We start from the raw sequence: 144,179 nt of genomic DNA on the forward strand, positions 1-144,179 counted from the left end.
ACAACAACAAAGAAATATCATATTTATTAAAAGGATAGGGAGATGGTTTAAGTGAGTAAAGCAGTCACCAAACAAGAGTGGGGGCTCGAGTTTTGATCCTCAGGACCCGTAAGAGCCAGAGGATACGGTATCACACCACATATGCACCACACGCACACATGCCCCCCACACACATCGCATACCTACTGCCCATAAGCAAAACAAAATCTTTCAAAGTCGACGGAAAACTTAACATGCAAATTAGGTGGGCTGGAGAGGGCACTCAGCCAATAAAGTTTTCCTTGTGAGAAGAACTTGAGTTCAAGCCCAGGAACCGCATAAATGTGCCAAGCAGGTATGAACATGGATCCCAGCACTGCAGACACACACACAAGAGGACCATTGAAACATGCTTATTTCAGGGTATTTGATCACACTGTGAACCCAGAGATTGTGTTGTTTACTGGCAAAACCTGTTTCTAGTTGTAGGGCTCAGCCCTTTAGCATACACCTTTAATCTCTCTGGCTGGAATACAGACATGTCCTTAGTCCACATCTTTAATCCCAAACAATGAAGGTAAAGTTAGTTTGTAGAAGGAAGCACCCATGTTTAAAAGCGGCATCTAATTGAGTGGCAGAAAAAGTGACAAATCGAAGAAAGATTTGACAGAATAGGATATGCCCAACTCTCACGAGAAAAGAGAGGCAGTGAAGAGAAAGAGAGAAGGCAGTTTTACTGGAACAGTTTTGCAGAGACAGGTTGCCGAGAGAAAAAGAGAGAGACAGAGAGACAGTGAGCGAGAGAGAGACAGAGAGAGAGAGAGAGAGAGAGAGAGAGAGAGAGACAGAGAGAGAGAGACAGAGATAGAGAGAGAACAAGCTAGACACAGGTGAAGACAAAACAAGCCAGAGAATGAGAAGAAGCCAGAAGTTTAGACATATTGACAGATAGTTTGCGGAAGAGCAATTCAGGAGAAGCCAGATTGAATCAGTCAGCTTGAAGAGGAGTTTGAGCAGAACAGCTGAGTTAAACCAGCAGGCCAGAGCTCAGAATGAACCAGAAAGGGTGAGCTTTTTCAGCAGCAAGTCTCAGAGACTGAAAACATTCTAAACCTAGATTCGATTGTCCAGAGGCTAGAAACTTCCAGGAGTAGGCCTAGGTTAGTAGAAGGAGGCAGTGAGCCTCCCAGACAATCATTACCACAGGAGAATGAAAGGAACTGTTACACATGCTAGACAGTCAGTCTAGCCTAACTCAGGACAGCTAGACTAATGATAGACCTTGTCTCAAAGGCAGTGGACAGCATCCGAGGAAAGGCATCTGAGCTTGTCCTTGCTCCTCCACCCAGACCTGTACACACACATTCACAAACACATATGTACATGTAGGCATCCAAAATGAGACTCATAAATGTCTTGTCACATGTGAGATTAGCGAGTTTTCCAAGTCTTAATTGTGGGGGTCTATGGCCCATGGCTTTTTCTCATGGCTCTCATGAGGAAAAAGGGCAGGGCCGGCCTTTCTAAATTCTGGCCTCTGATTAGGTTCACCACATTCTCCCAACAACACCATGAAGGAGTTGAGAATTCAAGAAGAAATCAGTCGCAAACAATTCCTTTAGAGTATCTTCAACAGCCAAAAGTGAGTCAGCCAGCTCGCACCCTGTGTGTCAGCCAGCTCGCACCCCGTGTGCCTGGGTGTGCTTCCTTGTGAGAGCTGATGTGGAGACAAGAAAGGTTTGGGGGTCTTAGTGGTTCACATTTCAATTTGATTAAAAATGTAGACTTTGAGGGGTCTGATGAGGTGGTTTGGCAGTTGAGAGCACTTGTTGCTCTTGCAGAGGACCCAGGTTTGATTCCTAGCATCCACGTGATAACTTACAACCATCTGAAACTCGAATCCTAGGAAATCTGACATTCTTTTATGACATCTCCACAGACACTAGGCATAGAGTTGGTACACATACACACGTGTAGGCAAAATACTCATATGCATAAAATAATAAAATAAACAAACCATATATATATATATATATGTGTGTGTGTGTATGTATGTATATATATGGGGGGGGGAGATTTAGGTTTTAAGTCTTGACAATCAGGAGTCAGAGACTTCCAGAGCATTTAGTTTGAGGTCTGCATAGTAAGCTCTAGAATAGCCAGAGCTACACAGTGAGACCCTGCCTCAAAAACAAAACAAAACAGAGCCATTAGTCTTAGTCTCTCTACAGTATTTTAACTTTTAAACAAGTGTCTTCCTTTGCTTTTCTGTTGCTATGATAAATGCCATGACCAAAATCAGTCTGGGGAAGGAAGGGTTTCTTGGCTGCTACCAGGCCCAACTCTCCCTGGCTTACACAGCCTGCTTTCTTATGCAACCTAGGATCACAGTGAGCCTCCCCACATTGACTAATCAAGAAAATGTCCTAGAGGCCACCCTTTAAGCTCTGCCTTCTGGGAGGCAGAAGCAGATGAATCTCTGCAAGTTCCAGACCAGTCTGGTCTACGGATTAAGTTCTAGGATGACATAAGATCCTTTCTCAAAACAACAACAACAAACAAAAAACAAAACAAACAAACAAAACCAGAGGGGTCAGGAGGTCAGGGAAACAGAGAGGCAGAGACAAAGAGACAGTCAGAGACAGAGGGAAACAGAGACAGAAACTGTAAGACAGAAGAAGAATGCCCTACGAGCCAATCTGATGGAGGCGATCCCTCATCTGAGATTCCCCTCTTCCCAGACATGTCCAAGAGTGTGTCATGTTGACAAAAACTAACACAGCCTGGTTTTCTTCCCCATCTGAATCTTTAAGTGAATTTGATATTACTAAAAGATTATCCCAATTTAGGCTTCCCTCGAATTTCTCTTGAGGGAGAAGTTTGGGGTCAGCAATAATAAATTAATATGCCTGAATGATGATTTGTCTAAGTTAATAAGAAGTTTTAGGTTGTACAGAAGGACAAAATACATCTGTCTTATTTGCCACAGTGCCTGTACATTTAAAATAGTATCTAGAACACAAATATTTATTTGATGGTGGGAGGTGAAATACTTATTTGATGATAATGAGAATATGAGTTTCCTATAAACAGATGGACTGCTTTTTTAGCCCAGGCTTCAGCCAAGAAGCCAAGGAAAATCCTATACAGCTGCACTGCGCTAACATCATATGAACTGGTGTGGAATGTCCCATGTTAAGGCTCCATAATTACGGGGGGAGAATTGGGTGGGGTCCATTTCTTATTTCAGTGACAAAAACCATTAAGGACAAAAGACTTAGCAAGTAAGTCAAAAGACACGCTCCCTGCTTGGCTCCCTATCACAACCCTCACTGAGAAACAAGCAGACATGACCAGCACAGTCCCCATTCTAATGCAGGGGCGACATTCCACCATAACACTAACATGGTTAGTTGCTTAAGTTCCTGAGGACTCACTCCCTTTGTTTGTTTGTTTCAGTGAGATGGATGAAGGTAGGTAGAAGCCTTTTACATCCCCTTACTTCTTTCTCTAGAGTAGGAGTGAGTATCCCTAACAATATCTCTCCAGAATTCTTTTTCTCCTTCTTAAGTACAAAGGGGTACATTTTCTCCTGTTTTTATAAAGTCTAAAAAAAAAAAAGTTGCTTCAAGAAGATTTGAAGACCTTAACAATTTAACTATCTCTGTCCTTTAGAGATGCCATGTACCCTTTCTCTATGAAAGGACACCAAAATTCAGGTTTATCTCATAACAATAAACAATTACCATAATATGAACCGATTCCTAAGATAAGAAATAACCTGTCTCGTCACAAAGAGATTGTTTTTGAGAGTCTCTGTCTTTGTCAGTGTCCTATTGCTGTGAAGAGACACCATGACCACGGCAACTCTTACAAAACAAAGCATTTAATTGGGCCTTGTTTACAGTTCAGAGGTTTAGTCCATTGTCATCAGGGCAGAAGAACAGCAGGACACAGGCAGACATGGTGCTGGAGCTGAGAGTTCTGCATCTGGATCCACAGGCAGCAGGAAAAGATAGCAACATTGGGTCTGGCTTGGGCCTTTGAAATGTCAAAACCCACCCCCAGTGACACACTTCTTCTAACTAGGCCATACCTCTTTCAAATAGTGCCACTCCCTGGTGACCAAGCATTCAAATCTATAGGCTTATGGGAGTTGTTCTCATTCAAACCACCACAGTTTCCCATAATAATAATGTGTTGCAATCTTTAAAGAACAGATTATAAAATAATTAATAAATATTATACAATAATATTTTTAAATAATATTCCTGTATGTAAAAATCACAAGAAAGTTCTAGAATATACCCAAGGGGAGTATATTAGAATTTTGTGTAATTTTAAAATTTTTCTTTGTGCTTATCTAAATGTTCTAATTTTTATACCACAAAAAACATTTTGAATTTTTTAATAAGATAAGAATGTTTCAAACAATAAAAGTGTGCAAGAGTCAGACAAGCTTTGGTGGGGAGACTGCTCAGTTGGTAACGTGCTTGCTATACAAAACTAAGGCCCGAGTTCAGATCTCCAGGAACAAGGAAAGAAGCCAGGTGTGGAAATGTACATCTGTGCCACAGTGCTTGGGGGAGTGGATACAGGTAGAGACAGGCAGATGATTAAACTACTGGCCAGGCAGCGTCACCAAATCAGGGACTGTCGGGTTCAGGGAGAGATCCTGTCTCAAAAAAGAAAAAAAAAAAGAAAAAAAAATTAAGGTAAAGAATAATAAGGACATCTGACATCTCTCTCTTGTCTTTTGGTACTTGCATGCACATGTGTGTGCCTACACACACACACACACACACACGGGGGTGGGCACAGGGGGATTGACTTTACTATTCTGGGAACATCATAACTGCTTTTATAGTCTGTGCCTCAAGAAGACACTAAGAATGCTTACATGCCTGTTGTGTTTCAGACATTTTGTTTTTTCATTTATTCCTCATGGTGGCTCTACAAAGTAGACATTATTTTCATGTCACAAATGGGGACTCAAACGGACTCAAGAAGATTACATAACTCTCTAAACCACGTGTCCAGTACAAAGCCGACTCAGCACAGAAACAGTTCACCTGAGCCCAGTGACTTCTCCCACTGACAAGACAGCCTCCAACTCACGGATGTTAGCCTAGGAGCCCTGGCTTTATTCCTCATCGTCACCCATGACACCCTAACAGTAGCATCAAGTCAGGTTCTTTTCTCGTGGCTCAGGGAAGGAGTGCCTTCTCAGGCACATAGACACTCCACAAACCTCTTTTACTCACCCTAACTACCTCAGGCCAAAGATTCAGCACTTAGATACTATAAATGTGAAAAGCTGGTTTGCTGGTGTCGCTTTAAGAATAAACATGGGGGGGGGGGCTTCCTGCGTAGACTGTGAGGCGAGGTGGAAATTGGAAACAGAGTGTACGCTGAAGGTCTAAGCTGACTCGCTTATGCTAGTTGGGCATGGAGGATTTGAAAGAGGACATCAAGTTCATCCTGGATGAGACCTTGGACTTTGGAGGGTTGTCCCCATCTGACAGTCACGAGGAAGAAAAGATAACAGAATTGGTGAGTCCAGAGAAACCACGTCGATGGGGCCTCTCCCATCGGAGTAACCCAAATGCAGTAGCTCCTGCCCTCAGAGTGTGAGGTTCAGCTTGAGCCCACTCAGCCCAGAGAAGCTGGAGGAGATCCTTGATGGGACCAACGGCCTGACAGCTCAGCTAGAGGAGCATGCCCTGGAAGATGGGGAGAGTGCTGGTGCAGGCCCTGGGAAACCCAGCCTCAGAGGAAAGCCCAGCCCTCGCGGGAGACATTTGTCCTGCAGGATGTTTGTCCTGAAGGACAGCTCTGCCCGAGATCTGCTGCCCACTGTGAGTTTGTGGAGCACCTCACCTCCAAGCAACCAAACTGGGCTCTGGGAGCAGAGATAAAAAGGGGGTCTGTTTGGAGAGGCCAGGCGGGCAGCCGGCGTGCAGAACTTTTTTCCTATGAATCTTGTAACTTCTCACAGGCCCACTGGTTACACACTTACTCACATCTTCATTTTTTTTTCTTAAATAAGATGAATGTTAATAAAAGAAGAAGAAACACGGGAGTTCTTGGCCTGCAGTAAAGGCTCTGTGTGAGATCAACTTGGAAGCCCTTTCTGAAATACAACACTCAAGTGAAGAACCTCCGCCTCTTATCTGGCTGACAATTGGCCTCTTGTAATAATAACCTGAAAAACCTCATGACTTTGCCTCAATTGCCCTTTGTTTTCTTGTCCTGTTGGATGTTTAGTAAAGTATTAATAGGACTTTGATTCACGTTCCACCAAAGAGCTTCAGCCGTTTTATTTGTAATGTCTCCTCGCAGTCATATTACTTCTGGGAAGAACACAATTGCCAGACATTGTTGTCCCATGATGAAGAGACAGTGAGGACTAACGTACTGCACCTTATAGAGTTAAGTATGGCTGAGTGACAAATGCTGAGTGTTTGACAAGGAGCCAACATTGCCAGAGAAGAAACCTAAGCAAATATGGTTAGGCAATGACTTTGGGAGTGGGGCACAGACTTGTGGGAGATGAGGTAACGGAAGAGATGTGCCTGTGCTAACAACAGGAGCTATTTATGAAGTCCAGCCAGCTCCCGGACTACAGGCTTTTACACATGTTAAGTCATTCATCCCCACAAACAGCAGCCAATCCAAGGTTGTATGACTCTAGAGTTGATATGCTTTCCTAGTGGGGTGGGTTACAAACAGAGAACACACAAAGTTCTCCTGTGAAGGACAGGCACTGGTAAAGTGACCTCACTGGGAGCTCTCCTTGAACTTTATGGGCCAGCCATGAACACTCCAAAGTGTGGTTATCAATTTTGTGTGTAATGACTCTCAGCAAGGCCGGGGACCTTGTCCATTTATAGAGCAAGGATTCTAATGATTCTAATGATATACAGATGTCTGCCTTTCTGGTGTCTTCAGAAGCACATATTGAAAAATGGTTACCTCTTCATATAATATATATATATATATATATATATATATATATATATATATATATATATATATATATTGGCTGGTGAGATTGCTCAGCAGTTAAAAACACTGGTTGTTCTTCCATAGGTCCTGAGTTCAATTTCAGCAACCACATGGTGGCTCACAAACATCTATAAGGAGATCTGATGCTCTCTTCTGGCCTGTGGATGTATATGCAGCAGAAGTATTCATACATTAAATAAATAAATAAATAAATAAATAAATAAATAAATAAATAAATAAATGTTAAGGACACACACACACACACACACACACACAAATGTAGCTGCCCACATAGCTGGCTGACATTCTTTCCCTCAAGAGGCCTGATCTATGTGCTTGAATCTGTTGAGCTCTGTCATAAAGTAGGGGAAAGATGAAGCAATGTAACATCTAGGATCAGTTCATAAAAGCCCATGAAGTTTCTGCCTTACTTGCTGAGAACATTAGTATATAACCAATGCCAATATTGACTAGAACAATTAATTAATTGGAAAGAATTGATCCAGATCTCAAGTGATAGAAGCCCAGTTTAGACTTGTTTAAACATATTGGTTTACATTAAACTAAAGAGTTCATGGGTAAATCAGAAAGAGCTAGATGCTGAAAATCTGGAACTGGACCTGTTCCTCTTTGGGTACATTCATCTGTAATCGTCCACTCATCCTCTTGCTGATTGTCCCTGTACGGTGTAAGATGTCTACCAGCAATCTTCCCAATAATTCAACTAGCAAGTTCTAGGAACAACTTTCACTTCACAAATAGGGCATACACATACAGAGATACAAACATAAGAAGACATAGAGATACACACACATAGTACATGCACAAATACACACACACACACACACACACACACACACAGACACACACTGTGATCTAGGCCATGTATGGAACCGTGGAGACAGGAAAGCCCTGTTGTCATTGTAACTTCATGAACTGAGGATAAACAAAGAGGGGTGAGGATCCAAATAGAAAATGGATAATAGAGATTGTGTAACCCAATACAGGCAAACCAGGTGAAGACCACACACATGTATTTCTCCATATTCTAAATGAATTCAAGTTAAACAGTGAAATTATGACTGTTTAGCTTTGTTTCTCCCACCTAGATAAATAGTTTAAGGACCAGAATTTAATTACATCTCCCTATCACATTAAGTGGATAATAAGACCAAGTGGCCATAGACATCAAAGAAAGGGCTTGCAGCAATCTCAGGAGTAAAAGGATCTCAGGACTTGATCTCAAAGACTCGTGATCTGTGCCCTTAAATCACCTGAATCACAAAACCTTTTTTTCCAAATCTTCTAGTAGCATGGACTAAGAGTAGAGAGTCTGAACATTGTCTGCAACTGTTAGGTTCTCTGACTTTCTTATGGGATTAGCCAGTCTTTGCCAAGTTACCCAGTCTGTCCATCTCTTAGCTTTCCCATTGGTAAATGAAGATAATAATAGAACTATTTGGTAGGGAGAGTAAGTGAGTCATCATATAAAAACATAACAGTACATTGTAAGAGCTATATAGTACCAACTATTTATCACTTGGGAAAATGAGCATTGTGCCAGGGCCTTTGAAGTCTGAGTAAGAAACTCTAACATCAGCAAGCAAAAAAGCACATGATTTTTGTCAAAATTGCTTATTTTCACTAGGACTATTTCATTTCTTTCTGTATGATATGATATCAATTATATCTTTCTGATCCCCTCAAAGGGCTGACATTAAGACCAGTGCAGGTAATGGATGCCGAATCATTTGAGAAGCTCCAAGTCTTTTATAAATAAGGAATCTTACTAATATTAGTTCCCATTGAATTATTTGAGTTGCATATAATCAGGGCAGTTTTACACCTTACTATTTAACACAAAGAATCATGAGGAAAAAAGCTGAGTGGTGGTTGGTGGTGCACACTTTTGATCCTGGCACTGATTAGCAGAGGCAGGGCTATCTCTATGAGTTTGAAACCAGCTTGGTCTACAAATCCAGGATGGCCAAGACTATATAGAAAAATCTTGTCTCAAAAAAAAAAAAAAAAAAAAAAAAAAAAAAAAAAAAAAAAAAAACACCTAAGCACAGGGAGAATTTTTCTGAACAGAACACCAATGGCTTGTGCTCTAAGGTCAAAGATCAACAAATGGGACTTAATGAGATTGCAAAGTTTCTGTAAGGCTAATGACACTGTCAAGAAAACAAAATGGCAACCAACAGATTGGAAAAAGATCTTTACCAACCCCACATCTGATAGAGGCCTAATATCCAAGGTATACAAAAAATTCAAGAAGTTAGACACCAGAGAATCAAACAATCCTATTTAAAAAATGGGGTACAGAACTAAACAAAAAGTTCTCAATTGAGGAATATAGAATGGCTGAGAAGCATCTAAGGAAGTGCTCGACATCCTTAGTCATCAGGGAAATGCAAATCAAAACAACCCTGAGATTCCACCTCACACCAGTCAGAATGGCTAAGATCAAAAATTCAGATGACAGCAGATGCTGGCGAGGATGTGGAGAAAGAGGAACACTCCTCCACTGTTCGTGGGGTTGTGAACTGGTACAACCACTCTGGAAATCAGTCTGGCAGTTCCTCAGAAATTTGAACATAGTACTACCTGAAGACCCAGTTATTCCACTTCTGGGTATATACCCCAGAGACACTCCAGCATACAACAAAGACACATGCACCACAATGTTCATAGCAGCTCTATTTATAATAGCCAGAAGCTGGAAAGAACCCAGATGTCCTTCAGTAGATGAATGGATACAAAAATTGTGGTATATCTACACAATGGAGTACTACTCAGCTATTAGAAACAATGACTTTATAAAATTCCTAAGAAAATGGATGCATCTAGAGAATATCATCCTGAATGAGGTAACCCAGTCACAAAAGAACAGACATAATATGGAGTCACTGATAATTGGATACTAACCCCAGAAAGCTCTGAACACCCCAGAAACAACTCACAGGCTATATGAAGCTCAAGAAAAACAAAAGCCAAAAGAAAGAAAGAAAGAAAGAAAGAAAGAAAGAAAGAAAGAAAGAAAGGAAGGAAGAAAGAAAGAAAGAAAAAAACTTCAGTCTTTCTTAGGAAAAAATTAAATATATAGCACCCTCTCAGAGTGTGGTACACCTGGACCTCAAATCATTAATAATCCAAGAGCTGAGATAATAGCCTTGTGGCAATTTTTGGTATTCACAGATCATTATGCTTAATCTATACCCAACAAGAAATCTGTTTCCATGTTACATTCTGTCCTACATGTACTTCATGCTTATTGTAACTAGTGGGATTTCAATGCATGCTATCAAACCTCTAAACAAATTAAGTACTGACAAAAATATTCATATAATGTTATGCCAAAATGCCTTTAAAATATGTATTTGTATCCCTCTTTTTTAAAAATAAAGTGGTAAGAAAAAAAAACCAAAAAACAAAACTCAGGAGGAAAGAAAAATCTACTCCTTATATAAAATGATAATGGACTGGCCAGCTGAACCCAGATCAAAGTCATGATAACTGTTTCATGCTTTGAAGAAATACCCAGCACTCTTGTGGATTAAAATGGATTATAAATGAGAGCAAGAATACATTGATTCGCTGTATTCTACGCACACGGGTCTCTGACTACTCACAAGCCAGGCTAGGATGAAAGTCTATCTCAAGGACTTTGCACTTCAATGTCCCTCCATCTATCTTCATGCAAATAGCTCTGTGTCTCATTCTCTTTCTTTCTATTGGGTTTCTGCTTGAATGTTATGTGCAATGTTTGTGCAGATGTTTTTAACTGTGACTATGTATCTTGTGGCAGACATCCTTCTGAGCACATGTAACCTCATATATCACATACCCATTGGATCTCTACAATATAAGATCTCTCAGGATTTACTACAAATATAGTATTTGATGAATAGAAATATTCAAAAGTATATGTCAAGCGCCACAACATTTTCACCTCTCAAACTTTCTGCAAACACAACCCCAGATCTGTAGGGAGCCGTTTGTGCGGCACCCAAACATGGCGCCGGCTTCCAGCCGAGAGCTCAGCAAACAGAGCTGCTGCCCAGCCAAGAGACTTAATGCGCATGCGCCACATACGTCATTAGCCCGCTCTTGGGGCATACTATTGAGTTACTGGAGGGCGCACCAATCAGGTAGCGACACAAGTCTCCTAGGCATATATAGCAGTGCATTTCTTCCCCCAAGAGGAGAGGAAGACAGGAGAAGAAGAGGAAGAGGGAGAGAGAGAGACCCCACGTGGAGGGATGGCGGAGAGGCGCCACGTGCAGAGGGACCCGATAGGAGAGATTGCGGGAGGTCCCGCGTGGACAGAGACTGGACAGAGAGATCGTTTGTGGGGAACTGCGCGTGAGAGGCCGTCTAGACAGTAGAACTCAGTAGGGAGTCCCCGACTCAGAGACAAGTTTCCTGCTCAAGAAGTCCCTGTTCAAAGTACTGTTCAATAAAGGTTATCCGCAGAAGAATTTGTTTGTTGCATGCCTGTTCCTAGCGGCGGGAAGCGTGGGCGTGTGACACAGATCACCTTGTAGATACCCCAAGTCTATGTAACAATACATCCTACTTTTTCCTTACAACTTGTCTTGACTTTCTAAGATATGAGCACTTTACATATATCCTTTCATACACCATAGTAGACTCTCAGGAGAAGTTATTAAATGACTTAAAAACTGTATATCACATACACACACAATATATATATGTATATATATATATATATATATATATATAGAGAGAGAGAGAGAGAGAGAGAGAGAGAGAGAGAGAGAGAGAGAGAGAGGGAGGGAGGGAGGGAGGGAGGGAGGGAGGGAGAGAGGGGGAGGGGGAACGGAGGGAGGGAAGGAGAGAGAGAGAGAGCTGTAAGATCTAGCTCAGTGGTAGAGTTGTTTCTGCTTCCTAACATGTGTAAAGACCCAGATTTGATTTTCCAGTACCAACCAAAAAACTGAAACCTGGACCTCAGAATCTGAGTGTGAATTCAGATAGTCACTTACATGATGGCACAACTCTGGTTTCTTGCATACCAAGGGGGCTTTAAAAAATACCCATACACTCCACATTTTAAGTTTATAACCATCATTACTGCAAATTATGGGTGGAAACAGTTTCTGACAGCGCAGCGTATGTAGCGAGCAGCAGTTAATGTTAGCTGATGACTGTTATGCTTTCTCTCTCTAATAAAACCCTTTTACCCTTTTTATTAAAAATTTTCATACAATATATTTTTTTTCTCCTCTCCCAACTCCTCTCAGATTCTCTCAACTCAACTGTACGTTCTTCTCTTTAAAAAAATTTACAAAAACGAAAATCAAAGCCAACAGGCAAATGACCAATAAGACAAAACAAATGCCCAAAACAAAACGTCCACAGGAATAAAATAAAATAAAATAAAATAAAATAAAGAACCACCGCGTTCGTTTTGTGTTGGCCAACTTTCCCCAAAATAAAACTTTTGTCTTCACAAGATGCACGCCTGGCAACCAGGAAGAGCACGCATGCTCGGTCTGCCTCTTCCGCCCACGTGACCGACACATCCTGGCATTCCAATATGGCGGCGCCCAGCGGCACTAGCTACACGTGAGAAAAAGCAGGCACCGGAGCATCGGAGAGTACCGCGTGAGGGCCGCTTTCTCATCCGTACTGCCCGCGGATCCCTTCTGGCCTTCCTGAGATCCTCGCGGGCCGCTGTCCCGCCGCAGCCATGAAGCCAAAGCCACTTTCCCACAAGAGCGAGAACACTTACCGGGTGAGCGCGGGAGTTTGGGCCGGGAGCCGCGGTTCGTCCTGCCTATCCCTGATTAGCTGATAGCGAAACTCCTGGGCCTGCAGAGTCGGGGCAAAGCCGGAATCACTTGCCCGGGACTCCAGCGAAAATGGGAGACTCTGGCAATCTAATAAACATGACTTCTCAGGGAAGTTCGGAAACTTGAAATACAGATTCCGCCTTTCAACGGTGAAATCTGGCCTATCCGGGCAACTCCCTTCACTCCTAGGTCAAATTGTTCGGCCCAGGGGATTGCCTGCAACTGAGTCTCCCCTTCTAACTTAAAGACTGAACTGAGCGGGGTGGGGCGGGCCGGCTACTATAGTACTTTATAATGTCTTTCCAAGTCCTTTTGTAACTGAGTCTGTGTGTTTTGTTTTGTTTTAAATACACTTGTTTCCACAACTTAGCGAGATCCCTGTGATTTGGGGGTGATAAGTAGTATGAAAGATGCAGCATCAGCTTGTCATCGTCACAGCCTGTGGAAATTGTATTTGATAAAACGTAATGTAGGAGGTAGATCAGTTAGTTGGTCGAGTGTTTGATTAACATTCAGCGAGCCCTAGGTTGGATCCCCAGCCGCTTACACCCCATTTCAAATAACAGTAATAACAAAAGTAGGTGTGATAACTTGTGCCTGTTAACCCAGACCTGGGGATGTAGAGGCAAGAGGATCGGAACTTAAATTTTAAGGTTATCTTTAGCTACAAAGCCAGTTCCAAGCCAACCTAGATATGTAAGTTAAACATACACACACACAAAGATGAAATAAGTTATGCAAAAATGTAGAAGTATTTACATCTTCAAGTAGTAACAGTGCATTTGTTTAGGCTTCTTACATTTACCTTTTGTGTTTCATCAGTAATAGCTGCTCTTATTTAAAAACCAACTACACATCTTATGAGCAATAATAGAAAGCACAAGTCTGAAATGATGAGCTACTGTTATTTGTGGTGATGGTCCAGAGATTGGTTACTGAAGCTCTAAACATGCTGTGTTCAGGATTTGAGTGTGAATAGGGTGTCTTGTACTCTGGCTGATTATCAGAACATGATAAGCGTTGAATGCCAATGTGTCTTAACTGTTTTTGTCTGCAGTTTCTTACCTTTGCTGAAAGGCTGGGAAATGTGAACATCGATATTATTCACCGTATCGATAGAACTGCAAGCTATGATGAGGTAAGAGGGTGTTTTAAATTTCTCTTACTAATGTAAGTACACTGTCTTTAAAGACATTTTAACGTACATGCAATGATTTAGACCTGTGTTGTCTAATTAAAAATATACCCACAGCAAATACGTTTTAAATTCACTTTAAACCTAAACCCCTCAATAGCTATATGTAGCTAGTTGGAGTCATACTAGAGGAGTACTATCCTGGAAGGTTTGTGTGCATCCTGGCCTCAAGCTCAGTTGGATGATGCTGTGTTAAAACAGTTGGCTTGACTTGATTCTCAGTTGGGTTTTGTTACTGGAAATTCTTCTTTCTCGTGTACATTGCAAGTGAATCTACAGACCTGTACTTTTTGGCAATTCTGATTTTAAAGTGATTTTAATGAAATCACTTTCCTGGGGCTTAGTTTCTTCCTCTTTAAGATACTAGACTGCATGATTTTCTAGTTCTAACCATATTCCTACCATTCTTCTATGGGAATGTTTTTCTCTTTGCTACACCAAGCCCTTAATGATTCTGCTAGCCCTTCTTTAAAGGCTTAACCTTAACCTTACTCTTGTTAATGCTCACACCTTTAACTTGGGGTTTCAACCCCAGCTCTTCATCTGTCACTGATCAGATTCTGTACTGAGGTGTTGCCGACATTGTCTTATGCCACTTTAGCATGTTAAATAGCATCATCTAGACCAGCATAAAATGCTTTGAGAACTCACAGTGAAGGGAGCCTTCTGAGATGTCAGAATGTCAGAAGTGATCTGTAAGATGGGACCTGAATTAAGTTTTGCTGTTGGTATAGGTTTTAGCATGGCAAAAGGCAAGAACAGCTCTTCCAGGCCGAGGGACAAGTCTGCACAAAGCACCCAAAGCTAGGAAATGCTTGTCCCATTTAAGGCAGCACAAAACTGTTTAGTCTTATAGATGTGCTTAGGGTGTACACGTGTGGGGTGCCTGGAATCTGGATCTGTGAAGGGATTCCAGGTAAGGTTGAAGAAGGAAGATTGCAAATCCTGGGCCAGTCTGAACTACATAGCAGGCCTCTGCTATTCATTTGTGCATACACACTCTATAGAGAGATGATAAGCATCAAATGGTAATGAGATAAAACATGCAGTTCTTAAGAGGAGAATAATTAGTTGCACTTGGAACTTGTTGAATGTGATGTGTAGTGCCTGTGCCCTTAGGATATTGGAGAGAAAGGGACAGTCCCAGAAAGCACAGTAAATCTTAACTACTACTAGATCACCAGGGGAAACATTAAAACACATTTGACTAGCAGAGTGTGGCTATCACGCCTTTAATCCCAAATTCAGCACTTAAGAAGCAAAGGCAGGCGGATCTCTGTGAGTTGGAGCCCAGCCATGCTACAAAGTGAGACCGACCCTGTCTCAAAGCATCTGTGAATCTAGAGCACAGGTGAGGGCAGAGGCCGAATTACAGATTGGGTTCAGCAGGTAGTTTTAGCTTAAGCTACAGGAGAGGTCAAAAGTGCCAAGCAAAAAGATGTTAAAGATGAGAGTGCACAATTGTAAAAAAATTACATAGTGGATGTATATTGGTATCTTTTTTGTAAGAATTTTCTTTACAAAAAAACATTCTAAGATTGAATGGTCCAAAATGGCTTCAGTTACATATCTTACAGTTGGGGTTGTTGGTGTCCATTCTTGTTTTAGTTAAAATTCTGTTAGTTAAAATTCTTCTTAAGATGATCAAGACTACAGCCAAAAGCAACGGGAGGAACTCGAGGCAGGAACCCTGAGACCAGAACTGAAGCAGAAGCCATGGAGGAGTGCTTCCTGGCTTGTTCTCCACGGCTTGCTCAGTCTACTTTCTTGTGCCACTCAGGACTGTCCAGGGTGGCATGGTCCCCAGTAGGCTGGGCCCTCTCACATCATCATCAATCAAGAAAATGGCCTTTAGACTTTTATCCTGTGCCAACCTAGTGGGAACATTTTCTCAATTGAGGTTCCTGTTTTCAAAATGACTCTTCCTTTTATCAAGTTGACTTAAAACTACCCAGGAGACCCTCTCTCCAACGCAGCTGAACTGACCTCTTTTTATGATGTAAGAATCTTCCTAAGACAATAAAAGTGGGATGGGCAGGATAGTATATACTGTATTAAGCTAATATGTGTAGCTATTTTTGGAAGTGTCTTTATTAAAATAAGAAAAAATAGATACAAATATATATATTTGTATCATCAACATCTTTCTACTTAATGGCAACAAAATGATTTTAATTTTTTTTGATTTGTTGCTGGGGGTTGAACCCAAGGCCTCATGCATGCTAGGGGTGCTATCTACCACTGAGCTATATCCTCAACATTAATATAATTTTAGGGGGAGGGGAGGTTGAGACAGGGTTTCTCTCTGTACCCTGGCTGTCCTGGAACTTGCTCTGCAGAACAGGCTGGCCTCAAACTCAGAAATGTGTCTGCCCTGTCTCTTAGTACTGGGATTAAAGGTGTGTACCAATACCATCCAGCTCCTAGTATAATTTGTAATAGTCACATAGTACACGTTCATATGTATAGGTCACATAAGTAGTACAACTCTTGCCTGACTGTTGGATTTTTAGGCTGTTTTGATTTCCTCTCAGTGTAATAAACCTTGATGTGTGTAAGTTTTATAAGTAATAGCTTAAAAAGTAAACTTGCTGGGGAGGGGCATGCTTACTTTTATGTGTAAATAAAGTATCAGATTCCGTCCCCATGGGGCTGTGGCAGTCTGCATGTCCAAAAGCAGACTGGAAGAACTGAAGAGTCCTAACGCTCTCTGTGCAGGCCGTGCTTCCTGTGATTATTACGTGGGCTCTCGACAGTTACTTGCTGCAACCATAGCAGCAGGGCTTGTTTGTGTGATTCACCTGCCGTGGTAGACTTCCTCCATGGCTTGAGGGGGCTGGTTCTCCTCTCTTCCCAAAGATACAAAAAGGAGTTTTAAACCCTTGCTCCTTGCCCTAAGATACTGGCTGTGGTCTGTGCCCTGCAACTTGGTCCATTGTCCTGGAGTTGCCTAACGGCTGTCTTGTTCTTGGCAGGACGTCGAGACTTACTTCTTCGAGGCTCTGCTGAAGTGGAGAGAGCTGAACCTTACGGAGCATTTCGGTACCATCGGTTTCTTTTACTGCATCCTCCCATAATTTGCAGTTTTCTGTTCCCAGCAACTAGTGATGTGATGGAAAAACAGAACATAATCCTTTCTTGTTTCGTTTTGTTTTGTTTTCTTCCTTTTGTTAACCCAGGGAAATTTTACAAAGAAGTCATTGACAAATGTCAGTCTTTTAACCAGTTGGTCTATCATCAAAATGAAATTGTCCAGAGCTTGAAGACTCACCTGCAAATTAGGAACAGTTTTGCCTACCAACCTCTTTTGGAGTAAGTCTCATCTCAAGTGAAGGCTCGATATTGTTTATCTGAGTTTTAATCATTTTTCATCACTGGCCATAAATTACTGTTTATAATTTAGAAGTGGGTTGAATCTGCCTTTTTCACTAGTTTACCGTATCACAAAAGGACGTGATGCTGTAAAGCAGCATCCTAGGTGTACATTTCTGTGCTCCTACAAGAGCTGTATCCTTCTTGGAAACCAGAGATGATAGGAGGCCCCAGGTTCTGCCACAACTGTTTCTGATTCACATTTTTGCTCACCTGTTAAGGTTTGAAGAATTTTATATCTCTTCAGATTTGAGCTGTGAATGATGGCACACTCTATAATCCCTGCTCTCGGGAGGTAGAAGCAGGTGGATCTTGTCCAGCCCGGGTTGGACAGCAAGTTAAGATCTTGTTTCACAAAGTAACACAGCAACAGCAGTGGCTTGATTAGAAGTCCTTCAGTTTAATTCCTGCGGTGCTCATAGGCTGTAACTATTATCTACATTATTAACAGCTTTTTTAAAATGAGTTGCTTCTTTTTCAATCCAGTTTAGTAGTACAGTTGGCACGAGACCTGCAGACTGATTTCTATCCCCATTTTGAAGACTTCTTCCTGACAATCACGTCCATCCTGGAGACTCAGGACACAGATCTCTTAGAATGGGCTTTCACCTCGCTCTCCTATCTTTACAAGTACCTGTGGAGACTGATGGTGAAGGACATGTCCAGGATATACAGGTACACCTTTTCTTCTGCACTGGTTTGGTTTGCCTTCTTCCTTTGCCCTGACCTCTCCCTGAAAAAATACCTTTTCAGTACACAGACTAATTATTTCCTTATACAGGTTGATATGCCAGTCACAGTAATCTACATTTTAATCTGCCAATATGCTGTGTATATCTTAAACTTGCGTATACCTACTTTATTTCTCTTAAAATTATACCTACTCATTCAAACTTGACTTGGAGTTCATCATATTACCCCCTCCCACTTATTAGCCATGATAGCTTTGAATTCTGGATCTCTGTGTTTTATTTTGTCTTATTGATTAGATCACGTAAGCTCTATTATAGTTATTTGTAATGCCATCCTGTCTTTTGCAAACCCCTGAACTGTTTAAGGAAACTGTTTAAAATGCTGGTGTTTATCCAGCAAGCATGTATTTATTTACATGCTCAGCAAGAGATAACCCTTTTTTTTTTTAAATGCACTGGGATGTGGAAGGAGAATGAATTCCTTGGTGGCTCTTTGCTTAAATAAAAGATTCCTACCTGTTGAAATCAGACTAAATGGATTTCTCATCTGGTTTTCCATTTATTTCCCCTGTGTATCCCAATGGAAAAGGTGGCTGTGGAGCCGGACAGCGCGATGCCAGCGATCTTCCTCTTGGCTCCTTAAGGGCGTCTTTGATCTAGTTACTCAGCATTTCAAATTCTCTTCTGTCATCTATAAAGCTGTGAACTTGTAGTGGCTGCTGCCTGCTTTAACTATACTTGGTATAGTCACAAGTAAAACGTAGAAGTCCTTGTTCTATGTTTATGTTAGGATGGAGAACAGGACAGATCACAGAGGGTCTTGGATTGCTGGAACGCCTCCAGCTCCATTGCAGGGACTCCTGAAATATCTTCTGGGTTGAGCCTTTCCATTTCTCTCTGATACGTGTCTCTTTTCATGCCTTGATGCCCCAAGTTTCCATTGCTTGACTAGCTCTTTAACTAGATCATTCGCCTTTTTTTTAAATCTTGTATGTTGCTACCCAATCAATCTTACAGAAAATACGACATTCCGCCACTGTTCGTTCACACCTGCTGTTATTAAGGTGCCGGTAGCTACTAGGAATGTGACAGAAACGGGACAGCTTATTCTGGGTTTTCTACCGTAAGGCAGACTGACCTGGTTATATAATTAGTTGTAGCTGTGTGGCATATGACAATGAACAGGTTGTTTAGCTTTGCCCTTGGCTGACTGTCTAAGTAATGGAGGTAGTGATAGTCCCCAGCTATAGAGCTATGCTGGTTAAATGAAGTAATGCCGAGGAAGTATTTGCAGAAATGCAACTACTGCCCAGACTCCCGTGCTTGGGTGGGCTTCAGAGCTCCATGTTTACCCATCATTTCTCTCCCTCCCTAGCTGTCTCACCCCTTCTCTTTGAGGTGCCTCTTGCCTCCTTACTATTCCCTGACTGTGATTAGTTATGTCTGCTCACCCCATCTCCGCTTTTCCTAATGATAAGCTTTCTAGCTCACAGCTGAATTCATGCTGCCTTTTAGACTTCACTGTGGTTGTGACCATTTCATGCAGCCTTTCTATGAGGATCAGTGCCACTTGGCCCATTGCCGCTGGCCTCCATCTTCTGTTTGACGTTTGATTGTCTCTGCACACCTGGCACTGATGACATCTGCCCTGAACTGGTGGTGTTGATGGATCTGCCCTGTCTTTCTGTCTCCTTTACAGCTTGTATAGCACCCTCCTGGCTCATAAGAAACTGCATATAAGAAACTTCGCTGCCGAAAGTTTTACTTTCCTGATGAGAAAGGTTAGTGTGATACTTTCTGTGCTTATTGGCAGTAAATTGGCAGGAATTGGATGACTAGAATAGATGTTTTTTAAATGTGATTACTAAGTAATTTTATTAAATACATAAACAGAAGCTGGTCATTATTCTCAGCCATGTTGCCATAAGGTTTAGTCTTTGTTCGGTGGTTAGTGAGCTATAATTTGGATCATTCTGTTACTTGGGTTTTTATAACTTTCAGTGTACATAATATAAAGTGCCCTTTGGTCAGTGCAGGGAATTCTCTCACGGTTTCTTGCAAGGGAACAATAGCATTGTACCACTCATGTTTGAATTTTTCCTAGTGAATTTTAAGTTTTGGTAATAAAACCAAACACTGGTATTAAATGTCTTTTATGTTCATAAAATGTGAATATTTGGTTTACTTTAAAAGATAGTGTTGCCTTGTGTTCTTTTAGCACATGCCTTCCTCCCACACCAGTTAATTTATCACCCTCATTCAACAGCTGCAAGATTCTAGTAGCTTAAAGTTATTACATGTGTGCCTTTCAGAAACTTCCCAAATCCACTTAAATGATTTATATGATTTTTATATATATGAATGTATAAAATAAGAATGATGGCCTCTTAGTTAGATATACTTGTATTATAATGCGGTTTTCCATTTCTCATTTTAGGTCTCTGATAAAAATGCACTTTTCAATTTAATGTTTCTTGATCTTAATGAACATCCAGAAAAAGTGGAAGGAGTTGGACAGCTGCTCTTTGAAATGTGCAAGGGAGTCAGAAATATGTTTCATTCCTGCACAGGCCAGGTAAGCAATAGGGAGCAGCGCTTGGAGTTTGTGTAGAAGAGAATCGAGCAAATGCTAAGGGAGGGCAGCCTGGGACGCACAGGAAGCGCACACTGGGGAGAGTTAATAATGTGCTTCTTGATGCTGCTTTTGGGTACTCTGACTCACAGACTCGCTTCTGTCTCCTTCCTGAGTGCCTGGAGGCCTTCACACACTTGACTGATGGTCATGGGAAGATGGGGAGAGGCTGTTCTGTGATAAATTCCCCATCCTAAGGCTGAGCAGTGTGGTTGGTACTCACCTGTAATCCCAGCTCCCCCCCCTCCCCACATGTTGAGGCAGATGGATTGTAAATTTAAGCCCAGTCTGGGTTACAGAGTCAACAGTCAAAGCTGCCAGATCTTAATTATTCCATGTTAAGTCTTTATAAGATCAGAGTGATTTAAAAAAAAAAAAAACAGCTTAATACTTTCTTTAGAAAAAATTGTTATTCAAAAAAAATGCTAATTGCTGTCTCTTGCACTCCCACAGGCACTGAAGCTCATTTTGCAAAAGCTAGGACCAGTTACTGAAACAGAAACTCAACTTCCATGGATTTTAGTTGGGGAAACCCTAAAAAACATGGCCAAATCCACTGTAGTATATATCTATAAGGAACATTTTGGTGTGTTTTTTGACTGTTTGCAAGTAAGTTCTAACTGCTAAGAATGGGTGTGTCCGGGGCAGTCCTCATACCTGACTCTGTCGCTGCTCTGAGCAGAGCTGCACATGGTTGGACATTGTGTTACATCATCGTTTCCTGCACATTCCTCTGCTTCCTCTATGCATTGATTACAGCGTTGCTCCTCCTCCCCCTCTAGTCTTTTATGTAGCTGTGAGAATTGTCAGAGTTCCTGTTGGCATCTTGTTCTCACTGCCAGTGTGACTCAGGTGCTAAAACGGGGCTGATGTTACCTATGTCAAGAAGGCTGTGGGGACTTGTAAATACTTCCACAGAGCACAGGACAGGGTGCTCTGTCAATACTAGCTGCCACTGTCTAGTGTTGCTTGAAGCATGCATCTTCCTTCTGTATAAAGCAGGAGAGTGTGAGGCGGGGTGCTGTCCCAGAATATCTTGTTACTGCATGGTGTTTTGTAGTTATTTTCTTCATCACATTCTTGATTCGAAGGAGTCACTCCTGGAGCTACACAACAGAGTGACAGAAGCAAGCTGCTGTGAAAACTCTGAACAGATGAGGCGCTTGCTGGAAACATACCTGATCGTTGTAAAACACGGAAATGGGTCCAAAATACCACGGCCTGCTGACGTTTGTGGGGTGAGTTCCCAAGTCTGATGTGCCTAAGAGCTTGTTAAAAGCTGGGGCTGGGGTGTAGCTCAGTGTTATACACTCACCTAGCGTGTGCAAACACAGGATCCCCAGCACTGGAGGGTGGCGTGTAGGTTGCCATGTGTGCCTTGTGTTTTTTTTCTGTTATTACAGGTATTGTCGGAAGCATTACAGACTGACAATCTTTCCACATCGTGCCGGAAGACTCTCTTGGATGTACTTTCTGCTTTGCTCCTAGCTGAAAATGTTTCCTTGCCAGAGACCCTCATCAAAGGAACTATAGAAAAAGTAATTCACTTTAGGAGCTGTTACTTGTGTAGTTAATTATGTATTTGGCATTAAGTGTGCCTGCTGTGTATACAGATGAACATGACAAAGGCTCTGTCTCCAAGGGATTGTTCTTGTTGGGGTGGGAGCTGCGCCTTCATAACAAGAGCAGTGGCACAGTAACAGCTAACTCCCCGAGCAAGCATCAGGGAGCATGCCTAGGCTACTGTGCAGTGGGTGTGTGGGCTATGTGCCAGGGTGGGTATGAGACCTACCGTTCTCACTAGGGTAGGGAGCCTGGGAGTGAGGACTTCCACCATGGTGAACTGATAGCTTGGAGGTGTCTATTCAATTATACTTGTTAGTTCTACTTACTAGGGGAAAAGGGAAAGCTTTTCAAAGGACACATACTTGGAGAAGTCTTTTAAAGTTTCTTAACATTTGCCAAAAAAAGGGGGAAAAAAGCCCAGAGAAGGAGCATTAATGACTGACTTGTTTCCACACATGCATGTAGTCTGGGCACAGGAGCATTGGGAAGGGGGTGACGCCAGAAGAGAAGAGCTGTCTTGGCTTTAAAAAGTTGAGCTTTATCCTGCAGTTAGGGAAGGCCCTGGAAGAATTCAGAGCAGGGTCATGCTAAGCGGTTTGCAGTCTAGTGGGTTTGGAGAGCAGGCTGGACTGGGACTGAGAAGTCGAAACCTGAGTTCATATGGTTGTGACTGCCTGTACCTGGGAAGGAGCCAAGCCTCCTTGAGGGCGTGTCATAGTCACTGAGACGCCTGCTCTGCATCAGTTCCTCCAGAGCCCGCTAAGCCTGGATGGAAGGCTGAGTGGTTGTAGTGTGCCTGCCATCTTTGCTGTAGTCACCCTGGGGGTGAGGAGAGAACCGCCTTTTACATTTACACACACTTTCCATTTGTGCTGCTTCTCAGGTATTTGAAAGCAGATTTGAGAGACGTTTGATTTTGGATTTTTCTGAAGTCATGTTTGCTATGAAGCAGTTTGAGCAGGTAAGCAAGACATTAATTTTAAGGTACTTACCAAAATATGTCATGAAATAATCAAATTTGAAATCCTGTGGGTTTTTTGTTTTGGCTGGCTGCTTTTTGAGAGGAACAGATTCACTGTCTTCAGTGCTTGCTGTTTTAGTTAATATAATTTTAAAGAAATTATATTCAGTCAATAAAGAAATTATATTCAATTATATGTGAAACTTTGTATACTAAGTCATTTAAAATGACTTACTTGTGCAGTGCAGACTTTAATGCCAGCACATGGGAGGTGGATTTGACATGATGTTTAAGGCTGGGCCAGGCTGCTTAGATCCTGTCTCCAAAACCACCATACCAAAAATTCCTGAGGCCAGGTGGGATGCAAGTCGGAACTCACAGCACTCAGAGGTGGTGGCAAATGGATTACTGTGAGTTCAAGGCCAGCCTAGACTATATAATGGGCCAAGCTAGCCAGTGTAACAGTGAGACTCTCTCAGAGCACATACACACTCAAACATATATACACACACCCAATGATAGCCATGAGCCACTGTGGTTTTAGCAGTAATTGAATTATTTAGGAAACCATTTGGAAAAAAATGAAAAGTCAGTTCAGAGAACTTAGATGAGAATTGAAAGCATAGAAAATAGTTTCATCTTCAGCTACATAGCAAGTCTTAGACCAGCCTGTGCTGCATGAGACCCCATCTTTGCATGAGACCCCATCTTACCCCCACCCACACACACAGAGGAATAAAAAATAAATCTTACCTGTATGTGGTGGTGTATGCCTGTAATCCCAGTACTTGGGAAATGGCAGAAGAATCAGGTGTTCAAACTTAGCGAACACAGCCTGAGACCTTGTACCAGGAAAACAAAAAAACACCTGTGGGGGGTGTGTGTATGTGGGGTGTGTGTGTGTGTTGGTTTAAACCAGTCAGACAAGGCTAAAAGACAAGTGATTTGTTTTCCCAAGTTACTAGCAGTAGTCACAAGTAATCTTTATCTTATTTCCTCTGGTATCTACTCTGAACTCACCTAAATGAATTCTTCCTGAGATAATAGGTTTGGGCCTTATCAGTAGACTCCCTCCTCAAGTAGATTAGTTTTAGTTCCTTTATCCTGTACACCTTTTCTGGAGAGTTCTGTCTTAGGGTTTGATTGAATCCATATCTACTACTTAGGTTTTATAAGCGAGTTGCGTGTCCTTTTTTAACCTTCCCTTGACTTAGCCGTTACCTCACTTCACACGGTGGACACCTTGTCCGTGACTGTCTCCCAGTAGCATTCTGAACACCTCAGATGGCAAACTGTAGGCAACAGCTGCTCTTCGCTCCCCGAGGTCCCTCCTGTCGAGGGCTTGCTTTCTCAGCCACTGGATGGACATTCCACTCCGGTGACCTTTTGTTTCTCTCCTGGTTCCTGGGCCCTGTACTTCTCTCTCATTCCTGCTTTACCCCCACCCCTTTCAATCAGAGTTCTATCTAACAGGTTCTCGGGGTAAATGGCCGGACATAAGATTTAGCGTGCCTGGGATGTGTTCACTCCCTCCTGGCACTGCATTGGCAGTAGACCAGACATTAGCTTCATTTGTAGTTATTTTGTTATTTGTCTCAGTTATATTGTTGTAGTCATTTTCTGTCCCAGTGTTCCCAGTGTTGCCATCTGTCTTTATGGAGAACTTTAATGCTGATACTACTTAGGTTACACTCTTAGAATCTCTTTCCTGGGTGTTCCGGAATTTGCTTCTGTTAATGTGAGTAAATGTCCTGATCTTTGTCTTCAGCTGTTTCTACCGAGCTTTCTCTTATACATTGAGAATTGCTTCTTGATGGACAACTCCGTGGTCAGCGATGAAGCTCTGGCCAGCTTAGCCAAGCTCATTCTGAACAAAGCTGCTCCTCCCACTGCCGGCTCCATGGCCATTGAAAAATACCCTCTGGTTTTCTCACAGCAGACAGTGGGGTAAGTTCTCAATCTACTGCTTGTGATGGTAAGATTATTGATTCCTAATTGAATGTTCAAGTATACTACCCAAAATGATTGATTAATCGATCTATCTATATTTATATATCTGCACTAGAAAGAGGTCCATGGTAAATACTCAAGTGTGGCTTTGCACGTAGTGTAGTATGATTCCAGTTTGCAAAACGGTGGATAAGCATGGAAAAGTATGGGTGGAGCGATAAACCTATTAATTTTCTTTATCCCAGATGGTGATAAAGATTAGAAGTGATTATTCATTTTTAAGCTCACGAAGACTGCCTCAGTTTTCTGTGCATTTATTTACTCAAGTGCTGTTTGTACGTGGATCATAGGGTCACTCGGCAGAGCTGTCTCCGCCACCTGAAGGCACAGAGGTCTTCATCCTCGTACATGTTTGTCCTCCCGTTTTTCAAAATTCAAAAACAATTGCCTTGTTTCCCTTCTCCCCCAGCCTCTCCCGTCCCCTCTCCCCTACTCACAGTTCCCTTGCCCAGCTTTTAGTAGCCATACTCCCTCTGTGCCTAACCCTGAACCCACCAGTCGCGCCCCCCCGCCCCCCCGTTTCTGTGAGTATGTAAGGATTGTGCAGTACACCTTTATCTTTGCAGTTGGTCAGCTTTTTAACCTAGAACAGTTTCTTTGAGGCTCACCCAGGTTACTATATCAAGTAAGCACACTGCTTTGTTCCTGAGGATTCCCTGGTAAGAATGTCACATTTGTTTAATCATTAGCACACGGAGGAACTTTTAGGTTATTTCTGCCTCTTGGCTATTGCACATTAAGGTATTACGACCATTCATGTTTTCAACACTATAAATATCCCAATGTGGAATTGGGGATTTATGATAAGTAGGAAGAATCACTTCTGGCTTCCTAAAAATAGACTTTATAGTGACTTGAGAACGCATGATTTTGGAGAATCAAAAACAGTTTGTTAATTTATGACAGAAGCGACAGTTCTATCAAACATTAAAAAGTGTTTGTTGATTTTTTTGAGTAGTTTCTTTCTACTAAGTGGATTAAGGTCGCTGAGCTTGGCAGCATGTCCCAGCGGCCCCAGCCATTTATTTTTGTACTTTATTCTGTGCTTGCTGGAGTGGCTACATCTACCTGTTGCCATTCTGTGGTTTGCTGCGCTTTGAGACACTAGAGTAAGTATGTGGTTCCCAGAGTCTGTTAAGGTCTCAGCTTTGACCTTGACTGCGGTCCTTGGGGTGAGGGCTATTGTCCCTACAGCTCACAGCATTGGAGATTCTGGGCCTTGCCTTAGTCCCTTCGTACATCTCCTGCCCTGAAAATACCTTCTGTCAAATGCTGAACAGACCCTGTTTTCCTTAACTGAGCTTTGGCTCTTGAGAAATGGATGATGAGTAACTCCTGGAGAGTTACTAGACCTTACATTCCCTTGGCCTTCTAGCTTGATTTCCCAACCCAGAGCCAGTCTCCAGCAGGCGTATTCTTGCAGGTGTCCCCAAGTCTATGTGCCATGGAGTGAAGCAGCTTGGTTCTCAGCTTCCCTCAGAGAAGTTAGAGGCCCCCATCACACCTTACAGCTCTGTAATCCTCCTGAGAAAAGTATGGAGTAAAATAAGCAAATTAGATCTTTTCCACGACTCTTTTCTCTGAGGAAACAATCAGTTACCACCCTTCATAGAGACGATTTGTGTGAATGGCCCCTTTGTCTTAGCTCTTCCTGTGGAGACGTTTAAGTTATAGTTTGAGCTGAGTATGGTGACATGAGGTGGTAGGAAGAGTTGCAATGGCAGCCGACCTAAGCAACATTGGAGTTGGAGGTGAGCCTGGGGTCCGCACCGAGACCCTGTCTCCACAACTACAGAACCATCCCAGCTCTACTCACAGGAACCAGGAAGAGACATGGTGTGAATTTAAAGCCCCATCCACTGCCGTAGGCATTGGGGTTTGACTAGGAGTGAGACAGGCCTGTCCATCCTGCAGAAGACAGCGGCATGTGAGGAGGGACCTGGAGAGGCAGTTAGGCACATGAGCACAGAGGGACTGTAATGGTGGGAAGGATTGAACCTTGCAAGATCTGAGTTCAAAACTCCAGTCAAGAAGAGGAGTTGACTATAGGACAGTGACAACAAATAATGACTTTCTCTTTTACAACATCTCAGTCTTTTATATGATTTCCCTAGATTGTCATGTCATGCTTATTGTCAAAAAAGACTCAAGATATTATGACTGGCTAGACATGGTGGCATGCCTTTGATCCCAACACTCAGAATGCAGAGGCAGGCAGGTCTCTAAGTTCAAGGACAGCCAGGGCTACTCAAAGAAACCCTGTCTTACAAAAAGATAGGATGACTAGTGAGTTGGTAGTTAACTTACCTGTCTGTCATTTCTAAATGTTCTGTGTCCTGACAAGTATGGGAATCAAAAAAATAAAGTGACTTTTTGTTGATTTAAATAATAAAAATGCTTACAGTCTACTTCTCTTGTACAAGTTATCTATACTGGATGTGGGGAACAAGTTATAAAGCATATTATCATTTCTATGACTTTGCTTGCAAGAATAGAAAAGGGCTAGTTATAACTGTATAGGCTAATACATACTCACAAGCAAATGGTAAGTCACAAAACATCATTGAGGAACCTTGCTGCACATAAAGTGGGAGAAGAAATGTTAATCATAATAAAAGTGGCATTTGCCTATTTTTTTTTTTTACAAAAAAATTGTGACATCATTCTTCATTTGGAAAATAGTAAAGCTCATGTAGAAAGGAAACAGGTAGTTGATTTTAGTGGCTTATTTCTGCAATACCAGCAGCGGTCAGAAGGCAAGAAACAGGAGAATAGCCGTAAGTTCAAGGCCAGCCTGGTGTATATAATCGGCTCCAGCTTCCCAGGGCTCATAGCTGTACCATCTCAAATGAAGTATGACGTGAGGAATGGAGTAAGAGTTTGCTCCAGTCCTTCAGAAGTGCCCAGCAGTACACAGTACAAACAGTGCCTAGAGCTAGTTACAAATCAGTTAAACCAGAGAGGCCAGTCGTGCAGTCAGTAAATGGCTTGTGTCGGTTTATTTATATCCACCTGTCACCCCAGCTCCTCCTCTTTTTAAGATCCATCCTTTAAGACTTGTGCTTTGTTAAATAGCTGTTTGTTGTTTTTTTTTCTCTTCAGATCCTACTTAAAGCAAAGGAAGGCCGAGTCTAAGAAAAGAAAGGAACAGTTTCCAGTCTTAAACCGTCTCTTATCCATAGTTCAGTTACCCCCAAATAAAGATGCTGCATACCTTTCACAGTCTTGGGCAGCCCTTGTGGTATTACCTCATCTTAGGTAAGAAAATAAACTTGAATTTAACAAACACTTAATGTTTCAATTAAAATGATACCCATTCTTTTCCATCTTGTGACTAAGCCATTAATAGAAATTTGAAAATGTCCTTCTTCTTTGCACTTCATACCAGACCTCTTGAGAAAGAGAAGACGGTATCGCTCGTGTCCTGCCTCACGGAGTCACTCTTCCTGGAGGTTGACAGAGGGAGCTTTGGGAAAGGTCAGTCAGTCAGCACTTGTTCTCTCAGAGCACCAGAGAACAGTGCTAATGCTGTAGTCTGCTGTAACTCCAGAGGACAGTGGGGGGGGGGGGGGGCATGTGCTACTTGCACCCCATAAGTTGCCTGAACACAAGGAAAGTCAAGTATCAGAAGGATCTAAAACATGGGACGTTTGCATCCCCACTATCTCCTGTGCCTTCCCTTACTCACCTGAACAAAACCCTGCCCTGACACATTCCTCTGCCTGAGAACCCGTCTGTTTATTATTCAGTGTGAGCCTCAGGCTGACTGCCTGTTGTCTCTGTGCTGAAACTCCATGAGTTTATCTTAGAGTCCAGGACAACACACAGCGGCAGAAGGCATGGCAGCAGGCAGCTAGAGAGAGGGAAGCCGAGAGATTGTTTCCAACAGCAAGGAATCCCAAAAGCTCCAGAGCTTTCTCCAAACAGTACCACCAGCTAGGACCAAGTTCAGATACACGAGTCCCATTCAGACCACTACAGTGCATCACTAGGAAGCCTTCCTGCCTCCTGTAAGCAGGACTAGGTTGCCCTACTCCAAGTCCCAGTACCTGCTATATGTCTTCCTCAGAGCCTGACAGTTTAAAAGCAGATATTTGGTCTTTCTCAGTGCCTTATTTTAACCAAACACATGTACACTGTGATTATTTACCCACAGAAGTATTAGTGTGGTATAGAATATTACACATGTCTTTCATAGCTCAAATACTGGGCATATGTATCTAGTGGCTACTTTATTAGGTTGTGGCTGCTTCAGCACAGAGCATTTGGCCATTGCAGAGCATTGTACTCCACACTCTGGGGAGGAAACTGGCAAAGGGACTGTGTGTGTGTGTGTGTGTGTGTGTGTGAGAGAGAGAGAGAGAGAGAGAGAGAGAGAGAGAGAGAGAGAGAGCGAGAGAGCGCCAGTCTGGATTGTGGTAGAGGGTGGACTATATCCTTTCCTTGAAATTCTTGGAACCGAAAGGTGCTTCAGATTTTCAAGTGTGTGTGTGTATGTGCACATATGTGTGTTTGTGTGTATATACATGTATACACACACACACACACACACACCCACATTGCTGGTTAGGAGCCCTAGACTGAAAATTTCAGATCTAACATTGTGACTTGAAAGCTAATTGTACACCGTAGCAGGGTTCACACACTTCAGGTTTGGAGTAGAAACACTTGCTTTTTGTCAGACAATGGTGTGGATTTTATTCTCTGCTTCTGAATATGTGTTCACTGTAAGAAAGATACAATATCTGACTTAGAAACTTTCCTCTGTTGGTTTCTATTGCATTTATCCCTGTGACATATATAGTATTAGAAAGCACAGACTCCCCTTCTGTAAGTAATGGGTTATTGGTGAGATGCTTCACAATTGAGGATAAAGTAATGTGCTTTTCCTGGTTTTCTGCTCTTAGGGAATTTATTCGTTCTTTGTCAAGCTGTAAGCACTCTGCTAAGTTTGGAAGAGTCTTCTGAACTTCTTCATCTGGTTCCTGTGGACCGAGTGAAGCACTTAGTGTTGTAAGTAAATGGCTTCCATTTGTCCTAACAATGAGTAAACTATAAAACGCTCCTGTTGGTATGAAGTCTTAGATATATCAGAAATCTTTATACCTAAATACAGTCACGTGGTAATGTTGCCGTAAAAATTTAAAGCATGGTTCGCTTCTCTGGCAGTTCACTCTGCCTGCCCTACTGCCTCCATCCTGGGAGGAATTACCGCCCCGGCGTGCTTCTTTACCCAGCACAAACCTGACTCTAAGGCCCGATAGCTCTTCATACAGGTTTATGTCTTCAATCCACAAACCCTTTATACAATAAGATTACATCCAATGGACAAAGATACAGACTGCCCTTCCATATAAGATAAAAGACCTAAGATCCTTAGAATGTTCATAGCTACCCAACACCAATTAAGTCCACCTAAATCTAGCTCATCCTTCTCAAGCTGATCCTCTCTTTCTCTCTCCCCTCTCTCCACCTTCCCTTCCTCTGCCCAATCACTGGCTCTTGCCTTTATTTTACTAATTAAAATGGGAAGAAGCTTCTAATGAAGTCACCTGAGTACCATGACTAACCCTTCTTGGGGCAGTGAAATTAACATCAAAATACAAATGGCTGCAGGACAATCCACGACATGGGAAAAATAAGTTGTTAATAGATTCTTCAACTAAAATAAGTAACTTATGACAGACTAAATATTTTAAATATACAGTCATCTTTGCAAAGGAATATTTATAATATTCCTAGGTTTGAAGTTATAAAGTTAAAACGTGAGCTGGATTTTTTTTTCTTTTTTCTTTTTTGAAATAGGGTTGTTACATAGCCCTGAACCTCTGTAGACCATGCTGGCCTTGAACTCAGAGAGATCCACCTTCCTCTGCCTCTCAAGTACAAGATTAAAGGATATTCATTCCCATGTCCAGCCCAGGTGGATCAAAAAAAAAAAATATTTTGTGGTGCTGAGGATGGAACCAAAGGCTTCACATACACTAGGCATCCACCCAGTGTTACCCTTTTCTTACCTCTTTAATGACGTGCCTATACATGCTTCTTTTACCTCCTGCTGTTCTGCCTCACAGTGTGTGACCTGCATTTTCAAGAACTTTCCCTGTTCTGTTGTTTGCTTTGTGATGAAACGGTCTAGTGTGGTTTTTCTGCTGACTCTGGAAGTAGCATTGGTTCATCATTGAGGATCCTGTTGTGGTTTCTAGTAGGTTGAGGTCAGGGCTCCTTAAACAATATATAGTGTCTAGGATAGCCCCCAGCAGAGTTCCTTCCCTGAATACTAGTATTTCTGGGAAACCCTACTTCTGTGGTAACCCTCTTACTGGAATAAAGTCTGAAGTCCTTACAAGTCTGCTGCTGAGTCGTGACATCATCCATATTTCCTTGTTCCCTTGGCCCCAGCTGTACTGGTCTCTAATGTTCCTGTAGGTGTGTGTGTGTATTTTAGTGGTGGGTGATGCTTTTGCTTCAGATACCCTCATGTCCTCCTTTCTGTATTCTCTGAGCATCCTGTATCACTTTACGCACTGGTTCCTGCCATCTGCTCTCTTGGTGCCTCTATATCCCCCTTCCCCTGAATACTTTTCTCCCCAGCATTTATCACCACACTACTGAGTAGTTTTTAGTGCACTGTGACTACCTTTTCCTAGAATGTGAGTTTCGGGAGAATAAGAACTTTGTCTATGGTTTATTTTCAATCCTGTGTCTAGAAAAGACACTGGCATATGCCAGGCTCTCAGACCATGTCTGTTATAAAATTGGCAAATGAGGGTCTGTAGCCTGTCACGGTGGAGCTCTGAGATATGGACTGCACTTTTCCTCCCCAGCTCCATGCCTGGCATGCAGTAAGCACTTGACAAATTTCACATGTGCTCTTTGGAAGCCACTGCCACTCACAGCTGTGGATTGGAGGTCCAGAGTCAGATAGATGTTCTAGTCCCTCCTCTGCCTCTAGCTAGCAGATTGTTTCTAAGCACATTGCTCACTTGGTGACCTCATCTTCATCTATAAAATGATGGATATCTCTATAAATCTTATGCCTGCTGCATTTTATATTTCCCTCATCATCAGACATTTCTCAGTAACTCAGCAGTATGATCAGTTTGACTCTTGTAAATATCTTGTTGCAGAACATTTCCGACGGAACCATCTGTGTTGCTGTTAGCTGATCTCTATTATCAGAGGTTAGCATTATGTGGATGCAAAGGGCCACTCTCTGAGGAGGCTTTAATGGAATTATTTCCCAAGTTACAAGCAAACATTTCAACTGGTGTCTCCAAGGTAATACTGTTGTGGGTTCAGCTCGTGATCACTCACTTCCTCATCAGGGTGTTGCTGTGGGTGATTTTAATCAGAGTGATCACTAAACACTGGCCACAGTCTGATCACAGCAGGCCTGGTTAGGATGATCAGTAACATTATAAACCTTAGGGTTCTGCCTCTGACTATTCCAATTCAGTAGGATTAGGGTAGAAAAAAGCTAGATAAATAAAATAATTTTTCTTCAATTTACATATTCATAGGTGGTATTTGTGTGACTAAATCTCCATTGTACAGCCTTGTATAGTGGACATTTTATGGACCAGAAAATTGTGCTTATACTAATAGGTAAACGACCTATCTATGTTTTACAACCTAAAACTACAATGTGTTCTTGTGATATGCTGCTGTTCTCAAAAAGTTTTCAAATTTAGAAAAAATAAAACTTAAGCCAGGCAGAGTAGTAGTGTACACCTTTAATCCCAGCACTTGGAGACAGATCTGTGTGAGTTCAAGGCCAGGCTGCTCTACATAGTGAGGTCCAGGACATCCAGGGCTGCATAGGAGAAGAAGAAAAAAAAGGTAGGAATGAAGGGAAGGGGAAGGGAAGAAAAAGGAAAAGAAAAAGAATTTTAGGTGGCTCACCTTGCCCAAGTGTGTGGTAGCTCGGGAGACTGGAGCTGCTGGCTGTAGCTGAAGTACATGTAAGCGTAGGGAGGCCCTACTTAGTTACGGTCACAGCTAAAACAATGGCATTGTGTTTGCAGCCTCACCACTTGCTGTTGGAATTAAGTGTTGGTTGTTGTTGCATATGAAACAGTGGCTGGAAAAGGCAGGCTTTGCACTGATGAGACACTGCCTCTTGGGTTTTGTGAGCCATGGGCAGTTTCTTCCTTCGTGTAAACTTTGCATCTGAAATCTCCTTGTACTTTCTCTAGATTCGGCTTTTGACAATAAGGATCCTAAATCATTTTGACATCCAGCTTCCAGTTTCAGTGGAGGTATTGTAATTATTAGAGTATAAAAAAACCAAAGCATTAACATATTACTTAATTTTTAAAGTGATACTTTTACAGAAACTATGTAAACATATGATAAAAATTGGTATTTTTGAATTCATAATCTGGTCTCCCTCTCAGTCTGCTAAAGGTTCTTTCAAATATCGTGGGGAGCAGACCTGGTGAAGGCTCGTTGCCATGGGAGTGTCTGTATCTTCTTTTGCCTCTTTCCTTTGGAGTTTAAAGTCTCACTGATTCCTCTTTTCACGGAAGCGTAAATTGGGTTTTAGTTTCCGTTTTCCAGTATCTTACACAGAACCACAGTGACCTCCCTTAGATGGATATTTGCATGTGCAGAATTGTTTCCATTATGCAAATACTAGAAGTAGAATTGTAAGGGGGAAGGACGGTTTTTTATTTCAGTAGATGCTGTTTGAAAACTTTTGACAACTTCCTATTTACTCTGTGTGGAGTACACATGTAGGGTGTGTGTGTGTGTGTGTGTGTGTGTGTGTGTGTGTGTGTGTGTGTGTGTTTGCTTTCTCCAGCATACTCTTGGTTGGCTTTGTGTTTTTTAAACCTTTCAGCTGAGCATAGTGGCACACACGTTTAATCCTAGCGCTCGGGAGGCAAGAAGCAAGTACTTTCTGTAAGTTTGAGGTCAGCCTGACCACATAGCAAGTTCCAGGCCAACCAGGGCTGCATCGTAAGACCCCATCTCATAGATCAAAACCTTCAGTCATACCTCACGCTCCTTTTGGAATCAGAGTTCTGAGCTGTGTTGTGTTTTGTCTGACTTTTCAGGATGATGGGCTTTCTGAGCGGCAGTCAGCCTTCGCTATAGTACGCCAGGCTGAACTAGTACCAGCAACTGTGAGCGATTACAGAGAGAAGCTTCTGCACTTGAGAAAACTAAGGCATGATGTGGTGCAGGGTGCAGTCCCTCAGGGGCCACTGCAGGAGGTAACGGGCTCTGTCTTCCTTCCTCCCTTTAAAATTGTGTATTATGTTTTAATCTTATTTGGGACATACCACATAGTTATCAACAGTGAAAACATTCTTATCACAGGGTAAAGCAGACCTTGCTTCTCTTCCATGCTTCCAATTACGTCATTCTTTCAGCCCATTCAATAGCATAGTGTCCTGAGTGTGTGACGGTGTGACACAGTGACTGTCACTCTTGTGTTGCTTGGCTAGAAAGGGACACTTTGGCTTCGCCAGCAGCCCATTTCACTTGGGGTTTCTCTTGTGTTTCTTACCTAGTTATGGCATGTGAGCATTTTAAAGTATAGGACTTCACTTTCAGCTGGTGTCTGGCCTATGGGGTAGGGGAGAAACCACCAGTTTGGTTGACAGAATAATTCTAAAATATGGGTTCTGTCGTTTAAAAGAAGCTATACAGGATTAAGTATGATTGTTGGGTATGGGAGTAGGTTGCAGAAATATATCTATCACATGAGAAACAGCTGGCTGTTGGCCCCTGGTGTCCCCATAACAGTTCAAGTAAAGAACTCATGACTACCAAGGTGAAAGGTGGGCCACACCATTTCCTTGTTTATGAATTAGGAAAACAATAGTCTGTAGTCCACTGTTGCTGTAGAAACTACATAAAATAACTCTAAAATCGTGGTACAAAACAAGCTACCATTCAAGCACATTATACTAATTCTTGAGGGTGTTAACATTAATCTTCATCAAGCATTATGTTGGTCAGCAATGATGAGAAACAAAAGCTCAGCGTCTGCCTTCAATGATACAGTGTCAAGGGCAAGAATTAGGGGACCTTCCATCCTTTCGAGAGTCTGGAAATTTCTAGAAGGGTGATGTTTGGCTGTATCTTGAAGGAGGTGGTAATGTCCCATTCCAGAGGAAGAATGTGCAAAGGAGGTGAGGTCTGACATACATAGGTTCTTCAGGGAAACTGCAAATGGATGTGGTCTCCAGGCTCCAAGGAATACTGATCCCACAGTCCATCTCTAACGTCACAGATGTGCTCTCCTTCTTCCACAGCCGCTCTGCTATTGACTACCTGTAGATTCTAGTCTTTTTCCCTTCTGGAAGGAATTCCATAGGTCATATATTTCTTGAGGACTTTAGGTCTTAATAATTTATCACCTGAGCACAGTGCCCTGCTCCACTGAGTACGAATGGGTTTATAGAAGAGTGCTCTGTTGGATCCCTGCTGGGGACATAATTGTACAGTTTTCAATTTTTTTTTAAACATAAGCAATTCAATATATGTTGAAACAACAAAATGAATGAAGACAGAAAATTTGTTTTGTGTTTGTTTTGTTTTATTCTAGGTAAAAGCCATTGAAAGTAGACTAGGAAAACATGGTCCTTCCATATCAAGATCATTTCATGTTATAATGCTTTCTGGCCACTGCTTTTCAAGAATCGGTGGTGGCTAGGCTTTATGGAGATTGGCCATGAAATGAGTTACTGTCAGCACAGCCACTCTATGTGCATGGCCTGTAAACTATACAAAGAAGACTGTACGGATTGAGGAGTTATCAGTGTTTAGCCTCATTTCTATCCTTGTCATGTCAAGAAGAACAAGTTGCATATTGTGTTCTAGAAGTCTCTTTTAGAGACTTTAAGAAAGCGTATTTTAAAAGCCAAGCGTTGTTTCTTGTTGGATTTAGGCATGTCCAGAAGCATAGGGAATAGGACGTAGCTTGTGATACTTTACAGAGAAAGAAACTGAGGCACAGTGAGCTTCAGGTTTGCTCAAGATCATGTAGTGCCTAGTTGGAGGACCTGGCATTCAGCCGAGGTGTTACGGATCGTGCCTGGTTCATGCTTTCCACTGCTCCACACCCTGCCTCAGTCCAGACAGCTCAAGTACTTCCATTCAGAACTGTAAAAGCAAACTCCTACTGATTAATAGTATATGCATGAAACCAAATCAGCATAGAAAAGAACAAGTTTTGTACTTTGTAATTCACAACATGCCTTTCCATTCATAAGCCTTCCCATAGTAGTCTCTTAAGTTCTCACAGCAAAGTGTGGGCAGTGTCGGTCCCATTTTAGAAATGACTCCTCACAGGGGAGCGTACTGTGTCAGGTTTAAAACCAATACTCTTCACCACATTTATTCCTGGCTGCAGGACATTGGCTTTGCCTTTGGAAAATCCATCATGGACTCATTAGGAGCAAGTCTGAGAAAGGCATTCCTCTTTCGTCTAGGGTCGTTCTTTGCTAGTGTGAATATCAGTGTTCTTTACATTTCGTTTGGTGTGGGGATTACAGCCTGAACATATGCCTCCATCCCACCGAGCATTCTCCATGTCTAACCTGGAAACTGGAGTGTGGATAATAATGATTGTCACGCAGAAGCTGACTGAGAAAGCTTTACTCCCTGGAGTCTCTGAAGGCACTGGTTCTAGAACTCAGACATTTAACCAGGCATGGTGGCACATCCCTTTAATCCTGGGATTTGAGAGGCAGAGACAGGCAGATCTCTGTGAGCTTTAACTGGCCTGGTCTACATTGTGAGTTTCAGGACAACCAGAGCTATAAAAAGACACCACCACCACCCAAAAGCAAGAAAGAATAAACTCAGACATCAACAGATATAGGAGGCTTCAGCCACCATTCCTGCTTGGGATTTTTGGGTTGGTTTATGGGTTTTGTTGTTGTTGTTTTTTCTCTTTAGTGTCTACACTTTATTAATGTATGATGCTTTGGGTCATGATAGTGTTCATGATGGAATTTTGTTCCCAGTTGGATTTAGACTTTGTGAGTGAACATCTGGGGTGAGCTTGCATACTGTGTTCTTATGAGTAAGGCTTTAGGAGCTGGAGAAAAATTATTTCACACTGAATTCTGGTTTAATACCAAGAACCTTCTCTTGTAAACACAAGCTTCTTTCCAAACCCCACTTTATCCAAGGGGTGTGTGCATTTGAGCACTTCTTCTGACCTTCTCTCCTAGCCTGTCATGTGCTTACTAAACCAGTGTCTTGGACTTGCAGGTGCCACTCCGTTATCTGATAGGCATGCTGTATGTCAACTTCAGTGCCCTCTGGGACCCTGTTATTGAGCTCATAAGGTAAGCATGGGCTAAGTGGATGGGGCCATTCACTTTAACTGATGCAGGATGATGGGGCCAGGGCCAGTCCCGTGTTCCATTAGGTATGGTTTAAGTGTATCCGAGTCCTTTGTGAGACAACACGAGGAAGAAAAATACAGATTCTCTCTAGTGCCTGTTTTTCAGTGGGCTAGCAGTACAAACATTTCTGTGCAATTGAATGACTAGAGGGTTTTCTTTTTACTTTATGATACTGTTTATATGATCAAAAGCTATAGTGATAATTATATATTTTTACATATTAAATCACTGAACTGTACTTTAAACATAAGGACTTTCTAGCTGTCTAGCATACCACACCACACACACTCATACACACCTTTAACTCAAACAAATGATTTTAATAGTCACAAAATAGCATTTACTGTGGCTGAGATAAAGAAATCTGTCCTTTTATGGATGTTTGTCCTTGACACTTTACTCTGGTTTTTGTCAGACAAGAACTATTTCATGTGTGGATCCTTTCCCAGACTTACTGGTTCTTACTTGACAGAAGCAGAATAAAATCCCTCTTCAATTTGGAACCAATTTGCCTGCTTTTTACTTCCTTTCAGAGCAATCAATCACACAACATACTGAAGATAAATGGCTTTTGAGTTTAACTGGTTTGTAGTAGTGGGGGGGGTACCTTTAAAAGATAGGAAGGGACATGTGTTATCAGTGTCCTCCTAAGTCACAGTCTCCCTATAGTGGCTAGGCTATTTTATTGTTGAGGACTGTTTTCCATGTGCAGCACATACGGTGAATAACTAGTGTAAGATCTAGTGTAAAGTTTATATTCATTAGTAGGAAGCCAGGTGTGCTAATGCACACTTGTAATCCCAGGATTCGGGAGATTAAGGCAGGGAGCTTCACAGATTTGAGGCTGGGCTACGGGCTGTTTGTCTCATGAGAGTGGAGGCTGAAGGAGAAGGGAATGAGGAGGAAGATAAGGGAAAGAGAGGAAAAGGATGGAAAATTAATGACTAATAAAGAAAACTTGAGAATATTATTATAGGGGCTTCAAACTGTAAAAACAAAAATAACCCTACATGATCCACTTTGTGTCTCAGCATTAAGTTCTGGAAAGTGTTTGAGACAGATTCTAAATATGTATTTCTGGCTGGCCTAGAACTAGCTATGAGGACTAACACATATTACTGCCCGAGGAAGCATTTGCCACCACCTACCTCTAGCTGAGAAGCGTATTTCAAATAGTCAATGTTTATTTGAGTTAGGTGCAGAGAAATAGGTGTTTTTAACCAACTTTGAGTGCAGCAGTTATTTTATCTCCAGCAACTTCCCTTCCGAGATCAGATGAGATTGGGCGTGCTCAGGGTGGTATACCCGCTTCACTTTCTTAATGGGCCTTCTCTCACACGCTCTCCTTCTTAGCTTTGTCAACCTGACATAGTCCTGAGTCACCTAAAGAGAGTCAGTGAGTAAGTTGCTTTACTGGGTTTGTCTGAGGACTTGTCTTGATTGCTCATTAGTGTGGGAGTGCCCAGCCCACTGTGGGAAGCACAGTCCCTAGGCTGGTGTGCACTGAAGCCTGGGAGTAAGGCAGCAAGCAGCGCTCCTCCATGCTTCTGCCTCTGGCTCCTACTCTGAGACCCTGCCCTGACTTCCATCTGAGCAGAGAGCTGGAAGTACAAGTCAAGTAAACATTTCCCTCCCAAGTTGCTTTTGGTTATGGTATTTGTCACAGCAGCATAGAGGAGAAGGTGGAGAAAATACCATGTTCTCTTTTCGTTATTGTATCTTTAACATTGGTTAAGCTAACTGGATATGGTCATTCATGCTATGCCTAGCACTCGGTGGTGGGGCCAGCAGATTGTCTGACAGTTTGGGACTTCATAATGGGTTCTAGACCAGCTTAGACTTCATAGAAAGGCTGATTCAAATTATTATCAACAACAAAACGGAATAGTCTTGCGTGTATCTACTTACATTTAAAAAAACTACTGTGTAGTCTTTTATGACTATGAAAATAATTTCTGTGAGCTGGTATGGTGGTTCAGCAGGTAAAAATTTTTATACACAAGTCTGATGACCTGAGTTCAGTTCTCGGATCCTGCAGTAGAAGGAGAGAACCCAACTCCCCAAATAATCTGAAGATTCTGTCCTCTGCAGACACTGATACAAGAATGCCCCCACTCACACATGTACATCATGTTCATAATCGAATAATGATAAAATAAAATACATAGTCTGTGCAGTGTGGGCAGTGTAAAATCAACATATTTAACCTTGTGTTGAAGATTAATCAAATTACCATTTAGTTGATTCTTTTACATTTTCCTAGTGGGATAGTTCACACTAAAGACCATGCTGCATCATGTATTTTTATGATCTTTTTCTCTTAGTTCTCACGCCTATGGAATGGAAAACAAGCAGTTCTGGAATGTCTGTTATGAACATCTAGAAAAGGCAGCGTCACATGCCGGTATGAACAGGAGTTTGGAGGGCTGAGATACCAGTGTTGACTTAATTGTCTAGTTTGATGAAGTTGAGATGGGTGCAGTTTCTCTGTGTTATGAGAAAGCACGGTCCTGTCTTCAGGATAAGTGGTGGTCTACAAGCACGAGGGTGACTCTTTTCTCTTGCAGAGAAAGAGCTGCAGAAGAATGTGAGAGATGAAGAGTCCGAGGGAGATGAAAGTTGGGAGCAAATCCAGGAAGGAGATGTTGGCGCTCTTTACCAGCAGCAGTTAGCACTGAAAACCAACTGTCAGGAGCGACTGGACCATACCAACTTCCGATTCTTGCTCTGGCGAGCTTTAGCCAAATTCCCAGAGAGGGTAGAGCCAAGGTCCAGGGAACTCTCCCCGCTTTTCCTGAGATTCATCAAGTAAGTATCTAGGAGTCTGCCCTGCCACAGTTTGAGCTATGGGAGGTATCAGACTCCCCACTGGCTGGGGTTTTGCATTTTTGTCTTGTGTCAAACCATTATCCTGTCTGCAAAACACTTCCTCCCTCAGGTAAACACTAAGCTAGCTTTGTTCATTATTTAGTTATATATGAATCAGCATACGAATGGTGCTAATAAAAGTAGGTCAAGTTACCACTTGAGTTGGGTTTGATGGGTGTACAAAGACCTTGCTGTTTCCCTGTTCATTGTACTTGCCTGGGAGTGACATAACCATGTCTGCTGTTGGAGAGGAATGTACTCTTGAAGAATAAGAGCTTTCCTGAAGCCTTGTTTTGCTTTGAGCGTGTGAATCTGAGAGTTTGAATTGCCTTGAAAGGATGTGTTGTATAGAATAGAGGTAAATACTAAGCATCTGTTCTGGTTGCTTTGTCACTTGGGAAGAAGGTATGGGGTTACACTGAGCAGGACCTAAGCCACAGCATGTCGAGCTTGTCCAGGGAACAGAAAGGAGATTTGGGTGACCAGTGTCTTTGAGAAGATTCTAACCAGATGAGCTTTCTGTGATTTGGAGGTTGTGTTGGTTGTGGAGATCAGAAAGGTGTGGGGAAAACTGAATCAAGGTTGTAACCTGAGCAACTAGGAAAAGAATGCAGAGACTGCTGGCTTGTGTGAAAAATCAGGACTTCATTTGAATTTGTAGTAAGTTCAGAATACCAGGTAGATACCCAAGAAGAAAGGACAAATAGGCATGAGGTTTACAGTATTTTAAGTTCAAAGAAAAGGACTGATGTGGAGGTAATACATTGAGAATATTCAGTAGATGAATGGCATTTAAAGTCAGCTGATAGAACAGAGTCTCCGAGAGTGAGAGATTCGAAAGGGAAGGCTTACAAAGCCTAGTTCTAACTAGTGTTTATAGAGAGGACATAAGAAACCAGCCCAGGAGGACAGGAGAGGGAGGTAGGAACAAGACATGGACACGAACTTCCTAGCATGTTAACTTCCCATTTTCCTTCAAGAAGTAACAACACTTCTTAGTTTAAGATAAATGTCGAAGGGAGGGATAGTCAGTTGGATCAGAAAATTGGGTATTTCTGAGCCGTCAATCATATGTGGAAGAAGAATTGACTGGCCTCTGAGGAGGCTGTACCCAGAGGGCTATGTGTAGACTTTAATAAGTTGCTTTACTTAATCTGGATGGAAGTCTGATCAGATGCACTCTAGAAAAAGTGGAGAAGAAAACTGGGGCCTGTGAGTTGTAATAAGATGGAGACGTATTGAGTGGACGTGGGCCGGAGAGGGCGCTTCTGTTGATGCTTTCCTTATTCACAGTGGAAACAGTGCATACACTGATGCTGCTGTTTACACTTAGGAAGGGCAGAGGAGGAAGGTGTCTTGCTGCACATCTTTAATCACAGCACTTGGAGACAGAAATACGTGGATTTCTATGAGTTGGAAGCTAACCTGGTCTATATATTGGTTCCAGGTCAAGCAAGATTGCACAATGAGAACCTATCTTAAAAAGAGAGAGGAGCAGGGAAGATTAATGCAGACATGCAACAAGTCAGTGGTGGAAAAATAATAAGGTCCTGACCCCTTTATGACTTCAAAACCACCTGGGTGACCCTTACATATTACCAAGTCCTACTGCCAACACAAGGGACAATATTGGCCTCTTCTGGAGCACAGTTTCTCTGTGGTCTCAGGAAACACTTCCTGGAAGATTTCACCTCAGTGATTCTGGTCTCCTTAATCACCAGTAATTTTTCAGCTAACCAGCATCAACTGTCTCAGTAACAAAGGTTCCAGTTCAGTGGTATCTGGTCTCTTGTTAATCGTGGTTCCAGCTGACCAGAGCCATAGAATCTCAACTCAAAATAGCAACAGCCCTGACAGAATCGTTAAATTTTTCTCTGAAGCTTCACAGGCCTCCATCTTCTGCACTACTCTAGATGTTATCTTTCAAGCTCCTCTAGAACTTCCTACCTAGCTCTAAACACTCAGTGAATCTTCTAGCCCAAAGTTTGAAAGTTCTTCCAAGACCTCCCCAAAACATGATCAGGTCTGTCACAGGAATACCTCATTCCTGGTACCAGCTTCTGTCTTGTTGACACAAAACCACCCTCCTCCCCCCTTATGAGAAGAGAGGTTTCTGGCTTTTCTCTTGCATTGTATAAAAGGTCTTAAAGGTCATGGTCGCTGATTAGCTGTGCCCAGGAAAGTTGGTTTTGGTGTTCATAGGCTATAAATGTCCCACTAAATTAGCTTTCAATAAATATTATCAGCCTTTCATTTAAGGATAAAGACCTTTCTGTAAAGATGCTGTGGAGTGAGGAAACGGGAGCAGTAGTAGAAGTGTGTCACCCATATTAGAGGAATACTAACATGGTATAGCAGAACCTAGTTGTTGAAGAATAGGTGGCACTTTCTGTTTTATGTGCTTTTCGGTACTTGCTATTAAAAAGACTGCCCATATGACTGAAATGAAGCATTGTCTTTTTCTCTTTTTCTCTGCTAGTCTCATAGTTTAGGCCTTTTGTCTTTAATCCACATTTCTCTGGGTCCTATAAGTGTTGAGAAATAGAAGTCTAGTTACATCCTTTTGCACAGGGTTACCCCCTGTACCACTTCCTGGAATGATTACCTTTTCTGCAGAGTTCTCCACTCATTGGTTAAGGAAAAGCCAGCAGCTGGCTGTGTGTCTGGTTTTATGCTAAGGCAATGCTGTCTGATCAAGCAGCTTTTTAGTTTATTAGGAAATAAGATAATGTTTCTGACTTGGTTACATTTTGCTTCCTATTGCTTTGACTATTTAAGGCTGTAATTTTATATTTTTTAAAGGACATTGGCAAAATAGGAAAGAAATAACAGTCCTAATATTTTACATTAATCTTTCAATATAGTCCGTGTCTGACCAGCTGTGCTTCCAGGAATAAGAGGGCTGGTTTCATTTCAGCATGGAGTAGACGTTCCAAATCTTCCAACACTGAAGTAATAGAGCAGACGTCTTCTACAGATAGTGATTGACTTGTCAGTGAGACTGAAGGAAAGAGAATACTAGCGTAAGACTGGACCGATGGCTCAGTGGTTAAGAGCCCTAGCTGCTCTTGTAAAGGACCAAAGTTTGTTCCCAGCATCTGCATGGTTGACAGCCATCTGTAACTTCAGCCCAGGGGATCCAATGTCCTCTTCTGACCTCTGCTGGTACCAAACATAGATCTGGTACACACACATGGGACCCATCACATAGAATAAAATAGTTTAAGAATGCTAGTATAGAAGCAGCTTGGTTAAAAAGTTGTGTGTGTGTGTGTGTGTGCGTGCATGCATGCATGCATGCACGTGTTCGTCCATTCCCATGTACCATGGATGCCGTTCTGATAAGCACGCTCCTCACTTGGGTTGTTCTCGTCTGTGTCCTCTTACAGCAATGAGTATTATCCAGCAGATCTGCAAGTTGCTCCTACTCAGGATCTACGCAGAAAAAGCCGAGGAGCAGTAGCTGAGGACGTGGAAGAAGAACCTGCTGCTGGGGAGGATGAGGAATTGGAGGAAGAGGACATGCCCACAGATGAAGCGCCCCAGAAGAAAAAGACAAGAAGGGCTGCAGCAAAGTGAGTTCTCCATCACCAGCTGATCGTGGAGCTGTGATTGTAGGGAGAGCAGTACAGTCTCTTGTCTGCCTGGGAAATAGCTTCAAGAAAGATGGAATCCTCAGATAATTATTGACATACGCTCCTGAGATTCTCCTGACAGTTTCATCGGTCTTTGGAGATTCTCACTCTGAAATATGTTGGTGCCAGGCATTGAGAACTGGCTGTGGTGTTCTGTGACATCAGAGATAAAGGCAGACAGATAAGTGACATGTATGGGGGTCTGCTGGCATTGGTGCTGCCCAGGACCACGCTTCTGTCCGTGTGGCCCAGTAAATCACGTGTTGCTATCCTGGATCTGCCCCTTTTTTTAGTCTCTTAGGCACCCTGAGGATCGCTTTGTTTTGAAACAATTACTGACTAGTTTTTTTTTCTTTGTGTCACCGCAGAAGTGGGTCCTTTTTGCCATGGTTCCTTTTAAGGATGAGGGCATTGCAGGCTGGAGCCCCGAGGCTGAGGCACCCTTAAGGCGCTGTGTTTGTGTTGCTGGGCAGTAGGCCGCAGAACCTCTTGTCAGCACCTCCCCTTGCCTCTGACTTAGCCTCTGCTCCTTACTAGTATCTTCCAGTTCCCTTGGTTATTCATTTACCTAAATTGTTCCAAACTGTAAAAAAGAAAAAGAAAAAAAACAAGCCCTGCTTTCAGAGGCGCTTTGCACTTAGCCGAAGATTGTTTCGATCCAGGGTCTGATCCACCAGACGCTGCTCTTAAACTTTCAGATCTCACTAGAGTGTTTCAACACTAGCCATTTATAGATTTATCCATTTGGTAGCTCGCCAATGCTCTTTGCTAAGTGCAGGGCTACAAAGATGGACTGCAAACATCTGCAGTGTAGAAGTGTGTCAAATGAATGGTCAGGTCATGTCTATGGGGTTTCTGGTAAAGAATCATTTCCTTCTACTACAAAGACGGAGGCAAAGATGGGAGCAAGCCTTTGACAGAGAGTAGGGTACTTTTGCTGCTGACAGACAGAAGACTGGCTGATGCCAGTGTTGGAGAGGGAAGGACCTACCAGCCAGTGGAAAGAGTGTATAAAGCATATGAAGTATAGGCCCCGGAAGGGTCACGGCCAAGCTATGTGTAACTTTAGTTCCTTTCTTCACTCCTCGGTTTCCATCAGCATAATCCCTAGCAAAAGATTACTTTGAGCTATGTGCTTACTGAATAAATGAATAAGCCAATTATCCAGTCACACCGTGGCCTTTCTCACCCCTGGACCTGCACACATGCTCTTTCTGATGCCCTGGCCTCATTTCTACCCAGTGAGAGGACCTGTGTGCTTGAAGGTGTGCTTCTAGTTCTTCGCTGACGATGTCTTGGGTGACTTCAGATTCTCATAGCTGACATAACTTGTATCCTGGAATCCCTGCTTTCTTTGGATTTTAGCTCTTTACCGCTCTTTCTTAGGAAAATCATAAGAGGCTTTTACAGTCCCAAGTGGTGCAAGTGGTGTTCTCGCTATTAACTGCCTTCCTCCTGGCTCACCGCCGTGTTCTAAAGAAACACTAACCATGAAGAGCAGCTCTCAGCTGGCCGAGTGCTATCTCATAACATGAGCACACATATAATTTCAGTTTGGAGGTGGAGGTAGGAGTTGTTGACAGTGAACCTCATCTACATAGTCCAGGGGCAAGAAGAAAAGGCAAAATTCATCTACCTCCCGTAGCCAAAACTAGAATATTACCACCAGATACCATCATTGAAAATGTGAATAAATTGTGCTGGCTATCTCTCTCTCTCTCTCTCTCTCTCTCTCTCTCTCTCTCTCTCACACACACACACACACACACACACACACACACACACACACCTACCTTTAATCTCGGCACTTAGAAGGCAAATGCAAGCAGATCTCTGAGTTCAAAGCAGCCTGATGTGCATAGCAAATTCCAGGGAAAGCAGACCTACATGGTGAGATGATGAGACCCTGGAGAGGGAAGTGGAAGGTGAGAGAAGGAATTGATAATGAGAACCCGGTGCTATCTCATTGCGTGCTTAGACCAACTTTATAATCTTGCTTCCTAGAGTCCATGTATTAGGGAACCAGATGTTCCTAATTAGGTGAGCAGAGACAGACACACTTCTCCATCTGCTCCAGTGGATGATGCATTTGCTGTGGACAGCCCTGTCTTCCTCTCACCTCTCAGTTACCGAGCTTTGCTGATGTTTTATTAGTTGCACAAGCAAGAGCCATTGTCATCTAAACTTGACTGTATGCCATCCAGTGTTTATGTTCTGTGAGCAAGTGGAAGGTGAATTCTGCCACTTCCTGCCTGCCGTGTGGAACCTTACAAAGGATTAAGTCCCCGAACCATCCGTGCTCATGTTCTGAGAGCATACTGTTTTCTCCACCTTCTTTTCAATTTTGGTTTAGCTGAGGCTTTGTGTGCACATCTGGAAGGTTTACTATGGTGCAAAGCCTGGATTGTGGGGCGAGGCTGCCAGAAATTTGAAATTTTCAGAAAATAATCTCCTAATCATTAAAATTTTGCTTGGGAAATTAACAACAGACTTATGGGTGGACTCTTTGGAGTACTTGTCAGAAAATAAAGTGTTGGAAGTGCTGGGCAATGTTATTTCAAAGATGGTCTCTTTACTACAGTAACCTCTCTCTCTCTCTCTCTCTCTCTCTCTCTCTCTCTCTCTCTCTCTCTCTCTCTCTCTTTCTCTTTCTCTTTTTTTTAGGCAGCTAATTGCTCACTTGCAAGTCTTCTCTAAGTTTTCAAACCCACGAGCCTTATATCTAGAATCCAAATTGTACGAATTGTATCTTCAGGTAAGTCTAATAAATTCTGTGTGCTTTGACTCCCTCAACTTTTCTCATTTTTGTTTTGTTTTTTGTTTTTTTTTTTAATCGGAGCAATGTGGATTTTTGGCAGTCGTGGTTAGGGCCCATCTCTAGATTTTAAGTACTATTTTTTGCTAAAAGGTTCACACATTAAAAATCATCTTAATGTATATTTTTAGCTTGCACTAATTTAGTTCACCCTGAAATCAACTTCAGTATGGAGTGACTGAAGCTAAGCAGCTGAATTAGAAGTAAGAACCATGAAGTCATAGATTGTATGACTTTTCTTCATGTTAAATCATTCATCTGCTCAACTGGATGAGAGTGGGTACATGGAATGATTGTTAGCTGTAACTATAATGTATATCCCCAACTCCAGAAAAGATGACAGAAATATGCAATGCCCTGAGGAAATGAAACTCCCCTATGTGGATGGTCTTTTGGAGGAACTTCTGCTCAGCAGACTTTGTCCATGCTCTACCCATGATAAAAAGCCTGAGCTTAGACATTTCTGGCCATGGGAATAGTGTTTTAAACCTACTAACCAGAGCAACTGCAGCTCAGTCCTCTCTTGGCATTTGCTAACTATTAACTGTACAGTATAGAATGTCCTTGTCACAGGACCAGCGTGGTTGGTTAAAATCCAGGCTTACACAGAGAATTCAGGTCAGTTTTATTTTCTGCTCTTCTTTTGTTTAAGGTAGAGACTTACTGTTTGGTTAGTTACATTTCTATTTCATGGTTTGTGTATGTTTTACTTCATTAACTTCTTTTGTAACATGTCATTCGTAGTTACTGCTGCACCAAGATCAAGCCGTGCAAAAAATAACCTTGGATTGCATAATGACCTACAGACACCCCCATATCCTCCCTTACAGGTGAGCAGCGTAAGCTATAGCCACTTCTGAAATCATGTCTTTCAGAAGTCTTCCTCTGCGGGAGTAACCATAACTATTTCCAGGCAAGAAATAGCTAGAAGTGTATTTGTGGAATTATTCTCTATAGATAAGAAAATGAAATAAGATTATTAACTTAAACATATGTCTTAGAAAGCGGCAACATTTCTCTGTTCTTGTTAACTTAATTCTATAAAACCTTTGTGATCGCCTAGGGAATAGTACTGCCTAAGATTACCTCTTGGATTTAAAGACATTTTTGTGAGGATTGTTCTTCCAGGTGATTCTCAGTATATTGCTCTTTGCATCTTTGGGAAGTGCCTTGGACTGAGTGTCGGTCTGTTCTGTGTCTTTTGAAAGGGAAAATTTGCACAGACTGCTGGACGACAGAAGCTTCAAGGAAGAAATCGTGCATTTCAACATCTCAGAAGAAAACTCTGTAGTGAAAACGGCCCACCGGGCAGATTTGTTTCCGATTCTGATGAGGTATTTATTCTGCTTAAAATGTGAATCAAATCATAGTTCTAATGCAGTCGTGTGATTCTTTTCCCCATTTATAATGGGGGTATTTCATTGTTCTTGATTTTGTCTGCTGTAGTCTAGGCTGGCCGCAAACTGTATGTAGCTGAGCATGACCTTGAACTCTCGTTGGGATTGCAGGCACGAATCACCACTCGTGGGATTAAACCCAGGCCCTTGTGTGTGCTGCTGAGCAAGCACTCCACCTACTGAACCGTATCTCTAGCCCTACTTTTTCTCTTCTTTATCTGGATCTTTCAGACATTGGCTCCAAACTGCACCCAGAGTTTTCATGGACACATAATTGGAGGAAAAAAAAGTGGAGACAAAATAGCCTTAGTTTCTGTGGGTTCTTTGAATGTTGGCTCTGAGTACGGACCGTCTGCTGGTCTGTGCTGAGGCAGGAGGCTGTGAGTGATCCTGCTGCACACTGGTTCTCACGGAGAGTGACATTTATGTGAATGAGTTGCAGGCTGAACTAGCCACGCTTTGTCTCCACGCAACAACATTTCTATTTGAAAGCCTAGATAATGACGTATCATTCTCTTTAAACTTGGATATTTCACAGGAATTTCCTTAAATAATGCAGTGAGTTTGACAAGTCAAAGAAAACAAATGACAGAATTTGTTTCAGGTTACTAAATTTCAACAATCAAATGAAAATTAAGATTTTGGAGAACTTCTCTCTGTTCCTGTGAGCTTGTAGCTCCCAGTTACTTGAAAATGTGTGAAGTGGATAACAGTACTATTTAAAAGTTGAATTAATTAAAAGTTGAGTAATACACTTCTTTTGGTTTACAGTGAGATGTGTCAGCCTTTGGCATTTCTACATGACTTGTTCAGCCATTGTTTTCCAAATAACTGATGCATGTTACAGGGTCAGTGTGTGCAAAGCTCAAGAGGAATAGATTTATGTTAAACAGAGTTTTTAGAGTTGTTGATAGAGTTTCATATTCCATATTGTAGCCAATTACTACTTGTTGAGATTTTGCGCGGTATCAAAATGAAATAGCCACAGTTATTTGCAGGCTTCTTTCTGCCTTTCTTCCATTCCAGTGAACTTGATGCTGAAGCAACATGAGCATCTGGTCATCTTCTATTAAGCCAGTCAGAAAATATAGCAGGGCCTTTAGTCTTACTACTGGTAAAAGTTCGGGATATAATTTTTTTCATTAAAACATTTTTTATGTTAACATTTGAAAAACGAGTTTTGTTTCAGTAAGTTCATAAAACAGCATTTAAAAAAATGTTCAGTTTTAGTTTCTAAAATTAGTAACTATAATAGGTAAACTCAGACAAAAGTTCTTTAGGCCTCTAATAGTTTAAGGGTGTTTTAGTATTAAAGTTTATTAAAACTGTATATTCAAGTTTTGAGTATTGTCAGTAAGTTTGCTTATGCTAAAATGCAGCAGTTAGTCAGGTTGCATGCCTTTTATCCCAGCACCCAGGAAAGCAGAGGCCTGCTGATATCTGTGTAAAGCCAGCCTGGTCTACATAGCAAGTTCTTGATCAGACAGAGCTACATGGGGAGACCCTATCTCAAACAAACAAAATAACTTATGAGAAATGGATGTTAAATATCATTAGTAAATATGCATTAAAATGGTTGTATAAGGTTTTTATGGTTTTTTTTTTTTTTTTTTTTTTTTACTGTGAGCCTTTCCTCTGTTTTATTCCTATAGAAGGTCTTGGTGCCTTCCCTGGCTATGTGTAGGTGATGTGAGAGATCAGGTGTAACCATGTTTCGCATGTGATTGGCAGGCTGAGAGACGGCTTGGTGTAAGAGCACTAGTGCTCCTGCAGAGGTCTGTCTGATCACCAGCTGTTAAAACTGTTAGAAGTTCACAGCTGTCTGTAACTTTTGACCTCTGTGGCCACCAGGCATACACACACACACATACTCACATACACACACACACATGCAAGCAAAACATACACATGAAATAGGTAATAGTAATCTTTGAAAAATAAAAGAGAAATGTATTTTGAGCTTAGTGTGATACTGCATGCATATAATCCTAGGAGGCAGGTTCAAGGCCAGTCTAGGCAGTATAGAAGAAAGGGAAGGAAGAAATGCTGTGAGCTGTATTTATTGGTTAGTCTAGTGTATAGTTTTACTGGGAGGGAGGGGATGGAAATGATGTTTTATGTCTATAAGTAAAATTAGTGTTGGTTCTCATTTTCATTCATTAAACCACCCATTACTTTTATGGCCTTCCATAAAGAAAAAAAATACTTCCTTCTCTCTCTGTACTGTGAAACTATAGCATAGAAATTACATCTTTCCTTAAAAGTTTAAAAACATACATGTAGAACTAGCTGAGCTCCGTGTGGTTTTGTTGTGTTTATTGTTTGTTTGATTTGAGACAGGGTCTTACTTTACAGCTCTGGCTGGCTGGGAATGCACGCACGCACGGAGGTCTGCCTGCCTTGGCCTCTCCTTTGTCTTCTCCTTTTAAATACCTTTTGCTGGTTTAGTTGGTTTTGTTTTTGTTTTTTTTTCCATAGATTTTAACTGAAATCTTTCTAGTTTCCTTTTTCAATTCCTTTTAATGTCTGTTTTACTGGTCTCCTCTTCCTTTTATTTGACTTACCCTTGACTTGCCCGTTTTATTACTTTTTCTCTCTTTGACTTTTTCTGCTTGTTTTTCTAAATGCCTGTTTTCCTTTTCTCTTGACTTTATATTTTTTGCAATCTTTGGAGGTGCTCATAACAGACCTGTGTTGAAACAAGCCGCAAGTGATATGTGTAGCGTGCGTAAAGATGATGCTGTCTTGACTTTTCAGAATTTTGTATGGGCGGATGAAGAATAAGACAGGGAGTAAAACCCAGGGCAAATCTGCTTCGGGAACCCGCATGGCCATTGTTTTGCGATTCCTCGCGGGGACCCAACCTGAAGAGATCCAGTTGTTCTTAGACCTGCTGTCTGAGCCTGTGAAGCACTTCAAGAATGGTAGGTCCCCGCTGCCTCCTCACCAAACGCACGCCATGTGGTGAGCTGGTGACACTCCTGGACAGAAGTCTGTGTAGGGAGGCTGCTGCTTCCTGCCCCAGTGATGTCCTTCTGCGGAAATTGAGTTCAGCGTGAACTCTGCTGACCACCAGTTGTCCTCAGGGTTGTCAGGGTCCTATGTTAAGAAGACTGATTAGAAAATGTGTTTTGCTGCTGTGCATTTCTATGAAGGAAAAATGGCAAACACTTTTCAATTTACAAAGAATGTGCCAGACTAGCCTATATAGTGAGCCCAGGTCATACTGAAACCCTATTTTAAAGTACACAGACAGACAGACAGACAGAGACTAAGCACAGGCTACAAACGTTAACTGAATTCCTTTGCTCAGTCATGCGTTCTTTCATAGGATCATTTGCCTGCAGAACAGTGGCTTCTCCTTATCTCCTGTGCCCCAGCTCCTCAGCTCAGTTGGAAAGCAGTGGAGAAGTATTTGTAATAGTGCAGGCTAAGCTCTGGCTCTCTTCTGCCATAGCGTGTGACGATTGTCAGAGTGAGGACTTACGCTGGAAACATCAGCTGACATTTAAACACTGGAGCTCTGACTATGTAATTGCCCCGTTTTACAAATGAGAACACTAGTAGATGTAAGATTTGAACTCAGACCTTTCTGACTATAAAATCCTTTGTTCCAGTTCCAAAAGTGATTGGCTTTAACCCAATATATTCCTTTGGTAGTCAGTTCAATGAAAGTGACTCTAATGTGAACCAGCATTTTGTTGGATGGGTGGCCCCAGGATGGAGGGTGGATACAGATGATAGAGTTTAGGCCATTGCGGGTCAGTGATTCATCCTCTTAGAGCAGATGGCCTGAAAAGCTTAAGCAGTATCAATTAAGACCTTAACAAATTCTGCAATCAATATTATAGCAGCTTTTTACAAAGCACTGTTGCTTTTATTATTAACCTGGAATTATATGAGAGAAAAAAGGACATTTTATTCTTGGTCTTCTATGAGTTTTTATAACTCGCCAAACTCGGCATAGCTCAATGACTCCAGTGCTCAGGAATAGTATTTGTAAGTTAGGTGAGCCAGGTATGATGGCATACCATTAATTCCAGCACTGGGGCAGAGGCTGCTGGGTTTTTACTAGGTCATAGACAGCCTGCTGTACATAGTGAGTACCAAGACTAAGCATTGGTAAGAGTTGGGAGATGGTACCTGAACAAAAGAACTCTGGAACCTATGAGTAACACATCCCTAGAGGGACTGCACTGCTTAGGGAGCTGGGAGGATCCGTGATCAGCAACAGACCTAACATTTCGCCGCATGGCACGCCCTCTCCGTCTCTCTAGGGGACTGCCGCTCTGCCGTCATCCAGGCGGTAGAGGGTTTGGACGTGTCTAAAGTTCTCCCTGTGGGACGGCAGCACGGCGTCTTGAACAGCCTGGAGGTCGTGTTGAAGAACATCAGTCATCTTATCAGCGCTTACCTTCCCAAGATCCTGCAGATCCTGCTGTGTATGACAGCCACCGTCTCCCACATCCTCGACCAACGGGAGAAGGTGAGAGGCTCACAGTAGATGCTTGCTTCTAACTGAAGGACTGTTCTTCTTGGGAGTTGGGTTGGAACCTGAATCACAATGTCTTTCCTTCTGTAACCCTTAATGTTGAGACAGAGCCAAATAGACTCTAGGAAGCTGATGCTAAAGCAGTGTTCTGAATAAGTAAGCAGCGTGGTGAACAACACCGAGAGGGGAATGCTATAGATTTTGCTGAATTGTATTTCAGACCTGTTCTGATAAAATAGGACTGTGGCCCAGAGCTTACTTTGGAGAATGTGGGGAAGCATTTGTACATTTTAATGCACCTAAGGCTTCTTGGAGCGGTTGGGATTTGAAGTAAAGATCCAGCCTCAGATTTTGCCTTTTATGTCTAGTGTAAATTTCAGTTTGTCAAAAAAATTATCTCTATTGATTTATATATAATATACCCAGTGAACTGCCTTTTAGAAGTCAGTTGCCAAGATTTTAAGCTGCTTTTTGGATAGATATAAATCGGCCTTGTTGATGAAATGGTTCACCAGAGCTGGCTCCCTGAGGTAGCACACTTATGGTATGTTCTAAGAAGAGAGAGGCAGTGGTGTCTGGAGCACAGTGAGGGGAAAGCGTCCGTACGTAAGGCTGGTGATACAGCATGGACTTACATGAAAGTATGAAACCGTACTGCCTACTGGGGATTCCTGACAAGCCTAAGCAGGGGATTGATAAAGATACTGCTTTATGCAGGTTGTGTTTGGGCATGCCAGTAGGAATCACTTAAGGAGGCCGACTTGGGAGATCATGAGATCCAGGCTAGCGTGGGCTACACAATAAAAAATAAAATGCTGTTTTAACCAGGTATGCTGGCCAGCACTCTGGAAGCAAAGGCAGGTAGATCTCTTGAGTTGGAGGCCAGCCTGGTCTATATAATAAGTTTCAGGACAGCAGGGGCTATATAGTAAAACCGTGGAGGGTGCGGGGGACAAGGGATACCTTGTTTGTTTTTTGAGAAAAAGGCTTGGCTTGGAGAAGCCAAGAGTAACACCGAAAAGAGGTCATGGAAAATTCTGTTACATGCAGATTTAAAGGAGATGAGACCTTCCATTTGTGCTTTAAAGCAACAGAAATGTCTGTGTACGTGTTATATTATGAAGAGTGTCAAGTTTCATAGATGCATCCTTTGGACTTTTGAGTAATGTAGAAGTTACTCAGTAATGGGCCTTCTTGCTCCAAGCCAAGGTTTCATAACTCAGAGGATCATTTGTGCAATTTCATGGTTTATTAGTTAGTGAGGTGTTAAGCTTTTTCACAATGTGAAGCCTCTTGCTCTTTTAAATGAGTCCAAGAAGTCACAGTGAGTGTTCCATGGTGGTTTTGTCTAAGTGTGCTTTTGAGCTCAGTTATACACTTGCTTTTTATGACTCCAATAGTCTCTGGGGTGTTGGCTGACATGAAGTATGTTATTAAGGTTGTAAATGGTTTTGTGGTGTTTGTACATTGAAGCTATGGCTCATATTAAAATATACATAAAATCTACAACTGCCTGTTTTCCGGCTTTTTCTCCAGTTTGGTCAACAATATGGAGTAAGCACAGCTGGAACGCTAGCTCTAGAAATTGATAGTGTGTTTGCCCTGCCCCTCGGGAGCAGGGATGGAGCAGAGTAGGGCGTCTATTTGAGGTCTTGTGTCCTAACACTGGCTTGTTGTTCGCCCCAGATGATTACAATGCCATGTTTTTAAAAGTATCAGTGATCCTTTTTATCTTCTACCAAACCTGAGTCAAAGGACATGGAGTGTTCCCAGTAGAGTAGCAGCTGATCAGAGTGCCTTGTAAGTGACTTGGTTTGCTCGTTACTCCCTCTGTAGGGGATCTGACAGAGGTTTCATGATCCTGTGCTAATGTAGCACTGAGGAGTAGCCTCCTTCATAGTCACTTGAATTTAAAACGAGGTATTGCATATTTAGATGTCTCTTGATTAGTGTTGTCTTTTCTGACAAGTAACTTCTCTTAGTGTCTTAGAAACAGACTTGACATTCTCTGGCACATGCCTTGGGTCCCAGTATTCAGATATGAATCGGGAGGCAGAGGCAGGTGGATCTCTGAGTTTGAAAATAGCCTGGTCTGCAGGGGGAGCTACACAGAAAAACCCTGTCTCAAAAAAAAAAAAACTGAAAGGGGGAAAAAAGAAAAAGACATTAACTACCTAAGAGGATTTTCTTTGTTGCCCTAAGTTTCAGGACAGTTCTTAGGTAACGCTATAGGTAAATAAGCTCATATATAAAAGTGCTGCCATCTAAATATATAATACCCACAATATAGTGATTGGGTAGGAACGTAGTCAAAGTTTGAGTCTTACCTGATTTGTTGGGCTTTTCATTTGTTTGAAAGGCGTCACTCCAAGGTCGTCACCTCCCCTCTCTGGCTCTAAACCTGCTCATTCTGTAATAGTCTAGTGGAAATTCTGTCTTTGCATAAGGTCTGCCCTTCCCAAGTTCGAAAAACTCCTCACATATTGAACAACACATAATTTTCAGTCTCCCATAGAAGTGCGGACTATGGCTATAATGCCATTGATGGAGACCCTGTAAGTATTTCTACTTTGAGGCTGCATTGTTGAGGTTTCACACCACACACGGAAGGAAATGTGATGTCTGGTTAACGTTTGCTGTGACTCTCCAGCCTCAGGGCCTCTACACAGACACATGTGTTTACTTTTATTATTGTCTTATGCATATGAGTGTTTTGGCTGTATATCTGTGCACCATGTACATGCAGTGCCCTCGGGGGTCAGAAAAGGGCACTGGATCCCCTAGAACTGGAGTCAGAGTTGGTGGTGAGCTGCCATGTGGGTGCTGGGAACTGAGCCTGAGTCCTCTGCAAGAGCAGCCAGCGCTGTTAAATTCTGAGCATCTCCTCCAGCCCCAGTCTCTTTTCCTGTCACATGAGCAAGAATGCCTCTCTAAAAAACCGTGTGTGTGTCTGTGTGTGTGTGTGTGTGTGTGTGTGTCTGTGTGTCTGTGTGTGAGGTTTGTATATGTGTTATGTTTATGTTTGAAAAACATCTTTGTTTGCAGATACAGCTGAGGTTTATTAACCCACTGAAAAATTTAAGACGTCTGGGAATCAAGATGGTCACTGATATCTTTTTGGATTGGGAATCTTACCAGTTCAGAGCAGAAGAAATTGATGCCGTGTTTTATGGAACAGTTTGGCCCCAGGTAAACGGGGATTTCTACGTCCTACCTGGCTTTCTACTTCTCCTTTATTTTAATTACCCAGCATAGTCTGCCACCCAGACATAAGTGTTGTCTACTCTGTCTTCCATCAAGACTATTTTCTGCAGGTTATTAGAACACTGAGTTAGACCTAAAGATCAAGAGTCAGTGGCGTATATACTGAAGGTTAACTTGAATATGACTGTGTGCCTTAAAGAAATGTGACTTATCTGCCATAGCCTCTCATGCTATCAAGCACAGGTGTGTGTTGTTTGTCCTGCATTTCTTTACTGATGTCTCTGCGTGTGGCCAGTTGTCATGGTAACTAGTGTAGTCCGATAGCTAAAGAAGGTGATGGGAGGAGCTTGATTTTGAGAATAGTTTCTAGCTGTGTAAATTGAGTCATTTCTGACCATTTGAAACTCCATATAGCTGGTTCCAGTATAATAAAAACACTCTCTACACCATCCCTGCCATTTTTCTGTTGGTGCCATTTTGCTGCTTCCCCACATCTGTCCTTCCTGTGTGCTCTGTCCTGTTCTGTCTCGCACACCAGTGTGCTGCTTACCCTGCTTACCAACTGCTCGTGTCTCTTCTGTTAGTCTGTGGTTTATGTTGCCTTTATTTGCTATCCTAGATCTGCAGGCTTGGATCTGAGAGTCAGTATTCGCCCACTCCTCTGTTGAAACTAATTAGTATCTGGAGCAGAAATTCAAGGTAAGATTTCTTCCTTCCTTTCAAAAGGAACAGTGTTTTAGCCTAGTCTAGTCAAAATTGGTCTAAGGACCATCTGCTAAACAGTGAGTCACTCTCAAGGGCAGTCATAACAAATAAAGCTATTGAATAACACCAGGGAAAGATCTCAAAATATTTTTTTTAAGATTTATTTATTTTATATATGTGAGTACACTATAACTATCTTCAGACACACCAGAAGAGGGCAGTGGGTCCCATTGCAGATGGTTGTGAGCCACCATGTGGTTGCTGAAAATTGAACTCAGAATCTCTGGAAGAGCAGTCAGTGCTCTTAACCGCAGAGCCATCTCTCCAGCCCCCAAAATACATAATTTTAAGAAAACTAATGGACTTAAAAAGTGTATATGATGTATCCCAAGAAAAATGCTTATAAATATATTTGTGAATATGAGATAAAACATATCTAGGATGTGTGAGAAACTTTCAAAAATAAGAACGTAAATTTTACATACTTAAGGGGCATGTTGCTGTACATGAATACATTGTGTTCAGGATGAACACATGTGCTCAGATTGTTTTCCTTCTAGTAAGAACATTCAGTATGCTTTCTTGCAGCCTTTTAGAAAGCCAGTCCATTGTAGCCTATTGTCACCCTACAGTGCAGTGGAGTCCCAAAGCTCAGTGGGACCTGCTGCCCAGTGCTTCCCTGCCCCTCCTTCCGCCCTGCCCTTCCGACCTAGTGGTCACTGCTTCACTCTCAGCTTCTGCATCACTAACTTTTCTAGAATGCTCATAGACTGAGCGCTTAAGACAAACCTAACTGTGGCCTGAGTGGTCCAAAGCTGGAAAGGGGGCTTCATATGTCCTCCGGAATATACGAATACTTCACAATAAAATGTGGGAACATAGGTAGAATTGCATCTTCCAAGGTGGTGTAAATGAAAGTTACAGCATAGTAAGTCCAGAGCTGGCCTAGGCATGGCAGTCGATAGGCAGGTTCCTCCAGTGTGTGATCATTGATTCAGTCATTTGATCTGACCTGGCCAAGGAAGAAGTAGAAATAGATCATGCAAAGATGACATCATCACATAAGCTCACCATGTTTGGTGTGCCTTCCTGAAAAATACGCATTTGTCCATTGATGGTTGATTATGCCTTTTTCCCGGTTCTTACTTGAAATGGAGAATCTAGAAAGAGCCTGGGGGAACTCTAGACTTTCTAGATCACTGTCTCCTTATAAAACTCCTGTGTCAGGTGAAGCTTTCATACTGATCTGGTGGTGCTATCTAAACTCGGGCCATTGCCTTTTATAGTATTGAGACCATATGTGTAATTTTTAGTATCGTTTACCATTATAGCGTGAGTGTTCTGTTATTGGATAGACTTTCCCAAGCCCCACCACTGTTTTTGTCATCTGTTCTTTTTTACTAGTAGGAAAATCTGTTTGTTACTAGAAAACAGCCTCACTTTCCTCAGCTCCTGTTTGACAAGGGACTTTGTGCCCATAAGCAGTGTTTTTTTTATAGCAATGTATACAAACAAGCCACCAAGGGCTTTAGTCCAGGAAGGAAGTCTAATGCAGCTTGGCCTTTCTTTGGTCCATTATTCACATCCATGCTGGACATTGAGTTCTGAAATTTCTCCCTCCCCGCCCCCAAAAAAGTAGTTGCTGGGCTGGGGAGATAGCTCAGTGTTCCGAGCACTGGGTGATCTTCCAGGAACCTAAGTTTGCTTACCAGAGTGCTCTTTGTGCCTGTGCTACCGCTCCATCTGCTTCCCTTTCATATGTAGCACCCACCTGAGAACTATCTCCAGGGGATGCTGACTGATGTTGGAATTCCAGCAGCCACAGACGTAGGCTGTAAAAGAATTAGTGAATGTGTGTGTCAAAAACTACTTCATACAAACGCTACTCTTGCCAAGCTGTGGTGGCTCACATCCATGACCCCAGCACTCAGGAGGCAGAGGCAGGTGGATCTCTGAGTTTGAAGTCTTCTTGATCTACAGAGCAAGTTCCAGGAGGACAGCCAGGACTACACAGAGAAACCCTGTCTTCAGACCGTCCCCTCTCATTCTATTAGGAGCGAGGATATAGTTCAGTAAGAGACAGCACTCCTCACATGTGTGAGACTCTGCCTCAGTCCTGCTGCTTCTTACAACAGCTTAGCTGTTGGAATAGGAAATAATGCTGCCTCCTAGAGATGCCATGAAGATTAAGTAAGTAGGTGCAGATCTCAGTAATATAAAATCTAAAATATCTAAATAAAGTAATTTTTCTTCATATACACATACACTCCTTAACATCAGCGTAGAAACTCTTATGGAATGTTTTAAGCATAACATACCGAGAAATGAGGTGATTGTTACAATGTCTTTCTCCTTGCAGATATTTTCCTCTTCTGGCTAAACAAAAACCTGGACACCCAGAATGTGACATCCTGAGCAATGTCTTTGCGGTCCTCTCAGCAAAAAGCCTGTCAGATGCTGCAGCTGGCATAATAATGGATATAGTCGAGGATCTTCTCAGCCTTCCAGATTTTGAGCCCACAGAGACAGTGCCAAGCTTGCCGGTAACTGGCTGTGTGTACGCTGACGTGGCAGAAAACACAGGTGTGTGCAGTGCACGAACCTTGTAGGCAGCTGTTCTTCTCAGAAAAGAATCAGTAGAGTTTCTTTTTTCAGAGGCTTGAGTACTCTGAAATTCTTTGCACGTATAAGAGTGTAGATTACTTACTCTCCAGCTAGGAAGTCTCAGCTGTCCTGCAGGACACTGGGAAGTGTTCTCCATTGTTACACCTGAATTCTTCCTGTTACAGTAGCCCAACAGTTCCTGTACTGTAATAGGAATGGTTTACATACCCTACAGGTCTTACATACATTTCTAACTTAGCTACTGATGTATCTGTTTTAAGGAAGAAAAAGTTACTTAGTGATTAGAGTTGAAATGTGTTTTGGGAAGGGAATGAGAGGTTGTATGTTTAATGTATAAGTGTTCTGTCTGCATGTCAGAAGAGGTCATCAGATATTGAACTCAGGACCTCTAAAAGAGCAGCCAGTACTTTTAACCACTCAGTAATCTCAGCAGCCCCTAGAGTTGAAATGTAATGTTTATTAATAATTGAATGCGTTCCTTATTTGTCATCAGAACATCTTATATAATGAAGAAGAGCTAATTGAGATATCACTGTTTCAGAGCCTGTCACTGTAGGAGGGAGACTGATTCTGCCGCATGTGCCTGCAATTCTTCAGTATCTCAGCAAAACCACAATAAGTGCAGAAAAGGTGAAAAAGAAAAAGAACAGGGCTCAAGTCAGTAAGGAGCTTGGCATTCTTTCCAAGTAAGTGGCAGATTTGTACTAAAAGGTGTGATTAGCACACTACCATTCCATGATTTAAAGTTTTAAACCTTTATCTAGTTTTTCAATTAACCTTTGAACAATTTAGGAAGGATGAGTCTTTAATAATGTCTGTAGGGTCCTGGGTCTAATCTCCAGCACTAAACATCAGACAGAAGAAAGACAGTGGGTGGAGAGGGAGGAGTGGGCCGGAGTGTAGCTCTGCATCTCCCAATCAAACAGTGTGATTGTTCCTCCTTTGCATATCTACTTAATCAAAGTCTCAGGTTTTGTCAGATCACTAAACCTACTCAGAAGAACAAATTGCATGAAGAGTCAAGCCTGTTTTTTTAAAGACTTGGACAGTAGAATTAATAATATATAATCAGTCCCTGAAAGGGCAAAGTTAGTAAGAAACTACTTTATCCTAAATTTTAATGTGAGAGTTACTAATACTGATGACTTTGGATTACTCTCAACAACATAAAAATTATAAATTAGGACCTTGTAGAAGCTAGAATGTTTCACTCATGTTTCTGAGTCTGTTTGCTCAAGTTCATCCTGGGCAATGTGGTGGAAACATAATAGGCCATTAGGCTCAGAAAGACCAGAGCCTCACCCACCAGCAGCTGCTTCCTGGCCACACCATAGGGGCTCTCTCATCTCCATTTCTCTCTAAGCAAAATGGGGCAGAGGATGCCTCTGTCACTGTGCTGTTAAGGGAGTTACATTGAAACCTTCTGTGGTGGTGCCTGATAAGATTTCCTTGCAAAGTAAGAAAGCCTGAGTTGCCAGATGACAGCATCCGCATCAGGACCACCACCCTCCCAGATACTGGAGTGTTATATCCAGAATGAGGGCACCCACTGCACACACCTCTTGCTTTTCTGTAGTTTAGCTTGTAAGAGATTCTTCTTCCTACAGAGCTTCCTAACGTATCCATTTGTCCTCTTTAGGATAAGCAAGTTTATGAAGGACCGAGAACAGTGTTCCCTCCTCATTACACTTCTCCTTCCGTTCCTCCTCCGGGGCAATGTTGCTCAGGTACCGTTCAGAGGATCCTAACTTTGTGTTCAGAAGGTGCTATCTTAGGCATACTTATGTAGGGGATTTTATTGCTTAAACTCTGTGACTATTTGTTGCAGAAAACTTTAGGCTCTATAGAAGTAAAGCGTTTGAAATAGAAGGGGAAGTGGGCGAGAAGTGAGGGACGTCACCATCTGCAACTCAGGGAAACCGTCCTCTTCATTTAACTTCTCATTCATTAAGTTTCTGATCCCTAATTGACTGGAGTTGAGAGCTCATGTATCAGTATCTGTAGTGAGCCAAACATCCTTGACCATGTAGTCATGTGGATATCAGTCTACAGATCTGTAGATAATAAGAAGGGCTTCCTTTCCTCAGCATGCTCTTGCCCTTAGCACCACTGTGAAGAGACTTTCAGAATCACATGCATTCTTTATTTGAATTAAAGGAAGAAATTGTAACATTATAGATTTTATATTAAGTTTAAATACTAATTTTTTTAAATACCATGAAATAATTTTTCTGACTCTTAATCTTAACTATTTCCAATGCTGTCATAAAGTACAAACTGAACTCGGTGTGATGGTACACACCTGTAATCCCAGCACTTAGGAAACAGAAGATATAGGATTGTTACAAGTATTAAAACCTGGTCTCAAAATATGTAAACTCGCCTGCATAAGTGAATCTGCTTGTTGTGCGTGTGTGTGTGTGTGTTTGTATATGTCTGTGTGTATGTATGCATGTATCTGTGTCTGCGTGTGTGTGTGTGTGTGTGTGTGCGCGCGCGTGTGTGTGTGTTCGCGTGTGTGTGTGTTCGCATGCATGCGCATGAGAGAGGTTTTATGAGATACTGAAATGTAGTTTCTCTTGATTCTCAGGATACAGAGCTTGACATCCTGGTGACAGTGCAGAACTTATTACAGCACTGTCTGGATCCCACACACTTCCTCAGACCTCTTGCCAAACTCTTTTCAGTTATTAAGAACAAATTGTCAAGACAGCTGCTCTGTACCGTTTTCCAGGTATCTGATACGCATTCTGTTTCTTCTCACCCCATAAATATTGGAGCCAGCCACCTTTTTTCCAGTATGATGTTATATGAAGTCGAGTGGTGGTGGGGGCTGGGGAGAGCAGGGGAGTTCCAGCTTCATCCCTTAGTAACTGCTGCTTACAGCCGGAAATTCTGCCTCCTAAAGCTCAAAAATAAACATATTGCTTTCCTTTCAGAGTCTGTCTGATTTTGAAAGTGGACTAAAATATATTACAGATATTGTAAAGGTAAGAAAGAAATCTTACATCTCTTTAGCTTCAAAAGTGCTTGTTTATTAATATTGATATAATCCTTCGATTTAAATGGTTGTGTCGTTGTTTCTCATAGCTTAATGCCTTTGATAAAAGACATCTCGATGACATCAACTTTGACGTTCGCTTCTCAGCCTTCCAGACCATCACCTCCAACATAAAGGCAATGCAGACGGTGGATGCAGACTACCTCATCGCTGTGATGCACAGCTGTTTCTATAATATGGAGGTGGGTGGGGTTCATGGCAGACAGTCAGTCTGTTTGTTAGCACACCACCAGATACAGTGACCTAACTCCTAAGCCTAGTTTTGGAAAGAGGACAAACAGTTTTAGGGTAAGATTTTTTTCTAGATGCAGACTTTTTGTTTTGTGAACCAGTAGTGTTCCTCTCATGATTTGCAAGACTGAGAATGTTAATAAATACATGGAAGCGCTTCAGAAAAAACCCACCCAGTGATACCTGGCCTGGGTGTGGTACTTCTGTAACTCACCATGGGAGTCAGGACAGAAGGATAGTGGGTTTGATGCCAGGCTGGTCTGCAGAGCAAGACCCTGTCCTTTTTCTTTCTTTTTTTTTTTTTTTTTTTTTTTTGGTTTGCCTTTTTGTTTTATGTGGGTGTTTATAGACAGGGTCTTAATGTGGAGTCCTATCGGTCCTGGAACTGTATGTAGACCAAGTGGACCTCAAATTCACAGCTCCTCCTCCTGCAGCTCTTCAGCATACCCTGCCATCATGGGACATCACCGCTGGCCCTGTCTTACACCAGTGCTGGATGCTTTCCCAGTGCTGCAGGGAAGGAAGTAGAGACCCAGATGTTTGCACAGCCTTCTGACTGTTCTGAAATCTGTTGAGGGCCAGCTCATGGGTCAAGGCACTTACCAGTGAAGACTGACCCGGGTTCAGTCACCAGGCTGTGTACAAAGCAAGATATGTACGATAGCACACATCTGTGACTCTTCAAGATGGGAGGGGGACTGAAGAATCCTCAGAGTGTGAAAGCTAGCTAACCTGAAGGACTCTCAGCAGCAGAAGTGCTGCCTTACCAGCTCACTATGTTCTTAAACTGAGGACTCTGGACCTTTAATCCAAGTTACTCTTTCTGCCTTTTTCCATGGCGATCTGATGATGAAGAACTGGCTGTAGGAAACCTTTATTCTGCTTGCTCTGGGAGGTAAAGCTGTCTAAAAGTATGCTTGACAGCACTTCCTGCAATGGCAGGGTGCTTGCTGGGGGAGTAACACTCTATGTTTTATTACTAGGAAAACGTTTAGGAGTAGGATGACTTGGGTTTTCTCTTTTTCAGATAGGAGACATGTCTTTAAGTGACAATGCCAGCATATGCTTGACAAGTATCATCAAAAGGCTAGCTGCTTTGAATGTCACAGAGAAAGACTATAAGGAGATCATTCACCGGACACTCCTGGAGAAACTGAGGAAAGGGCTGAAGAGCCAGACAGAGGTATTGTAACTGTGTCTTCTCGTTACTGCTGTCTATAGGTGTTCTCCCTCTTCTGCTGTTGAATAGCAGTGAGATTTAGTATGAATAATTAAAATAGTTACCAATTGTCACCAAGCTTTCTGAGGCATAGGTAGGGAGTGATATGACTTTTACAGTTCTTTTATTTTCTTACATTTGAAGAAATGATTTACTTAAAATATGAATGGCTTTTTGTCTACCTTATATTATCAAGGAAATGAATAATACTTCTAAAATACTTTTTTTTTCTCAATTTGATATTTGCAGAGTGTTCAACATGACTATACGCTGATCCTTTCCTGTTTGATTCAAACTTTTCCAAATCAACTGGAATTTAAGGACTTGGTTCAGCTCACTCATTACCATGATCCGGAAATGGACTTCTTTGAGAACATGAAGCACATTCAGGTAGATGCAGTCGATTCCTCCTGCCTTCAGCAAACAGCTCACACAATTGTGCCTAGTAGGAAAGATGTACCTTCATGTTCCAAGAAGGTTTCAGAGTTCCTTTCCCTGGTCTGCATGACCAGCAGACAGATTTGCATATAAGATGATCCTCTCCTGGGGGTCTCATTTCTTGTTGGCATCACCAAATAAATACAGATCAGGGAATTTAGGCTCATTGTTAAGAACTATGGATTATATATGTGAAAGCAAATCAAGACCCAAGTATCTGATCTCCTAGTCCATGGTCATGGTCTCCTAGTTCTCTGCCTTTAAACTTTTCATGGAAAAAGCACTTGGGGCTAAGGCAGGGGTGGCTTTAGGAGAGAGTGTTCAGTAACCACTGCATATTTTATCTAACTTTCTAGATCCACAGGCGAGCAAGAGCCTTGAAGAAACTGGCTAAACAGCTCCTGGAAGGACAGGTTGTGCTGTCTTCAAAATCTCTTCAGAATTACATCATGCCTTATGCCATGGCTCCAATTCTTGATGAGAAAATGCTCAAGGTAAGCTACTAGTATAAAAAGCATGAGCATTAGTAGCCAGATTAATTTTATCATCGTAATTAGACAAGAGTAGGTCAGATCTCTTAGAACGAAGTCTGATATGTGCTAAATACTGTGTAAATTATGAATTTATTTTTATTACTGTTTGCACAAATGGGGCAACCACCAAAATAAGAAATTCTCTTCTTAGAAATTTCTAGATCTCTAAATTGATTTCTGACCTTTTACGAAAGAATCTGCTGTGTGGTCCAAGTTGACCTTGGTTGAATTCGAGATTCTGCTGTCAGCTAGCTCCCCAGATGCTGGCCTTACAGCAGGCATGAGTCTGTTTCTTTAGTTCCTGGGTTTCTTGCTTTTTGCCTTGTTTGAAGAGACCAGGCTGCCCTAGAACTCACTGTGTAGTAGTGCAGGCTGCTCTCAAACTCCCAGTGGTCCTGCTGCCTCAAACTCCAGGTGCTGAGACTATAGGTGTGTGCCACCAAGCCAAGTAAGATTCTTCCTCCTTATTCTTGAGAAGAGTGGGGATGGTTCATTGTGTTTCTGAGTCTGGCCTTGAACTTAAATCCCTCTTCCCTCATCTGCAGGACTATGGTCCTGTACCACCAAACCTAGCCTTAAAAGGTTGCTTCTTTAAATTCAGGTTTTAAAAGCCAGTAAGTACAACCAGTGAAGAACCTAAAGGCGTTGAAGGCTGAATGAAGTACAGCTGGACAGAATCTCCCAGGTTTCATCAGTGTTGGCAGCTCCTTATTCGTGAACCCACTTTTGACTTGTATTTCCCGAGGCCCTGCTTTATGTCCAGACATTCGGGCTGGGAACTGGTTCTAGACAGTTTGCACCTGACATGCTTATATTAAGATGGTTGGGTTGAGCTCTGCAGTCTTGCTCCTTAGTTTTGTTTTCCCTTTATTCTTTCTGTTGATTTGTCCTAACTTTTTTTTTCCCTCTGCTGCTTTACTGGTTACAGAAGTATGTTTATCACTTGCTTTCCCCCTCTATATTAGTTTTAAATGCACAGTGAATATTCTTAGTGCTTTATAAATAGTAGTCTTCTAAAAAAAAAAAAAAAATAAGGTCAGGCAAGGAGACATTCCTGTGCATTTGCTCACGTGCTTATGATTGCTGTGTCCTTCATCCCTGTCACTGCTCTGCTAATAGGGTATAAGTGTCCCTGTCCTTAGCTGGACTTTGGTGACTCTTTCCCTCACTCAGATATGCCAAAGTGCCCTGTTGAAACCCAAGAGCCCTTCCTCAAGCAGCTAGCACGTCTCCTGGCATTCCTCCCTGTGCACTACAGCTTCCATGCCCAGCCGCTATCTCTAACTCAGACACCATTAGGCTCTTCAGGGTTCACTGGAAAACCACAATTCTCTGTGTACAGTAAATTCAGGTTGTGGCAATGCTCCCTAACCTTCCTCCTGGGGAACACTGTACTATCTTGCTGTAATTGACATCCAGAATCTGACAACTGGAGTCACATTTTTGGCTACTTTCCTAGTTTGAGGTTTGAAGGAGATGAGCAGTGTAGCCATGTAGCAGTGTTGTGGGTTTGTTTGTTGTTTTGTTTTTTGCTTTTAGATTGGTCACAAGCGCCCACACCCCCCCCCCCCCATTCTTCACTGCCAATAGTCTTGAACCCATCTGGAAGATCTGGGCAGCAAATGGCTCAGAATACATTAATATTCTTTAAATTGATACCATCATTTTCTGGTGTTGTTAGGGTAGGAAAAGAAGTAAGAACAGCTTATCTGACAAACATACAATGTCCAGGTCAGTATTTTGTAAAAGCGATTAGTAAACTTACTGTAAGAGAACAGGAGGTGTTGTAATTCCTTCTGTAATTGCTGATGTCCTGTAGTCCTGTGGACTGTATCAAATCCTGTGCTTTCTTAGCACTTACTTGAACATTGAAGCTCTTGGTTTTTTTCACAGCATGAAAACATAACCATTGCTGCCACCGAGGTTATCGGAGCCATCTGCAGATATCTGTCTTGGCCAGCATATGTCTATTACTTGAAGCATTTCATCCATGTCTTACAATCAGGCCAAATCAACCAGAAATTGGCTGTCAGGTATAGTCGGTTTCTTTGTCTCTGTTATATATATTTTAATTTGAATCTGTGCCTTTTTTTTTCTTTTTTTCCCTCCACAACCTTCACATCTCCCTCCTCCCACCTACCCTTAAGAAGGTGCTCCCCTACCCACCCCCCACTCATGCTTCATTGCCCTAGCATTCCCCTACACTGGGGAAACGAGTCTCATAGGACCAAGAGCTTCTCCTATTGATGTCAGACAAGACCATCTTCTGCTACCATGACTCCCTCCATGTGTGCTCTTTGGTTGGTGCTTTAGTCCTTGCGAGCTCTGGAGGATCAGGTTGGTTGATACTGTTCTTCCTATGGGGTTGCAAACCCCATCAGCTTCTTTAGTCCTTCCCCTAACTCCTCCATCAGGGTCCCCAGGCTCAGTCCAATGGTTGGCTGCATGCATCTGCATCTGGGTAGGTCAGGCTCTGGCAGAGCCTCCCAGAGGACAGCTATACCAGGCTCCTTTCAGCAAGCATTTCTTGGCACCAGCAATATTGTCTGGGTTTGGTGTCTGCAGATGGGATGGATCCCTAGGTGGGGCAGTCTCTTTCCTTCAGTCTGTGCTCCACTCTTTCTTCCTGCATTTCCTTTTGACAGAATTCTGGGTTAATATTTTTGAGATTGGTGGGTGATTCTATCCCTCAACTGGGGGCTGTACCTAACCTCTGGATATGGTCTCTACAGGTTCTGTCTCCCCTTTGTTGGGTATTTCCACTAATGTCTTCCCAGTTGGGTCCTGGGAACCTCTTGGGTCCCTGGCATCTGAAACTTTCTAGTGGCTGCTTCCAATTCTCCATCCCCCACTGCTACAAACCTCCATTCAATTTCCTGACCCTCTGTACTTCTCCAGACTCTGCCTCCTCTCACATCTGATCCTGCCCCATTTTTCCTTCTCCCTCCCAGATTTCTCCCTCTCTCTACCTCCCAAGATTAGCATCCACACTTTGGTCTTCCTTTTTCTTGGGTTTCATATGGTCTGTGAGTTGTATTGTGGGTATTCTGAGCTTTTCTGGCTAAAATCTGCTTATCAGTGACTGCACACCATGTGTGTTCTTCTGTGACGGTGACCTCACTCTGGATGATACTCTCTAGTTCCATCCATTTGCCTGCAAATTTCATGAAGTCATTGTATAGCTGAGTAGTACTCCATTGTGTAAATGTACCACATTTTCTGTATCCAGTGGCTCATGCTCTAACAATTGACAAATGGGACCTCAGAAAATTGCAAAGCTTCTGTAAGACAAAGGACATTGTCAATAGGACAAAATGGCAACCTACAGATTGGGAAATGATCTTTATCAATCCTACATCCGATAGAGTGCTAATATTCAATATATACAAAGCACTCAAGAAGTTAGATACCAGAAAACCAAATAACCCCATTAAAGATGGGGTACAGAGCTAAACAAAGAATTCTGAACTGAGGAATCTTTAATAGCTGAGAAGCACTTAAAGAAATGTTCAACGTTCTTAATCATCAGGGAAATGCAAATCAAAACTACCCAAGATTCTACCTCACACCAGTCAGAATGGCTAAGATCAAAAATTCAGGTGACAGCAAATGCTGGCAAGGATGTGGAAAAAGAGGAACACTCCTTCATTGCTGGTGAGATTGTAAGCTGGTACAACCACTCTGGAAATCAGTCTGGAGGTTCCTTAGAAACTTGGACATAGTACTACATGAGGACCCAGCTGTACCACTCCTGGGTATATACCCAATAGATGCTCCAACATATAACAAGGATACATTGTCCACTATGTTCATAGAAGCCTTATTTATAATAACCAGAAGCTGGAAAGAACCCAGATGTCCTTCAACAGGAATGAATGTAGAAAATGTGGTACATTCTTTGTCTTTAAAATGTAACCTAAACTCTGCTTCCTGAAAGAGTCTTTCTGGGGTCTCCACTTACACTCACTGTGTGACTGTGGTTAGAATTGATGGTGCTTATTACGGTCACGTGGTAAGCACTGTACTGTTGCTGTCCCTGAGCCTGCCTCCACCCCCACCATAGATGATATTACTAATCAGATGCTATTCTGTATCTTTCTTGACAGTTTGCTGGTGATCGTGTTGGAAGCATTCCATTTTGACTACAAAACTCTTGAAGAACAAATGGGAAATGTTAAGAATGAAGAAAGTACGTTTTGAAATGTTCTTAAGCTAGATTCTCATTTTATTCCTGGATAATTTAAAATAATTAAAGATGGCAAAATGCACTGCTTTTTCTTCATTGTGTAGTAAGGACCAGTTACTGAGTCTGGAAGAAACTGAAATGGATAGCGTATTCTTTACAGGTCTAAAGTGTTATACTGTAAACGTCAGAGCTGCTGTCTTTTCCCTAATGGCCATCTTGTCTGCGAGTACCAGCAGTGAGGCTCCAGGCCTAGACAGGCAGAACACTTCTCCACCTCAGGATTACCATTCACTTACCGCCATCGGGCCCACACGGAACAGCTCTTGTCCCATGTGCGTCCTTCTCAGCAGCCTGTGCTGTCCTGTTGTGTCAGAGTGTAACAGCGCGGCATTTCAGAATGGCCATCACGTGGATACACAGCCAAGACTCTGACCTGCTAGTTACCCTCTCCCCACAGTGGCCTGAACAGTTCCCTGGGTTTTCGTAGCTAGAAAAGACTGGCCTTGAGCGGTGTAAGATAAAATGTTTCACAGCCATAAATGACAAGAATGGGCTTCACAGCTACCATTTTTTCTTTGTAGTTGGTGGAATGACAAATTCTAGGCAGTTACAGAATTTATTTCATTTAATTCTCAAAATAGTTTTGTGAGGTGGGTGCCTTTTCCCCTTTCATTGGTGAAGAACCCAAAGTCCCCTGCAAGTAAGATAATTCACTAAGGTAGTTTATCAGCAGGGTGAAGACTTATGTTCTCAGGTGACCCTGCCGGACCACCCACATACTTTATAACTGCCTGTTTCCTGCTGCTTCTTCAGATAGTGATTGAGAAGGCCGCTTGTCACAACTGTGGGACTTTATCGTCATCATCAATTCTTCCAGCTCTTCCTTATTTTGAGACAGGATCTGGCTGTGTAGCTCAGGCTAGCCCCTGACTTTTTCGACTTTCTTTCTCAGCTTCTTGAGTGCGCTCGCTGTTAAGGTGAAGATAAGACTACAGGTACAGCCTCACACCAGCTTGCTTCTTTCTTTAATTCAATGTGACTTTTGTTGCAGACACAGTTGAAATGGCTGAGTTACTGGAGCATGAAGCGATGGAAGTGGAGGACAGGGATGAGGAGGAGAAGGAGCAGGCCTCTGAGAGATCGTCAGACAGCAAGGAGCCCCTGGGAGCCCCTGGGGCAGCTGCTTCTGAGGGGACAGCAGCTAAGGAACCCGAGTGCATCTCCAAGTCTGTCTCTGTTCTTCCTCGGAATAAGGAGGAGTTGGAAAGAACAATTAAAACCATCCAGGGAGCCATAACTGGGGACATCCTCCCCAGGCTGCATAAATGCCTTGCATCTGCGGTAAGGATTGGGGCTGGCAGGTTTGTGTGAGCCCATCACATTGTGGTGAGCTCCTCCTCAGGGTTTCTGATGTAAGCTTGTGAGTTTCTCTTCATCTCAACATTTCCTAGTTTCTTCTCCCAGTAATTGAGGCATCTCCTGTGGCAGCCACTACACTGCTTTTTCTAGCCAAGTGAGAGAATGAGTTTTCCAAGGACAAGCTAATGAAACATCAAAATCTATTTTCCCTTTCTGTCTTTTTGGCTACTTCTGTACTATTTAAAGGTCAACCTAAGCAGACATGGTGCTCAGACGGAGAGATGCATCTTTCTTCTGATTGACAGGGATAATATTTAACAGTATATTCTCATATATCTTTTCTTTTTCATAGCCTTTCCTAAAACATAGGCCTACAAAGTGACCCATGAGTTGTTACTATGTTGCTTCTTTGTGTGTGTGTGTGTGTGTGTGTGTGTGTGTGTGTTCATGTTCTAATTTGTACATTAACATCTAATATGCATATTAGATATTATATATCTCTAATATATTGCCTAATACATATTAGAACACACAGGCATTGCTTTGCATTACAGCAGCAGTTAACTAGCTTTAACAGAGATCGGCCAATTAAGAGTACCTGCTGTGTAAGCATGGCGGCCTGAATTTAACCCCCCCAACCCCCAACCCCCGAATCCCCATAAAAACCTGGGAATGGCTGTGCCACATATCTGTAGCCAGTGCTCTGAGGACAGTGGGTATGGGCAGGAACAGGAAAATGGCTGAGGTTTGCTGGCTGTCAGACAGCGAGACTGTTTCAAAGGAATAAGGCAGAGGAATGGAACAGGACATCTGACTTCCACCTCTGCCCCCCCCCCCCCCATTGTGTACACACACACACACAAGTAAACTAGCAAAAGGCTTAAAATAGAAACTTTGTCTTTCCAATATGAAGTTAGGGGTCCAGAAAGTTGTGTAGCCACCCCGAGGCCTGGACAACAGTCGGAGGAGACAGTCGGTGCAGGGCACAGTGCTGGCATGTCTTTGTGGTCCATATTCTTTGAATTTCCCCTAAACTTTTCTTCTAGACCAAAAGAGAAGAAGAGCACAAGCTGGTCAAGTCAAAGGTTGTGAATGACGAGGAAGTGGTCCGAGTTCCCCTGGCTTTTGCCATGGTTAAGCTGATGCGGTCCCTTCCCCAGGAAGTTATGGAGGCGAATCTGCCCAGGTACGTTATGCGACGAATGAGAGAGACATTCAGAGAAACCCAACACTTGCTCCTTTTTTCCTGGCTTGTGAATGTATTTCATCAGGTAGAGATGTGGATTGATGTTAAGGTGATACATGATTGAACAGTGGAGAGGTAGGTGGGGGGAAAGGCTAGAAGAGGAGGGAGGAGAGGAGATGCGAGGAAGAAGGAAGATGGAGGGAGATGTTTATGTCTCTCTCAGCACATTTCTTCAGAAATAAGGTTGTTATGAATGTTTTATAAAGGATGGAATTGTACAAAATCATTTGACTTATAAAGGTTGGCAAATTATATTATACCTATTGGATCAGAGTAGTTTTGTGTGTTCTTTGATGTGACTACTTAATTGAGTTCAAAGGGTGTACTGGCGGAACACATAAAGCTCTCCACAGTTGGGATGTGTGTGTCTAAGGCTTGGCAACAACATGCCAAGGGGAAGTGAGTGAAGACACACTGGGGCAGTCATCTCCACCCGGGACAGAGGCAGCAGGGGTGGTAGGGTGAACCGTGCCAGATGGCCTCACGGGAGCCGGCAGAGCTGGGGATTAAAAAGTTAAGCCACCATTTAGTACTTACTGCAGCATAAAGAAGCACTGCCATGGTCTGCTGTGGTTCCAGATCCTAACTACGAATGAGGGTCAGGAATAACTAAGGGACGAAAAGATGGGCATATTTCTGTTTGTTTCTATGACATGGTTAGCTATTTTTCAACTTTGTATTTTCTAGTATTTTGCTGAAAGTGTGTGTCCTCCTCAAGAACAGAGCACAGGAAGTCAGAGACATTGCACGCAGCACTCTCTCCAAAATAATCGAAGATCTGGGCGTGCACTTTCTGCAGTACGTCCTCAAAGAATTACAGACAACCCTTGTCCGTGGGTATCAGGTAAGTGTAGTGTTGGCCTGCACACATATTCATCTTCAACCAGGCATAGTACTTTTGGGTCTGTCTTCAGGAAAGCTGGAGGAGCGAGCAGGCAACAGCATTCCAGTTCCCAGTCAGTGCCAGGCTTAGGGGCTTGGTCTCTAATCCAAGCATTTGAAGGTTGGAAAAGAATATGAGGAAATCAAAGGCAGTCAGGGCTTCAAGAGACCCTGTCTCAGACAGCCACAACCAAAGGTTCCTAGTCTGTATCCATCAGTTCAAAAGATCTTAGTTGTGGCTTCTCCATGGCTTGGGGTTACATGGACTTTTTTCACTTGTATAACATTGTTTCATGGTCTCTAGATCTTAATGAAAATTTATTGTCATGTTTACTTGAAAGTACTGCCAACTGAGCAAATACTAAAGATACGAATGAATATGTACTTATGTGTGGAAGGTTTTAAACTTGGCATACAGTATAAAATGACTAAGGCCACCAGGCAGTGTGAAACAGTGAGCAGGTACACAGTGGTCTGACCTTGGTCCAGCTCTAAGTGTGAGCCTGGACAGCCGCATGCATGTGTTAGAAAGTGCGAGCTAGAGCCCACCACAGTTGTCTATGTCTTTCCTTCATAAATCACTATAGTACCAAGCAGACCATTGGATTTCTGAACACCCTGTATTATGTATAAAGCTGTCCTATCAAAGGTGCTTAAATGGTGGCATGTAAGAGCATGTCTCAAAGCTGCTCTGAGCAGTAACTGATGTGTGAACAGCACTTAGTTACTGCACTTCTTAGGCTCGTGTGGCCCCCTCGGCTGTGGGACTCTTTCTTAGCCATTTGCCTCCTGACTGTGCGTCTCCTCCTAGGTCCATGTGCTCACCTTCACCGTTTACACATTGCTGCAAGGCCTGTCCAGCAAGCTGCAAGTCGGGGATTTAGATCCCTGTCTTCACATAATGACTGAGGTAAGATTTACAGGATGAAATTCCACTTTCCCTGGGTGGGCAGTGGTCATTTGGTAAGTTCACAGATATTAAAAATATAGTGTAAGGTTTCACTTAGTGGTGGTGGGTGCTTAGAGTGTAGAAGACACTCCCTGGATTTAATTCCTAGCCATATGCGCAAGCGTGCACACACACACACACACACAGAGGCACACACAAAGTAGTAATTCACTATCTTCTTGACTTAAAGAAGCACAAGTTGGGAAAGACAGCCCCACCGTACTGGTCATTCTGATGTTACTGGTGATTAACCTTTCATTTTCAAAAGACTGGCATTGCATATCCAAGCTTTGGAAATGAATAGATCAGAATTTATCTTCATTTCAGTAATTAAGTTGCAGATATGAGAATGTAGATCTTAGCCTGTAGCTCTGTGTGTTGTTTTGGTGTCTCTGCAGTGGTTTCTTTTTTTTTTTTTTTTTTTTAAGATTTATTTATTTATTTATTATATATAAGTACACTGTAGCTGTCTTCAAACACCAGAAGAGGGCACCATTACAGGTGGTTGTGAGCCACCATGTGGTTGCTGGGATTTGAACTCAGGAGCTCTGGAAGAGCAGTCAGTGCTCTGCAGTGGCTTCTAAAGTGCCCTGAAAATGTGTAAAATTGAACAGAAGTTGCTCTCCTGGTTTCAGTCCAGCTTACTTACTTTAATGCCTTGCTGAATGCTCATCTCTGCCATTTGCTCTTTCTTTCAGATTTTTAACCATGAATTGTTTGGTGCCCTTGCTGAAGAAAAGGAAGTAAAGCAGATTCTGTCCAAAGTCATGGAGGCGCGAAGGAGCAAGAGTTACGATTCTTATGAAATCCTGGGCCAGTTTGTCGGAAAACAGCAAGTTACGAAGCTTATTCTTCCACTAAAAGAGGTAAGGGCCTGAATGAGACTGGGAGCAGCCAGCATTGTAGTACCTTAGTTCTTGAGAGTCCTGAGGGTGGGCCCTGACCAGGAGCGAGGCCGTGGTTACCTTTATGCTAAAGGAACAAACAAGTACTGCAAGTACTGTGTGCTTGCTGGGTTGCAGCCTTCCCTGAGATGCTGGGACCAGGGACTCACAGTCCCTGAAACAGACAAGGCTCGAGAGGAAGGACCCTGAGAGGTGGAGTGTGAGTGAAGGGCACGTCTGGGTCTCTCGACAGCTGCCATGCTGAAGAATGCTGAACCTTCTGAACGTGGTGCCAAGGGGTTAAGAGCACTGGCTGCTCTTCCCAAGGATCTAAACTCAATTCCAGGCACCCACATGGTGGCTCACAGCCATCTGTAACTGCAGTTTCAAGGTGTCTGACACCTTCTTCTGGCCTCTTGAGGCAACACACTCAGACACGTAAAGTAAACATAAATAAAAATGTTCTAACCACTGTTACAGGTAGAAAACTGAGACTTGGGGCTGAAGGGGGCTAAAAAGAAACATCATTACAGCAACTAGGGATCTAGTTCTTGACTGTTCTGACCCAAAAACTCACAGGCTTTCTGATGCCTTTTGCCTCACAGAGAACAGGGCCTCTGGTTTACTTACTTACTGTCTGCTCTGCCATTTAAGTGATAGGCATTTACTAATGCTAACGGTTCATGTTATACAGCTTCATATACTAAAACTGTCACCAAAAGTGCCGTTTGTATACCAAGTTGCTCTTACTTCCAGGTGTCTTGGTGGCAGCTAAACCTGTTTCTAGAGTGCCCATAGTTTTATATGAAGCTGACCTAAGACTGTTGGATGTGTTTTAAGGTGGAAAGGGTCTCATGCAATGAACTGCTGAGTATCTTGCTGAGGCTGATGACAGTCCCAGGTTCCTATTAAGTACTTTTGAGTTTGTCCTGAAGCCTGGCCACTGTAGCTCTTAATTTACCTTCTTTCTTTTAAATAGCAAGTGTGTGTTTTAATTGCTGGGGGGAGGTGCATGCGTGCCAACCACCCCCATCAGTGCTCTTGGCAGCCACTTGCCCTGAGCCTCACCAGGAAAGGAAGTCACGGAATGAAGCATAGAAACCATTCACAGTGATTATCTCTAAAGTTGAGGCTGCTCTTACCTTAAAGAAAATACAAGATTTTATATTCTAAAGGCAAATATAAATGAAGGCAGCATGAATTCATACGTGGTAACAAAGTTTTTATAGTAGCGAAAAAATCAACGGCATAAATCAAGGCATTTTAAAAATACATTGTGGAAATATTGGGTAGGTCATTTATAGTAGAGAGGAGAGTTTCTGCAGTAGTCCCATGAAATTATCTGGAGACATCCTTGGCCTTTTGGCTTGGTGAAAGCTGGAGATCTGTTTGTATATTTCACAAAGGGTTTACAAGGATGTTAGGTCAAACATAGGGTGCACAGTAAATGGCCATTTGTGGGGCTCAAGATAGCCTGAGATACTTTGTTTCTGGGCCTGCAACATTTCAGCTGTCCACAACCCTGGGGTTTAATCAGTCAGCTCTGTAGACTGTTTTCTTTTGGAAACTTCAGTTCACAGGTTCACAGTAACTTTGACTTTATATGTCATAGCTACTTGAAGATGTAGTACTATACTTTTTTTTAATTAGAAAAAGAACACAGTAGAAAGCAGACATGTGAAAGAGCCGTACTGCAAATGAAAACATGGCTCTGCATCAGCTTGCCATTCTCTGTTTGCCTCTTTAGATCCTACAAAACACCACGAGTTTAAAACTTGCCCGGAAAGTTCAAGAAACCTTACGCCGAATTATAGCAGGATTAATTGTGAATCCAGACATGACGGCAGATGCCCTCCTACTGCTCAGTTATGGTTTGGTCAATGAAAATCTGCCGCTGCTAACAGAAAAGGAGAAGTAAGTTTGGGGAAAACTCTAAGCTAGACCTCCTAGCTCCTGAGCCCTTCTTTCTGACCTTCACTCATCGTCATCTCCTAAGTGTGTTAACTTAATAATCTGGCACAGTGCAGAAAAAATGAAACTGAGCACATCAATGGATGTCTGCAATCCCAGTGCTTGGGAAACACAGGCAGGAGGATTGTGAATTTGCAGCCAGCCTAGTTTAGCTAGCAAAATTCTTCTCAACTTGCTGCTGTTTGACAGGTGGAGAGCTTTCCGAGTTCGTCCAAGTTCTACTTTAACATGAGATTGGTTTCCCTGCCATTCTCTGGTACCAGTTGTAAATATTTACTGGATGAAAGGATAGATTTGAAATGCATCCCTGTGGTTTGATAAAAACAGATGTATCTGAAAATACCTCATGCTGTTTTTCGGATTTTGCTCTGTGTTTGAAGAAAGACCCCTTGGTGTGTATTTCCAGATTGCAGCCCCGAGCAGTACTCTTGCTGTCTGTCTTCACTGACCCACTCCCTAGTCTAGGACTTGCTGTAACAGGGTCAGCGGGCTGTCATCTGCAGGAGGGCAGAGGCAGAGCTCGAGTAGCTGGGCCCTCAGTGCTGCTCGGTTCTTCAGGAGGCCACAGCGGCTTCTCAGGCCGGTGACGGTGCTCTTTCAGTTTTGTTTTTGTTTTTTCATTTGATTGACAGAAAGCCGGCGGCCCCTGTGCCTGATGCTCGACTACCACCCCAAAGCTGCCTTCTGCTCCCCGCAACTCCGGTTCGAGGTGGGCCGAAAGCTGTTGTGAGCAAGAAAACCAACATGCACATATTTATTGAATCTGGTCTTCGGGTAAGAATTTTCCCCACAACTTATTTTCTGTTTAGCCTGCAGAATCTTGGGTGCCACCCACCTCCTATGCAAATGTTGCACCGTAAACTACTTACAGAACTGTTTAAGGGTACACTTGTTAAGTTACTGATTGCCTCCACCGATACTTCTAATGCGCTGGCTGACCTGGATCTCTGTGTAGACCAGGCTGGCCTCAGACTTAGCAGTGTTCACCACTTGGCTCTGTGTCCTGAGTGCTGGGATTACAAGTGTGCGCCACCGTTCTTGTCCTCTTCTCTGATGATGTGGTTGTCTCGGTTACAAGTCTGACCTAATATTAGAATATCACTGTATTTTTTAACGTGATGAGATATTGTCTAGTTTTTTGTTTTATTTTATTCTAAATTTTCATTTTTAGTTCCTGGGGCTTACTTTTTTTTCTTGGTCCTTTTGGGCTCCAGGCTCCTACTGTATCATTCCCAACACACAGTGCAGTGAGCCTGGCTTCCCTCAGCTCTAAACTCACCCTTTGAGTGTTCCTAGCTAAGAGTCCTCGGTGCAGGCAAAAGGTCTCTTCTGGTCATTACTGTGTCCTGTACACGGAGCCAGTGCTGGAATCCCAGTAAATGCTCTGTGGTCATTTTGTGAGTAGCATCTCAGCTGCAGGCTGAGTTCCCATAAGTGTGACTTTCTGAGAGTCACTTCTTGGGTTTCTTCATTTTCTTGTTTTATTTTGAATAGAAGCGTCTTGAAATGTCATATTCACCTTTGCAAGTCAGCTCCTTTACCTCATCCACCTAGTCTTATGGGAAAACAATGTAATAAAATATCCTCCTCAAACCTTTTAGCTGCTGCACCTGAGTCTGAAGACTTCCAAGATCAAGTCTTCTAGTGAGCATGTGCTAGAAATGTTGGACCCTTTTGTGTCTGTCCTCATAAACTGCCTGAGTGCCAGGGATGTGAAGGTGAGTGTTTGTCCGTGTTGGAGCATCCTCTCCTTCGAAAGGGCTGCACTGGGGATGACTGAAACTTACCTCGGGAACTTTTACTTCTCTGTTTACTTCATTGAAAACAATGAGAGGGGACATGTAGGAAGACGGCTTAGCAAGAAAAGTTCATATTGTGTAGTCATGAAGACCTGAGGCTGGATCCCAACATGCACATAAAAGCCACATCACATCCGAAGTCCCATTTGTTTGGATAACCCTGAACATCTTTGAAAGTTCTTTTATTATGCTACCTAATTTGATTCTCAAAACACCTCCAGTGTCCCCATAACACCTCCAGTGTCCCCAGACTACTGATCTTCATCCTCATTGTGGTCGTCATTATCTTAATGGCTTCATCCCCAACTCTTGATAATCCGTGAGGCAGATTGTTTCTTTTTGAACATTTACTTTGTTTTTAATTCTGTGTATGTGTGTCTACTATGTATCTGGATGCCCAAGGAATCCAGAAGAGAGTAGTGGATCCCTGCCAAGCAGTTGTGAACCCCACCTATGTCTCTCCTGCCCAGCTATTGGCCATTGGCATCTTTACTTAGCAGTCAGAAAAGGCTTGGGGCAGGGTCACTTAGGATCTATATGCAGACTCTCATCTCTGGGGCAACTAGTCTTGGGGACCCAGTATTAACATTAGGATACAAGAAGCATCAGCCAGTTCACTATAAGAACACAAACAGTAAAGATGGACTACATCAAGATGCCATCCTAGAAATTAGAAAAGCCATTTTAAATTAATTTTTAAGAAAAAAGTCCTGAAACTGTCCAGCCTATCCAAATCCTTAAGAACATAGTAAATGAGCACCTTTTGTTTTGACCTGTGATCTGCCTTCACTTGCTGTGAAGCAAGAATGAGTGACTTGGGCCTGGAGAGGTAGCTCAGCAGTTAGAGCAGTGCTCTTGCAGAGGACACGGATTCCGTTTCCAGCACCCACATGGCTCAAAACCCCAGCTGTGGCTCCAGCTTCAGTGGGTCGGATGTCCTCTTCACTTAGACACATAAAAAAATCTAAAAACATTTTTTAAAGAAATAAGAAACGTACACTTTGTGGCTAGATTTCCCATGGTAAACTGACATATCTCAGCTCCTTGCCTGTGTCCTAAGTCATAGTTTTGCATTGCTCTCTCAGGTGATCACGGGCGCTCTGCAGTGCCTGATCTGGGTCTTGCGGTTTCCGCTGCCTTCCGTAGCAACCAAAGCAGAGCAGCTAACGAAACACCTTTTCCTCTTGCTGAAGAACTATGCAAGACTGGGGGCTGCCCAGGGCCAGAACTTCCACCTCGTTGTGAATTGTTTCAAGGTGAGAAGAAACAGTTAAAGTTAAGGAGAGCCAGGGCCAGCCATCAGTTAGAGGGAACCAGGACCAGCCATTAGTTAGAGGGAACCAGGACCAGCCATCAGTTAGAGGGAACCAGGACCGGCCATCAGTTAGAGAGAGCCAGGACTGGCCATCAGTTAGAGAGAGCCAGGACCGGCCATTAGTTAGAGGGAACCAGGACCGGCCATCAGTTAGAGAGAGCCAGGACTGGCCATTAGTTAGAGAGAGCCAGGACTGGCCATTAGTTAGAGGGAACCAGGACCAGCCATCAGTTAGAGAGAACCAGGACCGGCCATTAGTTAGAGAGAACCAGGACCGGCCATTAGTTAGAGAAAACCAGGACTGGCCATTAGTTAGAGGGAACCAGGACCAGCCATTAGTTAGAGGGAACCAGGACTGGCATCCACATCACATCTTTTCATTTCATTAGGCCCTCGCCTTGGGTGGCTGCTGCTAACTTCACTGTTGTGACTTACAGTGTGTGACCATCGTTGTAAAGAAAGTCAAGTCTCATCAGATATCTGAGAAACAACTTCAGGTTCTCCTGGCTTATGCTGAGGAAGACATTTATGATACTTCAAGACAAGCTACTGCTTTCAGTCTTCTGAAGGTATGATGTCACCAAATGTTGGTCTTGGACATTTATGTACTCACATCAGTTCCTGACAGTAATGTGGAGCATACTACTTAATCGGTGAAGGTTATTAGAATTTTGGTTGTCAGATGTAAGCTAACATAGTATCTGTTTATGTGTGTGGGTATTTTGTCTGCATGTATGTTTGAACAATAGAAAGGGCTTTAGATCCCACGGGACCACAGTTAGAGATAGTTATGAGCCACCATTTGGGTGCTGGGAAGTGAACTCAGGACCTGTGGAAAAACAGTCAGTGCTCCGAACTGCGGAACCATTTCTCCAGCCCCTAATATAGTATTTAAACATGAGATCTATAGTTATCTTCCCAAAGGGGTTGGGGTTGGTCTCAGTGGTAAAACACTAGGCTGTGAAAGGCCCTGGGATCAGTCTCTACCATTGTGATCATGCATACATACATACTTACATACATATTTATCCAAGCCCAGGGAGCTGTGTATAAATCTAATACTCCTACATTATTATATTGGAGGGTCCTTTGTTGTTCTTAATTTGATGAACTGCTACATAATATAATGTTTTCCATTTTAATCTTTTTTTAGTAATTGCTTTTTCTTTTGGTTATTTTCATTGTGTTTGCAAACCGCCTGTAACCACGTTAGTATTATGCCTACTTATTTCCATCTTTGCATAAAATGTTATGTCTTTTCCCTTTATATTTAGGCTATTTTATCAAGAAAATTATTGGTCCCAGAAATTGATGATATCATGCGAAAAGTATCTAAGTTGGCAATTTCTGCACAAAATGAACCTGCCAGGGTCCAGTGCAGACAGGTGCGTAGACAGAACTTATTTCTGTAGTAAATGTTGAGCCACTCCCTGCCAGCTTTGGTTTTTATAGTTAGAGAGGTGGCCCTTTGACTGGATTCTGAGACCGACTTGTTTGAGGCTGTGTTCTGAGACTCAAGCTCCTAGAGGGGAGGTCTGGAAGGCCTGGGAGAGAGATGGAAGAGCAAGGTGGGATATCAGTAGACACCTTCAGAAAGCTACCTTTGTGGTGAGCACGAGCTGAGCATTCTTGAGAGCAGAGCACAGGGACCTTGTGGTCTGACTACAGATGGAGGCTTTGAGACTGGTGAGAGCTCAGTGGGTGAGGGGGCTGGCTGCCAAACCTATGACTTACAGAAAAGGTAAAAAGAGAAAACCACTCCCACAAATGATCCTCTGACCTCCACATACACGCTGACACACATCATACACACACAGTAAATAAATAAATACAAGTAAAATTGTTAGTGTGAGAATAGTGAGCAGCCATTGTACCCTTAGGCTGAGGAGTGACATCTGTCCATCTCTACTTGTAGCACCACGTACCATAGCCAAGAGGTGATGTCAGAGTTGCAGTTTGCTACAGGGTTAGGCTGCTGAGGAGGCCAGGCGGAAGAGAAAGAGAATCCCTAGAAACAAAATTGCTTGGCCACAGAGGGCCACCTGCCGTAGAGAACTAGCGTGTGCCCCAGCTTTGCGCACATGATCTCTGATCTTCGTTTTGGCTTGTGATCTGCTCTCACTTGCTGTGATGGGGGAGTCAGTTCCTCCACAGCAAGAAATAGGACCTCATGCTTTATACATGGTAATTCCAAAGTGGGTTGTGGACAGCGCATTATTTATTCAACTCAGCCACTTACACAGTCTACACTGTCTTGTGTAGGCATCTAGTGTCTCTGTTTTAGCAGCAGGGAAAAAGCAGGCTCTGGAAGTTTAAGGATATGCCTTCATTCTCACCATGTCTTTAACTAAGGCTAAATTCTAGTGGGTAAAAACTTGCTACCAACCCTGACGATCTGAGTTTGATCCCAGGGATGTACATGATGGACGGAAAGAACCGCAAGTTGTCCTCCTGCCTCCGTGCATGTGCAAACACACACACACAATAGATAATGTTAAAATCAATTAGCTCTCTGTGCCACCACTTTGTGTGTAAGGACGTGAAAAGAGCTAAGCAAGGGTTAACAGTGGGTGCTGGCCACATGGGCAGTAAGTGCAGTAGTTACCGCTGTCAGACAGAAGCTTCGGATGTGCAGACTTAGGTTTGGAGCTTTATCCACGTGGTCATAGGCAGGACCCGCCCTGGAGCCAGACCTCAGTGAGTGACATGAAACAGGAAGGGGCACAGATCTAGGCTTAGTAGACAGCTTAATCTGGTTGCTTGGAAAGGCTGACTTCATTGGCTTGTCCCTGTGAGTCCCAGACCGCACCTTAGCAGATGGGAATCCTGGAGGCATAGCTCAGTGGTAGACTGTTGGCTTAGTAGGCCCAGTGTCCTGTGTCAGTCTCCTGCCTCATAAGGAATCAAAGGGAGGAGAGGCAAGGGTTTCTGCCTGGACAGACAGGCTCCATATAATCAGCTGTGTGCTTTGTTCTTAGGTTTTCCTGAAATACATTCTTGACTATCCCCTTGGTGAGAAGTTGAGACCAAACTTGGAATTCATGCTTGCTCAGCTAAAGTAAGCACAACCGTAAACTGTTTGGAGAGGGTGGTTTCTTTTTTGCTTTTAGTGTGGTGACAATCTTGAAGGGACAAAGGCATGGTGGTGGTTTCTCTGTGGATGCTGCTCTGTTGCTCTTGGCTTCCCTGGCGTTTCTGAGAGATGCTTTTCACTCAGTCTGATCAGTCTACTTAGGAGAATGTTGGAAACCCAGCTGCTTCCATCTCACCCTGCATGGCCACTTGATGGGAATAATTGATCACTGACATGAAGGAACTGGAGTAGTTCCCAGCTTTCTAAGAAATTAGTTGACAAACTGATACATTTTAATTTAAAATAATCATGACATACTGAGTCTGCCTAACGTTCTTGCCTTAGTTATGAACATGAGTCGGGGAGAGAATCCACTTTGGAAATGATCGCCTATCTGTTTGAGACCTTCCCTCAGGTACGGTTTGCCCATGGGCCCTGGAAGCCTGGCTCTGTCTGTTGTCACACACCCGTAGCAGTTTCAGTCTCACCGGTGCCTCTTCTCCATAGGGACTCCTGCATGACCACTGCGGGATGTTCTTCATCCCTCTTTGCCTGATGATGGTCAACGACGACTCCGCCATGTGCAAACGGATGGCGTCCATGGCCATCAAGTCCTTGCTCAGCAAGGTCAGCCTCGAGAAGAGAGACTGGCTGTTTGGTCTAGTTACCTCCTGGTTTCAGGCGAAAAAGGTTAGTGTTTGCTTTTGGTCATTTTCAGCTTTGGTGCGTAGTTTACGTCAAAATGCATGTTAGATTCACTGTTGAAATGCCCTGTCCCAGAGAGCCTTGTTGGCAAATGTGATTGTGCAGGCACAGAGTACAGATGCTGTAGAGAGTGAGTTTGCATGGGTTACCATGGTAACGGAGCAGTCCAGTGAGTGAGTGCCTGACACTCGCTTCCAGTTCTCTTCCATTTCTAGAGTGAAGTTTTCACTGTTCTCCCACTATCCTCTCACCGTCCCCACTGGCCCATCTTTTACTGGGTTTGTCTAGGATTTCATTTATTTTCTTCTCTTTGAAAATTCTGGTTTCATCCATTCTTGATTTAGTTGATCCTGCACCTGCTCTGGCCCCATCTGACCTTTCCACCCCCAGCCCCTTCTGTGGGTGACATGTTCTATCCTCCCTGTCCCTCTCCTTTAACCTCTTTTTTCCTCTCTCATTGGTCCTTTTCTAGCTTCTTGTCATCCACACACCCACTCCAGGTAAACACACTTATAAAGCTAGGGTCCACATAGGAGGGCTGGCACATGGCCTTTATCTGTCTTTTCTCTGGTGCTGACAGTAGCTACCTTTCTGTAACCCATCCTGCTGTGGTTTTTTTTTTTTATAGCGATTAAACAGGCAATTAGCTACCCTGACCTGTGGTTTATTTGTGGAAAGTGAAGGAGCTGACTTTGAGAGAAGGCTTGGAACTCTTCTTCCTGTGATTGAAAAGGAAATTGATCCTGAAAATTTTAAAGATGTAAGTAGTTTGCTAGGTATTAAGTCTTGGGCAATGTTTATCAAGGTTGAGTTGGTATAGCTGGTAAACATGCAGTTTTGTCAGGCAAAGCAAGAATTCAGTGCAGCTGGGGAAGGGAATATTTCTACAATAGAGTGCTTACCCAGCATGCCCTAGCTCCACAGAAACAAGCAAGGAACAGCCTGCTGTCATGATGCACACCCGCAATCCTGGGGACAGGCTGTTGTGGTAACGCCTGCTGTCATGATTCACACTTGTAATCCCAGGCACCTGAATCATAATTAGGACTGTGACACCAGCTTGGTATACACAGTGAGATACTATGTAAAAAGTAAGTGGGGTGAAGACAAGTTATCTCCCATGATTTTAAAGATCAGAGACCCTCAGCCAGGGCATCTAACTCCATGGGATATATCTGACAATATTCACAAACAGTGTTAGTGATCACAGCTGGGAGAAGTGGTAAAGGGCTGGGAATAATGGCTGCTGCTGTGATTGGGGAGCCGAGTAGAGACGCATGCTAGAAAGACATTGGGTGCTCCCGGGTCATTATGTCAACTGACATGCGTTCTCCATGTGTTTAGATCATAGAGGAGACGGAAGAAAAGGCTGCAGACCGCCTGCTGTTTAGTTTTCTCACACTGATAAGTAAACTCATCAAGGAATGTAATATCATTGGCTTTACCAAGCCCTCTGAGACTCTGGGTAAAATCTGGAGTAAGTATCTTATTTAATCTAACAACATAGGAATTGTGACAAAAGTATTGAAAATACTTGAAAATTGAATAAGAACAGTACAGAAAGTAATTTTTTTTAAGTCCATAAGAAAAAACATAAAGGATCCCATCAGATTATTGCACTGAAATGTTTCTTTTGGGAGACAAAATATTTCTTCGTCACTAATACATTTTATTGATGAGACAAAGGATATAAATTTTTGAAAAGGCAAAAGTTGTGGATGTGCTCCGTGATGGTTTCCTTCATTTGCTCCACAGGCACACGAACACACGCACGCACACACACACACAGCTCTTCATCATCTTTCCTTCCTGTCTTCCTCCACCTTTGCTAAGACATGACCGTACACTTAAGAGCTCTCTTTGGGGGTCCTTGTTAATAAAACAGAGTGGGGGGGTAAGGTTGTAAACATGGTGTGAGATCTACACACAGTATATTTCCATCCAGTCCTTTTATGAAGTGGGTGTTTTCCACAGTGGCTTATCTCCCTAGAGACACAGTGTCCTAGTGTCCTCAGCCAGTATGTCATGACAGTACAGCTCAGCAGATGCCCTTCTCACCGGAGAACATTAAATTACAATGTGTGCTATAGAGAACGCCCTAATGCACCCCAGACCTTTAATTTAACATATAAGTTTAGATCAGTCAGTATATGGATATTCACATAGAATGCTGCAGTTAATTGACAGTCACGTTAGACTTGTAATTTTACCTGCCGAGAGCAGTGATGCAGAGAGGCCTAATACCCATCCTGTTGCTGAGGCGCTATGAGTTCTGGGTGAGGTCCAGCCGGGGCCCAACTCAACTCTGCATGACAGAAGCCAGCCGCGAGCGTTTTTGCCTCTAAGATAAAGTTGCAGCTCTCCTTCACAGCTGTGATGCCTAAAGGAGGTTACCATAGCACACGCCTAGTAGAAAGCACTCAGAAAGAAACGGCCGTTTTCAGTCACCAGTTTGTCTTAGAACCAAGCTTGTGTCTCTATGCATGTTTACATTACTGACATAGAGGTGCCCTGAGAACAGCATCTCTTCTCCCTGGGTTCTGAAACTAGCTCCTGTAGCAGCAGCTCGCAGGGAACAGAGAGGCTTTCATGTGTGTGTGTGTGTGTGTGTGTGTGTGTGTGTAATGTATATGTGTGTGTATATATATATATTTCATGCATCATGTACCAGACAGTTAACTTTAATTGTCTCTCTACCACTTCTCCCGGCTTCTGTGGCCTGGAAATCGGGGACAGTCGTTTTGCTCTTTAGCTTCTCGCTCTAAGTTGATAAAGAGGAGCTCCATGATGCCTCCATACGTGTCCCCTCCAGGAAATCAGGAAAGTGTGGGGTGCCTGAGAATGCATTTTGTCCTTTCAGGTCACATTCATTCTCACCTCAGACATCCACACAGCTGGGTGTGGCTCACTGCAGCCCAGATTTTTGGATTGCTCTTTGCCTCTTACCAACCAGAAGAGCTCATTCAAAAATGGAAAGGCAAAAAGACCAAAAAGAAGACCTCAGACCCTGTGGCAGTCAGGTTCCTAACAAGGGACCTTGACCAGAAGGTAGGTACCATTCTTTCCTTTTATCTTTTAAAGACAGAGTCTCGATGTAGCCCTGGCTAGCCTGAAATCAAGCTGACCTGAGAGTTACTGTGACCTTAGCCTCAGTCTTCCAAGTCCTGGGAGTTGCACCACTCCATGCCTAGCTTGGGTTTTGTTGTTGTTGCTTGTATGTTTGTTAAGGTCCACTTTCTCCGAAACCACTTTCTTCCCTTCTGAGCGAGTGAGATCTTTGCTCTGGTGCGTGGACTGACTCGAGGCGAACCCATGTGTGGGAGAAATTCCAGCTGATGACTTGCTGCACATGGAATTATTAGTTTTTTTGGGGCTGGGGGGTTGGTTTGGTTTTCAGACATGATCTCACTAAGCATGAAGGAGTTGTGGAACTTACCATGTAGCCCAGGCTGGCCTTGAATTCTCAGGATCCTGGTGTGCTAGGATTTCAGAGGTATACCCAGCTGTTACACGTGACTAGGGTTTTTTGGTTTGGTTGGTGGATTTTTTTATTTTTGTGTTTGTTTTTTTAATAACTCAACAAATGTGCTGTCTGCTAATATCCTTTTTATTTTTATTTTTTCACAGATAAAGAGTATCTCTCTGGCTTCATGCCATCAGCTGCATTCCAAATTCTTAGATGAGTCTCTAGGAGAGCAGGTAAGAGTGTGTGGAGTCATCTCAGGATAGGAGAGCCGACAGACTACGCAGAGGCTTGCACTTGTTATTTATCCGTTTTGCTTTTAGCCAGCTTTAGTGTCTGGCAGATTTGATAAAATGTAAACATTCACTCCAGTATGTGTTCAGTTATACATGTGTGTCTAGTTGACTCTGGGGTCCGTATTGGAATAACTTGGCTTCACCACCATTCCCAATTCTGCTTAGTGACCAAAGCTTTAAAGGGGTTACCTGATGAGTTGAGTGTTGTAGTACAACCTCATAATGAATTTCCTTCTCATCCCTGGAAGAATGCTGTTCACAGTCTGACCTAAAAATTGGCTATTCTTAAAAACAGATACATTATCCCACCATTAATAACAGTTTATGTACTTCCATAAGAGGAATGTAAGTATAGCTTGTATAAGAGCTCGTGCCTGTAACTCCAGCCCTTGAAAGGCTGAGGTGGAAGGTTTGCCAGTAGTTTGAAGCCAGCCTGGGCTATAGGTCTCAACCCTTATCTTTAAGAAGTAAATGGCAACATGGTTTATCATATGGCAGGGTCAGAGAAGGGATGGGGGCAGAATTAAATACTTGGTATTGAATTATAAAGACTGTTGAATCCTGGTTGATCACTTGTGACAGTTTACATTATTGGAACTTCCAGTAACTCTGAGCTTCATTTTGTTTTTGATTTCCTCCTGGTAATACTACCTCAGAGGGATCTTTTACTCATCAGTTAATATTACTTGTACATAACTGGAATCAAAGGATTTAGTGGGAGGTAAAGTAAAAATGGTTATTCCATAGGGGAATATCTTCCCTATTCTGTGATTTTTGAGGACAGAACTAAGCCAGGAGGGTAAGTTGGGTGGGAGTGGAGTTGGATGTGCCCTATGGAAGGACTTGAGAGTCTTAAGCACACAGCCATGAGTACAGCGGTGTGTGCTTACTGTCTCCGTTTCCTGCACCTTAGCTTAGGCCCCAACAAGCCATGCTCGTTTCTAACCTCCCCCTCCGCACCTTTTAAGGTTGTCAAGAACTTACTGTTCATAGCAAAAGTCTTATATTTACTGGAACTTGAATCTGGGAACAAGCAAGGAGAGTTAAAAGACTCAGAACAGGACACTTTAGGAGATGCTCTGGCCAGAGAGGTGGCAGAAGAGAAGGCTGGAGCAGATGGAAAGACGGAGTCCAGCAGAGAAGAGAAAGGAGAGCCCAGTAAGCCAGCCACATTGATGTGGCTGATTCAGAAGCTGTCCCGAATGGCCAAACTGGAAGCTGCCTATTCGCCCAGAAACCCCTTAAAGGTACAGTAGCAGGACAACTGAAAGTTTTGTTCATTTATTACTGTTGTCTAAGAAGGGGTCTCAGCTCACCCCATAGCACTGCTTGGCCTGGAGCTCTGCTCAGCTCACCTGGAATTCACAGGGCTCTGTCTGCACTGCCTCCCAACTGCTGGCATCAGAGGTGAGAGCCACTACGCATGGCTCGTCTTCACACAAGGGTTTTGGTTGGATAGGTGGTTGGTTGGTTGGTTGGTTGGTTGGTTGGGTTGGTTAGTTGGTTGGTTTGGTTTTGGTTTTTGGAGAGAGGATTTCTCTGTGTAGCTCTGGAAGTCCTGCAAGTCACTATCTAGACCACCCTAACCTCAAACTTAGAGTCACTTGCCTCTGCCTCCTGAGTGCAGAGATTAAAAGCATGCACCGCTGTGCCCAGCTTTACACAGGTTCTAACTTGTTTGCCTGAACTTGCTTTATATCCTAGGCTGGTCTGAAACTTGTACTTCTAGGAGTTCTGCCTCAGCCTCCCACGTGCTACATTCAGAGGCATCAGTTACAATGCCTGGTGTTTGTAGCTTTAGTTTGGGGTGTTGCTGGGGGCTTGGGGGGGGGTTTGTTTTGTTTTGTTTTTTGTTGTTGTTGTTGTTGTTGTTGAATATTTTAATGGTATTCATAAGTTTCAGATCCTTGGGATTTTGTATTTTGAACCTAAAACTGCAACAACATCTGTCTGAAAATAGAGTGAACTCTGCTTTCCAGATGAGCACTGCTTGCATGGCTGAATGTTGAGCAGACACATTTCAAGTGAAAACACTTCTTCTTTCAGAGAACCTGTGTCTTTAAGTTCCTCGGTGCCGTAGCCATGGATCTTGGGGTAGACAGGGTAAAGCCCTATCTCCCAGTGATCATCGCTCCCCTGTTTCGAGAACTCAACAGCACCTATTCGGAGCAAGGTAACCCTGCCATCTCTGTCCTCCTGAGGGTCTGCACCTTAGGACCATTACTTTGCCTGCACGCTGGATGACCCCTTCTTTCTGTCTTAGAGTGTAAGGAAGCAAGCAGTTAATTGACAAACAACTTTCCATTGTGTGTTTCCAGTCATGTCAGAAGGAATAGTGAGGAGTTTGACTCATGAGGCAGATGGGTCTTGACAAATTCAAGGTTAGCCAAGACCACACAGTGAAACCCAGTCTCAACAAATGTTTGACTTGTACAAAATCATGACTTACTGTCGGGCAGGTTTGAAACATTCCTAAACCTCACAGTAAGCTGGACAGATGTTGGGCCTGCAACCCCGGCCCTTTGGAGGCTTAGGCAGGAGAACTGGGAGTTTGGGGTTTGTTTGGGCTACATGGGGAGAGTATCTCAAAAAGAAAAAAAAAAAAAAAACAAAAACTTTTAAACAGTTTAAAAATAAGACAAAGGAAGTAGATCCCAGGTTTTCATATTTTGCTTATTCACAAATACCTCATAGTTTAATTTTTGAAATGTGTGGCCTAAATAACTAACAGAAAGAAAATAGAAATTGGTGTATGGTTTCATTGAGATCTTAGCAATTGCTCCTGAGGTTCTTCGCACGTTTGGAGCACTGATTTTAGCTGTTCAGCCCAATCCATCTTTTGCTCACTGCACTTCATGTTCATTTTGAAGTGATATTCTTCAGTGGGTGTTTAGAATAGTCCATTCTGTGTGTTAGAGATTTGGTATGCATGGGGGAGAGGAGATAAGAGAATACAGCTTCTTAGTCATCACAAACAACCACACTGTGGGCACAGCTAGACTCTGACCTGTGCACCAGAGGCCAGGGAAACAGTCTTTCCTCTTCACAGCTGCAGAATCGAGCAGGTTCACACAAGTAACCCCAAACACTGTCAAGGTCCTAGGCTGCGTTAATGTCTTCACAGCCAGGTTCCTGGTGTCTTGTTGCATGCTGGCTAAAGTGGAGGCTACAAAGCCACACCCTCCCATCTCGGGCACCTGAAGCCAGTTTCAGATTTGTGTTCAACAGTCATGACAACACAGGACTTCAAATGTCACTTTGATGTGTGCTTACCTCTAATCTTTACTTTCTGTGTGATTAGATCCTGTGCTGAAGAATTTATCCCAGGAAATCATAGAGTTACTCAAAAAGCTGGTTGGGCTCGAGAGCTTCTCGTTAGCTTTTGCCTCTGTCCAGAAACAGGCGAGTGAAAAGAGGGCACTCCGGAGAAAGAGGAAGGCCCTGGAGGTGAGTTTGTGCTTGTAAATGTGACTTGACCAGTACTTTCAACTAGTACCCTGTGTGTGCCACTGTTCCCTGGGGGAGGAATGAGGGTTTGGGAGTATTTTCATTCTGACACACGTTCTGCATTTGATTTGGATCCTTTTCATGTGTACTTTAAAAGTATTGAGAGATTTCTGGTTTCTCTTCAAGTTTGTAACTAATCCTGACATTGCTGCCAAGAAGAAGTTGAAGAAACATAAAAACAAAAGTGAAGCAAAGAAGAGAAAAATCGAGTTCCTGCGGCCAGGTTACAAGGCAAAGAGACAAAAGTCACACAGCCTCAGAGACTTAGCAATGGTGGAGTGAGGGCTCCTTGTGAGCAGACCATTAACTGTCTCCACTAGGACAAAAGCCTGGAAGTCCTGCTTTAGCCCACTCCACTGAATGTTGGCAGATTTTATTATGCTAAACTTTGGAGGGTGGGTGTGGTGCTTAACAACATCTGTAATCTCTGGATTTAAGGCTCAGGCAGGAGGATTGCTGTAAGTTTCAGAGCACCTGGACTAAGACTCGTTCTCAACCAAAAGAATAAGTCAAAACTCTGACATATATTTGTAATGTATATTTTAGTGTAACCATACTTGTATTTTTTAATTAAAATGTTTATATGCTACTCCTGTCTAACTACATTACATGATTTAAAGCCTAGCTTTTTCACAAAAAAAAAAAAAAAAGGTGTGGTGTTGCAAACCTTTCATCTCAGCACCCTGGTGCCAGAGGCAAGTGGATCTCAGTGAGTTTGAAAACAGATCCTGTCTCAAAAGACAAATATAAGGGGGGGGATAACATCTCAAATGGAAATACAGAGTATCTAATTAAAAAGTATGAAAAAAAGACAAATATAAAGAAGATGTTAGGAACAAAGTAAAACAAAGTATGATAACATGTAAATATATCAGAAGGCATTTAGAAGTCTGCAGATACAGCTGTGCTGGTGGGTTTAATATCATAAAATGTTTTCCCAAGGTCATCCCATTGGTTGAATACATATGGAAGCAAAGCCCAAAAAAGTTCATGATAAGCTAATTAATAAAGCCAGTTCTTAACCTACATGGAAGACAAAACTGAACCAACAAAGCAAAGCACTTTTAGAAAAGGACAATACAGTAAAGACTTGTCCTGTGTGTGTGTCAAAGATAAATGTGCTGTCAGCAGAACATGAGAATTTCCACTGGTTAAGAACATTATCATTTATATTTAATATATACCTTTTTTAAACAACCATATAGATGGTCCTATAAAACATATGTGGGCGGATAAAGAGAATGATTTCAGTGTTTGAAGACAGTTCTGAGAAGGAAGAGGACTCAGATCCAGTGTGTGGCATTAGCAATACTTGGAAAATTTAGTGCTTAGTTTCAGGTTTTCAGATTTTGCTTATATGCACAAACCTCATAATTAAGATGGAGCAAAAAACTAACAGGAAACAAAACTAGTACATGGTTTCACTGAGACTTTACCAGTTGGTTCTAAGGTTGAATCTACCTGAGTCTGTAGAGGAAACTGGTTTTGCCCACTGCACTCAAGGTTGAAGGAATGCTCCTGAGTGCCCAGTGTTTGGAAAACAGAAAACCCATCCTGTGTGTTAGGCACTTGGCAAACACCTTAGATCTGATGTGATTCAGAACTGCCTATTTTACAGATGAAACAGACTCAGTAAGTAAACTAAGGAGATAGGAAATGTGGGTAATAGAATGAAGCTTACCAAGCTTAACATGCATATGCACATGCTGGTGAATGCTCGAACTCGCGAGCGCGCGCACACACACACACACACACACCTGGTATTCAGATGCACTTTATAAACAATGAAACTCAGCATTTATTCTAGCCTGTATGATAAGACAGAACTGTGATCAGAATGAGACAGCAAGTGCTGTGTGCCAGGCAGACATGTACCTGCCAGACCCCACGTTTCTCAGTGTCCCAGTACTTGGGAATAAGCCTCGAGAATAAGCCTAGTAGTTCTGTAAACTTCTGCCATTTCCCAGCCATGTGCATTGACCAGATGAAAGCGAAGGTATGAACTGCAGTGTCACTTGCCTACCTGACATATATATCCTATGCCAACTTTATATTTTTTTATATTTTTTGCATGAGGTGTGGACTTGTGTTCCGCCTTACTTTGAGACAGGAATCTGGCCCCAGCCCCAGCACTGGGCTGGAAGGTGTGGCTGGCTTTTTACACGGGTGCTGGTTATAAGATATTGATCCTCATCCTCCCATACCAAATAGTCCCATATTGAGCCACTACTACTGGCTCCACGTTTGAATATATTCCCATGAAATGAAATGCCCAAATATAGATATATATTCATGTAAAAAACAAAAGCCTTTGCCCATCAAAAAGGTATTCATTTTGTTTTGATAGTTGTACTGAGAATAACTGTTCATGAAGAGGGTTCCTAAAAAGATTTCAAAGAAATTAAAGTATAAAATAGAGGCAAGAACAAAAAAGGTTATTAATCCTAAGATGGTTATGATGGTTACCCAGAACTACAGGAGCCAGACACAAGGATCACTGGGAGTTTGAGGCCAGCTTGGAGCTTAAAGATCCCATATGAGCCAAGTACATTCATTCACTTAACCAAAATACGGCAGGGAAGGCTAGAGCCCAAATCTCTACCAATGCCTAATTTTTGAATGCCAGTTGTCCAACTTATTGAAAGAACTCCACAGTGTTAGTAACACTTTGGACCATACTGCACACTATAGTTAAGCATGTTGTGGATTATTGGGTTCAGAAAATTACTTGGAAGACAACCTTAAAGCCTACACAGTATGCCTAATCTTTAAAACTAGCAATATTTAATTTTTGCTACAGAACCAGTAAGATTTTTATTTTTAGCCAATTTCATACCAAAGTAAATGAATCGAAGACAGTAAACACATTAACAAAGGTAAACGAATAGAAGACACTAAAGACATCTCACTAGTGCTTATGAAAATTGCTTTATTTCTTTTCAAGTGAAGTTTTTGTATTGTGTTGTGAACTCATTAAACAGCCATTTGGGATCCTTCTGTATCATTTTACTAGCATAGACAATAGTTTATATAAACATTACTTTAAATATCCATAACGACTTGAGCATAATTTTTTTGGTTAGTTGGTTAGTTGGTTGTTACTTGGTTTTGTTTTGAGACATAGTCTCAAGCTGCCCAGGCTGGCCTCAGACTCGCCACAAAGCTGAATTCTTAGTCTTCCTGTCTCTGTCTCCTGAGTTCTAGGATTACAGGTGTGGACTACCACACCTAGGTGCCTATGTTCCCAGTGTTGGCATTTCTACATACAGTATGATTTAGGACACAAGTTTCTGACTCACAAGCCTGACTAAATCCTACCCCACTTCACTGTATAGGGCCTGGCAAAGCAACATTGCAAAACCCCACCTTCCTTACAGAGTTCCTGTACAAAGTTCATTCAGGTCAATACATAAAATTCTTCTGACAACTCTAAGTGCTGTAAAATAATGTAAATCAGTAAAGTGAGCCAACAAAACAAACTAGTCAGTTAAGCAAATGAAGATCATATAACTCTGTATTTCTAATCTACTTTGCTAAGACTAATCTTTGGAACACCTTAAGTCATTTTAAGGGGGAAAGAGTCTGAGCTAAACATTAGTGTTCATACAAACAAGATGCAACCACTAATTTAAAAATAGGAGGGCTTCCCCCCAAGAGCATACATTCTTTAATAGAATTCTGTATCTGAGTAAGAATTTCATACAAATAGAATATATACCTTAACACAAGAAAACAAGGAAGAAATATTTTATACATCACATAAACCATTTGGGTGATTCAATCAAGCTAACCCTCTCACCAAATACTTGTGTTTTATATTTATTACAAATATTGAAGTCAGGTCTGTATATGCTAGAATCACACACTTCCAACAGTCACGGGAAGTACATCTGACTGGCTCCAATGAGTACGTGATGTAGCATTTGGTTCACAGGCACTGACGTGAATGGACTCACTGTCTGCTCTTCAGGGTTTCCACTAACCTGGAGAAAGAAAGCGAAACAGTTGAACAAAACTAACTTCTAACTATAAAACATGAACGGTGATAATATAAATTTCACAATGGAGTAGATTAAAAGTCTTTATACTATACTTATGTTAATGTAATATAAAATTGATGTAATATAAAGATTAATGCAGATTAGAAGAGAAACACTACTATCTATTACTACTGGGCTGTGCATATGCATAGTTCAGAAGTAAAAACTCATCTCTATTCTCTAGTCAGTACATCTACTGAACAATTATAAACTAAGACAGCAAGCACTGTGTCCCTGGTCTGTGACAAGGACATTGAACTTCATTTTCGAGGTAAGGTAGTGAGATCACAGATAATACTTGAGAATCCTTTTTTAAAATGGAGGGGATTACAGAAGTTTCACTATGTAGCCTTAGCTGGCCTCCATCTTACTAAATAGACCAGGCTAGCCTCAGACTCAGTAACTGTCAGCATCATCTTCCCAAGTGCTGGAATGCAGTACCACCAGGCCTGTCACAAATCTTGAAGCATGCCTGAGCTTCATTTCTGTTAGACTCGGAACTGGATGGGAAGATGAAGCAGAGCTGGCTTACGTAGTAACTGTAGTCATGTAAGTGTGCTAGAAGACACATAAATACAATGGGAGGAAGGCTAGAAGAGCTGCCAGTCAGCTGCTATCTAAATGTCATCCTCAAGAAATCAGCACTGCATCGTAGGCCGGGCGCCAGCGCACACTGGTCATACAGCCGGGCTGAAGCAGGCTGTCCTGATGCCCAGCTCCTGCCTGCAGGAAGCTTCCCGCACACGGCTGCCTCCCAACACGATACTTGCCATTCCATTGCCTCGTCCAGGCCAGTGCCTTTGGTTGCCGACGTTTTAAAGATCTGCCACTTCCGGTCCTTCAGGGCAGGCAACCCAAGAGCATTTGCCATTTCTGAGGGAGTCATGGCCTGTTCCATGTCCTGTTTATTTGCAAACACCACTAAAATGGCTTTTCTCAGCTCTTCTTCCTAAACAAAATGGAAAACAATTTCATTTCCTTTCATTAATTTGCATCCTGGAGTTTGGGGGAAAAGTATCCATAAAGAAGTTGTGTTGAAGAATATGTGTTTGTGTGTCTATATTCCTCTAAACAACTAATTCATTGAGTCATTAAAAAAAAAAAAAAGAAAAAGAAAAAAGACACAAAGTGGAAGGGAGGCAGGATGGGGGGGAGTAGGGAGGGGGAAGGGAGGCTAGGGAGGGAGCGGATGAAATGGAAGTGGAATAAGGTAAGGATAAAAGTACACACAGAGAGACTTTATGGACAGGCAAGAACAATGTCAAAGCCACTGTGGACACCTAATGCATGCTAAGTAAGACAGAAGCATTCAAAACACTAGAGTAAGAAAAACAATAGCAATCCTGTACTGGAAGGCTGAGGCAAGCATCAAGTCTGAGACTAGCCTGGGTGTGTGGCAAGTTCAACCAGCAGAGGCTAAAACCAAGACCCTATCACAAAGGAAAACGGCTGATCCTCCCTCAATGAGTTTCACTAGTCTTGATTTCCTGTTTTATTTGTGAATATTTAACATACCTGAATTTGAAGGGTTTAATTATAATTAAATCTGTCCTTTTGTAAACCCTTCCCAATATTTCAGAAAGGCTTCCCCAATCCAGAAATCTTAAGTACCTAACTCATCCTATAGCTAATTTCCATTTTAATACATTAGCTATTTCATTTAGAATTTGTGCATACAAAGAAGGCAAAACCTAAACTGCCTTTGTGTTTATGTTTTAACAATACAAACTGGCACCAGCCCTCTATTTCACCTAAGTGTCTGTTGATGGAAACAAGCTATCTCCTAACACTTTGACACCCAGTGCTTGCTCTAACCAGTGAGGGATCACAAGCTACCTCAGTGCTCTACAGAGCCGATCCCACCTGGGTTTAGAACAAGTCTTTGAACTATGTAGTCTAGGATGCCCTCACCTCATGATCCTCCTGCCTCCCAAATAGAAGCATGCATCTGAAATCACAGGCCCACCTATGGAAGAGTTTATAAGTCAAATCCTGGAAGCTGGAGAGATGGCTCAGCAGTTAAGAGCACTGTCTGCTCTTCCAGAGGTCCTGAGTTCAATTCCCAGCAACCACATGGTGGCTCACGACCATCTGTAATGGGATCTGATGCCCTCTTCTGGTGTGTCTGAAGACAGCAACAGTGTACTCACACACATAAATAAATAAAATCTTTAAAAAAAAAAAAAAAAAGTCCTATTACTTGGGAGGCTGAAACAGGACTACTTCTATGAATTAAAAACCACCATAGGCTACACAGAAAAACCTTGTCTCAACAAAACAAAGAAAAAAAATCTTTATACTTTGATTTGATCTAAAAAACCCATCAACTATGATGCTACATTGTAAAAAAGTTAAACACAGGTTGAAACTATTAACTTTATAACTTACAACTCTGAAGCCATTACAAAGTTGATAGTTCAATAAATTACAAATTCCACAGCCCTCTGCTGAGAAAGCATTTACCTAGTGTGGTGTTCTAGAATGAGAATGTCCCCTCACCTAGTCTCAGGTATCTGACCCAGGAGCGCTGTGTGAGGAGGGTTGGGAGGAGTAGCCCAACTGGAGAAGGGAAAAGTCACTGGGAGCTAGCTTTGGGAGAAATGGCCCCTGCTTGCAGCATGAGACTGAGTCCTTGGTCCCACTTCTGCTCTCACGCCTTCACTCCACCCGACTCTAACCCTCCGGAACCATAAGCCCCAGTAAACTTCTCTGTAAGTTGCCCTGGTCACAGTGTTCTATCACAGAGATAAAAAAGTGACTAATACACCTAAGTACCAAGTAGCCCAGAACTAGTCTTTAAGCATCAAATAACTGGGTAAGTTGGAATTTTTCAGAGCAAATTCCATTAAGTGGTTATTAAATGAATCAAAGCATAATTACTTTTTAGTGTTTCATTTAATGAATGTTTTAAATTTGATTATCCAGACAATAAATTATAAATGATCTCAGCAAATAAAATGTATCCAGTTCTTGAGCTACAGATATAGTTCAATGGTAGAACTCTTGTTTAGTGCACACAGGGCTCTAAATTCAACCCCCAAATCCATTTTAAAAATTAATTGGCAGAGCCAGATGAATTTATGTGAATTCAAGGTGGCCAGGACTACATAATAAAACCTTTCCTCATTGATTAGTTCCTGGGTTTTTCTTCTTATTTATGTATTATATATAAGTGCACTATAGCTGTCTTCAGACACACCAGAAGAGGACTAAGTTTGATTCTCAGCCTCCATAGCACGGGGCTCCCAACTGCTTGCTACTCCAGCCCAAGGGTATCTGACACCCTCTTCTGGCCTCTGAAGGCACCAACATACATACACATGAAGACACAAACATACAGACACAAAAATAAGTCTTTTAAAAGTCATATTATTGGGGCGGCAAGATAGCTCAGCGGGTAAAGTTGTCTCATCAGCCTGGCAACCCCCAGATACACCTTTGAAACCTACATAAAGTTAGGAAAGAGCCAGCTCTACAGAGCTATGCTCTGACCTCCATGTGCAAATGTGTATACACACACACACACACACACACACACACACACAAAACCTAGTGATGTTTAACTTGACTTGAGTTAATTTAAAAGCTCTGAACTTTCTGTGACTCATGAAATGATTACAAGAAGCTAGGGGGCTGGATTTTTTATTCAATCTATCTTTCCAATTGCATTTTCAATAGGAAGTAATATGTACTTTTAAAAAAGAACAGAAGGAAAAAGGTATGGAGGATGGACACACGGACACACGGACGGACACACACACACACACACACACACACACACACACACACACACATTCGAACTGGGCTATGGGTATGGCTCTGGTTAAGTTCACTTGCTGCTTATGCAAAGGTTGGTCCCACATTTGATTCCCAAACTCACACAGTAGATTACAGCCGTCTATAATTAATACCCCTTCCAGTCTCTTCAGACAACAGGTAGTATAGAACCATATGCATAGCCAAACACACACACACAAATAAATAAACAAAACTAAATCTTAAGGGAGAGTAGCCCGATGATTAAGAGTACTTGTGGCTCCTGCAGAGGACCCAGGCTCAGTCCCTTAGTACCTACACAACGGCTTGCAATCATTTATACCCAGTCCCTGTGGATCTGATACGCTCTTCTGACCACCACAGATACCATGCATGTGCATGGCACACACATGTAATACAGACAAAGCAATCATACAAATAAAGATGTAAGTCTCTGTGTATCTGTGTGTATTTTAATGTGTTTACTTTTTTATAAGGATGTTCTATGCACCATGTGTGTCTGCGGACCCACTGGGACTGGAATAACGGATCGCTCGGTTGTCACCTGTACACTGCCAGCTGCCATACAGGATGGAAACTGAACCCAGGTATGCTGAGAGAGCAGTCAGTGTTGTTAACCACTGAACCATGTCTCCAGCCCCTAAGAAATATATCCTACAAAAAATAAATAAATAAATAAAAAGGAAAAGAATGGAGGAAAATATCCTTGAGTGTTTTTAATTATTGCACATGATAATATACACAAAAAGTCAGCACACACAAGTGATCCCTCTGGCTCCTCCACACGTAACTGTCTGCTTACCTCCAACATGGCAACTAACTCTGACTTGGAAATTCCAATTCGGTCTCGGTCACAACTGTCAACCACGTAGATGACTGCATCTGTGTTTGAATAATAACATCTCCAGTATGGCCTAAAGAAAAGTCAAAAACACATTATCCCTTGCAAAACACCTGACATGTCAATTTACATGGGAGATGGGGGACATGGCAGCCCTGCGTGAGTCATGGTTTCTGACAGAATTACATCTGCATCACACGCAGGAGGACTGGGTTGATAGAAGAGTGATGAATATTAAATTACAGACCTAAAACTACAGTTTTGAGCTTTCAACTTCCGGATAAGAAGATACAAATATAATTTACAAAAGCCACTAAATACACTGATAGGAAAGTTACCTGCAGACCTGATCACTCATTTATCTGTCTTTAACCAGGATTTTTTTTTTTCTTTTTGGTTTTGCTCTGCTTCCCAAGACAAGCGTCTCTGTATACCTCTCCTTGTCCTGGAATTCAGTCTATCAACCAGGCCAGCCGCAAACTCACAGATCTTCCTGCCTCTGCCTCTCATGTGATGACATTTAAGGTGTGTACCACCACTGCCTGAAAATCTTAATGTGACTTTTTACGTCCTTAATCACTGATGACAACCAGGAGTAGTATTGAATTCAATTAGAAATAACCTCAAACTGGGTTGTGGTGGAGCACCTATAATCCCAGCACTTGGAAGGCAGAGGCAAGCTGATCTCTGTAAACTTTAAGGCCAGCCTGGTCCAAACAGCAAGTTCCAGAATAACCAGGGCTACACAGAGAATCCCTGTCTCAAAAACCAAAACCAAAATCATAATAACAATCATCTCAAAGGTAACTTACCAAATAAAATGAGTCGCTGAACAACAGAATATTTAGTGACTGTGTTACTAATCAATCTCCCCCTCCCCCTTTCTCCCTTTCTCTCTCCCTCTCTTATTTTGTCTTCTATGAAAGTCTCATCCTGGCTGGCCAGGAACTCCCTCTGTAGACCAGGCTGGCCTCTGACTCAGGGTTCCTCCTGCCTCTGCCTCCCATTGCTGGGGTTAAAGGTGTGCAACAATATTTAACAGCAACCTATCACTACCCTAAACTGGTCCCCTACCACTGACATTTGCCAAGTACTACATTTCAGGAGCCTCCTGCATTTCTATCAGTCCACAAGGACTTACATGGATGCCAAACAGTCTCTCAGAGGGGAAAATAACAAAGCCCAAACAAGGGGCCAGTTTTTGAGCCTTCTGGTTTCTCGTGAGAGAATTTTCATTTAAGTGATTATCTGAAACTTTGAGTTCCTTCGATTGTAATCACTGGATGCTCTAAGGAAGATACGTAGTTTCAAATTCTACCACATTTTAAATAGTATGACTCACATCTAATCTCCAGAAGGAGATAGATTTTGGTTTAGTGTTAGTGCTAAACAGAGCCAGTAAATGTTAAAGACTACCAAAGGACCTCATGTTTATACCGTACCTGATACTGGTCTGTCCTCCTAAGTCCCAAACTTGGAATTTGAGATTTTTGTATGTCACCGTCTCTACATTAAATCCAATAGCTGAAAGAGAAACCAAATCAACATATATGTACTAACATACTCTACTTTTACACAATGTCCACTGAGTTTTAGCAACTGCTTCTAATTTTCAGTCACATTATGGGCTGGATTAATATAACACTTAAGACAGCATCCCTCCCCCACAGTCTCTGTCTCTCGATCACTCTCTCAATGGCAGCCTGGCCGGCTGGTTATCAAGTCCCAGACATCTGCCAGTCTGCCTCCTCACTGACGGGGTCATAATTATGCACCACCACCTGCATGTAGTAGGTAGTTGCTACCTACTAAGCAATTTCCCCAGCCCCAGAAGTCTATTAAACTACCCTGAGTACTGGTAAGTGTTCAGAAAGTCTTATTTGAAGTACAGTTATAGACTCAAAAGCTGGAGCTTTGACAGACAGTGAATAATTAAAGACTAGGCTATAAATTCAATAGAGCCATGTTCTCTGCAGGCTGCAGCCTTACAAATCATCGACAGACATCTCAAGAGCTCACTTGTAACATCCTTCTTAAGTGTACCATGACACCATGCAGCTGAAACCAGAAACTATTTTCAAATATAATCTAAATGAGGGGGAAAGTAATGCTGAAAACACTTATTGCAGACATGTACAAAGTTTGCTCTTATTTCCTAAGCTTAAAAAAAAAAAAAAAAAAAAAGTCGTGCGAGGCCTTTAATCCCAGGGCTTGGGAGGCAGAGGCGGCCAGCCTGACCTACAGAGTGAGTTCCAGGACATTTAGGGCTATAGAGAGAAACCTGTCTCATAAAACAGACAAATAAATAAAGTCAAATTGATTTTTATTTCCTATCATTAATGATGTGTTGGTAAATGATGTATTTGGCAAGTAAATATGCACAACTGAAAATAAAACCACACAAATGTAGCAAACTAAAAAGCAAGTTCCTGTCTTGCTCAGAACTGGACAAGCACAGGCTTATGTGCATCACCAGAAAGAACACTGCTTGTGTGCAAAGACCACCCTGCAGTCCATATGTGGTGTAGCACTGTGCATTGCAGAGGCCACAAAAAGCTCCCACGTCAAGACGATTCTCAGAAGAGAGATTCAAAGAAAACTGCAAAAAGAAATAACAGATGTTGGGCTGGAGAGATGGATCAGTGGTTAGAGCACTGACTGCTCTTCCAGGGGTCCCGAGTTCAATACCCAGCAACCACATGGTGACTCACAACCATCTATAATGAGATCTGATGCCCTCTTGTGGTGTGTCTGAAGACAGCTATAGTGTACTCATATAAATAAAATAAATAGAAAGAAAGAAAGAAAGAACAGATGCTACAAAATCTAAACATTTCCTCCTTAAAAGCAAAAAACAGAACCCTAGAAGGTTTAATAGATGAGCTGGGAAAATCCAACGGAGTAATTTAAAGCACACAATTTAAAACCTTGAGCTAATTCTATGGATTTTTCAATTTAATTAAAATATATTAATTCTTATCTCTATAAATTTAGCACAGCACATGAAAAGGTGTAAATACCAAGAGTATCCATCCTCAAGTAGTAAAGTAGGAAGGACTATGTGCACGTAAGTCTCTAAGACAGCAAGAGCAGCAAGGCCACAGTGGAGTTGAGTTAAAGCGCAGGGGTTCCCTCTTGCTTTCCAGGTCACTTCGAAACTCTGCTTCTAGATTCCCATTTGTAAACGTGATCTACAGAATCACTTAGGAGAGACCACACTGTGATCCAAGAGCTAAATACTCAGACAAGGTGCCTGTGCACCAATACAGATTTAACATCTACATGCAACATTATACAAGTTAGCCAAGTATTTGTATGCCTCGTTTATTCCTCAAAGCCAGAAGATAGATAGTATCTTCATTAAGCAGGAAAGATTTAGTGACTCAAGCCAACTACAGCTATAAGCCTGTTTATGTACCCAGAAAAGGAATTTTAAATTGCACCAAAATGCTTCTTAGTTTATTAAAAAATATATATTGTCAATATCATTTCCATACTAGAAGTTTACAAACCCCTATCATATGACTCATTTATTCAGAGAGCTGTGTGTTAGATGAAAACATGAAAAGTTGTATCAAACCAATACTTACTGGGAATAGTAGTAACAACTTCTCCAACCTGTAATCTGTACAAAATTGTTGTTTTTCCAGCACCATCTAATCCCAAAATTAAAATCCTCATTTCCCTGGTTCCAAAGAGACTGGAAAAAATACTTGAGAAAAAGCCACCTACAAGATAAAAAAAAAATGTATTTGCTATCACCGTGTAAATTAGGTCCACAAATCGTTTAACCTTGCCCTTTGAAAGCCATACGCCTAATTAAATAGCAAAACATTGTCCTGAGTGCACAGGTAGATACTCTTTGCTTCCAGTGAAAGATGTTACTCAACAACAAAACGGTAACAAGTTTCCAGGTCCTGAGAAATGTTGGCCAGACAGAAAACATCATCAGAGATGTAGACGCTGCCCTCAAGACTACAGTTCATATCTAGTCAATAGAATAAGGACATCGTGACTTAGTGCAGTCTCCCCTTGACCCGTAAGGTAGGAGAGAAGTGGCACAATGGAGTGCTGTGGGTGACTGAGTGGTGGCCGTACAGCAGCAGGACATATAGCCTGCAGCAGGACATACAGCCTTTAGGGCACTCTCCACTAACCCACGTAACTACCTCTCTGTTGTTGTTTTCTTTATTATTATTTGAGGGGAGTATTTCTTGAGATAGGGTATTTTACTTTGTAGCCCTGGATGGCCTGGAAATCAGTATGTACACCAGGCTGGCCTCATAGAGATCTGCCTGCCTCTAGTTCAGAGAAACTCATTTTAGACAGAAAGACTACAATTCACCACTTATGGAATATTTCCAGGAACCTTTATGTACCCAAGGCACCCTGAGATATAAAAGTATTTGTGGCACGAATACTCTGCCTTCAAAAGTCACTAAAGGAAGAAAAAAAAGTCACAATATAAACTAAGAAAATGGAAAAGTGGGGGTTATGAAAGAGAGTATGCTCAACATGCAATATACATTGAATACACACACACACACACACAATTTTAAAAATAAAAGGCAAAGCCCTCTGACTAGTGGCCCAATAATCCCAACTACTCCGGAGGCTAAAGCAAGAGCACTGTGAGTCTGAGGCCACCTTTGGCTACAGAGTTAGTTGAGTTCAACTTAGTAAGATCCAATCTCAAAGTTTTAAAAGAGCTGGTGCTACCTACACTCAGCTCAACAGAAGGGCGTTGCCTAGCATACTCAAGGCTGACCTTCCAACAGCGCTCACGTGTAGGCATACCACACACACGGAAAAAGGGGGGGAGGAGTAGAAAGGAAGAGATGACACTTTGCTAATTGGAAGAAAACGGCACAATTAAAGCTGCCTACTCTAGAAAAACAAACACAGAACAAGCTGTAAGCACGAAGAATGGGTGTGACTTGACAAAGTCTTTTCGGTTGTTTACACATTGAGAGCCGGAAAAACAATGCCGAAGGGTTATAGAGAACCGAACGGAATTACAATGCTCCGGATCCATACACTTTTGAGAAAACTGAGTAAGTACTGACAAAAACGGAAGAATCTGCAACTCCTGGAGCATCACCGTAGGGTGCGCTCGAACGTCTACCGTGGTTCCCTCACCTGGAGAAGTGCGAATCTGCGAATCGACATTTAAAATCTCCCTGCCCCACCGTACTCTCCCACTTCACAATCCACCCAACTCCACGATCTCCACGGACAGCGAGCTCCAGCGGGCGAGCAGACAGGAGCAGCGCAAGGAGCAACAAACAGCACTTGTCCTCGGATTTCTAAAACTGACGCAGCCCCCTACACCCACACAGAAGCCATCAAGCTTCACGAAAGGGCAGACACCTCCATGACCTGCAGCTACCTGTCACCCGACGCCCCGTTCCGCCCACCCAACCGAGATGAGGATGCGGGGACCGGACCAGTCCAGACCCCGCGGTGCAAGGGACCCAGCCGGGAGATGGGGTCACACTGCAGGTGAAGAGCCGTGGTAGCGAAGATCTGCTCGCGGCCCGGCCGGTCCTCTCGGCCGCCAGACGCCCTGCCCACGCTCCTCACCCATAATGAACCGCCGCCGCGCCCTCGCCGATCCTCAGTGACAGGCCGGGACTTGGCAGCGACTCCTAATTAAGCCTGGGCGCCGCCACCTCCGCTGCTCCCGGACTCCGGTTCCGAAGCAGACTCCTCCAAGCCCGGACAGCCAGCAACTTCCACGTCGTCCACTCAGCGGGGGCGGGAGCCGGAGCGAGAAGCCACTGCGACTGCGCGCCCGGTACGGCGGTCTGGGCGTCCGAGTTGGCGCTTTCGACGCAAATCCCTGGAGCTCTGAGCGTAGCTGAAGTGAACGCCCCGACTATAACCAAAAAAAAAAAAATGTAAAGACCAGAATTGTCCTGAATTCACTTTTCTTGACAGTAATGCCTTCTATAATATTAAAATCTGGCTTTTTGATGTTAAATTCTGACATCAAATAGTGGCGAATCGGCCAAGGAAAAATAAAAGGTCGATGAAACGAAGGGACTGTATGCTGGCGCAGGTTGCTGCGTCTCGGTGTTTGCAGATCCTGGTGCAGTCTGCGGAGGCGGTCCACTTTCCTCTAAATGCGTTCCCACAGGAGGAGCCAGGGTTACGTAATAATAACGTGAAAGCTCACCCGCGCTCACTCTGTGCCACCAACACGGGCACCACGTACCCGAGGTGTCTAGTTTTTTGTTCTCTGGGTGGCCACTTGATCACCTTTCCGCTTCCGCAGGACTGGGAACTGGTTACCTCCTGCGACTTGAGCTGGAAGTTACATAGTGACAGGGTTTCGTATTTAAAATTCTTAGAAACGCTTTTTCTGCGCAGCCGCTCAGAGGCTCGAGTGCTCTCCAGGTTGGATCCACCTGTAACCCACGCCATGGCCAAGGAAGGCACTGCTGCTGGAGTTATCATGGAAGTCAGTTCTGCTTTGCAAAAGGTGCTGAAGACCGCCCTAGTCCACGACGGCCTAGCACGAGGAATTCACGAAGCTGCCAAAGCCTTAGGCAGGCGCCAAGCCCATCTCCGTGTGTTTGCATCCGACTGTGATAAACCTATGTACGTCAAGTTGGTGGAAACCCTTTGTGCTGAGCACCAAATCAACCTAATTAAGATTGATGACAAGAAACTTGGGGAATGGGTAGGCCTCTGCAAAACTGATCGAAAGGGGAAACCTCATAAAGTGATAGGTTGCAGCTGTGTGGTGGTTAAGGACTATGGCCAAGAATCTCGGGCTAAAGATGTCATTGAAAAGTACTTCAGATGCAAGAAATGAACAACACAATTGGCTTACTTTCTTTTAAGTGTCTAAAACAGAAAAGTACAGTATCTCAAACTCTTGAATTTTCGCCGGAAATAATAGCACCTTTTAGAAGGTTTTCTTCCAAAAGTAAACTTTGCATTATTATATTCTTGTTTATAATGAAAATGCTCATCATCTTTTTGGAAATTTGCAAATGGCATAAGATTTAGTCTAGCATTATTAGGGTTTAACTGACAAAATTATATGTACGTTGCACAGTGATATACATATATGAAAGGAATTACTATAAACACAGGCAAACCCTCATATATTTTCCTGTATGTTGTGCACACTGAAGATCTATTTAGCAATTTTCAAATAGTGTATTGTCATTAAACATCGTCATCATACTGTGACTATACATCTGAGGGATCTGTTCAACCTGCTGCAGAAGGATCTGTACCGTTTCACCAGTGCATCTGCATCACTGCTCCGTCCCCTGACAGTGCTCTCTGCTTCTGAGTTTCCTCCATCGATTCCACCTCTGAATTAAATCTCCCAACACCCTCCTAGGTGGAAATGTGAGATTTTGTGTTAAGCTTATTTCACTTAGCAGAAAGACTGCTAAGTTTATGTTATAGAGGAAATGATTTCCTTCTTAAGGCTGGCTAGTTATTCAATTGTTAAGTATGTGCCTATACATTCAGATCATATTTTACCCATTAATACATTTATTCGGATGTAGGGAGCTGCGCACGCCCGTGCCGCTGCGCCGTGATGCTTTGTCACTCCCTAAGATGGCGCTGCTGTCCACCCCCTCTAAACAGTAAACACCCTAGGAGCGCATGCGCCTGTATCACGCCACTGTCACACCACATTACAGACCAATGATACTATGACACCTCAGCTATCAGACGAGCTCGGACTGGCCGGGAGGATAAAAGGAGAGAGCCTCCCGGGCTCAGGGCTCTCGGGATCCATCAAAGTATCAAGAAGGTGTCCTGAATAAATCTGCTGAGAGAATGACCTGGTCCGTGTTCCGTCTTTTCCTTGCTGGACGAGGCTGGGCACGACATTCGGGTTGGTTTTGTACCTTTTTGAAGATTTGTTTTTATGAGTGTGTATGTGCCCAGGGCATGTGTGGAAGTATGTACACCTGCGGGCAGGTGCCCTCAAAGGCCAGCAAAATCTGGAGCTGTCCAAAACTGGAGTTATAGGTCATTGTGAACCACCTGATATGGGTGCTGTCGTACAAATTAGGGCCCTCTGCAAGAATAGTAATTATTAACTAATGAGCTTTCTCTTTAGCCCCAACTGATTTCCTATATTGACAGTCATGATTCATACCACAGTGAACATAGGAGTGCATTGCACTCTGACTTACTGACTTCATTACTTAAGATAAATACCGAAAAGCACATGCTACAGTATTTATTTTACTTTTTGAGGGAACTCCATACGGTTTTTACTTAAATTTACTACACAGATATTTAATTAAATTTCCCAACACCTTCATCTTCACTCAAAGCCCTGAATTCACAGAAGCATTCCTTGCAAGGAAAAGTCATTTGAGAAAGTGAATTTCTACCTAAACACCTGTAAGGTCTGCAGAGTGATCTCTCTACAATGAGACACCATTGAGTTTATTAAGTAAACAATAAGCAAAAGTAAGACATTAAGTAGCCATTAGGAAACAGAAGCAATAAATAATAAAACATATCATGCTGGAGAGATGGATCAGAGGTTAAGAGCACTGACTGCTCTTCCAGAGGTCCTGAGTTCAATTCCCAACAACCACATGGTGGCTCCCAACCATCTGTAATGAGATCAGATAACCCTCTTCTGGTGTGTCTGAAAACAACTACAGTGTACTCACATGAAAGAAATAAATCTTTTAAAAATAAAAATAAAACACATCAATTGAGATGTTTATAACATCCAGCAGATAACTGAGATAACCAGAGAGAGCAGACAAAAGGTAGCATCAAATCAGGAACTTTTATCTAACAGGAGTCATCAAAAATCCTCATCAAGACAACAAACGAGTTCCTGATCAGTGTCTCCTTGAGGCTTCTGTGTGAAGGAACACATAACAGCAGGCAATCATTGACTCGGACTTAGTCATCCGGGAGAAACCAACCGGGGAAAGAACCCAGAAAGCAATGCAAGATTTGAGAACTCGAGAGCACAGCATTTGTTCCACTGATGAGCTTCCCGTGGCTAAATTCTGGCTGTTTCCACTCTGGGCATTTATATATGGTGGGGTGAATACTAGGAACTCCTGTTGGAAATGCTTCACCTTCAAGCTGTTCTCAAGGACACAAGGATTCTCTTTCTTTGTGTTTCTTTCTGCTTTTCCTCTCCGGGTTACAGAGCCAGGGACCAGCCTGACTCAGCTCAGGGGAGTTGTAGGACACTTGAGCCTGAAATAGGACAGCCAGCCCTGCCTTCAGCTTCTCAGCTTAAAGAGCACATGAGAGTCTAAGCCTTTTTAAGGTTAGTTGTTAAGACTGCCTTGCCTTTCTACGCCTTACACCCAAAGCATGCTTACAATGCCTCTGACCTCTCACACCTCTCCCAGCTCCTCTCTGAGTTGCTACATTGACAGGTCTTGGTCATAGATACTTCAAACTTAGGCTCTTGTAGATTTATCTTGGAGTATAACTGCATAAAATAACAGATAATGGATTCTCTTTAAAAAGGGGCAGAAAGAAAAAAAAATGCCGTATCTGTAAATGTGGAGCATCACACACCTTTAATCCCAACATTTGGGAGGCAGAAGCAGGTGGGTCTCAGAGTTCAAGGCCAGCCTGGTCTACAAGATGAGTTCGAAGATAAGCCAGGGCTACATAGAGATAACCTGTCTCAGAAAGAGAGTGGGGGAGGGAAGAGAAGACACTATAAAACTCCCAGTGAGTAAATCTGTGTGGTTCCTCTCAGCACCGACAGGTGGCTCCCAACTGTAACTTCAGTTCCAGGGTGTGTGTGTCTGTCTGTGTCTGTGTGCGTGCGTGCGTGCGTGCGTGCGTGCGTGCGTGCGTGCGTGCGTGCGTGCGTGCGTGTGTGTGTGTGTGTGTGTGTGTGTGTGAGTGAGTGTGTGTGTGTGTGTGTGTGTGTGTGTAGGCTCCAAGTCAGTGACAGAGTAGATTTCCTGGCAAGGTGAAGGCAAGCAAAAAGCAAAAGCTTCCTTCTTCCATGACCTTACATAGTCTTCCAACAGAAGGCCCAGATTACATTATATTTAAAGTGATTAGATTAATGGGTTTAAAGGCATGTCTTCCCACTTCAAGATCCAAATTTAAAAAAAAAGTGTGTCTTCCTGTCTCAAAGATCCAGATTAGAAGTTAATTCACACAAACACAAGTAGTCTCTCACAAGTCTACACTCCGTTTCTGGATTGTAGTTCTTCCCAGATGCAGTCAAGGCGACAAGAATAGTCATCACGCAAGGGATCCAATTGTTGTCCTGACCTCCGTGGGCTCCTACATGTGTCAACCACACATACATGCATTCAGGCAAACACCTATGCATAAGATCATAAAGTGTAATCTTTGAGGAAGTGGAACTATGAAGTCATGCGAACGATGCTTGCATTGAAAGCTTTGTATTCTTGTTCTTGAAACAACCACATTGAATCGGCTTGTTTAATATGCTCATTCAAATGTCATATTTAAAAACGTGGTCCATTTCCCATTGCTCTGATTTTTAGGACAAATTTTTCCCAAAAAATAGTTTTTTACTATTTGTTCAGTAAGTTTGTTTTACAACTACTGTTTACTGCCTGTTTGTTGTTTGTTTGGGTGTTTGAGGCAGGATCTTACTATGTAGCTCTAGCTATCCTAGAACTCACTGTGCAGACCTGGCTGGTCTCAGGTGTGGACCACTATACCCAGCTATACGTTAAATTATAAAATGAGATCTGGGGACTAATGCAATGATCATTAGTTTAATTCCTAAATGTTCTATAATATTAGTGAGTTTGTTACAACAGTCATAAATGAATCACTGTCTTTATGTCATACTGAAGATCAAACTATCAAGGAGAGTCCTAGTCAAGAGCAGCCACTAGGTGGAAGTGGTGCTTTAAGCTAATGCTAATCAGACTCCTGTCTGTTGGCTGGTTTATTAGAAGCAAGGAATAGCTTGCTATTTCACCCGTTTTTAGAGAGAATCTTGCCAAATCTAGGCTGACACTGACTGAACTTGTGATCCTCCTGCCTCAACTTTCTAATTGCTAGGACTAGAGATGTGGGCAAACACAGCAGGTCTAACTTCAGAGTAACCTGTTTAACCTTTTATGTTGTAGCCCAGGCTGGCCTCTAACTCACAGAGATCTTCCTGCCTCGGCTTTCCCAATGGCTGGGATTATGAACACAAGCCACCACACCCAGCCAAGTTAACCTTTGTCAGATGCTATGATCCAATAATAACTTACTACATTTTAAAACTAGACGTATTTCTACCAATACCTCTACCCCCGTTTAAATTCACATTTCATTCTGAGGTAGAGGGAAAAGGCAGCAATTACAGCATTTTGAGATTCTGTGGCTCCTCAGCTAGAAAGCAGTTGAGTTTCTCTTCTCCCACTAAGTTGATCATGGCTGCCAGGGGCTGAGGTCTCCTGGGACAGTAGCAGGATCTGACCATGATGGCCTCATATTCCTGAGCCTGGCCTCACCCAGGAACCAGAAAATCTTCGGTGAAGATCATCTGGGACAGACTGCCACAGTTCAGGGACTGTACACAGGAGGAGGCAGGAACACTAGAGCTTAATGGTACACAGGAAGTAGGGAGTCAACAGCACCCACACACAGAGGATACTGGGATTATTGTCTTACCCCTGGTTCCTGTGTAGAGCCTCTCCAAAGGGTAAGACAGGGTTTGCTACTCATTCCAACACAGGTCCACAAGCTCATCAGCACAGGGGAGCTATCTTTCCCAGCTCTTTTTCACACTGCTCAGATAGAGACTCTGGGAAACAACATCTAGCACTGTTGTAGATTTGTTTGTTTGCGTGTTTTTGTTTTCCAAGACTGGGTTTCTCTGTGTCCCGTGGCTGTCCTAGAATTCACCCAGTAGACGAGATTAGCCTCCAACTCAGACATCTGCCTGCCTCTGCCTCCCTAGTACTGGGATTAAAAGTATGTGCCATATTGTGACCTTCCCTTCGAGGCCAACTTTCTGTTCTTGCCAAAGACTCAGATTGCAAAAATTCACTTTGGTCTAAGGACCCAGATTCCTTTCTCTTAGTACTGTGGAATGTTTTAACCATCCAGATTGATATGCAGCTCCTGCAGCCCCACTGCTGAGCTGCTGAGAGCCTGTGTCAGTCCTGTTCTAGCACACACCACAAAGCCTGTACTGTGAAGGGAAGCTCACCAGGACTTCTGGCTGTTCCTGCACCGATATTACTCTTGGAAGCTTTGCAACTTTCCAGAGACTTGAAGTTCAGTTCACACCTCAGTCCAGCCCTCCTCTGTTTTTGTTTTTGTTTGTTCGTTTGTTTGTTTGGATTTTTTTTTACCCCAGACAAGAACTCTGTTAACCCAAGATGGCCTTGAACATGCTGAAATATGAAATATTTCTGCTCCAGTTTCCCTAATGCTGGGATTAGAGCTTGTACCCGCATACACCTTCTTTCTAAGGTCTTAAATAAAGATCCCACCGGCACAAGACCAACTTTCTCTTATTTTGCCAGATGGAGAAACTTGGAATAAAAGAAGTCTCATTTTCTCCTCTCAGTCCTTGGCCAGCTGTATGCTTACAGAAGCAACCATTCTTCCCCTTATCCCTTCCTATACTCAGTTCTCAAAAGGCAAGTGATACTTTCAATATGCCACCTGGAAATCTCCCAGCCCCACTCTGAAAATTCGTTACCTATGTGACATAAATCTCCTGGTGTTACAAGGTGGTTTGTTTTGGTTTGTTTTGGTTGTGTGTGTGTGTGTGTGTGTGTGTGTGTGTGTGTGTTTGTGCGTGCACATGTGTGCACGTGTGCATGCTCTCAAATTCCTTACATAGCTTTCTGTCACCTTTCACTCTCTCTAGCCTCCAGTGACACATCCCAGCCTGGTGGTCCTTCACTACCAAGTTCGTTTGTCCTCCACCTCTAACAGCCTCTTTGTTCTTCCAGTTTCCATCCACGATGCTCAAAACCCAAAGCCACGTGCTTTAAATTTTCATGTACCCATATTTGCTACTGATTTCCCTGTCTGTTAGTTATTGTTGTACAACAAATTTTAGAAATTAGGAGTCCAGGCCATGCACACTGGAGTGTGTAATCCCAGCAGTTGAGAGACAGAAGCAGAAAGGTATGTCCCAGGCCAGCCCATTTTACATTATGAGTTCCAGGGCAACCGTCTCACAGAATAAAAACACAGCTTGGTGATAAGCTGTTTGACTAGCATTCCTGAGGCCTCAGGTTATATCCCCAGAACTACCCATTCACATACAAAAAAATTTTAAGAGATTAAAACAGTAAAATCTGTGATGGTTTGAATATGTTTGACCCAGAAAGTGTCACTATTAGGAGGTGTGACCTTGTTGGAGGAAATGTGTCACTGTGGAGATGGGCTTTGAAGCTCTACCCAGTGTGGAAGAGTCAGTTTCTCCTGCCTGCAGTATGATCAAGATCTAGAACTCTCAGCTTCTCCCATCCCATGTCTGCCTGCATGCTGCCATGCTCCCTTCTTGATAATAGACTGAACCTCTGAACCTGTAAATCAGGCCCAATCAAATGTTGTCCTTTATAAGAGTTGCCTTGGTCACGGTGTCTCTTCACAGCAATGGAAACACTGACTAAGACATCTTCCCTATCCAAATGATATGGATCAGTTGAGCGATTCTTTTTCTAGTCTTGTGTGCAGTTACCCGTGCAGCTGCACTGAACTGGTTTGGTGGCTGGATGCACTTAACTCCTGGCTCCTGTGGTCTTCTACTCCCCGAAAGGCTAAAGTGGTCAGGAGATGGCTCCAGCAGTACCATAATCCTAGGCACATACCCAACAGATGCATGTGTGTACACTTCGCTGCACATGCAGAAATTAGTTTAAACAGCATTATTCACAGAATCAAAGACCAAACGACCCAAGTATCTGTCCTTGTATTATTACATTTACTGCCTTTAACAAATGACTTTGGAAACCATGATACATGAGAAGGAGTGAGAAGGAGGAATTGTTTCTCAGGCTGCAGCGCTTGCCCTACCTGTCCATCTGTGCACTCTTACACAGGACAAGCCTGCCAGTATGAAGAATCTGGCAAGTGACCCCTGAGCACACATGTAATGTCAAGTACCCGACATGTCTCATGATGGAGCACTGTGAAAGGTAACCTGAAGGGCTCAGTGGATAAGAGTGCTTATGAAGGAGACGGGGAATCTCTGGGGCTTGCTGGCCATGTGTACAGCTCCAGATTCTGTGAAAGACCCTATCTCAAGAAAATAAGGTGAAAACAGCCAGGAAGGGGTGGTACACCCCAGGGCTATCAAGAGAAACCTTATCTAGAAAAACAAAAGAAAAAACAGAGAATGAATAAGAGTGAGCTCTGAACTCTGAGCATATATTCACAATACGAACAAATACACAGACACACATACACACACAAATAAAGTACACCACACACAACAACAGCAATAAAAATGTTCAATTAGTAAAGAATAAAGCATAAACTTCCTAACATGGAATCCGAATACATCTGTGTGTCAGGGGACTCATAATTTCCAGGACTGTCTGATTTGAGCTCTAATAGAAAGGTTTCTATTATCATAAGGGAAGCTGCAATGGGGTGTATACGCTTGGCCCAGGAAGTGGCCCTATTAGCAGGACTAGGTGTGTCACTATGGGTATAGACTTAAGACCCTCACCCTAGCTCCCTGGAAGTCAGTCTTCTGCTAGCAGCCTTCAGATGAAGATGTAGAACTCTCAGCTCTGCCTGCACCATGCCTGCCTGGATGCTGCCATGCTCCAACCCTGATGAAGATGGACTGAACCTCTGAACCTGCAAGGCAACCCAGTTAAATGTTGTACTTTATAAGACTTGCCTTGGTCATGATGTCTGTTCACAGCAGTAAAACCCTAACTAAGACACAAGCCATTCAACCTCTCCACAGCTCAGCATCCTTTCTAGGTTGAAGGATCTGCTGGTGGTGTTAAGTTCTCAGATATTAAGGCGTTAAAGTACCCAAAGATGAGAGCCAAGCAGAACTACCCATTTATTTTGCAATTGTAAAGATTCCAGGGGATGCTGGTGTTCCCCAAAACTACCCTTCAAATAACTGAGTTTTTCTACTCTTTGACCTATTTACTGTGTTCTATGCTGGCAATATGACAGTCTGTATAAAGCTCCCTGCTCCACAATTTCCCCTTATTCCACCCGTCCCTTCAAGCTCTTCCCTACGCCATTCTGGTATCCAAGGCTTCATCTTCCTCTACTGTATTACAGTATTCTTTGATGGTATTTTGAATTTGGACTTGTTGTCTATAAACAGTAACTATATTTGGTTATCAGATTCATACAAATATCTAGTTATACACTGTTCTTTAAAAAAAAAATTGTGAGTCCTAATTAGCATTAACTGCTAACTTGACACAGCCCAGAATCACCTAAAAAGTGTCAACTGAGATGGAGACCAAGCTGCACAAGTAACCCCATACAATACTAGAGAAAGAACTGCTCAACTGATCCTTATCATTTGGATAAGAAAGATGGGTTAGTTAGGGTTTACTGCTGTGAAGAGACACCATGACCAAGGCAACTCTTACAAAGGACAACATTTGACTGGGGTGGAGGTGCACACTTTCAGTCCCAGCATCTAGAGACAGAGGCAGGTGACCATTGAGAATATGAGGCCATCCATGGCTTCATAGAAAAATCTTGTCTAAGAAAAGAGAGTGTGTGTGTTTAGAAAGTTAAGATAGAGTCCATAACTGTCTTTGTAAGGTAGGTCTGTGGGCATGTCTGTGAAGGATTACAGATTATTTTAACTGGTAATTGATGAAGGGCCCAGCATACTATGGGTAGCACATTCCTAGGCAGGTGATCTTAGGCATAAAAAAGGGCCATTAGCATGAGCGAGCCCATGAGTCAGCCGGAGAAGGAGCCAGCAAGCAGGATTCCTCCACAGCTCCTGCTTCCATGTACTTGTCTTGAATTTCTGCCTGGACATCTTTTAGTGATGGATTGTGACCTGGAAGTATAAGCCAAATGAATTCAGGAAGAAAACTAGAACCCTGTGGTACCATAGATGGAAACCAGTTTCTCACACATGCCAGGTAAAAGCTTTAGCAAGTGAGCAGTAACTCTCTCTAGCCCTGTAGTTCTTTCCTTCCTTCCTTCCTTCCTTCCTTCCTTCCTTCCTTCCTTCCTTCGTTGTGAAACTTAGTACAATACCTCACATGTAGTAAGTACCCAGAAGAATCATGCTTAAATATTTGAATGAATAAATGATTCATCATGGCATTGTGAGTCAGAAAGAAATCAGATGTTTTAAGGTACAGCATGGTCTTCTAGAGTGTGGAGGATATCATCAATGTGGAATTTCCCTAATCTCCTAGAAAGAAGCAGTCTAATGTAAACAACAAGCTGAGGTGTTCTTCAGCTAACCATACTAGGACTATCCAAAGTGAGTTTATGTCAAGATTCAACTCTCTCCCTTCAGAGTTAAACATGATGACATTTGCAATCGCTGCTTCTACCCCCCCCACACACACACACACAGAGCAGTCTCGTGATTTTTGGCATCTCTTGAATAAAAACTAGCTTCATAGAGCATTTCTTGATGGGATGGTTTCAGTAGCCTGTTTAAATACTTGCTTTATCCCAACTGCATGTCAAATAATAGTCTGAACTTTCTGCCCGAAAAACAACCAATCTTACTATCAATATAGAGAAGTTATTTCAAATTTTAAAGTTAAAATAGGAAGTGTTTTTGAATGTTGCCTAACTCAGTATTGTGGGAAAAAGTTAGAAACAGTTCAGAACATGCCACCCTACTTTGCATTTCTATTGAAATTGTTGTTGTTGTTGTTGTTGTTTTAACCAACTGGCAGTATTTGTCTCATAAATCAAATATTGATTTATTATGTTTGGCAGAAAAAAAGAACTCTATTGTACATGACCAACTTATTGATTAGACAAAAGTTTCAGTTGCAAACTATTGAAGTTTATTGTAAAGTACTAATTACACATGTCTAAAAGCATTTTTGTAAAGTATGGATCTAGTGTGTGTGTGTGTGTGTGTGTGTGTGTGTGTGTGTGTGTGTGTGTGTGTGTGTGTATTCACGAGTGAGTGTGAGCAGGTACTCTCTGAAGAGAGAAAAGTTCAAATCCCCTGGAGCTGAAGTTCTAGGCAGTTGTTAGATGTGTGATGGATGCTGGGAACTGTAGTGTAGTCTCTGGAGAGCAGTGCTCTTAACCCCTGATCCATCTCTCCTGCACCTCTGAAAACAGCATTGTCATTGTTACCTCCTCCTTCTCCTTCTTCATCATCACCGTCACTCTCATCATCATTATTATGGTTTTTGAGACAGGGTTTCTCTGTGTAACAGCCTTGGCTTTACTGGAACTCTCTTTGTAGACCAGGCTGGCCTCAAACTCATAGAGATCTGCCTGCTTCTGCCTCCTACGTGTTGAGACTAAAAACAAGCACCACCACTCTCAGCCTCTGAAAACATTTTAAATCATGGTGAATAATGAATAACACCCCTACAGAATGCTGCAAATTTCAGCTAAATGAAGCATCTAATAAAAATAGGATATACACAACACGAATCTTAATGCTCTGTGTATTACTCCCTTAAAGCTGTTTTTAGACTCAAAGACTCCCATCCTTTAATCAAAATATTCAGCAAATAAACACAGTAGAAATAAAGTGAAAACTCCCAGAAGGTAAAATGTATTTGTGTTCTCTATCTCTCCCTTTCTCTCTGTGTCTCTGTCTGTGTGTCTCTCTGTCTCTCTCTCTATCACTGTCAGAGGACGACTTTGCACAAGTCAGCTCTCTCATTGAACCTTGTATGGAATTGAAGTCTCTCTTGTTTCTGCCTTTGAGCTGCATACTCCCGGCTGCCTGCCAACGTCTGGCCAATTCTCCCTCTTTTCATTCTCACATCTTGACCCAGAAATATTTGAAATACAGATGTGCATCTGGTTTACCCACTCAGCTATCTCTCTAACCCTTACTATCTTTCTTCTTAATTAATTAATTTATTATATATCAATACACTGTAGCTGCCTTCAGACACACCAGAAAAGGGCATTGGATCTCATTACAGATGGTTGTGAGCCACCATGTGGTTGCTGGGAATTGAACTCAGGACCTCTGGAAGAGCAGCCAGTGCTCTTAACCACTGAGCCATCTCTCCTTACTATCTTTCTAAGTTATGAATTATGAATTTGTCAAACTCTCTTTCAGCCTCTATTCCAGCAGTTCTCAACCTGTGGGCCAGGACCCCTTTGGGAGGCATGAATGACCTTTTCACAGGGTCTTATATCACTTATCTTGCATACAGGATATTTACATTACAATGCATAACAATAGCAAAGTTACATTTATGAAGTATCAATGAAATAACTTAATGGTTGGGGTCACCACAACATGAGGAGCTGTATTTAAAGGGTTACAGTATTAAGAAGGTTGGAGAACCACTGCTCTAATCTGAGTTTTAGCCCTATCCTGAGCTCCTCAAAATGCAGCAACACAGGCTATTAAAATGGTCTAGACCAGGAGGTCTGATGCAGCTTGGGATGCTTATGGAGTTAGCCCAATGAACTCAAGACCACCTGTCTCTGTTTTATAGGTGGGGACATTGTGGAGCCAAGGTCACCTAATACATAGGGCACAAAACCAGATTTTCTATTGTTCTTCAGGCTGGTTCGTTCTATTCTTCTGAGATCCAGGAAAACTCAGACACATAAGAGCATCAGGGAACACAAGCAGTGTGCTAGAGAGATTAACAGAATAGTCATCTCTTCATGAGGCAATGTACTTTTTAATCCCAGAACTCTCAGCAGCTAGCAGAGTTCCTATGAGCTGCCTTAGGTTCTGCTGGGTCTGTTTGTTTCTGAAGGTGTAACTTTTTTTTCTTCTTCTATGTCTTTTTCTTTTGAATGATGGTCAGAGCCTAAACATACCCTCCTCCCTCCCATACATACTTTCTTTAAAGTTCCCCTCCTCAGTCATTTGGCTGCTTGTCCACCATGTTCTGACCCCCATACCAGCCTAATGCCATAGGTTTTGAGTTTGGTTTGGGTTTGCTTTTTTTCCCCCTTTCTCTTCTGCAACCAGCTTCTGAGATTTACAGCCTGACTGCCCTGGATTTGTTGGTTTGTTTTGTTTTTCTTTTAAATTCTAATAAAATGTTTCCTAGAGCAAAATAAACGAACAAGAACCATTAGTTGGCTTGGTGTGGTAGAGCTTATGAAATCCCAGCACTGTTGAGAAAGAGAAAGGAAGACAGCTCAGGTTATATAGTGGATATCAACCTGGACTACAGAATGAGAAGGAGAGGGAGGAGGGGGAGAGGAAGGGGGGAGAGAGAGGGGGAGAGAGAGAGATGAGGATGGAAAGGAGGGGGAGGGTAAGGGGAAGAGGGGGAGAGAGGGGAGGGAGGAAGGTATGTTTCACTCCTCATTCCTTTAATAATCTTCATTCCCCAGATAGCCTGGAAATTACTAAATTATTGGCTATTTGAATGAGATGTCTGTGTGTACCAAATGTGTTTTAACATCCTTGTCACTAAACAGCTACATTTGGGGAAAAAAAAAAAAAAACAGAGTTGGGGTGGACCTGAATGGTGGGTTTGTGCCCATACTTCACAGGACTCGGGTTTCCTCTCCAGTGCTCTCAGTTCAACAACAAAAAATAAGTTAAATGAAACACTGATGTCTGGTAAATCCTCATTCTATATGCCTGGCATATTCATCTCGGGTACACTCTACCAACATCTGGTGAGTATTGCTTTGCATAGTCTGTGTTCCTTTCCAACTGCGCTACTTTACCTGATCTACACTTGAGCCCTAAGGAATAAACCTCTCTGATTCAGTCAGCGAAATCAATCATTTAGATAAGTTCAACAATTTGCTCAGGTGAGCAGCTAGTAAGTGGCTGAGAGAAAACTGCCCTAAGCTTTTCAACATCAGAGCCAGGCCTCCTGAACACTTCCACTCTGCATAGTTTCTGGAAAAGAGATTGGCCAGCTCTAAGTAAGAAACTTCCTTGTGACTGGATATGCTGATAAACACCCACCACCACAGCCTCCAGAGGCTAAAGCAGGAGGCCCATGAGCTAAAGGTCATCCTGACTATGACATGATTTCAAAGCCAACTTTGGCTACTTAGTGAGGCCACATATCAAAGCCAAAAACCCATCCCTGCTTGCTCCCTGTTATGATGTGAACAGCTCTGCTTCCACACTCCTCTATCTTGATGAATTTCCATCATCATGAACTTCCTACTTCATCATAGGACCAGAAAGATGAAACTATGGTGCCATGGACCAAAACCCCTGAGAATAATAACACAAAGCAGGTCTTCCCAGGGTTCTTTACAAAACCTGCTGCTCTCTGACCCTCGCAGCTGATGTCTTTGAATGAGATGCGGCAATTCAACCCCATCGCCCATGCCTATAGTTAGATGGGACTTGATACCATCTTAACCCAGCTTTTAGGAAAACAGAGGGACAGTCCCTATACACTACAGCTGACAAGGAGAAGATCACATCTCATCCAACTGTGACTGTAACTCTGACATAAGTTGATTGGGGTTTAGAAAGTCCAATATGCAAAATAAATTACACGGTGGAAGTAGGAACGTTGTCCTGCAGTCGCCTCTTTCACAGCAGCTGTATTGTGGTCACTGCCTGCATGTGTCCCACATGTAGGACATTTTTAAATAACAAGGACACCTCTCAACAAACCCAGAGCCCTGAGGCCTTTGCTAGTTACAGATTTAGCAGTGAAAGGTAGTTCCATGACCAAAGGCTTTCTGAAACTAAAAACGCCTGGACCAAGCAGATTGTGGTAGTTTTCTTATCATAGCTTTAAATTAGATAATTAAAAAAAAAATAGTGTCTACTATATGCAAGAGGCTGGGATTAATGAGTGTTGCAGTAAATAAAAATGTGGTAACCTCTTTTCCTGCACTAGGGCCAGAACTATTAGGACCACATGGCTCTGTGGGGTATCTTTATCTCAGTGGCTCCACACTGCCCCCAAGTACTCTCAGACCCAGGCAGTCTGAGGACCGCCCTCTTCCAGCTGTCTACCTGTGAGCCGGAAACTTTGCTCACATTCTCCACAGTCCAGTAAAATCATGACTCAACAATCAATAATTTATTAAATAGATCTATATGTTAAATTCTCAATCCACAATATAGCCACTCGATAAATTTACAACCATTTGACAAAGTTGTATGTGGGGCGCCGCCTGCACATTCTCCATTACAAGATGGCGCTGACATCCGGCTGGAGTTAGCAGTAAACAAGCCATGTGCGCACGTGCTGGGTAACTTTCCACTCCTTGAGCTCTGCCTCTCCCGTGACGTCATAGGGCCTGATGCGTTTCAACCAATCAGGGGGCTCCGCGTCCAAGGCAAGGACTGATCCCTTTATAAGGGGATGGGCTAGATAGTTCCTCTCTCTCGTTGGTCTCGTTCGTCTCGTGGATCTTGTTCGTCTTGTTCGTCCTGTTCGTCTTCTTGGTCTTCTTGGTCTTCTTGGTCTTCTTCGTCACGTGTAGCAAGTGCTGGTTCTCGAGGATATTAAAGTTTACCGCAGAAGGATTCTATTTCGTGTGCCGCGTCGTTCTTGCAGGCGAGACGGTTGCGCGGGACAGTTGTAAACCACCATTTAAATAAAACAAATTGACCCTTAGAAACCCTTAGAAATAATATCTACCTATCACCAATTAAGACCACCTGGGTGGAGAACCTTCTCTTTCCACTCCATCTTGATTTTCCCTCCTTCTTCTCTCTCGCCTTACCAAAACATTGTCCCCGCCCCACTCTCTACCATCCAATCATGTATCAACTTGACCTAACTAGTGCCAGCCCTCACCTACATATAAACATCAACCTACAGATGAATAACACAACAAAATTATTTTTCAAACATATATATTAGATTGATTTAAGGTTCTTATAAGAAACCCTAATCTAGCTGGATACGGTGGTACATACCTTAATTCTAGCACTCAGAGAGGCAGAGGTTGGGTAGATTTCTAAGAGGCCAGCCTAGTCTACGTAGTAAATTCTAGAACAGATGGGGTACATAGAAAGACCTTGTCTCAAATAATCAAAAAATGGAGGGGAGAGATGGAGGGAGGGAGAAGGAGGGAGAGAGAGAGAGAGAGAGAGAGAGAGAGAGAGAGAGAGAGCAATCTATAGTATAAAAGCAATGAGAGTTTTTATTCTTTAATTAAAGTTAATACCTCCAGACCTTCAGGTGAAAAAGGAAATGTAATGTTGGGCTAAAGACATGGCTCAGGAGTTAAGAGCACTGATTGCTTTTCCAGAGGTCCTGAGTTCAATTCCCAGTATACACATGGTGGCTCACAACCATATATAATGGGGATCCAATACCCTGTTCTGGTATATCTAATAACAGCTATAGTGTACTCATATAAAATAATAAATAAGTCTTTTTAAAAAATAAATGAAAAAAAAAGTTTAAAAGAACAGGAAAGGAACTGTCTCCTGTTCCTTAAATTAGAGTGATAATTTCATAACTACGAAACCCAATTATACTGATTTGCTTTCTCCAAACAGAATATTTCTCTAAAGACCTGCTCTACTGTACTGATTTCTGATGGATGTTTCTATGCCCTTCCCCAGCCTCTGCCCCACTGTTACTCTGTTTTACATCAAATACAAAGGATTTATTAAACCAAGTCTCACTATACAGCTCTAGCTGTCCTGGCTGTCTTGGAGAACTCACTGTGTAGACTAGACTGGCCTCAAATTCACAGAGATCGACCTAACTCTGCCTCCTTATTGCTGGGACTAAAGACTGGCACCAGTGTGAGCCTGGCTTCATTTCCATCCCTTCATTTTAGTTTTCCAAAACTACTTCCAGAAGAACACTTTCCCCGGAAGCCAGCACAGCATGTCTAGGGAGTCTGACTTTAGTAGGATTCTTATTCTGACTCTTTTTAGGAAGGCAGATGAAACATACAATTTAAACACACACAGGAAATGAATGTTTGAAATATGTAGTTCTAAGAGTCTTTTTCTAATGATCTCTGATTCATATATACTAATATCTTGTGCTAGACATATGAAACAATTTTCTTCATAGAACTAGATTTATCTCATTACTGTTTTTACAGTTAGGTCACTGTTTGTTTTTGTTTTCTTGCTTGGGTAGTTTGCTTTAGGTTCATGTATGTAAGTTGTATAGTGTGTGCTTGTGGGGAGTGTACTTATGCATGTATGTGTTCATATGTATGGAGGTCAGAAATCAACCTCAGAAGTCATTCCTCGGGATCTGGAGGTTATCAATTTGGCTTAACTAGCTATCCCATTAGCTCCAGGTTCTCTGAATCTCTTCAAAGCATTGGGATCACGTGCTTGTGCACCGGGGTGTGGTAGAAATCGAGTTTAGGTACAAATTTTCATACTAAGCACTTTACTGACTATCCTTCTCCACAGCTTCTAGCTTTCTCTCTGGTTGTTGTTTTTGGTTTGATTGTTTTGAGGCAGGATCTGTATGTGTGGCTTGGCTGTCCTGGAACTCATTATGTAGAATAGGCTACTGAGAACTCCTAAGAGATTAAACTATCTTTGTTTTCCAAGGTCTAGGATTAAAAATGGGTGCCACAATGCCAGGCATTCTAGATTTTCTTTTTTTATAAATCAAGGTCTCACATAGGCCAGGCTGGCCTTGAATTTCTAATCCAATTGCCTCCACCTCCTACATGGAATGCACCATCATACCTGGATCAATTTGCTCTTTTGGATAATCCATTGCTCTCTATGAATTTAAATTTTATATTGATTTATTTTAATTTTGTTGTTATTTTTGAGATGAAGTCTCATGTATCCCAAATTAGCTAAGGATGGTATTAACACTTGTACCTCTCCCCCTTCTCTCTGCTGGTTCTGGGATTTCAGGTGTGCAGCATCAAATCCAGCTTAAATAGTATTAGGGAGCTAGAGAGATGATTCAGCAGTTAAAAGCACTGACTGCTCTTCCAGAGGTCTTGAGTTCAAATCCCAGCAACTACATGGTGGTTCACAGCTATCTGTAATGTTTTGTTCTGGTGTGTCTGAAGACAGCTACAGTATATTTATACATTAAATCTTTAAATAGTATTAGGAACTGAACCCAGAACTTCATACCCACCAGGTAGACACTCTGTCAAGTGAACTACATCTTGAGCTCCTGTTTTTATTTATTTGTTTGTTTGTTTGTTTGTTTCTATGTGTGCAAGCCTGGGTATGAATGTGGACCACATGTGTGAGGAAACCTACAACCAGAAGGCTGCATTGGATCCCCTGGAACTGGAATTATAGATCATTGTAAACCATCATGAGGGTGCTGATAATTGAACCTAGGTCTTATGCAAGAGCAATTTTTGTAAGATCCCAAGGAGTCTTAGCTCAGCAGCGTGACCCACAGAACACAATTAGACAATAGACCACTGTAATAACAAGAGGATTTTATTCCATGTACATGGGGTTGCTCATCCTCGCAGGGAGAGTCAACCCCGAACTTGAAAAGCACACATCTTTTATACTTTTTTGTGAGGGGGGTGTATACTGTTTTACCATTGGTCAGCAGTATAATTTTCAGAAAAAGGAGAGGAAGAGGGGAAGAAAGGGGGAGAAACTTTGGCAGTAAGGTTGTTGATAATTTGCATTCTCCTTGGGATTCAGTACAGGGAGGGGTAGGGGAGCTGTTCCTAAAGCAGTCATTTTTGTTTTGTCTTAACTCAGCTTGGTCAGTATAGCTTGACCTGTCCACTAAAACTTTGTTTTTACATTTTCAGAGCCTTGTTTATATATTTTAAAACTTTGAGGGGTTTTGTCCTTGTTTTGTTTCTCAGAATTGGGTGATTAGAGCATGAGCTAACTATGGCATTCGTCAGGACCCTTTCTAAGACTTTCTAGAGGCCAGGTGGCCAGTCAGTATATTCTGTGTGTGTTTTTTTTTTTTTTTTCTGAGAATTACTCTGGACCATTGTTTTTATTTGTCAGGCACAGGCGGGATGACTGGAAAGTCTTTGAGTCTGACTTTAACCATTTCTGTGTCTTTAGGGTCTCACATTCTAGTAAATTCTGTCTTAGTCTACTTTCTCAAAAAATGGGTGTTTTCAAAAGTCTCAGAGCCCCCTAAAACTTTGTTATTTATATCTCACAACAAAAGCTCTTAACTGCTGAGTCATTTCTCTAGCACACTTGTGGAGGTCATTAGGCTTGGTGAACCATCTCACTGCCTCTCTCGGAGATAGTTGGTTCTGTTTTCTTTTTGGAGGCAGGCTCTCTCTCTCTCTCTCTCTCTCTCTCTCTCTCTCTCTCTCTCTCTCTTTCTCTCTCTCGAGCTGTAAACAGGCTGACCTGAAACACAGAGCCTCTCTCTCCCTCCTAAGTGCTGGGGTTAAAGGCGAACTGGCATTCTAGTTTTCATGCATTCTAAAGAAACGCGCAGTCTGCGTCAGGCAAGAGACTGTGTGTCTTCTTTCTTTTTTTCTTGCAAAGTCTAGAAGTCTTTGCTACTAGTTTCCTAACATCCGATACCCTAGATAGGTGTCAAAGAGGAAAGGAGGGGGCAAATGAGCTCAAGCTCACATTCATGTGACTTTCCCACGTTGGTGCCAGCGAAAAAGCCAATACCTAAGTACAAAATAGCTTTCGGAAAAAAAAAAAAAAAAAAAAAAAAAAAAAAACATGACTAAGCAAAACTGGCAATGCCAAGCTAGTTCTTCTTTTTGTAAAGGACTTGAAACTTGCTAACTAACCAGGAGTGTGTTTCTCATGCCTAGAGCCCGTTTTCACATCCCACATTTGCCAGCTTCCTTTTTCCTTCCTCATTACTTAAAAGGTTTCTGAAAGGAGAGAAGTTGATGAAGATAGATGCAGATAATTTAAACATGTCTCAAAGGGTAAGGATAGGAATCGGTTCGATTTGCTCTGTGGAGAGCAAGGAGCTTTGATTATTTACTTAATTCTGTTCATCGGAGGGGAAGAGTTACATATCTGTATTAAAAGTAAATATTTGTTTAATGTTTGTTCAAGTGATGGAATTCTTTTTTAAGGCGCATTTATTTTTAATTTGTGTGTGTGTGTGTGTGTGTGTGTGTGTGTGTGTTGTGTTGCTTGCATGTATATATGTGCGTACTCTCTACCACCCAAACACCCCCGAAGCCAGAAGACATTGGAGCACCTGCAATTGGATTTACCGGTGGTTGTGAGCCACTATGAGGGTGCTAGGAACAGAACCTAGGTCATCTCCCTGAGCAATGCTCCAAGTGGAAAAATTCTATATGGTGTTACCCTTGAATTGTCTCAAACTGCATGTTTTCATATTGTTTCTAAGTTGTTCTGAGAGTTAAAAAAAAAAAAAAAAAAAAGAGTAGCCAACTGTCCATAATAATACACATTTTCCATTCCAGAAAGAAAGGAATTCATTATATTGAGCCTGTTGCTGTCAAATGGAGATGACCAATAACATCTATTTTAAAAGTACTATAATGCTAAACTATTTTATACATTTTAAATAAAATCTCAGATCAGGAAATAAATGGCTTTACAATACATTTTGGCACTTGGCAAGTCAGCATGAATTCCTTTTCACTTGGGTGCACTCTGAGTTCACCATCCCACAATACTGAAATAAGTCAAGAGGATCCAGGGCTGCTGACTCTATGCCTGGGATCTTCCCCAGTCTTCCTTCCCCAACTCCTCATCTTTAGCTATGCAGGATCTTCCTGAAAATGTCACTTCTTTCCCCTGGTTTTCTGAGATAGGTTCTTATCTTGTAGCCCTGACTGTCCTGGGTCTCCCTATTGACCAGACTGCAAAGCTGAGAGAGAGAGAGAGAGAGAGAGAGAGAGAGAGAGAGAGAGAAACCACCTGGCCAGCCTTAGTTTTGTTTTGCTTCATCTCACTTTACCTTGCCTCTGTCTGACTTTACCTCTATCTATGTGTGTGTGTATGTACGTATGTACGTATGTATGTATGTGTGTGTGTGTGTATGTATGTATGTATGTATGTATGTATGTATGTATGTATCTATCTATCTATCTATCTATCTATCTATCTATCTATCTATCTATCTTTAATGGCTATTCCTGGTTGTCAGCTTGACTATATCTGGAATGAACTACAATACAGAATTGGAGGGCACCCCTGTGATCCAGATCTTGAAGCTGGAAGACTCAAGTTTCTGACCTGAATCTTGGCATGAAGATCTTGAGGCATAGTGGCCATGAAAAGCTTAGGCCCAGGCAAAGTAGTACCTACTTTCAATCCCAGGAGACGGAGGCAAGGAGATCTCTGAGTTCAAGGTCAGCCTGGGACAAAGCAAGTCCCATATTTAGGTATGGTGGTTCACATCTTTAATTAGGGCCACATCTTCTGCTGGAGGCCTCCATAAGGACATTGGAAGAAGGAAGATCCTCTCTTGCACTTACTTACCAGCACATCTGTTGGAACCTACTTCTACAGAAGACCAGCTGAAACAGACTTTCCATAAGTTCTGTGACTCTAGAGAACCCTGACTAATTAATTATCTATCTATCTCATTGGGAAATCTCACTCTGGTCTGAAACTTGCTATATAGCCAAGCAGTGAATTATTTGTGATCCTCCTGCCTCTGCCTGTCAGGTGCTGAGATTACAGTTTTTGCCACCAAGACAAAAAGATTCAAACACTGTGTTTTAAAAATATAATGTCCCCAGGGACTGGGCTGTAGCTTAGTAGGAGAGCATTTGCCTAGTAGGTAAAGCCAAGTTCCCTACCTGATACCTGGAAACAAATGCTTTTAGATAAAAATGATTGGGTTTTTTTTTTGTTTTGTTTTTGTTTTTTGGTTTTGTTTTTGCTTGTTTGTTTTGAATCCATTATCTCTCTTGCCCAGCCTACCCTTGAAAGCAGGAATCAGCCTGCCCCCGACCCTGCCCCTGTCCTGCTTCCTGAGTATGGGATTAAAGGTGTATTGTTTGTTACTCAAAGGTTGAAGAGCTTGTGTGCCATTCCAAAGTTAAGAACTAGACAGGTTGTTACATCAGAAAAGCTTTTGTGGGATGTGATAGCAGAAAGGACACCTTGTCCCACTTCGTGGCACAGCGACGGTGTGCACTGAAGCTTCCTGTGGTATCATCAGTGCTAACCCAAGCATCTTCTCCTTGCCTGGAGGCTGACAGTTGGTCCTCCTGGACTTTGCGTGATGTTGGGGATCTCGGTAGAAGATGAATCCAGATGCTGCTCATCGCTGTTGCTACAATTTATGTCTCTCTGTCTCCTCCCCATGGCAGCTGTTTGCAAACAATGGGATACATTTACCTGAACCAGTCAGTCCATAGCATTTGCTAAAATATAGTGTGAAAGAATAATACGAATTAAAACAGTATAGATGGTGTGCTATGGTGTATATTAAAGGAAATACCCACCCATGAGTATGTGCATAAAATATTCTAGGATGGATTCATTTGATTATTAGCAGGGATTAATTCTGTGATGGTGACCCTGCAGAGAAGTCAAGGAAGGAAAAACTCTCATTCTATGGTTGATGGTGTTTGGGTGGTTAAGTTACACATTGCAAAAAAATAATAAATTAATTTTGTCTCAATGTTTTTATTACATTGTGTGAGTGTATTGTGTATATGTGCATGAGTGTGTGTATGTACATCTATGTGTGTGCACCACATGTCCATATGGAGGTCAGAGGACAACTTTGGGAGTTGATTTTCTTCCACTTTGTAGGTCCCAGTATTAACCTCAGAATATCAGGCTTGGTGGCAAGTGTCATTACCAACTCCACTGTATCGCCAGCCTCCATTTCTGGTTTCCAACAACGTTTCTAGCAGATGAGGCTGCTAGAATTCACATGTCGGTACTCACTTTAGATTTAGAGAAAAATAAATGCTCATTGCATTGTTATGTGTTAAGGTTTCTCACTGGTCCCTAATTCATCCTATGTATGTATATATGTATGTATGTATGTATATATGTATGTATCTGTCTATCTATCTATCTATCTATCTATCTATCTATCTACCTACCTACCTACCTACCTACCTATCTAATGTTTCTGTTGATAATCTTCAATTTTGCAGCATTAAACACTTAAATGGATCTACAGCCATACCACCCTGAACATGCCTGATCTCAACTGATTTCAGTAGCTAAGCAGGGTCTGGCCTGCTTGGTGCTCAGATGCGATAGCTCTTGAGAGCACCCAGTGCTATAGTCAAAACCACAAGAAAAAGAGCTCACTTAAGTGAATATTGTTAGGCTTAAAAAGTAAGCCTTGCCAGCTGTGGTGGTGAACACCTTTAATCTCAGCACTGGAGAGGTAGAGCAATGAGGGTCTCTGTGGATCTGGGGACAGCCTGGTCTACAGAGTGAGTTCCAGGACAGCCAGGGCTACACAGAGAGACCCCATCTCAAGAAAAAAAAAAAATGAAGATAAAGAGACAGAGTAAGCCAGGCCTGAGTCAGAATGAGGCAGATCAGAAAAGGCTTCAAATGAAAACTTTAACTTAGAACTGTAATTGGGTGCTGGGTGTGCTCTGGACTGAGTGCTGATGATGAAATGTACTTCTGTACAGGAACAACATGGTGTAGTAGTTGTGTTTCATGGTGTGGTCTCTGCCACCCGACAACCAGGACCCTATGCCATACCTCCCTCTGAACCTCAGCCCGAGTCTGAATTATCTACTCAGGTCTCTTAAGCTTCAGATTTTCCAACCTCTTTTTAAAATCATATCCTTCTAGTGAACATGAGACATTTACACTCTTTTATCTCTCTTCTGGGGAGGGGGTAGACTAGAGCTAGACTACGCCAAGTGGTGGTTGTCTAAAGAAAGATAAATAATAACACAGGGTTCGAGGAGGAGACTGTCAGCCCCAAGTCCGAGTTCTCAAACTCTGCCCAGAGAAAGCCAAATGAATGGGAGCATCTGTCCACCTTAGTCAGTGCAGTTTGCTTACTCATGGCTCGTGATGTTCCCCGAGAATGATGAGTGAGCAGTTTTGCAGAGTTTTAGCAAGAGGGCAGGAGGAGGCTGCCCGAGGCAATGCCATCAGATTTAAATAAGCACTATGGAAAGGAGTCACATGACTCCTAGACATACTAGACATACTAGAGGAAGGGATTTTTCACTCTAAAAAGTACTTGCATAAATAAAAAAAAAAAAACTAAAATAGTTAAGATATTTGAGCGATAAGATACCTTGGTATCTTCTAAGCAAATACACGTTTTGGTGTTTTTTTTTGTTTGTTTGTTTGTTTGTTTTAATAGTGTTTCCAAGGCTAAGTTTCCCATCATCACCAAACTTATAGTAGATCTCAGCCCTTAGTTACAACATTTTCAACATCAGGACCCTTCTTTATTGTTCAAAGTATGATATAACACATTTCTATCTGCCTGTTATTTTGTGATGAAGCCCCATCTACACTCCTAAGCCATTACTTTCCTGGCTGCAGGAGTCTTGTCGGGTTTTGCTTGCTACTTGCTAGAATAGTACCAAGCACATAGCCAGTGTCTAGTGAGCATATCTATCAACAGATAGTGAACAGAATCAACCCCACAGGGATAACCGACAACTGTGCTGCTCATATGTTATACGGACAGGCTTTAGTCGATAATGGACATGTTAGATTCTATTGGAAGAGTGCAACTCTGATGGACAAGCTTCTGTTGGAGGTCTGAGGAAGATGTCCCTAAAAGGAAGGTCACAGCTCTCTACAGGGGAAGGTTTTCCTAGTGCAGGTGTTGTGAGAGCTGAGGGAGGAGGTTTCTTCGGTGGAAATGCTGCAGCTCTGAGGGCAAAGGTTTCCCGGCAGTTGGGAGCCAAGGAACACCACAAAGTCACAGCATACAACAAGCCTCATGAAAGAGACCTATGAGGAAAGACACAAGCTGTCCCTGCTTGAGTGAAAAGCAGCGGGAACTGAGCAGGATGCCTCTCTCTGCTCCTGGGCATCTTGTAATGCAAACTGCATGCAGTCTGTCCCCTAAATTTGAATGGACTCCCCTAAATTGCAGTGTAGGTCCAGAGTGTCCATCTAACACAAGGTAATCTCTCAGCTGTGAGTCCAACTAAAATTTTTTTTGAAAAAGGAAAGTTATATACTTTGAAAATTAAAGGCCCAGAGTACACAGTCCCATGTTAGAAAGGGAAAGGGGGGCATATAAAGGAGAGGTGGCTCAATGTTAAGAATTTGTGCATCCTGTAGTGCGATGTGAGTCTCTCCAGGCTTGGGCAACACTGTCCAAAAGACTTGCCGCAATCTGCAGTCTACTTGGCCTTCCTCTCACTCGGGTTGGGTCCGGTCATCCCTTGGACCTTGCTCAACCCACGTCCCCAGCATCTCCACCACACTGGGCTTTCCTTACAGCCTGAGCATCACCTTCATAGGTTCATGCATCACTCTCTTGGGAACTTTCTTCGGGGTCCTGCCTTTGCCGCATATGGCTGCTGTAGAGGTGCCAAGGGGTAGGCAGCAGTCAAACTTGGACCATTCCGCCTCCCCAAGTGGCCGTGCCCTGTGGCAGAGCAGACAAATGCCAACAACCCTACACTCACTGGCATGCCCCACCCCATGGAACGAGTGACCATGAGACACCCAAATCCTCGTTTCCCAAGACCTTGTAAAAGAGAGCGGAAGGTATAAATGGCCTGGAAGGCTATTGGACAACATAACTGAAACAGTGGAGCTTGTTTATTGAGATGGTGAAGCGAATTTACAAGTCGGGGAGGACAATGGAACAAGGAAAGAGATGCACCTAATTTACATAGGCAGACCTAATTGAAAACAGGCAAATACTTCCAAAATAGGGGGAGACAGGGATCACTTGTCACACAATATCTGAAAAGCCAGTTCTCTGACAGAAGCTTAACTGACTTCATGAGGAAGAAGCCTTTGTCTCTATGGAGGAGTTATATAGATCTGGACTCCATTTGGATAGGAAATTACCTCACTAGTGCCATGCCTTGGAGAGGTCTGGAGTATAGGTACTCTTGTCTGGCTTGGGAACCCACAGATGTGTACCTTTCATTCTTTGACCCACTGTAATGTGTAGGCATACATTTTTCTCAACCTACTCTTAATAAGGAAAGGTTCAGCCTCTCCTCTAACCCATCACCCAGAAGAGGTCATGGGACAGGAAAGTTCTTAGGAAATGGAGGAAGTGGGCCTGTTCCAATAGTTTTGGGGGGGCAGCTTGATTTTTGGTAGCAGTTCAGTCCTGGAGCCAACACCAAATGTGACAGAGCAGAAGACCAGTCCTCTTGGCAGGCAGACACCACACACGAATCAGCAACTTTACTTTGATCCCAACGAGGGACCAATTTCTGTGGCCTAAGGTGAGCAGCAAGCTGCTGCAGGGACCTCTAGTTCTTGGGTGAATTTCTCCCAATTGTAGTGTTATTACAAGTGCTATCTATGTAAGGCGAACCAATACATGCGTGTAGTTAGTAAAGAATGAGGCAGAACAGACCAACGGTCAGCTTTCATCTCCACTGTCTGTGGGGTGTTTATACCCTCCATCAAGTGTCTCCTTTCACGTGTGTGCTTTAGCAAGACGTCCTTGTCACCTGAGTGCCCCAGCAAACCATCATCTGACATAACTAACTTTACAAAGATACTGAAGTTTCCACCCTATTGCCCATGCCTTCTATACCCCAATTCAGAGCAATACATGTGTTTTTATGTGGATTATGATAATATTTTCTGAAACACAGAAAATAGGACAAAAGTGACCTTATAGATGGATATCAACCGCAGATGTTAGACACAAAATACAGATATTGCTTGATAAGCAACGATCTTTATAATATCGTCTGTTGTCCAGGTCACTGAAAATTCTTCCTAAAGAGTTCTTTTAAAGTATCTACCATTCCTACACTATGTACTGCTTTCTTGGCTGGAAAGCCTTCGTTAGGGACAGACACAGAGACACACAAATGCAGGCAGACATAGACAGGAACAGACAGATTCACACTCATACGATGGACAGACGACATGAGAAGAGACACCAGCATGTTGAAGGCAAGACTGTGATCACCCGACTGTGTTCATCGGTGGTCTCAATACTGGAATGGTGCTTTTACAGCTTTGCTGAGTCCCATGACAGGCCACGGTATTCATGAGGTTGGAGAGGCTCTGGAAGTCCTGAGTAACTTAGACCAATCGGTAAATTGGATTTGTAAAATGCTAAGCAACAAAAAAGGGGAAGAAGACAAGTACGTGTGTGGGTCTGTGTGCCTAAGTGCAGGTGGCCATTGATGCCAGAGGCAGCTTGCATTAACTTGGCTGTGAACAGCTCAGGGTAATAGGGCCCCAGACCTTAGCACAACTGACTCCATGCTGGAAGTGACATTCAGTCTGTAAAACTTATCTTGTAGATCAGAGCCAACAGGGCTGACGCCACTGCTGGGAGCTGAGGTGCCACCGCCGGGCAGCCAGGGGGAAATCCGCCCGCATTGCTGCTCTTGCCGTCCGGGCTGCTGTGGGGCCCAAAGCGCCAGAGGCTGGGGCTGGGGTGACACAGGAGAAGAGCCTGGTGAAGCCAAGGACAGAGAGGCACTGGAGCGCAGTCCTAAATGGTGGCCCACGGAGCACCCACATCACACCTGAGTTCTCTAAATGGGCCAGCGATGAGATGCCATCCACCAGCAATGGTGAAAGCAGCCAGCAGGAGGCCATGCAGAAGACCTGCAAGAACGGCGACATTGAGAAAATCGCCAAAGATTCAGCTATAACTACCTCTGAGGCTCTAATGGCTCGGGTCAGGGAGCTTGAACGGCAGCTATCTGGGGTGAGGGGGATACGTCATGTTGGCATGTGCACTGTGAAGAGTGTTGCCTGCGGACTCTGGGTGCCAAGAAGCTCTGCCCTCAGTGACACCATCAAAGCACCTAGAGACCTGCAGAGGATCTACCTATGAGCTAGCTGTCCAGGCAGGCCTTGCAAGAGCAACCCCCCTGCCCCAGCCTCTGTGACAGTGACCCCCTTCCCCTTGTACATACTTGCACACAGGTTCCCCATGTGCATACATGCATATACACACCCAAACACACATAGCGGACTCTGGAGCTGCTTGTTCCTTCTGAATTAGGGGAACCATGCCTCTTGGGGCTGTTTCCAGGTTTGTCAGGAAGGTGGTTTGGGAAGGACATCAGGGCAAGGCTCCTGAGATCCATTCTCTAGACTAACTGATAGACAGGCAAACACCAGACGGAAGCACATGTAATATAGACTGTGTATGTTTACAATGCTGTGCCACCTCCCCTTCGGTTGTATGATTTTCTTTTATAATGACTTCTGGAAGCAGCGCCCCCTTCGGGGCTGGCTGGGAGCTCACCCAACCATCTCTTAGGGTGCCTGCTTCTCCCAACACATCCCTTCCCTTTCCCATGTGCTCTGAGTTCAGTGGTGTAGACTTCTTCTCCCGGACATGGGGCATGTGCCCCAAGGGGTCTGATCCCCTCCTCAGTCTTAGCTCATGGGGCTCTTCATGAGGAGCTGGGGTAGGGTGGAATGGGACAGTTGGGCTGGCTGGCTGAGGGTGCCTGGCTGCCCAGCCTGCTGTTGAAAACAACTCCTGAAGGGTAGACCACTGCTCCCAAGGGAAGTGCTGGCTCCCTCCTGTGGGCCCTATGGTGTGATGCTATGTCTGTTTATTCTATACAAAGTTACTTGTCCTTTCCCTTAGTAAACTACATTTGACATGGATTACAACAGTATAAACAAAAACAAACAACCAAAAAACAAAACAAACAACCAAAACGACAACGACGACAACAACAACCCTCATCCTGTAGACAGCCAAAAATGAAAACGAAGATCTACTCCATCAAAGTCCACAGTTCTGGGAGGAGTGGTTCTATAAATGTACTAACGTCACTTTTTTTTTTTTAAAGCTTTCGTAAGTTCTGCTTCTAGCTAACTGGATATCTAGAGCAGATGTGAGCAATGATGAGAGAAAACGCCGACTTGGAACTTTCCACCTGGCCTTAGGGAAGGCCCATGAGTCTCCCCCCCTAAACAGCCATTATCCATCCACTTGGAGATATAGATGGTCCGTGAGCCCCCCTTCCTGCCCAGCCAATTAATGTAAAGGTCACCAGGACCACCAGTCATTATGTGCCTAGTTGCTGTTGCTATAATCTTCCCTCAAAAATTGTATAAAAATCTTAGGAAAGAAAGAAAAGGGGCCACCTCTCCTCTGGGTGCTGGACACCCCAGCCCATTAGAACAATAAACCTCTTCTTTTTGCATTGAACTCAGTTGAGTTTCATTGGGGGTCTCCAGGTAGCTAAGGCTCACTTTTGAGTTTTACATTGGGAACTGAACCCAGGTCTTTTGGCAACAGAGAGCACACTTTACCACTGGACCATCTCTCTAGTCCCTAATGGACTGTTTTTAATTGATTAAATGAAGATGTGTCTGAGCAGAGCAGAGAGATTCCCACTTCAGTTAGAGCTCTATGAGAGCCAGGTCATTCCAGGACAGCATTCATTCATTGTCCTGGTTAAGCCCAGCCTGAGAAGAGCCTTTGGGACATTTTGATTCTCAATAATGGCTCTGTTATTGGGTTTCTGGGGGGTTGTCCAAGATCCTGGCACCCACAATACAGGCTGTATGAAACATTTTCCCCCAAATGACCTGAAGATTAAAGGCCTTGAACTCTCAGTTAAAGAGCAGTGTTTAATGTCACCACACCCGTGGTGACAGCCTTGAGAATCTGTGTGCCTCCGAAACAATAGCATTTACCCGGAGGTGAAAATGTAGAGAACAATGAAGAGAAAAAGGCTTAGAACAGGGCACACCTGTGGAAGATAAGTTCCAGATAACAACCTGATGCAAGTCCCTGAGACCTCTGTGTCTGTGTCTGTGTCTGTCTGTCTGTCTGTCTGTCTGTCTGTCTCTCTCTCTCTCTCTCTCTCTCTCTCTCTCTCTCTCTCTCTCTCTCTCTCTCTCAGTTGTCTCATTAGTTAGTTCTGGCTAGCTTTAGCACTTACAGAGAGTTTGGTTTAAAATCAAGTACCTCCATACCCCGGCCTTTGCTATTTAAAATGTGAAAGAGCCAAGGTTTGGGAATCATTTCGGCTTAAGTATATGGGGACAGTCGGTGCCCTTCAACACACCAGGTTGACTTCGTTACTAGCTTTGGAAGAATTGTCAGCCCTGAGCCCCATAATGAGAAGATTCTAGAAGACAGGCAGTTCTTCGTTCTTCTCTTGGGGAATGCTGTTTCTCCAGTCATGTTCTCTGGTCACTAAAACCTGAAAGAGACCCCCAGGAACCACAACTCTGATGCAAGCACAGGAGTCACATCTCTAAAGAGATTCTAAACCAGGAGGCACTACTTGCATTTGCACATGTCAATAGATGACCCTCAGTCAGAGGTGTGGTCTAAACTGAGTTTTACTTTACAGATTTGCCTCTGTATAGTATTTCCATAAAGGTGAGATTTTTCCCGAGGCTTTATTTAACCATGTTCTGTAGTGAACAGCAGTAGGCTAGAGACAAGATCACTGGCTGCTCTTCTAGAGGACCTGGGTTCAAGCCAATACCTATACGGTGTCTCACAACTTTTTGAAACGGCAGTTCCAGGAGATCTAAAACCACCTGGCCTCTTTGAGCACCAGCCACACACAGTGACCAGACATATACATTCGTGCAGTCAACATATGCATATACATAAAAAAGACATGAAAAGGGTTAGAATCAAATTACCAGCTTTTATTATTCCCATACTTCATAGAAAGGGAGATGCAGTTAACAGGGTCAGGCTGTATGAGAACTGGATGCTGAACATAACACCATGTCCTCACAAGAGGGATAAGAGGTGCATAGGTCAGAAGTCCACTTTGTCAGTCCCAGATACAGCCTTCCGCATACATGGAGCAGTCAGGAGCCACTTAGAGCCCACTGTCCCCTGAGACTCTCCCTACTGCGGAGCTGATCACTGTTGATGGTTTTAAAGTAAACATCTTAACGAAAACGTAGACACACCATAATGTGTCCAGGCAAGAGTTGGTAGAAATCTATGACATGATCCAGTCATAATCCATTACGAATATGGCTGCTGTGGCTGTTTTCTATTGAGAGATGTTTTCATTTCCCTCAAGTAAGTAGGGTGGCTGAGTCAGATGGCAGCTGCTTATTTAACTTTCTAAGATATCAATGATCATTTAGGCACGGTAGCTCACGCCTATAAACCCAGTACTTGTGAGTTCAAGGCCACCCTGGACAAGATCTCAAAAAGGAGAGAAAGTTACCAAGCTTGCTTCCAACACTTTCTCCATGCTGTCTTCCCACCAGAAATATATTAAAAAAAAAAAAAAAAAAAAAAAAAAAAAAAAAAAAAAGCCAGCTGGGCATAGTCTTATTAAGACATGGTGGTAGTTCTCTTTATAAATATAACAATCCCATTATATATATAAGCAAAGCTCACTCTTGGGTTTTAATTTAGTTAATTGTTTTATTATTTGTGTGTTTATGTATATGCACTGGCCAACATTGGGCTCAGGTATTCTCATACATATTCGTATTTATATTACAGTCTGTATTTCCTCTGGGGTTGCGAAAAACATACTTTCCACATTTATTCTGATGTTCTTGTACAAGAGTCTGATGGACACACACAAGATAGATTCATGTAATAAGCTTTCCTAATAAAGTTTTCCTAAATTTAATGCCCACGGCTGAACGTTATAGTTATTTCTGTAATCCCAGCACTTGGGAGGCCAAGGCACAAGAATTGTAAATTTGAGGTTACCCTTGGCTATACATTAAGACTCTGTCTTGAAAGGGGGAGCTGGTGGGGGTCTAAGGGGAAAGGCTCAGCAGTAAAGCTATTGCCTGGTGTGTTTGAGGTCCCGAGTTTCATTCCCAGTACCAGAGAAACAAATTTAAAGTCATTGCCAGTATTCAAAAATGGTTTCTAGGGATTACATCTGAAAAACCAATCAAAAATGTTTTTATCTTACACCAACCAGAATAGCCAAGACCAATAAGACCAATGGCAGCTCATGCTGGTGAAGATGTGGAGTGAGAGGAACACTCATCCATTGCTGCTGAAAATGAAACTTGTACAACCACTATGGAAGTCAGTCTAGCAATTCTTTGGGAACATGGGAATAGATGTACCTCAAGATCACAATACCACTATACAAAGAACATTATACCATGCCTGGCCATATATCTATGATGATTCTATACCCTACTACAGAAACACTTGTAGCCAGAAACTGGAAGCAACCTTGCTGTCTGCCAATGAATAAATGGATGGATAAAGAAAATATTGACCATTTATCCAATGGAGTATCACTTGACCATTTTGGGGGGGGGGGGGAGTGTAATCATAAAATTCAGGAAAATGGATGGAAACAGAAAATAATTATCCTGAGTGAGGTAACTCAGACTAAAAAAGACAGATGTGGTATCTATTCCTTCATAGGTGAATGTTAGCTGTTAAGTCTTTAATAACCACAGAGTTTAGGTATGGAGTAAAGGGACTTAAGTAAGTATTTTGCCTATATGTTCTGGCTTCCAATTGTAAATCTTTATGGGATGTCTGGTTTCTCTCTGTGTGAATGTGAATATTGTTTCTTATGCTTTTTTCTTTGGCTCTTTGGTCCCATTGGCATGTTTATTGCTATTCTAGTGTGGATGTAGTTGGGTAAGGAGGAGCCGGGGAGGAGAAACCATAATCAGACTATATTTTAAAAAAAGTTTATTATCTGCCAGGTGTGGTGGAAAACGCCTTTAATTCCAGCACTCAGAAGTCAGGGGCACTTGGATCTCTGCGTTCCAGGCCAGCCTAGTGTCAAAAGGACTTCAAAGACAGACAAAGCTCCACAGAGAAACCCTGTCTCAAAAAACTGAATAAACAAGTAAAGAAATAAAAATATATATTTTAAAATTTAATTTCAATTTTTTTTTAAAAAAAGAGCACTATTTCCCAACTAATCCTTTTAGTTGAAAGATAGTGTTGCCATTAAAGAAATTTGAAAAAAAAAATATTTTAAAATTTAATTTCAATTTTTTTAAAAAAAGAGCACGATTTCCTAACTAATCCTTTTAGTTGAAAGATAATGTTGCCATTAAAGAAAAATTTTTAAAAATTTAAAAATTTAATTTCAATTTTTTTTAAAAAAGAGCATGATTTCCCAACTTATCCTTTTAGTTGAAAGATAGTGTTGCCATTAAAGAAATTTTAAAAAATATTTTAAAATTTAATTTCAATTTTTTTAAAAAGAGCTCTATTTCCCAACTAATCCTTTTAGTTGAAAGATAGTGTTACCATTCACACACAGAACATTTGTTTTCCTTTGGGTAGGTTAGACAGCAAGTAAAGGCTGAGTTTGATCCCTGGAACCCATGAGGTGGAAGAGAACCAACTTATCAGTTTTCTTCATAAGCACGTGCACGCACACACCCACATTCGCCCGAGCGCTTGCAAACACACACTCTCGAGCACACTCACGCACACTCCCACAGGCATACACAAGGTGCACACACGCATACAAACTGTTAAATAAATACCTGTTATAATGAGACAAAACCCCTTCCAAAATAACCATTGAATTCATTCTCCTTCTTCTTCTTATTATTCACCTAACCCTAACTCTCTAACCCTAACCCTAAGGAGTCCCAGTGGCTCCCTCGGAGGAGAGCAGTCTTTGTCCTGTCTGTCATCAAGGCTGTGGGTTCCTGTAGGTAAAGTTGAAGATAAGGAGTAAATCCCTGTGACTGGGGTTCTGAAAACCATGCCAGTGCAGAAGCCAGCGGACCAGGTTCAAGGGGACTACAATGGTCACATAAGTCTTGGTGTTAAATGCTCTATGGAGGTCATTACTGCCATCTGAGGGTCTATTACCTTGACCAAGATTTGTTGTCCCTGTGTGGAAAGGCTATTGTGGGGAACAAGATTAGCAAGCCCCACACTGTTCCATGCAAGGTGACAGACCGCTGTGGGCAACATTGACCTGTCTCAAGCTCCTTCTAAAGAAAAACCGGGTTTTGTGTCTTAGATGGCCATGTTTCACGGGCCATCAGCTGAATCAATAAGGGAAAGACAGAAAAGGCATTTTCCTGGGAAAAGATCTCCAAGTGTACATCAGATTCTAGAAGAATAGATGGGGTTTCTCTGTGTGGCCCAGGCTGTCCTGGGACTCAGTCTATTCTGGCTGGCCTCGAACTCAGAGATTTGCCTGCCTCTGCCTCTCAGGGCTGGGATAATAGTTGTGAGCCACTCCTGCCTGACCTTGATAATAAGATCTATGACCCTTTTTTTTTTTTTTTTGCTTTTTGTTTTTGTTTTTTGATCTCATAATGTTTGGTCTAGACTTTTATATATTTTATTTTATTTGGTTTCTGATTTTGTTCCTTTATGAGATTTCTCTGTGTGTGAATATATATGTATTAATCTATCTATACGCATATGTATATATGTAGATAGAGAGACAGAGAGATATTTTATGCTTTTCCTTTGTTTTTGTTTTTTTTTTTCAGATGCTTGTTTTCTAATGAAAAAAAAAACCCTCAAAATACCACTGAATTGGATATTAACTGTTGGACAAGAGTGGTTTATATACTCTTTTTTAAAATTACTTTTATTTTATTTTTTTTACAGTCCAGTCACCGACCCCCCTCCTGTTCTACCCTCCCATAGTTCCTCATCCCATCCCCTTACTCTCCCCTGTCTCAAAGAGGAAATTCCCCCCACCCCTACTTCCAGGCCTCCCTGGGGTCTCATGTCTTTCAATAGGTTAGGGTTAGGCGCATCTTCTCCTGCTGAGGCCAGACAAGGCAGTCCTCTGCTGTATATGTTGTTGGGAGCCTGGGACCAGTTCATGAATGCTACTGGGTTGGTGGCTCAGTGTCCGAGAGATTTCAGAGTTCCTGGTCATCTGAGACTCCAGATCTTCCTATGGTCTTTCTCCTCAGTTTATTCCAGCAGTTCCTAATTCAACAACAGGGGTCCTTGACTTCAGGCCAATGGTTGAGTGGGTTTATATACTCTTGAGAGTGGTTTGTCTAGAGAAAACTAACTCCTTTGGGAATGGTTATCAGTTGGCTAGATAGCTTCTGGGTTAGGCTTCCCCTCTCAGCTCGATCTGGTTTAGACCTGTGCACGCTCCCACAGTCTCTGAGAGTTCATGTGTATTAATCCTGCTGTATGTGCAAGATCTTGTTTCCTTGGTGTCTTCCATGCCCACTGGCTCTTAGGGAAGAAAGATTACTTGTTTCTTTTCTAATGTGGAATAGTAAATAGTGTTGCATCTGAACACAGCAAGCCTACTCAGTAGCTTCAGAAAAGAAGCTTCAGTGCTTTTTCATAGTTTGACCATCACCTTTCCTCTAAGATCATTTATAGCCCAGTCTGTTCTATAACTGTAACACCAATGACTTGACTTCTGATCCCCCTGCCTCTGCCTCCCATGTGCTTAGATTACAGGCTTGTACCACCATGCCCAGTTTTATGCAATGCTGGGAATTGAACCCAGGGCTTTTGTGCTTGTTGGGCACTCTGCCAACCAAATCACTTCTCCAGTCCGGTTTTTGTTGTTGTTGTTGCTGCTGCTGCTGCTGCTGTTGCTGTTGCTGCTGCAGTTGCTTCTGTTGTTGTTGTTTTGAGGCTGTCACTAAAGCAATCTTCTGTGTCAGTCTCCAGAGGGTTGGGATTATAAGAGTCTACCGCCACACTCTGATAAAGCCCTAGTGTTCTTGCATTCATTTTAAAATGCTGCCAAGCTAGAGACAAAAGATGAGCTTTTGTGGAGCCCTCGGAACTGGGTTGGGCTAGCTCCTGCCTCCTCATCCTCTTCCAACTTTCTTATCCTCCTCTCCTTCCCCACCCCCAACTCATGTTTATTTTCTATAGCCTTTCTTTGCTCAGTACCTTGAAGATACCCATCCCACCCACTGTCCCTTCCAGACCCACTCCTTACGCTCCTCTCTCTGTGCGTTCCAAGACGGGCTCTTGCCATGTGGCCCAGATTAACCCGAAGCTCATTTTATAACTCCTTTACTAGCCTCAAAGATGAAGGCAAGCTTTTCCTCAGTGGCTGGGATTAGAGTTGTAAGGCTTCGTGAGTTGAGAGTCTCAGCTATGTTGCTTAAACTAGCTTTAAACGTAACATCTTTCTGTTATCCAGACATGGGATTACAAATATGTACCATCATGCCTAGAAGTTTATGTTGTTTGTTTTTGGTATGTAACCCTTGTTACTCCCTAGACCAGGATAATCTCCAACTCACAGATAAACCCTCTGGTAATCCTGAGACTCCTGGGATCAAAGGGATATGCTACCAAGTCCAGTTTTTTAAATATATTATTTATTCTCCCGAATTAGAAGATATTTATTCTCCCCAAATTAGAATTCATCCTAAGATCTGGCTCTTAGACACAGGGAAATGCCTACAGAGTAAAGCACTCCAAAATATATATTGATAAATGAAAAAGAAAAAAGAAAAAGAAAAAGAAACTCTGTGTCTCGAACATGGGCTTAGGATCCAGTAAAAACAAATCAATGTGAGTGATTAGTGCTCTACTTTTGTTACTTTATTGTCTACATTTGAGAAGAGCAACAGTTCATTGGATTTGTATGACAAACAGTCTCATCCAAACACAAGGTCCATATCAAAGGTAAGTACACGCCCTCCTAAATCTCTTCACCAGTAAGATTTACGAATTTTTTCTTTGGGTTTGACCACCCTCCGGCAAAATGGAAAGGTGATTTAAGAGAAGGTCGGGGGCAGCTCAAAGAAGAGCAGGCCAGTCAGAGTTTGTCTGCGTCCGTCGGACAGGTAAGTGAGGGGCACGCTTGAGGAGGGTATACTAAGATCTGCAACATTCCCAACATTTTCCATTGGACGTGCCAAAAGTCACATTAACTTTAAAGCTAATTGAAGAGCTTCGGCTCTTCATCCATGCTGGCAGTGTCGGAGGCACTATCAGGTACTAAAGTGAATTATTTAGGTGCTCTTCTGTGTTAAACAATCTCAACTGCGAAGAAAGATAAAGAGAGTAGATTAGATTTCTAGGTCCAGCTCCTTCTCTCTCTCTCTCTCTCTCTCTCTCTCTCTCTCTCTCTCTCTCTCTCTCTCTCTCTCTCTCTCTCTCAATATTATCTATGTATGAGTGTATGTCAATCTGCATCCTAAACTACCTGTAGAGCAACAGGTTGGGCAGCAGCCAGTGTTCTTAACTTCTTCATTATCTCTCCCTCCCCAGTCCTTTTCTTGAGTGGTAGCCCGTCTTGTGATGTAGCCCAGGCTGTCCTTAAACATGCAGTGGTCTTCCCGTCTCTTCTGAGCACTGCATAAGCAATGACACTACACTCTATGGAAGGACTCAGTTCTCCCACCGCCGACGTTCAGGTTTGGTGGTGACTGTCCTGAGTTCTCAAGACTCTTAGTCTCCCTTGACTGAACTGTGGGAACTAAGGTCTAAGCTGGCTGGTCACCCAATACTCATATGGAGGCTGGGGCTCTAAGTCTTCAAGGAAGGGTTACAATGAAGTGCTTCTTCCATTTATTGTGGGCAGGCTGTTTTAAAGGGCTCTTGGGGCAGGCTGTTGAGACAAAGTCTAGAGTGTGAAGTCCAAAATTGTGAAAGAAGATATAATAAGAAGTGAGAAAAGAGGGAAGATTAAGAGATAGGTTAGAGGCACTGGAGAGATGGCTCAGTGGTTAAGAGCACTGGTTGCTTTTCCAGAGGTCCTGAGTTCAAATCCCATCATCCACATGATGGCTCACCATTTGATGCCTTCCTCTGCTGTGCCTGAATACAGCTGCAGTGTACTTATATAATAAATAAATCTTAAAAAAAAAAAAGACAGGTCAGAGGTTTCTGGATGGGTTTAGCAAGTCAGAGAAGTTTAGTGGAGTGCAGAGGGAAGAATGGAGTGTATGTCAGGGAGGGGGGTGCTAAGCTTTAAGTTTTACTCTAATGCTCTAGTCCAGAGAATGCAAACTATTACATGTCCTTTCAAAATAATAGCCCCTGGTGTCTTACTTGGTCACATCAGGAAATGGAATTATGTAGGCACTGTGTCTTTTAAAAAAAATCCCCTTGTAGCACTTCCTTAAAAACAGCTATTTAATGCAACTCTGCCAGGGTGCTGCTGATAGCGGGCATCCTTAACATCTAGCACGAATATTGAGACTTTGTCTTTCTGGTAAGTCTTGTGCCTTCCCTGAACCTTTGTATTAATAGTTCCACTTTCTCCTTCCAGCGAATGTTTCTTGGGCTATTGTCTTATTGTCTGTTCAGCTGCAAGAAGTAGGAAGCTGTTGATATTAAGCTGAAACATCAGCTGATGTACTGGAAATCAGCTGTTGGGATTGGAAATGCAGGTTTGGGGTGATCCAGCTGTAGAACCTCTGGGTCTTTACAACACAAACTTTAATTAAACAGAGTAAGCGCTTTATTTACAGTTCACAGAAATCTTGTTTTGGGGCGTTAGTAAGAGTTTGCCTTTACTGAAACACTCTAGGCGCTGTTAAATATTGAGTTCAAAATACAGTCAGCACTACAGGGTGAAGCTATTGTTTAAATGTTATGGATGGCTTTAAAAACTTTTAACACTGATGGCATTTATTTGGTGGGTGGTTTCTCTCAGGATAACAATCTCAGCATTAGGGAGGCTGTAGGAAGATTGGCAAGTTTTAAGAGTAGTCTGGGTGTGATCTTAAATCTTACAGAACAAGTGTGTGATCTTAGGCCAGGTTATATAGTCACTGTCTGAAAAGAGCAAGAAACAGACCACCCCCACACAGATGAAAAATAACATAGCATAAAGTATAATTTATGAATGTTCTTATGGTTTCTTTTAAGTGATCTAGGGCAAGGATGATGGATTGCAATCTCCCTGTATTAATCAGTATTAAATGCTGAATATTAACTAATGCTAAAGAGTACCAACCATGATTACAAGATAATCTGATCATCTGTTTAATGATGAAGTGGCCTGTGTTAAAGCCCCACACTTTTATCTTACGAGGCTTCTCTTTGTTAACACCACTCAGCAAATCACATGAGGACGGAGGACTTTAGGCGTTCGTCTCGGATGACTGGTGTCTTAGAAAATA

General features: G+C 42.6%; 4 protein-coding genes across 5 annotated transcripts in view; 3 read left to right on the plus strand and 1 right to left on the minus strand.

Annotated features, from left to right (window-relative positions):
• Positions 1-12,703: 12,703 nt before the first annotated feature.
• On the plus strand, positions 12,704-91,008 carry UTP20 (UTP20 small subunit processome component; the record flags this gene model as incomplete). 2 transcript variants are annotated; one of them, XM_080935039.1, is made up of 62 exons in its annotated part: positions 12,704-12,748; positions 13,864-13,944; positions 16,977-17,043; positions 17,181-17,313; positions 17,860-18,048; positions 19,765-19,846; positions 20,503-20,640; positions 21,151-21,306; positions 21,789-21,935; positions 22,101-22,235; positions 23,147-23,224; positions 24,993-25,171; positions 28,337-28,492; positions 28,623-28,711; positions 30,142-30,247; positions 32,365-32,515; positions 33,433-33,495; positions 34,297-34,455; positions 37,469-37,545; positions 39,930-40,009; positions 40,173-40,413; positions 43,863-44,048; positions 46,773-46,863; positions 47,668-47,753; positions 48,132-48,257; positions 51,078-51,244; positions 52,598-52,806; positions 55,858-56,001; positions 56,636-56,715; positions 59,081-59,313; positions 59,888-60,032; positions 60,986-61,073; positions 61,937-62,080; positions 62,286-62,336; positions 62,437-62,589; positions 63,666-63,821; positions 64,107-64,247; positions 64,652-64,789; positions 66,722-66,861; positions 68,935-69,017; positions 70,066-70,355; positions 71,420-71,559; positions 72,307-72,463; positions 73,313-73,411; positions 74,149-74,316; positions 76,082-76,248; positions 76,938-77,079; positions 77,907-78,023; positions 79,190-79,360; positions 79,857-79,988; positions 80,694-80,804; positions 82,398-82,477; positions 82,838-82,907; positions 83,000-83,182; positions 83,826-83,957; positions 84,542-84,674; positions 86,058-86,245; positions 86,825-86,896; positions 87,925-88,203; positions 89,003-89,129; positions 90,258-90,403; positions 90,590-91,008. In XM_080935039.1, 62 exons carry the CDS (start codon positions 12,704-12,706, stop codon positions 90,743-90,745), a joined length of 8,373 nt encoding a protein of 2,790 aa, XP_080791165.1. In that variant the 3' UTR covers positions 90,746-91,008. The 2 variants fall into 2 exon arrangements, with proteins under 2 accessions (XP_080791165.1, XP_080791164.1); XM_080935038.1 differs by having other exon boundaries at positions 59,081-59,304.
• Positions 91,009-93,372: 2,364 nt separating this feature from the next.
• ARL1 (ARF like GTPase 1) lies at positions 93,373-104,874 on the minus strand. Its single transcript, XM_080934969.1, has 6 exons — positions 104,705-104,874; positions 102,712-102,849; positions 100,564-100,645; positions 99,083-99,194; positions 95,274-95,452; positions 93,373-94,446 (listed from the first exon to the last, which is right to left on the minus strand). Exons 1-6 carry the CDS (start codon positions 104,706-104,708, stop codon positions 94,416-94,418), a joined length of 546 nt encoding a protein of 181 aa, XP_080791095.1. The 5' UTR covers positions 104,709-104,874; the 3' UTR covers positions 93,373-94,415.
• Positions 104,875-105,545: 671 nt separating this feature from the next.
• Positions 105,546-105,941, plus strand: LOC308434884 (small ribosomal subunit protein eS12-like; the record flags this gene model as incomplete). Its single annotated transcript, XM_080935344.1, has 1 exon — positions 105,546-105,941. One exon carries the CDS (start codon positions 105,546-105,548, stop codon positions 105,939-105,941), a length of 396 nt encoding a protein of 131 aa, XP_080791470.1.
• A 26,791-nt stretch (positions 105,942-132,732) lies between these two features.
• Positions 132,733-144,179, plus strand: part of SPIC (Spi-C transcription factor) — a gene marked incomplete at both ends in the record, with an annotated part of 16,541 nt that continues 5,094 nt past the window's right edge. The window contains one exon of the mRNA XM_080935385.1: positions 132,733-132,888. Coding sequence (XP_080791511.1) covers positions 132,733-132,888 — 156 coding nt within the window. The remainder of the gene's footprint in view (positions 132,889-144,179) is intronic.

This window comes from Micromys minutus (genome assembly GCF_963924665.1).
Source record: "Micromys minutus genome assembly, chromosome: 22".
Lineage (NCBI taxonomy): Eukaryota > Metazoa > Chordata > Mammalia > Rodentia > Muridae > Micromys > Micromys minutus.

Coding starts and splice junctions, on each gene's coding strand:
- ARL1 (XM_080934969.1), bottom strand. Junction 95,453..99,082: donor AGTTAGTTGCCATGTTGGAG/GTAAGCAGACAG, acceptor CATTTTGTTTAG/GAAGAAGAGCTGAGAAAAGC. Junction 94,447..95,273: donor CTGGACGAGGCAATGGAATG/GCAAGTATCGTG, acceptor TTCTTTCTCCAG/GTTAGTGGAAACCCTGAAGA.